Here is a 144,179-nt window from a genome sequence, read left to right on the forward strand (position 1 = left end):
CACACACGTATTACTTCCGGCTGAAAACTTCACTGGACGCCATGTTGATTAACTTTCGCCGTGTGTGCTTTAATGCGCGGAGGCAGCGTTTTCCAACTCGATCAAAATTTTTTTTTTTTTTGTTTGCGTCACGACTGGTTGCGTTAATTAATGTAGTCGCGAACATGAAAGGAGCGTCATCTGGTTCTCAGTTTTGTTACTTACCCGTCTTTACTTGAGCCGATCGATCAACAAGTCGACCCCTATCGGTAGCCAAAATCAGTTATTATAATGTACGCTAGAGGTTCAACTGGCACTAGTGTCTATGCGACTTCCGTAACGCAAATTGAAGCAGACAGCAACCAGTCTACTTTTGCGGTGTTCCTGTGCATTCCTATGGGAAAACGAGCGTGCATTTTGTCTCTTCGCCGGAAAATATCATAGAACACTTTTCTTATTTGGGTCGTACCGAATAGTATGTATCTTAATTAACATTGCAAAAGTGCAATTGCTTTAGTTGGCGCATTTTCTGACCAGTGACGGATGTTTAACTTTACTATATTTCAGGCACATGCCTATGCCTCACAGCGTTTGTTCAAAGGCATTGACGCATCTAAACAAAAATAATAGTCGAATGGAACGTCGAGTGTGTTCAAGGTTCGCCAACATCGAGAGTCACCAAAGTGTGGGATTGATATTGTTGTTAGAGACAAAGTAAACAGCCAAGACCGGACTGCGAGCCTGGAAGCGTGTACCGAGGAACCGAGGAACTTTGAAGTCAAACACGGTCGGAGGCGACGAAGGTCGGTCAATTAGCGAAAGGATTGGCGACTCACATTTGCATCTCTATTTGAAATCCTGGGCGTCGTGCTAATTAAGCGACATAATCTTCGATGCGAGCGGTTTACTGCCTTGATCTGCGTACACGACACTTAAGAAGAAACGGCGTACATGGGCTAGTAAATGCCGTTTTTTTCTTCGTAATCGTGAACAAATTTTCATGTGAAATGACTTGTACCTAGACGTAACACAGTGTGCGATTTGTGATAACGTTTAATGGCACTCGGCGCAAAGAAGAAACAGTAATGCACAATAACACCCCGGCAAAAGACAACAGGAGAAACAAATTTGAGCATATATGCGTATTTTGGCATATTAGATACGTTCAAACATATAACATAATAGCATAATATATAATATAACATAATAACATAAATAACGATCGATGAAAGAAATAAGACTTGCGAGATACACAGCTCATCAATATTGCATAGAAATCGTTGTTTCACAAATATATTTACATTTACCAACAAGTTCTAGTACTAAATGAATCAAACAAAGCAAGGGAAAAATGCAAACAAGCTGACAAAAAAAGAAAGAAAAAAAGAAGGCATGGTTTCAGGATGCCGCATTACTGGTGGCAAAAGAGGACTCGTTTGGTCAAGGTATGCCGCAGATATGCCCCACGGGATCTTTCAGTAATGGTGCGGGCCAGGTGTCGCAACCGCAGTGCGACATATTTCTTAATGACTGCCTTGGCAAGTGAAACTGCGTGCATTGGCTCATCTTTGACATGCACCTGGTTCTTAAAACTCTCTGCGTGTTTGTCATAAAATGCCCTATATGCTAGAACAGTCAGGACAGTTGCATTCATTTTTGCTGCTCCATCTTCAGTGGCCATCCTGAAGATTTTTTCGGTTTCCTGCAGGAGCAGGCAAGCGAGCTCGGAGGGGTACACGAGCCCGCCATTGTCCCTGGTGCTAATGAGGACTCCTGTCACGCTATCATCCAGGAGCATGCTCACACAGGATGGGCAGCTCAGCGTCTTGGTGACCTGGCGGCTGATGAAGCCCCCAATGTGCTTCACAACTTCAGAGGTGAACTCTGACAGGGTATCCTCGCCCAACCCATACACCACGGCCAGATCGTCACGCTCTTGGTCGTCCTTGGCATCAAGAGCAGGGTTGATTGTACCCTGGCTGACCGTCAGGCTTTCCCCTTCGAGGTCAGTAGCCACGTTGGCGGAGTTGGGGGCTTGCACACCAGCATGTACCAGCAGCTTCCTGTAGGCCTGCCGGAACTGGGCAGCTGATGGGTTATTGTTCCAGCCGCCCCTTTGCCGCACACAGCTGAAGAACATCTCCAGGTGGTCCTGGCTTGTCCAATAGGAGCACAGATAGCTAAAAAAGGAAGACATGAGAGAAGACAATTTGTTTAGAAACATGAATCGTGTAGTCAATAATAATAATAATAATTTTTATTTGCACAGATTGCGATACCCACTCGGCAGCATGCAAGGCTAGGCAGAAAAGTTGAGACCCTTACGCAGGCGCGCCTGCTAGCCCGCCGCCAAGTGGAAAAAGGGATACGGGAGAGGAAAATAATTCAAACACTCAAAACAGAAAGTCTGTTGCAGGTTAAGAAAAGCAGAACAAGCCCTTTCCAGGAAAGCCTGCCACTTTTTCACCTTAGCAAAATAATGTTTGAGTGGAGAAGAGAAAATCGCGGTGAGCGCAGAGCTTCTGAAATGGAATTTTCCTGCTTTCCTTAAAGGCCGACTTACAAAACCATTTTCCGCAGGGTAGGAAAGTGCTCCCCAACGACCTTCGCTCCCTCCCCTCTCGTACTCCTTCCTCCTCCTCCCCTGAAAAGGGCGGGTCCGGAAGCTAGTCTCCGTGGAGAGGAGAAGGGGTTTCCTCCTTTCTGGGTGGAAAGGAGGAAACCTCTTCTCCCGCGGAAAATGGTTTTGTAGGTCGGCCTTCAACCTACAGCAGACTTTAAATGTGATAGAGTACAGTTCTGTTCTACACTTGTTGTTTGAGGTTTTACCACATTTGAAGTGGCTAGCACACAGAGCATGTGGATTCTGACTCCCAGCATGCCTCTAAGCATTTTAGAATTTTGAAAATGGCCTACTGCACAAGTGCTGAACTGTTTTTATTTAGTATTGCTACCTATCATCTGTTCTGACGTGCCACTAATTATTTTTGAACTAGTTCAGCTTGTCAGAACAGGGCACTGGTACTTCTTAGTTGCTGCTTGGTTGTTTCAGATTGCTTTTTCTATGACTGTACATTAAGTTTATTTTTTTTACATTATGATGTCAGGCTCAAAGAGTCTGCATGGTTGACATTAGTGTGTTGGTTGGCATCACATTAAGAACTGCATGGAATAGATATACAAGCAATAAAGAATGGTTAATTTGTCCTTGTTTTACTCCATATTTTACGATAGTTGCTTTACAACTGAATTTTGAACCTCAAGATTGGAACACAAGGAATGAAGTCCCAAACTACACTTCGTTTAGTGGCTCTGTGTTTTTTTGCAGTTCTCGGGGTTCATAGTCGGTCTTTTTTTTCTGATGTAGTGATACTTGTATGTTTTAAAAAGCCATTAGGTACTATTTACCGCACAGGCTGCTGACTTTAGCAGCTTCTTGTCTCCCAGCAGGTTACGGAGAAGCTTGAGGGCATGGCAGGCATCGAAAATGAAACGCACCTCCTCGGTGGGTCGAGTCGGGTGCTTGAAAGTTGTCTTCCTGTCTTCATAGCTGATTTCATGAACATGGCAGCCCAGCAGCTTTGCCTTGGCGACGTTTGCACCCAGTCCATCGCACACCACGGCCTTGACGTGGAGACCGCACTCTTCAAGGGCGACGATGCTGTCTTCAAGTAGGCTCTTAAGGAACAACCCTGACACTCCATTTGTCAGGAAATGGCCAAACGGCATCTTCCAGGGTGAAGCTAGACCTAGGACCATGAAAACCAAGGCCTCTGTTGCCATGGGCACTTCGTCAGTCTCGCCCGGGCCAAGTCCTTGACCGAAATCCACGTGCCCAATGAACCTACCCTTTGGGACATCCAAGCTTACTTCTTTTTTTATGGACATCCCATCCAGCATCACAACACACAGCTTCTCCCGTTCAGAAGAGTTTGCATGTCGTCGCTCCAGCTCTCCTAGTGCTTCTTTGGTGAATCCAGGCCACCCTCCAACAACTTTCAACCAACACCTGAGGGAGCTCACAGAACGTAGGGGGAAAAGTGTGCTAACGTAGGCATAGGCTTGGGGTGAGTAGTAGTGCAGGGTGGCTGCAAACTGCTTGGTTCTTTTGCTGTACCTTCTGCCGGTCATCTTCCTGCTGGCGTTTTTTTCAAAGCCCTTCAGTAGTTCCTGCGGAATTTCTCCAAATGCTTCCATCCTTAGTTGGAGCTCATCTGTCAGTGCATGCTCCTCCTTTAGACATTCCAAGAGATTGGAGATTTCAAACTTTTTGTTTGTTTCTTTGCAGGGTCCGTTGCATTGTGTGAATTTTTTTTTTGCCGAATCTGTTTTCTTGTTCATACGACGTCGTTGACTTTTCGGGGACTCTCCATCGAAGTAGGTGTGGTCACTCGAGCATGGTTTTGGCGCTGCGACATTGGTGATCCGTGGTGCTGGACGCTTCCTTGGTGCCTATAAGAAAGAGACCAGTAGGTGTACATTAACGCATACACACTTTGTTCTGATGTATATGATCTAAGGACTGGAAATAAAAGACATTACAAACTCCTCTGCTGCTATACATTATTTTTGCATTTACCACAATGACGCATGAAGCTCAAATTTTACAAAAAAAGCATGAATCATATTTACTGATGAATTCAACCTACTTGGAGTTCAGTATATATGTACCTACCTTGACAGAACCAACGGTGGGTGCTGCATCTTCCTTAAGTCTTGCTTTTACATACAACCCATCCTTAAAGCACTGGAGCTTGAAGTGCCGTGAGCAAAGGACATGATGTGCAGCACGAGTAAAATTGTCCGGACAAACTTTTAACCACTTCTGCAGAAGGTTGTAATTTTTTTTAGGGAACCTGGAATATGAAACGAAGTGCTCCAATACAGGCCATTTATGTACAAGCGGTCGTGCGCTATTATTTGATTTGTAGTGCTATGTAGTAATTAAATAAATGTGCGATTGCTACTTACGTGTGAAATGATAATCCTGAGGTTTTCCCTTCACGGTTCTTGCAATCCAGCGCTGCGCAAAACCTCGGCATTCCCGTATTTTAGCGACTTGAAGCGCTTGCGCCTCGGTCAATTTTAACCGCGCGAGCGGGAAAGCAGAAAGCAGACAACATATCGGACCTCATGTAATTTTTATTTGATCCGTTCTCCTTGGAAAAGTTTGCAATCAGTGAAAGAAACAAAAAAGGCAAAACAGAAAACGTATGCGAGCTAACAGACGGTATTATTATTATTATTTCATAAGTTGCAGCCGCCTTTGACCACCCCCGCCGTACCGCGCACCGGTAGCCACTGTGCCGGTAGCCACCGGGCCACCAGGTAAGGTGTACAGTGTGGGTGCCTTCCAGTATTTTTGAATGTTTTGGACTATATGAACATATATCGAACGATGCAACAAGACGATCTTCGTATTCATGCATTCGAAGAAAAAACTTTATTCGCAGAGTTGATACGAGCCACTGGAGCTGTTCCCGTTGTTTGTCGTCTGCTCTTCTGACCATAGTTATTATAATGCTTCTGACTTGACACATTAGCGTCGCTTTCACCTGGGGGGCTGAGAGCAGTTTAATTGTACGCGATTTTTGGTTGCGTTTTTATGGGTAAATACCACGGTAAATTAGCAGGCTGCGGCAGCGATCTCAAACATATTCGCGTAGTATACACGTATATTTAGCTACTTTAGCGCTCTGCTTTATGCCATGAAATCGACAGAAAAATCCTCTGTAAATGACATTTATTTGTATATGTGATTGAGAAATGTTATAAACTATTTATCAGGTTTGGTTTCTTCTTAATATTGTCGTATATAATTGAGCGCAGCGAGAAAATGCACTCGATTTTTCCCATAGAAATGCATTACCGGAAGTCAGTTTTCGACTGGTTGCTGTCTGCTTCAATTTGCGTCAGCACACTAGCGCCACTTGAACGTCTAGCGTACATTATAATAACTCTATGGCCAAAATGACCCCCAAGTAGATGTCACTGGAGTGACTCGGAAAGAAAAAAGCGGAGTAAGCATGGCAATGTTGCCCCAATGCGCCCTCCGTCCTCGACGGATGCACTCACCGTGTTTCTGCGTTGCACCAACACAGAAAACGACACCGGAAACAATCGACTGCAGGCTACTGGAATTTCAATGCGATGTTAGACAAGTCGGATATCTCCAGTGTGAAATAGAACTTCCTGCATTTGAGTCGCTGTCACACTGCCACCAAATGTTGCGCGAACCATCGGAACGATGGGGGTGTACGTTGGCAGACATGGCGCAACGCAACTGATAACAGGAAGATTGTTTTGTGCTTGGAAGCAGTCCAGGTCAAAAAGGAGAGCCCCTTCTAATGATATACAGTGCTTTCATCTATTTTACTGTTTATAAACCACTTATCGTGGTAAAATGTGCTTGCCATGTGCCTTAAATTGAGCAACTTTTGGCGGTTTTCCGGGATATCTCTTGCGGGTTTGATTTTCAGTTTATCAACACCGCTTCCCACTGTTCTCCGACGTGAGCGCGGGGATGGCACCTCGTCGGAGTGCAATTAGTCGATTTTGCGAGTCGTTCACTCTTTCTACGTACACTTCGCGGCACTGTTAGCACAGACAAAAGATGGGCGCTTTCTTGCGTTTGATTTCGCAGGTGCACTGGCGGGCAATAAACAGTACCGCTTATTAGTGTCTGAAATCATTACGCACTACGAATACATTATTCTCTTTGCTTACTCGTTCATTTTTAGAGGGGTGGATATCTTACATAAACAAGTTCGTAGAATAAACGCGTCTCTCTACGATATCAGCAGCTCGCGCGGTGTTGCCTTGGTAACCTGCGCCTGCACGCGTATGTCACGTGGTAGCGAGAGGAAAGACAATAACAGACAACTGTTATTCGTCGCGCGGTAGAGAGAGAAAAAGCCCTTGTAGTCTGCGTATTCCTACTGAATGTTAATAGAAAATTAAGACTTCATATTTTTCTTTCATATTTAAAAATTAGATTGAGCAATATTTTTTTCACAGAGCTGGGTGTGTGTGTCTAATAATCAGAAAAGCCATTTTCTCACAAATTACTTTTCCCCAACTTTTTACCATAAGACCAGTCACACCGCTTACGATTACCCTCCCCCATCTCATGTCCACAAGCCCCCTGCAGACCTCATTTAAGTAGCTTTTTCTGGAACAATCTGTAAATAAAAACACCCTCTATATTCAATCAAAAAGAAAAGTTCAAGGTAAACACTTGGTGTTCGTACTGGCATACTTTATTAACAAACTTCGAAAAATGTTTTGCAACTGCAGACATTTCAAATCTTCAAGTTATGTCTCCTGTACTAAAGCAAAAAAAAAAAAAAAACGACAAACTATTTGAGGAAACATTTCGACAAAAACCCCGAAGGTAACGCGTAGTTATCACAAGCTGCTTTGGTTAACTGCACACAAAACCAATTTTCCACACGGCAGCGTACATGATCGACAGCCACCTGCTCGACCGCATGGTCAAGACGAGAGTCTTCAACTACACCAAGTGTCTCCAAGGAGAGGAGGGCACGGTCGAGGCCCTCCACATCCACGACCTCCACGGCGTCTTCTACACGTACCTCGTCGGAATCCCAGTGTCCGCCGCTGCATTCATTGGCGAGTTTCCTCGTTCGGCGTTGCGAAGCCTTTCGGGACGCGTCTTTGCAAAGACAGTGCCATGGAATGTTTGGGCCAAGTGTCGCATAGCCCACACGCCAGGTCAGCCAAACACAGCACGCAGCGCAGACAACCAGACACAACAAGATCCTGTTCCTGGCATTTCCCCATTATCAACTGACCACAGGTCTTCCTACAGTCTGCTGCAGGTTAAGAATAGCAAAACAGGCTCCTCGGACAAAGCCCTACACCCTCTCAACTTTAGCAGATTGAACACTGGAGAGAAGGAAGCTGCCGACCGTGGCATGTAGAGAGCTTTATCGGAGAGCCTTGTTCTGCTGTTGCTAACCTACAACACACCATACTGACACAGTTTGTTATATTGGCTTAAAATTCTGTTACTTCTGCTGCCTTTGAGTACCCTTCTGCAGCTTACAACTACATCCATACACACAGGAGCAATAACAGGGGCTTTAAAAAGCTGCATTCTTTCAATGTGCCGCAATATTGAGTTACACCCAGAAAAATCGTACAAAAGCAGTCAAATCAAACACGAGGACTCCGATATGACTTCAAAGTCCACAAGTTAACTGAAAATCTGAAGCATGGCTGGATTTACGATTCGGCACAATGCTGGAACAATAACAGGGGCCTTAAAAGGCTGCATTCTTTCAATGTGCCACAATATTAAGTTACACCCAGAACAAGCATTCACAAGCAGTCAAATCAAACATGGGGACTCCGATATGACTTCGAACAAAGTCCACAAGTTAACCGAAGATCTGAAGCACGGTTGGAATTACGATTCCGCACAATGCTGGCAACCCTGAGATTGTGCCTTTGAAGCAGCTGAGGAATAGTCATAAATGACAAAAACAAACCCAGAGAAAAATTGGGAAGATTAAACAAGATGTAGCATTGACTAAGAAGCGTTTTGAATTTTATCCACGGTTGTATTTCGAGACCCCCAGGAAAACAATGACTGGCACAAAAGCAAACCCGTAAATGCCTCACTAGCCTAACAGTAGTAAAAATGCAATTATGCACGATACATTCTGAACTGTGTAGAAAACAGAAATGCGAGAAACCTTTCCTTGCATAGAAACGGGCTAGCACCGCAAGTTGGCCGACAACATCAACACTGTCGACAGGGACATAACAAACTTTGAAGCACGAGCGTGCTCCTGGAATGAAAGAGGCAAAGAAAACCACAATCTAGAACTAGCTTGTTTGGTATCTTACCCTCCAAGCGACACGCTTCAATCAAAACTTTAAAATCTTGAAAGGTGCTCTTATTTACAGCTGTGACCTCAAAATGAATGTGATAAATGAAACGAGCTGCTTAGAGGGATCGTACTGCTGCAATCCTTTGGTAGTTACTGGATCCTGCAAACAAAGCTTCCACACGTGCACACACTAGGCAAAGTTTAGTGCCGTCATTCCCAAGCAGGCGTTCAGGCACCTCTCCTCCCAGCGCTCTCCGAGCAGAGGTTCAACGCGACGTCCTTCAGCGGCTGTAGTCAAACTTGACCTTCATGAGGTACTTCATGGAGACTTGAGCTGTGTCGTACACAATGTATCTAAAGGGAAAAGCTCAGGAAACAAGTCCAACTTTAAAAACAAAAACAAGAAAGCAAATGAAAAAAGAGAAAACATGCAGACAAGCAAGTTTCCCATCTTTGGGGCTTTCGGGATTTCCAGAAAAACGCCGAGAAATGCATGCCAAAGTTTCTCGCGCATGGATTTTAGAAAACAGACGGACAATGTGACAATTATCGTACTTGGCATTTATGATAACCTTGTTCCCGATGTCTCAGCAGTTACTCTGCCAGAGCCCGTACGAAGTAAGGTGACTGGACCGAGAGTTCGGCTTGCGCGTTTATTGTCCCATCCCGCCCGTGCATCCCAAGTGGCCTCGAAGTGGCCAACAAACGACATCGCAAAAGCCGGGGCGTCGAGCCGTCCGACGTCGAGATCCCGTAAGTTACGACAAAAAGTATGACCGACCGCAAGCATCGCCGTCGCGGCGTCCCGAATTCAACTGCCGGAGCTATAAGGCATCCTCGAATAATCGAGGACTCCGAACTACTTCCTCTTCCTCCGCGGAACGTCAACACAGTCGGACGGTGCAAACTCGGCAGTTGGACCCGACGACGAGAGCCCTTCGACGCGTTCATTGGACGCGAGGCCCAGCTAAACACCGACGCATCGCTCGCTAGAGATCAGATTGGACCGAAATTTCAGGCCCGAGCCCGACCAGAAAAAAACAAATTTGGGCCCGAACCCGGCCTGAGCTTGACGGTGTTTTCTATTAAAGGGATCCTTCAACGAAATTTGAAATATACCCGTCGTGTTCAAAAATAGGCTGAATATGATCCAGAATATCCATAAACGACAATTGCACGTTTGTATTTTGAGCCTGGGTGGCCGTATTTTTCGTTATAGACGGCCCACTCTGGCGAACGATCGGAGCGCAGCCAGAGCGGCCTGATGCAATCATGACGTTGTTTGTCTCGGGACGAGCAAAGCTACGGCGAGGCTGACGTCGAGGGGATGGCCTAGTCATTGTAGCCAACGAAGCGGCTGCTTTTGTATGAATTTTGAGTGACGGGTTAATCTTCTATAATCTTGTAGGGGGACAATAGCAACTTCTGGGGCATACAAAAGGGATTCCTGGGAAGAGGGGAGTTCCTCCTTCCCCTAATCTTTCGTGGTGGCCAGAGGCAAGACAGTTACCGTCCCTACCCGTCAAGGTTTGTAGACGGGCATTACAAACGAGGCGTTAGCGACATCCACCAGGTGCTCTTTGCTAATAGTTTAATTTGTTTTAAAATTCCTTTTCGAGACTTCTTTAACAAGATATAGGTATGTTCGATATGATACTGCTCCTTTGAACACACATAGACCAAAAAATAAGCGCCGAAATTTTGTTGTAGTATCCCTTTGTTCTACGTAGCACGTTCATACTGAACGAAAATTTCCAATCTCGGAAGTTAAACAGATTTGTTTCGAAGGTCAGCGCGGCCATTGTATTTACTCGCGCTGTTTCTAGAATGACGATGCATGTTTTGATTGATTGTTTGTTGTGCCATTAATGCAAAGCAAGAAATAGGCAGGAAATGCGATGGTTTGGTCCTTTTATAATGTTGCATCTTATGCCTAGAGGTCAACGATTTTTTAGTAAGTGTTTGATTAGCGTCGGCCAATAATCGAAATAAATTTTTTAGTCGTCGTTCAGCCCTAGACATGCTTTAAAGGAGCACGAAGAATTTAATGAACAACACACTTAAACAAATTGGTATGTACTTTCCCGCAAGACGACGGAAAGTTACACGTCGGCGAGTCTTGCTCGTGCGATTGCAAATGTTAGTGACATTGTGACGTCTGCATCATGACGACGTATTGCAACTTTTCAGAGCGTTCGCGATCACGTCAGGTGTGGTGCCAACCAATCAAAGCGGGCGGCGAACCTGCTGCGACCAACACCTTCTGGACCAGCCCACCAGTGTCGGACTTGGCCCCCATGGACGGAAGATGGGGTAGGATGGAGCTCAGAGTAGAACTATACTCAAAATATGCAAACTGCTCATAAAAAAGAATAAAAAAAAGCAACAAACGTCACACTAATTTTTATCGCTGCCGCGCGCAGATTACATTTTTAGATCCCACCCCATCCTGAGCTTCGTCATTCGCTACGACCTTCCGCACCTTGCAAGGCTCGACTCCTGCGTGCTCTGCGAGAGATTGTGCACACCGGCTTTTTTCAACACACAAGCCGTCTGGTGGAGCAGACTTATTGATGCTGATGACTGTGTCCTAGACCAATGGGTTCTCAACCATCGACGGTTCGGGAAGCGCTCGTGGATCGGCGGAAGGGATGGATATGCAGTGGGGGAAGAGAGAAAAATCCGGGATAATTACGTTTATGAAGGCATAAAGGAATATTAAGTAGCTAAACGCTCTCGTAAACTGGACTTCTCTCATTGACGTATACGAAAAAAAAATTGCGCAAAGGTGGGTGCCTGTTCCCTATACGAAAAAAAAAGATGTTTATTACGTTCACCGATGAGCAAGGCTTCCTGGATCCTAGAAGTGCCTTCGCAGGGGCCGCGGTCCCCCATACGAGAACCCTGACCTAGAGGGTTGTCACATGTTTTGTGGGCTCCGTACAGAACATAATGACCCGCGGCACAATATCCAGATTGGCACTTTTTGCGTTAAAACAAACTTTCTGCTACATTTCTCGGTTTTCGAATATGAAAGAAATATTTCCCACAATTCCGAAATATCTGTCAAGGTCGGGCCATCAACTCCCGACGCGCAGTTCGGGGCACGTCGACCCGAATCCCGCCCGAACCCAAACAGTGCTCACGTATATTGGCACGAGCCCGCTCTAGCACTCGCGACCAATCTGCGTCTACATTCTAGTGTGCAGGCTTCGATTATACGCGACCAGGCACCGCCGCCCAAGGTCGTGAGACGGGAATTGGCGACGAGAGACGACGTGAAACACACTGCCGCAAGGATACTCGTTGTAGAGCAGGGACGAACCTCCCTGCCCGGCGTCCTTGGCCGCAGGACCCAGGGGCACCTCGACCCCGTCGGGGGTCACCACCTTGTTGCTGGGGTGTGGGTAGGTCATGCCGACACCTGAGACGCAACGGAGGGCAGGCCGGTTACCGAGCGATCCGTGCACGCACCAATTGCGAAGGGCACAAAAAAAATTTAAGTTTCTCGTGTTCCCCTTCTAAAAACAAAACAGAGTTGAAACAAGAAAATGAAGATTGTTTAGTATATAGATAATAATCCCCGAAAAAGGGGATCAAGGGGGACGAAGGACAAACAAACAAATCTTTTTGCTCGTGCACCAGTCATGTAGCTATGTTTGGAGATTCATGTTTGTCCTTTGTCCTTTTGTTCCCCTTATCCAGGGATTATTATCTTCATTCTTGTCCAGCTCGCTTGCACATTTGCATTAATTGCATCATCATAATTTTTTCGTATGTACCTTACAAACAACAGTAAAAATGCAGCAAAGTGGTTGTGTGGGGCCGTTGGTCCGTCCTATGTTAGAAAAAAGTGCCGAGAGAAACGCTAGGGCAAAGACCTTTTCCTATTTTGGCCTCTCTTCATTCTTGCATTCCTTTGGGTACTTTTTGCTAGAAGAGTAGAACCTTGTTGGTACATTCTTGACTGACACATTTTTCAGTCTCTTACCATACCGGCGCGATAGGAGCAGTGGCTGAAGCGGAGCAGTGCTTGGCTTAGCTCGATCGGCTCAGAAATTCTGCTCACCCTCATGGGCCCAGATTCTTTGGCTACAATTTTAGACAGGCTCCTAACTTTGGGGACCAGTTTCAGACAAGATAAATTCAACCTACGTCCAAATAAACATTGCACTGTCAAGACCGGTTATAACAAAGTTAGTTATAACGAAATAGCGGCTACAGTTGGTTATAACGAAGTAGCGGCTACAGCGAAGCAATCACGATTTCCCATTACCTTTTGCACTTCGTTATAACCGAAGTCGGTTATAACGAAATAGCGGATATAGCAAAGTGATTTCCGGTTCCCGTTAGACTTCGTCATAACTGGTCTGGACAGCAGTTCTCCACGGCCGTGAAAGTTCAACTGAAAACAAAATCCTGCGCAAGAGTACCTCCCTCTTTCATCTATAGCCCCCAAGAGTTTTCCCAGATCATACATTTCACGGCGTCCCTATTAAAAAATTCACGTGATCGCGAAGAAAGAGTGATGGTGCTGCCGCGCTATTGCCCTCCCTCTACCGCAGTCTCCATTCACACAACCATGTCATCCATGGCTAGATGCACTGTCGCCCCCTTTATCTCATGTCCACGCTTTACGCCTGCTGCTTCGGGGTTCTGGAAGGATCTTCCGCTGGGTGCAAGAACAGCAAAGGGTGCGAGATGCTGACTGTTGTGCACGAGAGGCAGCATCTCGGCACGTTTTACGTATCTCCTAAAGAGCGTCCCCTACGATTACTCTACTAAAAGCAAATACCCTAAAGCACATCTTTCGACCATGCGGCAGCTGCGGCTATCAATCGCAGCACACTTTATGTGCCGTCCCAACGAACACGTCAGCTGCCAATAGCAAAGCCTCGTTAAAAGGCCCATGAAATTAATTCTGGGCTGGGATAAATGAATCTAGAACGTGATTTTACATTTCAGATGTCAAACAGACGATGTACGAACTTTGCGCATAAAAAGAAACAATCTCGCACGAAATACAAAAACAAGCCGTTTATGTTTGTTAGACGTACGTCTAGGTATGGTACTGGTAGGCGGCGTGTCAAACAACCAGGAGAGAGCACCCACCTTTGGTGGAATGCGTGTTGGGTGGCAACTTGGTAATGTACTCGGCGGTCTTGCATTCGTACCTGAAACAAAAGGCGCAAGGGGTCCATCACAGAGTCTAAAAAGTGGGCTGCTGGCTAAAGACGCACAGCCCGCCGACCACTCCGAAAAGCTGCAGAATGCGTGACATTGTCAAGAGGTACGGAGACTAAAGGCCCATGCACACATTTCCGTTTCAGCACGTCCCGAGTGCGGAACGACTTCCTCGGGGCAGCGAGCAGTTGCTCGATGTAGGACGATAGCGGAACCAGGCTCAACGTTACAATGTTGCGATAGACGGCTCGAGGAAAGAAAGGGTGTGTCCTGTGCTCGCGCACGCCCATCAGAGACGCCCGTCCGGTTCTTCGTTCCAAGACAGGGTCTTGCCATTGTTGGGAGCAGCAGGCCAGACTGAGGCTGCAATGGTTCGAGCTACCAGACGAGCAAGCGTCGCCCCTCTGCTGTTCAGTGCATCTGCAAAGTCCTCGAGCGGATTCCAAATACGACAGTGAGAAAAACCTCAGCAGTGGGAGTCAAAACGTAAAATGATATTTCTTCCATTTCCATTCCCTTTTTTTCTGCTATGCCTTTGAGTGCATTAACTTTATGCGTCCTTGGCTCGCGTTATAATAGTACTAATATTTCCTTTTGAAGGCATCAAAACCTGCCCTCACGTTATATTAGTGCAAATACGGCACGCTGCACATGTTCCCAAAAGATGCACATGTTCCCAAAAGATGCGGAAGAGAAGAATGCTGCAGGGTTTGGGTTCGTGCTCCGTGGTTTGCTCTCCACACTTCGTCGACGAGGGCTACAGGATTGGGGCGGGTCGAAAGTGATGACAACTCGGCGAAGACCACCTTCAGCATCACCCCGTTCCCAGCCGGGCAATTTGGAACGCTCAACGATATCATTTTCTGAATTCGAGAGGTCTTCGGGCACCGAAAATATAACTTTGGCCGATCCGCTGCCGACTTCGCAATCACCCTTGCCGTAAACTGCCGTGCGTCGCCATGATGCGAGGACTGACGAAAGGCGAGGAGGCGGCGAGCTGCAACGACAGATTTCGTCACCGATACTCCAGGAGTATACCTTATTATATTTATAAAGAAAGAACATAGTGCATTCACAACTGCGCCAAAAAATGTGTTTCACAAATGCCGTTATGAAATGTTTTCGAAAGGTAGCTTAGGAAGCCCCTAAATTCTCATGTCCATTAGGTCGTTGCCAAAAAATAAATGAAGAGCTTTCGGTGGAAAAAAAAACAAAAAAACGGCGACACTTGAAAAGTGCACGCACGCCCCCCAAAAAATGGACGCATCTACACGTTGGTGAATAATGTTGATCGGGGCGAAGCTCTGGTGGTGCTGATGATACTGGTTTTATTGTTCATAGGTAGTGCTGATTTTTTTTTTTTTTTTTTTATTGCTCATGGTAGTGCTGAGTTCCGGGTTGTGTTTCGACTTCATTATTACTGCTTTATGGTCGGTGAAATGCAGAGCCAGTGGTTCTTCTGGCGGATCAGCTTGGATTTGCTAAAGCCGTGGGAGCGCATCTCCACTGCTCAAGTCAACGGTCCATGTCAGAAAAAGGATGTGTGGTATGGATCGTGGTTATAAGCATTTGAGCATTTGACCGCAGCGCCCTCTCGTCTATAAACGTTGAGCCAATGCATGCAAAGTTTAACGCGATTATATAAGCATTTGACCGCAGCGCCCTCTACTGTATAGACCAGGGGTTCTCAAACTTTTTGGCCTCGGGGAACCCCAGCAACCTTTAAAGAGTGCCGAGGAACCCCTCCCACCCCCCCCCCCTCCTTCCCCACTGTTTTGCTGCCTGGACACACTTTCAATAGAAGAGTTCACAAAATATTTGTTGCACAAATAAAACAATAAAAAGTGGAACACCCCTTAGACTAAAGAGTGGGATTAAAATGTCAGACAGTATACATATTAGTGTGAAGGGTGGGGTTGCCTTGCTCGCATCAGCGAATCGATGCGTGGCTCAGTCACGCTTAGGGCCAGCCTCATATCTGCTGCCCGGTTCAGTCAATTCCTGTGCTTGTTTTTCACCTAACCTAGTGCTGAGAATGCCTCCTCGCAAACATATGTAGTTGCAAAAGGAAAAAGCATGTCTACTCCCCTGCCAAAGAGGTGTGGGAACAGTGAGGCAGTCTCCACTCAAAATGCAACCACACCTTGGCTGCTGAACTTCTCTTTGAGTGCAGTGAGCTCAAATAGTGAGCTCACTGCAGTGAGTGCAGTGAGCTTAAGGAACTCGTTTTCAGTCTCAACGGCCTCATTGTTGAATGCTGTTATACCCACATGGAAGGGGGACACAAGCCACTGAGCACTGGCCACCTCCGGAAAGTAATCGGCTAAATGAGCCCTGAGCGTACTGATGTGAGCCATGATCACCGCTCTGTCAGAAGCAGACAGAGCAAGTTGAGCCTCACAGGTGCAGAGCCTCTTGAAAGGGCTTTGGTCTCCCCTGCTCACGTGGCTCATCCAGCCCTGCAGTTTGCTGCAGAAGACCCCGACCTGGTCAGCAGCACTAACTAGGGTTACCTGCCTGCCCTGATGCTTTGGTTCAGTATGTTGAGGTGTTCAAACATGTCTACCAGGTAGGCTAGCCTCACGAGAAAAGAGCCCTCCACAAAAGGCTCAACAAGCACTCAGCCGTGCGGCCGCACGGCTGAGTGCCGCGTACTTCGATGAATAGTAAATCGCGTTTTGAGCTCAAAGCCCCGCGTCTTCTCGTCGTGTCCGTATGTGTGTGTAGGATGGGGGGACTGACTTGGGTGCTCGCGGAACCCAAGTGAGCACTCCGCGGAACCCCTGTGTTCCACGGAACCCAGTTTGAGAACCCATGGTATAGACCTTAACCGGCTACATGCAATGTTAGAGTGTAGCATAGTGGTTAAGGCGTCTGCCTCGTAAGCAAGCGGTCCTGAGTTCAAACCCCCGTGCAGGCGTACATTTTTAAAGTGGGCCGATCCCGGAGGTAGTGCAATCGATGTGAGCACGGACACCGGACACGGCTAGGGCCTAATGAGCTTCGCCCCTAAAACATTTTTTTATTGCAATTTTTCGGGGTAGTATATGAAAAGATTCCGAGTTGATAAAGAACAGAAAAAAACATTAATTTAGAGGTGCCAGTGCCCTTTAACCTCAATTTCAGACCCATAAAAAAACTGTTTTTCTTCCGTCATCATAAACGCAACCGACTGATCGGAAACTAGCGCAAATGCAGCGTAGCCAATGGGGATGGAGGACGCATGTGTGAGTGAACAGAAAGGGACAGAGGGGGGGTTGGGCTCACATATTTCCCAGGGCCACCTCGCAGAGGAGCAGCAAGCCCACAGGGTTACTGGGGGAGGTGCAGCAGTAGTTGGCACTCTTGGACACCATGTCCGCAAAGTAGATGCCCTTGCCAAACATGTAGCCCGTCTGCAAGAAAAGCGGGAAGACACTCAGTTACCAGGGTTCACATTTTAAGCCTTCACAGTCAAAGTGTTAAGAATAGCAAAGAATGCGTAACTGCGTGCATCGCATGCGCAACAGCAATTTAGGATTTCGTCTGCAACCCAACGCTAGTGTCTCAGGTAAGTCTCCATTCTCCTTAGAATCCCCTGGCTTTTTCATCCAAATGCGATAGAGGCGCGGCAGCACTAACGGTACGCAGTTCCTACCTTATTATGCAGCGGGGTACAAAGGGAGAATGTCAGTGAAAGAAATGCTCCCGCACACGCAATGCATTTACGGTACATTTGCCTCAACGAGGTAGAGGGGCTTAGAGTAATAAACCGGAAGTTTGGAAGTGGCACCTCCCCGGTTGTTTGTTTTACGCAAATGTGACCACTCGTCACGTGACCTCACAAGAGCCGTGACGTCGCAGGTAAGATGGCAGCGCCCAGAGCTGGCGGATGCGAGTTTGTTCGGTGCGCGGCAGCCGTGATGTGCAGCGGCTTTCCGACGATTTCGGGCTTTTTCGTGCTCGCTGACGCAGGTATAATGTGAAAATATGAAGGAATGAGACTTTATACCTTTTTTCCTCAAGATCGCTCTGTATCATCTGGATATTAACAACTGTGAGACAGCATCAGCCGTATCGCCGTACCAGTGCTCGGATTCGTGATCTGTTCGAGGATCGATATAACTTTGAGTGGTTTTAGCATAAAATTTTCGTATTCTCTTAGCTTTGTTTGAACGTTGGAATGTCTGAGAATCGATGCGAAAGGTATACGTCGGTTAGGGTCTAGGAGAAGTTGTCTAGGAGAAGTTGTTTCAGGCCTGCGTCACCGAATAACCATAGCAACATTTAGCGAGGAAGCTCCTGCGATCTTTAACCCTTTGTGCTAATCGACGATTCTACATTCGATCGCTTTCATCCTTTTTTGGTGAGTGCGAAGTACACACGTATCTTCAGCTACGAGAATGACGTTTTATTGAGTGTGGGGATGAATAAATCGTTGGAGGCACCAGCGTCTAAGTTATTCGACTTGCAATAAGAACAACTGTTTTTCTGTATGCGTAGATTAACATCACCTTTTTCTCTTTCGTAGGATTTGTTGCAGCAATACTTTTTTTCATCAAGAGTGCATTGTATTAGTCTATCAATTATTTACTTGTTCTAATTACCTGGATAAGATTATTCATATTTGTGTTCATCCCTTGCCTGAAGAGCAGTCTTGTTAAAAAATGTTGACCATTCTTTTCCGGTTACTTAATAGACTTTTTTGAAAAGTGTGGGCTGCCTATACTTTGTATCATTGTAACTTGGAAAAGGGCAACCGCCACAGCCCCCTCGAGCCAATCGGAGAGACAGAGCGAAGGTGTGTGACAAATCTGTGCAGACGAGCACTCTGAATGACATGTTGCCATGTGCCTCTCTCCAACATGCATATTGGCTCGCCGAGACTTTAGCCTTTGCTGTTTGCCAAATTGTGATGAAACAAATTACAGTAGCTACTACTCTAATTACCGCAGGCTTTCATACATTGGTCATTTGTTCGACAAGAATGTTATGTCCGCCATCACTGTGAACTCGGCTCAGCGCCTATTGGACTCGAATGCTGCGTAGCATTCGACGTGAACTGGGGTCCATTTGTGTGCTTTACGCCGAAAAAAAATTGTGACAGTTATGTTGCTTGATGGGGTTCTGCAAAGGGTCTATTGTGTCATACGCATAGGAAGTGTCCTGCTATATAACAATGCATCAACACATACGATTAAAGTATATGCTCAGAGGTGTGTTCAGGAGAAGTGGAATGAGTGCAGCCCAATGCAACAAGTCTGTCAGTCTGGTATGTCCCATTAATTAATATTGAAGGGTCAGAGATGCGAGTGTCCTCAAAAGGACCTGCGCATTTGGTGAGCACAATCCTTGGTGTATAAACTCTCAAGGCGTAAAGGCAAGCGGAAATAGGTTTATCTGGTTAGTGTATTAAATATGTTTATTTCTACTGGATTACATAATTATTGATCCTTAGTTAATGGTTTCAGAACGAGTTCTTTCTGCGACAGTCTCCTGTCAGGCGTTCAGTCGTAATACCTGTGGACCTTGTTGTGGGATGACGCTCCTGGCACGTCGGTGTTCAGTTTGGTCGAGTAGCAACTTTTGACCGACTGATGCCGTCTTGTAATCATATGTCATATGCGCCCACTGACATCTGATGCACTGAAGCTGCAGGGCTGGCTTCTAATCCGCAAAATTTTCCTGGTAGTTTTCTGCATCAATGCAGCAAGCTCGGGCATGTATTGGTTATGTGGCTGTGCCTTTTGCTATACCATTGACTTGATACCTGGCGACAATGTTTGTTTGATATCCAAGCCATTTCACTTCCATTTCGTAATGGAGACTTATTCTGCATCCCACGACCACTGCAACTTGTGTAAGTCTCATGTGGCAAAGTGAAGTCTGGTGATGCTTGCAGTCCACTTTTGAGAGCAACCAACCATTCTATTTCTTCAAGTCACTCAGCGGCATTCTCCCTCAAAGTCGGAAATTGTGTGCTTCGTGGCGTGGAGACAGATAATTAGTGTCAGCAAATTATTAGGTATTGTCCTTGGACGACAACCGACACCAGATCAACTCTCCTTGCATTGCCGCTCACCTGCTTTGTCGTGCTTACCTCCCGTCCAGATGAAGTAGATCACGAGCTTCGGGGTAATGTCGGCACCAGGGACAAAGACCGCCGAAGATAATCCTCAATCTTCTCCGGTCGCTCGTCGAGACGTGGTCGAGGGTCGTTCGGCACGAACCCTTGCAGGCCAATTCATTGGTACGGGCACCTCCAGTAGACATGGTCGGCCTCATGCAGTGGTAGCAGAGTGGTTTTCGGTCGGCCATTCGCAGTACCTCCGTTTTCCTCGGTGCACATTGTTCAGTGCGGACCTACACTGGTTCTTCCCGATGTTGGGAATGCTTTGGCGTTGGGGTGTCTCGTTGAATTGACATTGAATAGTAACAGGTAGCCGGTGGTGGTCGTTGTGACTTTGTGGCATAAGTCGCCCTCGTTTCGTCAGATGCCGCTTCGCTCGAAGAAGTCTCCAGTTGAAATGACTGTCTAACCAGAACATACAATGACAGCTGAGCATGGCCTGGAACTTTCCAGAATAGTAAATATTGATAGAAAATAGGACTGGACCAAGCATCCGCGACAATATAATAAAACAGGCAGAAAAGAGTCTATCCTGATCACTAAAGCAGTTGCACTGCTTTAGTGGCATTCTGTCCGAATAAATCCTCTCCTTCGCGGTCTGGCAATTGCCGTGAACGAGCAGAACTGAAATCGATGTGAGACCACTTTTCTGGTAATGAGCCGCAGCAGACTGCCGCCGCAAAGCGGCGTGAATTGGACTGGGTAGGTAACACGCGCGATGAAATGTCCATACAGCTTGCAATTCGCGTAACGAGTGTTGATGAAACTTTGGTGTCGACAAAACGTGCGACCGACCAGCGGAATCAGTACCAACTGCAACACCTGTGCTTCGTGAAGGTGCACGTCTACGCCAGAACAATTTAGTAGGCAGCACAGCATCACCTAAAGCACGGCACAGGAACTACCAGCTTGAAGGCAGCTCTTCGGCGCGCCGCACACCTGTGCTCCGTGAAAGTGCACGTCTACGCCAGAACAATTTGGGAAGCAGCACAGTATCATTTAGCACGGCACAGGAACTACAAGCGGCAAGGCAGCTCTCCGGTGTACCGCACAACCAAAGTGAGCCTTCGGGCATTTGAACGAAGTGACACCACGATTGCACACTGTCAAGCACGACTCGCGCAATTTCCGTCGCTAAACTGTGTTTCCAAATATATTGCACACGCTTTACTGCAGATCTCGAAGGTTCCGATGGTCAACGAGAGCGCAAAAACGTCGCCTTAAAATTTATCCTAACGGTGTCCGAGTCAATCCGAGGTCCGAGCAACGTAGGGCCGATTGTCTTCTTCGTGGCAATATCCTCGTAGGTCACTAGCGAAATGCTCACCGTTCCACCGTATTTTCACGTTATACCTACGTCGGACACCACGCTGAACTCTGAAGCCGCTTTCGACCGGCCTCATACAACCTCATACAACGGCTTCCGCGTCTAAAATCAACTCGCCGAGACGAACGACAACGAACAAAGCATCCGACAAGCTCCGGCCAATGCTCCGGCCCAGCTGGGACCAGCCGCTGCATGGGCGCTGCCATCTTTCCTGTGACGTCACGTCTTTGGTTTGGTCATATGACGAGTGGTCAAATTTGCGTACAATGGCAGCCGCCTTATGGGGGTCACTTTCGAGTGCAGACCGGAACCCCGGTTTATCGCTCTAAGCCCCTCTACCTCATTGATTTGCCTACACTCCCCGAATCGCCCACACGAAAACTGCTCCGTGCTTCACAGTACTTTAAAGACTAAAGCTGCCAATACAGTAAATCCCTCATTATAACAAAGTCAATGGGATGGCAAAAAAAAAAATCAATATAAGCGGCAACTCGATAAAAGCGATAGAGCTAAAAAAACAGCGCCAGCAGCCTTGAAGGTGGACGGAAACACACCGGAACATTCTGACAGTATATATCTTATCAAACAAACCTTGGTTATGAACATTTCGCGGCAGCTTTACAGAGTAAAAAATAATTAGGAGGATTTCGCCAATACAGTCTAAGCTCGTTACAACCGACCTGGTTACAACAGACATTTGGATATAACATACCGATTTGTGAAGTTCGGTTGGTTTTCCTCTACATACCGTTGACTCAACTTCATATCTGCATACAACATACTCCTCTTACAACAGACCGAAATCTTGGTCAAAATCAAGGTCTGTTATAACGAGCTTAGACTGTAATTTTATCCGGGCATTGGCCCTCCTCAAACTGCTCCAGGCACCCCAAGAACGCTGTCACCGCCGCTGCACTCCACTTTGTTTCAAAGCAGCTGTAGGACGTTTCGCGCCTCTGCAGTCGTGGGCATTTCCCGAGGTGCCTCTCCGACGTCGCTTCGTGTTTACCCTGGCCGCACGCAAGGTCTAAGACTGCAGCATCGTGGCGGGAAAAAACAACGGGAGTTTGGATCGACAAGTGCAAACAAATCAAAGCTATCCTCGGTAGCTTTGCCAACATGTTTGCACACACTCCTGTAGAGATTGTTGCACCTCTGAAAATCGTGCACAAACTCGGCAAGCACGCTTGTGAGGATGAACGAACATGTTTTAATAGCGCAAGGGCCAGATTTGGCCGAAGAGCACCAATGGCATGGTTATTGATAGCTGCTATTATTATTATTCCCTAACGTCAGTAAACAAAGTTTAAAAGATACTTAAACAAGTTTAAAGATATGGGTATCCTTTAGGAAGTTAAATACCTTTCCATGGGATACAATCGACTCATGTCCGAGGAGAATGAATACAAGGGTGAATGGGTATCTGCTGTAAATGAAAAATTGCAAAGTGATGCTTACGCTGATTTTCACGCACAAGCTTATGAGAAAAAATAGGACGTGAGCAAAGCGGCTGGCTATCTTTCATCTTCAGGACGCAGGCGCACTTTTTTTTGCATGAGAAACTTCTCGAACCCGTCCAGTATGTTTTGCTCATTCTGCAAAATGGTGGACAGTGTCAAACAGCTAATGCCGGTATGCCGTAACCTTCGGCGATTACGAACTTGGGCTGGCCGCTTCTCGCATCTAAGCGACTTTCGGCAAAACACTCCCACTTTTCCATACGACACACGTGTATACCGCAGGTCTGCCTTCACAGGCACAAGCGTTGGGGGCACCTTAAGGGATGGCCTGCTCCGGGCTCCAACGCTCCCCCGATTCAATTCTGACAGGAGTCGGACAGCGTCGGAACAGGGACGCTGCTCCCTGCCCGCAACGACGCATCGGAAGCGGCGCTCTGCGTGCTCCGGCCTCCGTCCCCCGTTTTCTCTATTTTCTTGTTTGCCGCAAGGGTCTCTGTGCGCCTCAGTGTAGGCTTGCGTGCTTTCGGCCCCTCGGCCTTCATAATAAGCATGGTCGGCCACCGATACACTTCGAGTAATCCGGTTCAAAAGGAGTGCATATCGGTCGGGACCACAATAAACTTCGACAAGAGTGATAATTAAAAAATAACCATTTCCCTATAATGAGGTATGTGGTTTGTCCAAAACTTCCGGCAAGCAGACGACGTTTGCCTGGCCACTCACCACGGGGGCCTCTGGAGGAGCAATGCGCAGCCCCTGGGACAGGATTCCAGCATAGTTGGACAGCCGGGAGCCATGCCACAGCAACTTCCGGTTGGGCAACTTCTTGAAGGGCTTGTAGCGCTTGGCCTCCCCGTCCTTGGCCACCTTGAACAGCTGCACGAGTGGGCAAACTTCCAGCATCAGGTACGGAACGCGCCAACCGTCATACGAGTACGGTGTCCGGAATGCGTCGACAAAAGGGGTTTCAAAGCGGCAAAATATGACGTCGCGATCCCAAAAGTGGGTTGTAAGAGTTTTAGCAAGAAAGAGGAGCGAACGCGAGTGCAGCCGTCCTCGCACCATCCACATCTCCCAACTGCTCGAACTTCCACGGAGCACAAAGTCGAAGAGTGACCTGCGACAGAACCGAAGTCTGCCGCATCCGACCCCCCTGCCGCGCACTTGCCAAGGTCACAGTCGGCAACAGTGGGACATAGGCATCGACAGGTGGAGATCGAAAGACCACAAACGACTGAGCAGTAAACGCGCCGGTAAGACAAGTGTACCGGGCACGGTAGCGTGACACTATGTTCGGAACGTGTCTCCGACTGGTGTTTACTGCATACGCAAAAGTGCCGCCTTCCATTTCCACCCGACAACGTCGCAACTGTTGTGCCGTTGCCGGCCACAACCTTGTTGGCGGCATAGCGCCGCCAACAAGGTTGGCGTGTGCGTTAAGCCGAAGTGCGACTCCTGCGAGTCGCACTTCGGCTTAACGGCCCACGGAAGCTCCGGCAGCCTGGAGTTGGGGACGCCGTAAAAATGGCAACCCTCCAGTTTTTTTGTTTTTTTTCCAAAACTTTTACAATTAATTACCGGGATTGCGGCATCTGACAACATGGCACGCCAGCTCTCGTGAAATTGTCTGCTGCCACTATGGGATGACTTTCGATGCATGCTCGGTATAGGACGCTAAACACACCAGCCAAAGACGTGTTCTAGACACCATTCCTGCGACAGCAACCTTAGCCGTAACCACAACTATAGCCGCAACCATAGTCCCAGCCATAGCTGCAACCATAGCCGCAGAAGCAAACATTGCCGCAACCATATCCGCAACTGCAACTATGGCCGAAGCCGCAACCAAAGCTGCAGCCACAGCCGCATAGGCAGCCATAGCCGCAGCTGCAAACATAGCAGCAGCCATATCCACAACTGCAACCACAACCGTAGCCGCTACTGCAACAATAACCACAACCATAGCCGCAACTGCAACCATCGCTGGAACCACAACCACAACCAGAACCGCAACCATGGTCGGAACCCCAAACGCGGTCGCAACCGCAACCATAACTGCAACCGCAACCTACCTCCAGGATCTGCAGCTTGTAAGAGCGGTGGGTCTCGGCGTGGGTGGTCTCCACATACTTGCTCATGAGGGCAAACTCGTCGGAGTCCCTCCAGACCACCTCGATGCCCGCCTTGAGCTGACTGTAATGGAAGTCCACGGGGTGTGTGCCAGTCTCCGTAGCCTCCGCCTTGAGCATGCTGTAGGCCACTTCAATCTCCAGCAGGGAGTCCACCATGCCAATCTTTTGCTGCGTCGGAGAAGCAAAGGCTCTCTACTTCACGGCCCGCTCCCCTCCTCCATTTGTTCATTCCTACCTCCTCCATTTGTTCATTCCTATGCAAGCTCCTGAACTTAAAACTTCACCAACACAATTTTAGAATTGCCAGAATAAAAACACATATATCAGCAAAAAAAAAAAAAAGTCTTGCCATAAATTTTTCTTTATTTAGAGCAATATATTGAAGGGGCCAGAAATGAATTTTGGGTAGGGATACATAAATTCAGATTGTGATTTTACTAATAGCATATTGTTTAGTGGGCCAAAAGAAAGACAAGAGAAAACCAAAAGACTGCTTTTCGGTACAAAAATTTTAGAACAGCGGACTATTTCGTACTTCATGTCCTTCGAAAGCTCTCCACCTTTTCACTGCAGTACCCAAGGCACGCCACCCGGCCCCAAAGCACATCACAAGACATCTGGCCTCACTATATTCCGGTCACCCCTAAGCTGGGACAGTCTGGTGGGAGCTACGTGCTTGCAGGACCCATCATCGCCTGACCCCATTCTCTGCTCGTGCGCACACGCGAGGGAGCGTGTGATCACGTGGAAAAAGACAAAAGTGTGGCCGGTCCAACGAACACATAGCTTTCACAGCACTGTCAGCTTAGGGGAAAGCAACTTCTGTCCAAATTTTGAGCGACGGACTAAACTCGTAGTGGGAGAATGGCGACGCCCGGGTACACAAACACAACTTAAAGGGTCCAAGCGAGAAGAGGGAGTTGCTCCTTTCCCTCCTCTTGAAATGTTTGGTAATGTTGTGAGATTTGTAAGTTGAGAAGGAAAGCCAAGAAGAAGCAGAAAAATCGTTTCATGGCCCCTTTAAGTTGAGAGATATTTTGAGTAAGGCGCTTCCCCCAAATAGTAGTACATCTGAAAATCCCTCCTACAACACAGAACTCCCAAAAAAACATTTCAAGTGCCTAGGTAAAACATGTACTATATTTACTCGCATAATAAACACAGTTTTTTCTCGAAACATTGACACATAGTTGAACCCGAATGTACAGTGCAGTCCACTTATAACGATATTGAGAAAACCGCAAAATCCAATCGTTATAGCCGATTATCGTTATATCTGGATCAAATCAAATCTAAAAAAATAGCGATCAAATCTAAAAAATTTGATCGCTATAAGCGATATATCGTTATATCTGGTATCGTTATAAGTGGATTACACTGTATTGAATTCAAAGGGGATCGTGAAATAGTTTGATATATCGATAATTTGACATACAAAAATATGTTAATTTAAGCTCCTCCCAGTTGAAAATTCCGCGCATCTCTGCTAATACCTAAGGCCGCGACAAACGGGACCTAATAGAGCCTCTAAGAGCCACCAAATACAGTAGAGTTTAGTGAGTGGATATCACAAATGTTTGCGATCATTTACGCTTGGCCACGACCTCCACACAAAACACAAGAATAATTTTAAAAAATGAAAAACCGGAAAAAGCGAGCTGATTAAAAAAATAAACTCTTGATTCATGAAATAAAGTCAAGCAAACAACAAAAAGGAAACCTCACTAAATTCAGGCAAAAAAAAAAGAAAGGTAAAAAAAATGGGTAAAGCAATAACGGGGAAAAGAGAAGGTAAACAAAAATAAAGCCTTCAAAGTGTGATTGCTCAACCGTTGTAGTCAATACACTCAACTTGACGAAAACTTCTTTTTTTTTTTTTTACTCATTTTGTTTTGGGGTTAAAGGACACATGCAAAGGAAAAAAACATTTTCTTGAACGGCTTAGATGGAAAAGGATGTCATAAAACGATTTTACAACAACAAAAAAAAATTTTTAGAGCTATATTTACGGCGCAAAACGAATGTGTAGTTGGCGCCCGCGGGCACCGCGGAAAAGTGGTCCGTATTTATCACGTGACTGGTCCTTATTTATCACGTGGTGCTTGCGCTCTTTCGGAAGCTTCCTATGGCCTCTAAAAGTAACTTATTCATCTTTGTTTGAAGTATAAAAAAAAACTAAGATGAATAAGTAACTTTTAGAGCCCAAAAGAGACTCCTGAAAAAGCGCAAGCAGACGTGATAGACCTGTGCGCCGGTCAGACGACGGCGGCGGCGCCCCGAAGCAGACGAACTTGTGCGGCGGCGGCGACGGCGGTGTGGAGAAACGCGTTGAAGCGGCGTTCGCACAACGCTCAGCGTGCGGCGGCGACGCAGCGCGGCGGAGCGCGGGCCTACCACGTGGGCCCGCGGGTAGACGCGGGCCTACCCGCGAGCGCCAACTACAAATTCGTATAGCGTCGTAAATATAGCTCTAAAAATTTTTTTTCTTCGTTGTAAAATTGTTTTATGACATCGTTTTTCCATCTAAGCTGTCTAAAAAAAATGCTTTTTTCCTTTGCATGTGTCCTTTAAGGAGTTGCGCAGCAACAGCAGTGTTCGTGGAAAGAGCGCAGGTTATCGTTCAGCGGGCACTGCCTGCCCTCCCTGCATGCACGCCCCCTTCCCATCCTCAATTTTTTTTTTTTTTTGCTTTTTGCTTTTGTTATTCTACTTTTTTTTTTTTAAAGGTTGTTTTTCTTTTTCTTACAACTGCTCTTTCCCTGCGTATGTATCCCCGTGCCCGTATGCTGGCTTGGCAGTCTGCCGGACCCGCAACGCGAGCTCTGTGCTCGCTGCGCAAATCTGACCGCAGAAAAAGCTACGGGCGCGGGCGGCCGTGCTTAGTTTGAGGGCGTGCTTAGTGTGCTTAGTTCGGCCATGTTTGGACTGTTCGATACAAAGAATAATTTGAAATACCCGAATGTGATATAACCGGGCTCAAATGTATTTGGAGGGGGGGGAGGAGGCGTTCATTACGTGGGGTAAAATTATTGCATTCACACATTTTGTGCATATGTCATAGTAGGTGCCATCTATGACGCGGCAAGGTACTGCGACACATCTCCACTGATGGAGGCACACCCGCTGCTGGTCAGGGGTGCGCCACGGGAACCATGTCTTGTAAATTGTGAATCGTGCACATTTGGCACGCCTTTTGTTGAAGGGAAAGCGCCCTACAAAGCTCACTCAGCACGGACAGCAACGCGACCGTTCTTAGGCCTAACCACTTTCACTCGCTGTCCGAAAGCCGATTACAGGTGACGGCGTGTTTGCTGACATCATCAATGCATCCGATAGGCGAAAATGTCCGGGGCTGGGAAATTCCTCGACCCCAAGCTTCGTCAAGTGTGCGCGCCGCTCGGTTTCACGGTTGATCACTTCCGCAACTACGCACTTGCCACCACTTGCAGCCATTAAGAGAGCCGCTGGGCTTGACTTGACTTAACCCGACCGCTTGGCGGCAAAAAAAACAAATTGGCTTGGTGGCTAGCTAAACTGGGCGCAATTAGAGACTCCCAGAACCTATTGGTACCCACTTCGGGGGGTGCGTTTATTATGCGAGTGCGTTCATTATGCAAATAAATACAGAATGTGACCAAAAAAAAAGTTTTATGGAAAAGAAATACATTTTTAGCGCAATATTTGCGTCGCTGATCATTTTGAGTCACGAACAATTTTCCGAAGAATGCTCCTACTTCAAAACGTCATCCCTTAAAAATAGAAGCACGACTGGGACGACAATATTTAACATTTTTGATGGATCGCAGGCTGACAGAGATCGGGAAGCGCCTATTTACGGAGTACGCTGCCGCACGCTTCCGGGAGGGAGGGACTGACCTTGATGAGCTCATCGTTGTTGAGGATGGTGGGCTTCCTCATCCCAAAGTCGTGCGGGATCAGGGTGTAGAAGCGATTGGAAGCGTCCAGGAACTTTGACTCGCTGCCCCCGTTCTTGATCAGCTGCGATTCAGACATCCCAAGACGCACAAAGAGAATGAGGTTTGCACCAGAAAGAAAGAAAAATTTCGCGGCTCTTTGCCACGTCCAGCAAATCAACTGCGGCGACAGCCAGGGCACTGTGCACTAACCAGGACGTGGTCGTGGTGTTGCGCGGCATCATAGTGCTACGCGACGTAAAGTCATCACGTGCAGTGACATCACTGCGCCGAGTCAGGACGTCACTTGGTACTGAGACGAGAATTTTCCCCACCAAACATGGAGGGGAAATTTTCGCGTGAAATGTAGCAAAGGAATTTCTGCATCACGATGACCCTACGGAAACACACCCGAGAATCCGCTGGGAAGCCTCACCATTGAACGCCCACCGTAGTAGGAACAACTGCTCCTTTCCATACAAGGGGAGGAACAACAAAATGCAACTTCAAGCAACTCGTGAAATCCGCCGACTCACCTCGGAGAGTTCGGTCAGCACCGAGTAGGCCTGCTGAATCTGCCTCTTGGACAGCTTTCCCAGGGGCATCTTGGTCAGGTCAATCTGCGACAACAACCCCGTCGTCAGCACGTCGGACGGTTTCCACTTGCTGACGGGCGAGCGACACGAGTGCCAGTGGAGGCGCGTCCTTCCACCCGTTTCCACGTCTGCGGTCGTGCTCAATCAGCGTTCCTTCGTCCAAGACCCGCCGGCTTCTACATCTACGCTACATTCTCTGTAATTATTAGCACCTACTTCACCGAGAAAATGTGTTGAAAACAACATTTACAAGGCCTTGGCGGCACCTAAATCGCGCAGAAGCCACAAAATCGAGAAGGACATTGAGCAACTGCCGCTCACGTTCGAACTTGGTGGACGACCGCCATTTTGGTCTTGGTTTGAAGCGGAGTTTTCTCCCCTTTTTCCCGCCCTACAAAACAGTGTCCGCCACGCAGTGTCGGCGTAATCGGCATTTTCCCGCCTCGCGATTCCAAAGCCAAGATTGACCGTACCATTGGCTGCAACGCTTGTTTTCCCTCCGTTGCCATGGCAACTGCGCCTCCACGACCTCGCGTCGTCTGCTACGGCTGCTTGCTGCTCCCGCGCTTTGTAAACTCCGCTTCACTTTTCGCCACTTTCATGATCGTTTGCAGCACTTTGTTTTAGTAGTTTTGCATACTTTGCATGTGTGTTTCATGGCTGCATGCAATGCGGAAGATGAAGTATGAGACGGTGTACGCATTTGGCGCACGAGTGCAGTTCATGCAAATTCAGAAAAGCAGAACGAGAAAGTGCATAAGGACACTTCGAACTACTCTACGGTGTAAAGCCGTTTCACATGGCACAATCCTGCTTGCAATTTTACTGATTTTCGCTTGTAATGCTGCTCGCTCGAGAGAAAACAAAAAAATAAAAGCCATGGATTCAATATTGCGCTAAAATTGTTTCGCAATTAAATGAATAAAAAGGGCTTTGTCATGCCCTGGAGTGCCTATCTAGGAATAGTTATAACAAATATCACATCCCCACTATGTTGCAAATTCGCCAGGCCTGAGACAAAAATAAGTAAATGGACCATTCTGAGAAATGTTTGTACTTGAGGCACAACTTTATGAAACGTGGCAGTTACTCTTATATATGCACTATGAATGTACCCTGAAGATTTCATACAGATATCTATAGGAATAAAAAAAGCTTAAAAGTTTGATGCCCACTTCCCCACATGTACAGCCAAATATAACGGAACACCTCGGCAGTTCTCCAGGGAATTACTTTTCTGAATGCCCTAAACCAGCTTCTGCTGCCTTTCTGTTCTGTATGGACTCACTTAATCCTTGAGCAAGGACCCTAAAAAAACTGCCAGCACTCTGTCATATACTTTTCATCAATTACTTTCCAATCATATCTAAATCTGCCATATAAGTAACATATAGCAAAGTTTTTTTATCAGGCAATACACATTTCTTTCGTTGCCAACTCTGACATCGGAGAGCAGTGTCACTTTTTATAGACTTGAAGGCACTTCATTGTATGTTTGTTACTACATCATTCATTTTATGCACGGTTTTTTCCTTAGTGGACTGCGCTATTCTGGGCAAGCAAATAAGAAAACAAAACGACGCCGAAATCACCTGCTAGATGCAATAATAAAGAAATTTGACAATTTGACGCAGGAAGGAATCCCAGCAAACAAGGGTATTGTTCGAGGCTAGAGAAGCACTTTGCAAGGTCAAACAATTAGTGCTACCCCCTCTGAAGAACACATTGGAAAGATCCATAACAATTTAATGCTACAATGATTAGGGTAAAAAAAGACTTCTTGCTGCCAACACGACAAAGAAAAGAACTGGCCCCTCACCTCAAACTCAACCATTGTTTTCTTAAAGTTGTCCATGTCGAAGATCATGCAGATGAGCTCCTGCACCGCATGGTGGAGTTTCGAGTTCTTGTTGGGCTTCATTTTCTCCATCTTGCCACCACTCTCCTGGGATCGCAACAGAATATGAAATACACTCCATGTTGTACATGCTACAAACAAGGAAACAAATCTAAGACGAAATAAAACCTTCTCGCAGATTGTTTCAGTAAAACACCTGGGCAAGAATAGACCCGGCGGAGAGGTCGGCACTTTAGAAATGAACTCGCTCGCACACAGCCAGCCAAAAATTAAGAAAAGCCATTTTCTCACCACAAACTTCAAACCCACTACTCCACCAACCCTCACTAACTCAAAAACTCTGAAATTAACAAACTCACTAAACTTGCCATACTCACAAAATTCATAAACTCATCAAACAAATGAACTCACCAAAAGTAATAAACTCACCAAACTCATGAACACATCAAACTCACCGAGCTCACGAATTCAGCCAAACTAACGAACTCGCACTTCACCTGAATTCCCTCACCTAACTCACGGCCCTCGCTCAACCTCATTTCCCGTCCGAGGGCAAGTGGCCGAACTCGCGAGCGAGTTCTCAGAAGGTACGGAATCGAAAGAGCCCGACTCGAATGGCCTCACCTGCCCGTAGTCCAGCTCAAGCGGGTAGAAACGATTGGGCTGCTTGACCATGTCCTTGCGCTGGGACCACGGGTTGCCCGTTTTCTCCTCGAACAGGGCCTTGAAGTGGTGCTTGGCCTCCTCCAGGGTGTCCATCTGCTCCAGCTTGTTTGAGCCCACGCTCGTGCCCACGCGGCCCCACGCCCGGTACACCCAGTACCTGTGGCAGGCGGCAGTCTTCTAGAGCGGGGGTTCTCGAGGAACACCTCCTGGTCTCGGCATTGAAAAAGTAAAGCTGCGGAGAAGCCCACGGACCTTGTATGCAACAATGCCCGCGCTAGGGAGTGTTTAGCACAAGGTTATGCATCGGTGGACGGCTCGGATATTCTAAAGTAGTGCCTAAACTGGGCAACACACTCTTCACCCAATGAAGAGAAAGGCCACTCACGAGGCGAGGCATTGCAGCGGATTCGGCGTGGACAACGTGGCTCGCTAAATTTGGTTGGAAATGCCTTCCACTAAATTTAGAGGGGAATCGGCGTCGCGTGACATCGAAGTTTCCCCGTCGAATTTAGCGGAGAAATTTCTCCGCTAAATTTAACGGAGAAATATATTGTGACGCGACCAGATGTAGCATGAAAATTCCACCAATTTTCACAAGGAACATGTGGCAACGTCACGCCACACTGTAACAATATGCAACAATGTGATGTCGCTGTTATACGATGCCACGCGACCTCCCCGCTAAATTCAGCGGGAGGTGCATCTCGGCTCAACGTAGTGGGAAAACTAAGACGCCACAAGACAATGTAATTGTCGCACCTTTTTCAAATTATGAACGACGACAGATGACGACGGTACGTAGTATGCGTGCAGCAATGTAACGCACGGGTGGAGCGACCCTCACCTGTTCCGCTGGTCGCTCTCGAGCAACTGCAGCTTGTAGTAGGAGTTGGTGCCCCTGCTCACGTCGACCATGCCAAGCACCGAGCTGAAGATCTCCTTATCGCGGGTGTACACGTGCGCCACGTCCGCCAGGCCTGCGTTGTCGGGGCTCATGTCAGATCCAAGGTACTTGCAAACATGTGCGTGCAAGTGAGGACACTGACGGAAATTACGCCTTTAGGCTGTATTCAGAAGCCTTAATGGGGGACGTGGACCAGAAAATTAATTTTATTGCAAGAAGAGTTGATCTTAAAAAATGCCGTATTTTCACCCACCGTCTGAAGAGCATTTTCAGTTTTCAATAATGTCTGCTGTACAGCTACCATGTTATGAACTATTTTACGTGCCACGGTGCTAATTGAAAGTTAGAGATCTGGACCCGTTGAATGCACCTCCTTCCATTCTTTTTCAATATGAATTTAATTTTCAATCAATTTATTGTTTGGTAATGCAATTAAGAAAGAGAAATTCGTTATGTTTCCCATCTGCAACTTAATAAAGAATGCACACATGGATTGTTTTTTGTTTTTTCACTTTATTGATGCCCTAATAAAAAGATGTTAAGACTTTTAAAGATACTACCAGCCAACTTTTGAGGGCCAATGCATGGAGTGGACAAAAGAAAAAAGGTCAACAAAACATATTTTGGCAATGCCCTTTTGGCAGTATCTTCCTCTTCAGATCGTATTGCTACTTTGTCGCTCTCCTTTAGTATTATTGCTTGCCCCTTGATTCGAGGGCAATTTATTTGTCAAGGAATGCCTACTACCAAAGTTAGCTCGCCCACAAACGACGCAAGCAGGTGGCTATTGTCAGGAGAAGAATGGAGTCTCGTAGAATAAGGTCCTACCTATATACTCCAGGAAGCTTTTGTGTGCTTGGGACTCGTAAAAAAGTGAGAAAACTAAAGTTGAAACTTCAAATGCATTTTTCTCAGTTTCACTGTTTGACAGGAAATGTTGTATGAGGCGATGCATCATTGGACGTCTTGAAAGTGCAAAAGAATACTTCATTCAGAGTTGCCCTGTATTTAAATTTCCCGAGGAATTTCTGAGATTGTTCATTTATTGTCAAAACTCAATCTATGGGCTCTAGGCATCGTAAGAAACCCAATATTACATTCAAGGGCGGCCGATTTCCCCATGAAAAATCCAATCAAAGATTGTGCCACGCCCCTGTTTCTGTGCCGTGGCGCAAAGACAGCAGGTGAGGGCACGCGACAGCCAATCACGAGGGACGGCTTCCCAGCAAATTCATTTTTCGAATGCCCACCCAGAAGCTGTCGCTCATGATTGGCCATCGGACGGATGTAATTTTGGATCTTTTTCCGATGCCTAGAGCCCGTAGGTTAAGTTATGACAATACTTGTTCGATCTGAGAATCCGCTTGAAAGCCCCTTTTCTTTAAGGTACTCACAATCTAAAAAAAATTCACCCCCTCACGATAAAAACAAAATACAATTTTAAAATGCAAATATATTTTTCGTTTTTCCCTTTTTTTTTAGAATTGCATTTTTTACATTTAATTTGTACCTTACCTTGCACTATGGGTATTCTTTTTCTCATTAAATCAAACATGTTGTGGATTGCATTTATCATTTCAGTACATTTCCTAATGAAGTTCCTTTCTCCTTGAGCTTGATACGTGTAGTATGCAGGAAAATTGGCCTATAAGACTGCTACTTTAGATGTCATCATGCTGAATAGGAATCTACTCACCCTGAAAATTGGAACCAATATGAACAAAGGGTTCAAAAGTTAACCCTACCAGGCCACATCATTCCTCAAAATTATTATATGGGTCGTGCGGCTAGAGTATGATGGCTTTCGTTACGAGACAATTCTGAGGGCATGTCCAAAATTTTCCAAAACCTTAGACACCAAGATGCATGTCAAAGCGACCAAATGCAACCAGAAAACATTGTTTCCATCTGCCAAAACGATGTGCGGATTAAAAAAAATTGAGGTACACCTAAGCACTTCTTATGAGTTGTGAATGCAAAAGCATGCAAGCCGCTCGTCTGCTCCCTTTTTCATCTGCTGCATACTTTTCGCCGCCAGTCAGCGTGCGTGTTCCCACGCTGACCTTGGAAGCTCCATGTTAACGGGCGCTGATGGACCACGCAACACCATGGGGTGAGCGGTCGTGGAAACTGACAAGCGCAGCGGCCAATGGGAGCCCCATTGACGCGGGCCAGCCAATGAAGCCGAAGGCGAAATCTATCCGCTTTACTTTGCTCCTTTGGAATCAAGGAAACTAGGCGCTGTTGTCGTGCTTCAAACTAATGACGTCAGCTCACTCCATGGGACCAGTTAATGCTCTCGCATTAAAAACCGGCGGCACGACCGCCTGCAAGGCCAGGCCCAACAGGGGGCCATTTCGCGCGTCACAAGAACAGCAACGCATCGCGTAGTATGCATTTGCGGCCGATTGTCAAGGCCCCAGAGGCCGGGAAATTGTCCACATCTTTGCACGAAGCGCAAGATCACTGCCACAAAGGCCCCTCTCAATTAATTTTTCTTGTCGGCGGTCCACCGATATTTTCAAAAGACGGAGAGGAACGACTGGACACTCCACCCACCCGACTCTGGCTCGACGACCGCCAAACCCTTGACCGTGAGCTTCATCGTCGACGGGCCGCTCTTGGCAAACATCCTGTCCACTGCGAATTGGGGAAGAAGCGCACAGTCAGATGTCGTTCCTATCGCGGTGTGCACGAGCCAAGAATCTGTAAATATTCGGACCTAGGGGGAATCAAACCGCATCTAAGGACTGCTGGTGAAATCCCACTCGTTATTAGAAATTACGGTGATCGGAATCTCCGACTGGTGTGATCCCTGCTTCGTCAAGGGTGGTCCCTCAATTTCCGTCCAATGGCGTCGCACGAGTTTTGTGCCGTTGCCTGCCACAGTCCTTGGAGACAGCAAACAGTGGCACCCAGTGATGCTCCACGCAGGAAATCTTTCCCTTCTTTAAAGAATTTTAGGTCTCAATTTTGGTGGAAAGGGAAATGGAAATTTTAACGCAATTCTAGGAATAATTAAGAATTAACGAGGGCGTTTTGAAAGAGCTGTCTTTAGACAGGAAAGTTTCTCCCAGCAACTTAATTTAGGATCTAGGGAAAGCTAAGGAACAACTCGCAAGCAAGACGGTGAGTGTGCAGGCGAGCTGGTGGTAGCTAATCATGTCGTATTACACCTGAGACTGCGGTGGAAGAAATCGGAAGAACTTTCAGTAGAAGGAACAGACACAGAGAACGTCTCAATGTCTCTGTGTCTGTTCCTTCTACTGAAAGTTCTTCCGATTTCTTCCACCGCAGTCGCAAGCAACAATAAAATTTCTGGGAAAGTTGCCCTGTCTGAAAAAACCCTTAAAAAATCTAATAAAAAAAAAAAAAAAAAAAAGTCTCATGGTCTAAAAGTTTTAAGAAAGTCAGAAAGTCGCGTTGTAAGGAGGAGAGGTGGCTGAACGACTGCTAGGAGCAGCGAAATGGCCACGTCTAAAGGATATATAATTTAGCTAATAAAAATATAAACTGACCAGTAATATATTTACTGACCAGATATAAGGAAGCCTTCCCCAAGTGTGTCAAATAGAGCAGCCTTGTTGTGGAGGAACCGTTACCGAATTTAGGCAGTTATTTATGAAATACACTTCACCACTGCCTGACGCTAGCGGCTGAACCGTCTAGCAAAAAAGTAGACACGGAAAGAGAACCCAAAGATACTCACTCTGAGACTTGGTCTTGTACTTCTCAATCTTAGATCCAGCCTGCGAGGGAACAAAGCCTTCAGCACGAGTATCGACTGAATTAAAACTGAAGCACATAACAACTTTGAGATAACTTGGATGTAAGCCAACGGCAGTCAGCTCTCCGCCAGTAATTACCTACATTGTTTACAAGTTAGGGCATTAAGTCAATTTAAATGCCAAAAAGAGCTAAAACCAAGTCGAAGAAAGTGACAAGAAAAACAAATTGCGTGCCAGCTGACATTTACGGGCGAGAAAGACGTCAATGATTGAATTCAAATTTTAAAACGTAAATGAATTTAATAAAAAGTTCAGTGAAACTAACTGCACATTGAATCAAATACAAATATTAGACCTGAAAATATGAAAACCAATTAAAAGATTTACACGCAGCTAATTACATAAAAATATTTAAGGACACCTGTTATATTACTACACTTCAGCTATGCCACCTTGGCTGACTCATGCATCATACCAGGAGTCTCAAACACGCGGCCCACAGGTAACCTTCTACGAGTCCCGGCTCCCACGCCTCGAGAGCCAGAAATGGCAAGCGCCATAGTGATCTCATCTCGCCGACTCATTTTCGCTCGAAAAGTAGCTCCGCTCTTTTATTGTATGCACACAGTTTATACTTATCTGTGTTCATTTTTGTTCTTTGCTTCCCAGCTTTTTTGCAATGTACAACTGTTCCTCTACTAGACTGCAAGTGCGAGCTACAGTCAAACCCGGTTATATCGAACCCGTTTATATCAAATTATCCCTTATATCGAACACTTTTTGTGCACAGTAAAGTTACAGTGATAATATATAGCAAAAACTATGGTTACATAGTAAAAAAAAAGCCGCTTACAACTCCCTGTAACGCCGAATTAGAGCGCAGCTCTTGAGGAGGAGGAGGGAGGGGCACTGGGGGGGGGGGGTTAAACTAACCAGGGGGGGGTCACGTTACCTTGGGGGTCACGTGACCCCCAATGCCGATGTCATCACTGACGTCACTGATGACGTCATCAGTGACGATGACGATGCGGGTACCGATGACGTCATTAGTGACGTCACTGATGACTTCACCAGTGATGATGACGATGACGATGCGAATGTCGGTGACGTCATCAGTGACGTCGCTGATGACGTCATCAGTGATGATGACGATGACGATGCCGGTGACGACATCAGTGACGTCACTGATGACGTCATCAGTGATGATGACGATGACGATGTGGATGCCGGTGACGTCATCAGTGATGATGACGATGACGATGTGGATGCCGGTGACGTCATCAGTGATGATGACGATGACGATGTGGATGCCGGTGACGTCATCAGTGATGATGACGATGACGATGCGGATGCCGGTGACGTCATCAGTGATGATGACGATGACGATGTGGATGCCAGTGACGTCATCAGTGATGATGACGATGACGATGTGGATGCCGGTGACGTCATCAGTGATGATGACGATGACGATGCGGATGCCGGTGACGTCATCAGTGATGACGATGACGATGTGGATGCCGGTGACGTCATCAGTGATGATGACGATGACGATGTGGATGCCGGTGACGTCATCAGTGATGATGACGATGACGATGTGGATGCCGGTGACGTCATCAGTGACGATGACGTCATCGGGGGGTCACGCGACATCGGCGGGGGTCACGTGACCTCGAGGAGGGGGCCACGTGACCTCAGGGGAGTCACGTGACTTCGGGGGGTCACGTGACCCCCACGAGGTCACGTGACCTTGGTGGGGTCGCGCGGTGCATTATGGGACATTTCCCATGATGCACCGCGCGGTTACGCCGACGGCGACGGCGACGCCGCTCAAGCCGGAAACGGGCCCCTAAGAGCTGCGCTCTAAAAAATAGCAGCCACTGCCGATATATCGAACTGCCGAGAGCACCGTTTTGCTCTGCAAGCTGGCTTTCCCCCAATGCGAGCGACCACATTGGGGGAAAACCAGCTTGCAGAGCACGCTGGTTTGTTTTCTTTTCCGAGCGGCCGCATCGATTGCTTGGAAGAAAAAAAAAAAAAATCTCTTTTGCGGAGGGGTGCTCCTTGCTCATTCTCCCCACTCCGTCGGCAAAATATAACATTATTTTTTCTTCCGGGCGGTTGACGCGGCCGCCCGGAAGAAAAACAAAAGCCAGCTTGCTCTGCTAGCTGGCTTTCCCCCAACACAGCCGCCAGCCTTAGGGGAAAGCCAACTTGCAGAGCAAAACGGCGCTCTGCAGGAGAAGGTGCTCCTGCTCGGACGTGCTTCGTGCTCTTGGCAGAGTTCGGCGATAATGCGCGAACATAGAAGGCAGCGGCCTCAGCGTTGAGGAGTCCGTTGATAAGGAGAGAATTATCGTTATCGCCTGCACATGCGGCGCGTGGAACACCATTCCCTGCATTCTGCTTGATGCTTGGGTAATTTAGAAACAAGTCTATCAGTAGATTACTTGTTATCAATAGGCACCATTTCCAAGATCAGTAGACTCTCAGGTAAATAATAAAGGTTTCTTAAAGATGTGCCGCTAAGCGACCCACGTCGGTCATGTCTACACTCGCACCACCGTCTTTGCCGTCGTTCCAAGCCCCGCTTGCGTGCCTAGTTTCCTTTCCTTCCGCTCTTCCGGGGTAGCAATCCTGTCCCGCGTATCTAGTTTCTTCCCACTCCTCGAGGCAATGATAGTCGTCAACGCGAAATAATGACCCCTGATCAAGACAACAATAAATGTGTGTGCAAACCTTTCGTCACGATGACCACCGATCAAGACAATAAATGCGTTGGTACCTTTGTTCAAAATTCTGTGCCACATCAGTGCTGTGTGCTAAACAGCTTCGCTGGTCATCCACCTCAGAGTGGAATGGCTCATGATTTTTAAAAACATGTTGAGCTTGGTTAATTCCTAAATTAATTGAGCAAAGGGAACGACTGTGTACTTCTCTTGTTCTATTAAAAATGACAGCACATTGGCAGGGCAGTGTCATTTTAATTCTTATTATCACACTGGGTCAGGGCCCAAAGGAGTCATAAAACAAATTAAATCGAATGACGTCAGTGGCAAAACTGCGATTTTACAAAAAGCATAGAGAGCGAGGTCTCTTCTCTTTAAAATTTTCTAACCCCAATCCCAATTCCCTTCCCCCCCCACTCGTCTTACGCTAGCCCGTGACCTTTCCGATGTGGGCTGTCCGCCTCCACACTCAAATGAGTTTGAAACCACTGCGTTACACTAACGAAAACTGGACATGAACATTCAGAGTACAGAAAAAATAGTAAAATAAAATGCCAACAACATTCAATTTCATCCAAGCAGCAGTTCCCTCGATTTCTCCACTTGTATGCTTCGTATCTGTACAGGGAGTTGTCCTATCCACACCCTGCTCACAAGAAAGCATTGTATCCTTAGTGTTGGATCTCCTAGTAACCGGACCACCTGGGCTCACGGGGTACAGCGTATTCAGAGATCCACGACATTTACAGCTAAGGTCACGCAACGGCCACTAAAATGCTACGCAACGGTGCATAAAGTCAGAATGTGGTTTGGTTTAAAACGCGACCGGCGCATCTACCCGACGAGAAGTTGGCAAACGGGCAAAGGTGCGAAGACTCACGTCTCCACCCCAGGGCGCAATCTTGAACTGTCCCACCACGGCCTCAGCGGCCCCACTGCTCTTCGCCAGGTGATCGATAAAGTCCTCCGAGACCACGTGCACGTTGTGCAGTTCGGCGTCCTTCACTCTCTTGGACTTCTTCTTCACGTCCTCTGCAACACACCGACAGAACTAGATCAGCAAAAAAGAACGAAACATTTCAACATTTCTAGAATTACCAGTTTTTAGAAAGGCCCACGTCGACGTCGTGGTCGTATCAAACGGGGATTCTCAAAATTTTCAATCCTGAAAGAACCCCCATCTGGACTGGATGACAGCCAAGAAATTTTGGCATTTTCCCTAGGTCGACTAGAATTTTGCGATATTCGAGGACCGAGAGGCCGCAGAACGTGTCCCTCGATCTGACCGGTGACAACTGTGAGCTCCGAATCTGTACAGGGGGTTGTCACTATCCACACCCTGCCCACAATAAAAGCATTGTCTCCTTAGTGTTGGATCTCTTAGTAACCGGACCGCCAAGGCTCACGGGGTACGGCGTATTCAGAGATCCGCCAGCTGTTTGCACTAGTGTCGCGCTTCAACGAAACCTCCAGCATTGTAACACAAGACCTTCTTGTTTTATTCTTTATATGTGCGGTCTGTTTATACTCAGCACTGTAACAATGAGAAAAAAAAAGAAGTATTGGCAGTCTTTTTGGTACATTTCAAGTGCCTTCTAAATACCTGGCATTAATTAAGAACGCCTTTGCTCGCGTCCACCCAAAGCCAGTCTGCTGCACACATTGCACGCCGTGCACACATTGCACGCCTTTAAGGGGGGACACTACCCGGAGAAAAAAAGATTCTTCAAAAAACATTGATTTTGAAAAATTACATATTTACATCCATCTACATCCAGAGAGTATTCCCAGACATTTTCACTAGTTTACACTGCATAGTTAATTTTTTATAAATTATTTTCTGTCCACCAAAGCTAAATTAAAGGAAAGGTAGGGTTTGGAGCACTTTGAACACATTTTTCTCCGTTCCACTTTTTGGTATAAATTCCATTTTAGTCAATCTATCGTTTGAGAATGGAAAAACAGGCAAGGCTCGTTCTTCACTTTTCCTGACTGAAATTTAGTAAGGAATGCGCCTATGGAGTTTGTTTGTCACTTTACGGATGTCTTTTATAAAAAATGTTGACATTTTGTCGGAGACACAGAAGACCAAAAAGTTGACCAATTTCGCAGAAGAGAAAATTGATAGAAATCAATTACTTTTTGCGAAAGCCTTTCCATAGGCGCACCTCCTAGGCATTCTGCTACATATCTAGCGAATAAAAATTTTTAATATTGTGACAGTTTTCTGACGATAGATTAACTAAACAGTGTTGGGGTGTTGCTGATAGAAGCTGCCCTAATTTCCTTCCCACTCAACCAAAAGACCTAAAATTTTTATTATTTATTTATTTAGGAATACTGCAGGCCAATTGCGGCCCAAGCAGGATTGGGGGTTACAAAAGTAGAGTCAAAAAAGCGCAACACCAGGTAATCCGTAAAATGGGAGAGGGGAACAGGGGAAATTTATGCAAAAAATGTAATAACGCACATGTAATAGCTCACAACAAAGTTGGGAGGGGTGGCGGTAGTGGGGAACAGGAAAATAAAACAATGCAAAGAGTTACACATCAAACAAACGCTCAATCGACTCCAAAACATTGTCAGATATAAATATGTGATGAGGTAGGTTGTTCCATTCTGTTATAGTTCTGGGAAAGAAGGAGTATTTAAATGCATTTGTTCGAGCGAATACTGGAGTTATTTTATGCGGATGGTCATGCCTTGTGCGCCTAGTCGATGATGGGTGAAGAAAGGACGACGATTCAAGCCGGAGTTTTTTAAACCAGAGTTGATAAAGAAATTTTAGTCTAGCTAGCTTCCTTCGTGATTCAAGAGAGATGATGTTGTTACTTTGAATTAAGGCAGCAGGTGAGTCATGCGGGTGGTAGCGATTAAATATAAAACGAGCTGCTTGCTTTTGAACATCTTCCAGTATCTTGATATCTTTTTTTGTGAATGGATCCCAGACTGTACAGGCGTATTCTAACTTCATTCTTATCAATGTGTTATAGGCTAAAAGTTTCACATGAGAAGGCACGTGCTTAAGCTTGTGCCTTATCATACCTAGTTTTCGACGGGCAGCTGCACAAACGTGTTCAATGTGTGAGGACCAAGATAAGTTGCTAGAAATTGTTATACCAAGATATTTAAAGCTCATCGTCCGAGAGATGTAGTTATCACCAATAAAGTATTCATACTGATGAGAGGACTTTTTGTTAGTGATGCGCATGTACAAGGACTTTTCTTGGTTAAGCTTCATCTCCCAACGATCGCACCAGCTAGATACTGCATTAAGACTTTCGTTCAGAACAACTTGGTCCCTAGTAGAGTTAATATCCTTGAACAATAGACAGTCGTCCGCAAATAAACGAATACTCACGCTTTTATCTATACAAAAAGTGAGGTCATTAATAAAAATTGAAAAAAGAAGAGGGCCAAGGACACTCCCTTGCGGAACACCCGAAATTAAAGGAAGAGGATCAGAATGGTGACCGACTACATCGACGAATTGTTTTCGCATTTGAAGATAAGATGAAATCCATTGAACAACTGTGCTGGGAAGGCCAATCTCATTAAGTTCGTATATAAGACCGGAATGAGGAACTCTGTCGAAGGCTTTGCTAAAATCAAGGAAGATGACGTCGACTTGACCAGGCCTATCTACTATAGAAGCAAAAGAATGAATAGTTGAAATGAGCTGAGTAGTAGTAGAAAGTCCCTTTCGGAACCCATGCTGAAAAGGCGAGATTATTTCATGTTTATCGAGGAAATCATTGATGTAATTAGAAATTATATGTTCCAGTAGTTTACACGAAGAGCTGGTGAGTGAAATTGGGCGATAATTTGTTAACATTGTACGGTCTCCTTTTTAAAAACGGGTACAACCCGAGCAATTCGCCAATCTGAGGGAACAACGCCACATGAAAATGACATCTGGAAGATAACAACAAGGAATCTAGAAATCCACTCAGCGTAACGACGAAGAAATGCATTTGGTATATCATCAGGACCATTTGACGATTTAGGTTTGAGGTTAAGTAGCATAGAAAAGATACCTTCAAACGTGATGAACTCTGAGCTTATTTCAGTTTCTTCGTTAAAGGAGGAATGTCTAGTGTAAGACTTCGAGAACACTGACTGAAAGAAAAGATTAAACTCCGTAGCTATTTGTTGTTTGTCGTGAACCAACATTTCCCCAATTTTGACATAATCGACAGTTTTTTGTTGATTTGAGCTGAGGTGTCGCCAGAACTTCGCTGGATCTGTTTTAAGGAATCGTGTGAGTGTATTGGAATGATAGAACTGTTTACTTGTGCGAATTTTAGCTGCTAGTGCTCGCTTTAGGCAGGGGAGGGAGGAACTGTGAACTCGACTTCTACGGTTCTTTTTACTTTCCGTACTAGATTAATTATTTCGCGTGTCATCCAGGGGTTTTTGCGGCGCACATATTTACTTTTATTAGGAATAAAGTTTCGAAGACAAAAATGACAGATTGATTTAAATTTATTCCATAAATAATTAACGTCGTTCCCAGAAAATGTATCTAAGGATAACTCAAGGTAATCTAGAACAGATTCGTCATTCGCCCTAGAAAAGTCTTTAATAGTTTTGCGCTTCTGGGCCACAAAATCATCCGAGCTGCCCATGAGGCAGGAGAAAGAAACAAGCTTATGGTCGGACAACCCATCCTCCACTGATACCTGTACCTCAGACAGAGACCTACTATAAAGGACAAGATCTAAAATGGACGATGAATCACCCTGGACGCGTGTGGGTACATTAACTGCTTGAGAAAGGTCACAGGCAAACGCAATGTCGAAAATGGTTTGGTCAGAGGGTGAGGAGGATGATAAATTATGCCAATCAACGTTAGGTAAATTAAAATCACCAACCAATAGCATGCATGCAATAAAATGACGGCTACACCGCCACCACGGGAGGGTCTATCCCTTCAGTATATATTGTATGAACCAGCAACTATATCACGGTCATCGATTTCATCGCTTAGCCACGTCTCAGTTAATACTGTCACGTGAGGATCATGACAAAGCATTACACTTTCAAGCTCCACAGTTTTGTTTATTATGCTTCTGGCATTAATGTTTAGAAGGCGCAAGTACTGTGGTGGAGAGTGCCGGTGATGTCACGTGCTTTGAGGTTGGTGGTGCGTAGATGAAATTTTAACCCGTGCATTCTTGCTGTCATCCCATATAAACGTGTCGTCATCAATGCGAAGTTTATCGTTAACCACAAAGACACGCCTTCCATCAGCTTTATCACTCCTGGCACTCTCCCACAGCAGCTTACGCTTTCGAAGTGTACAACGTGAATAGTCATTTTCAATAAAAATGTGCGTGCCTTTCAGTTTTTTAGCGTTCTTCAGTATAGCCTGCTTTTCGTTATAATCTTGGAGGTACAAAATGACCGGACGATTAGCTTTTTTTCGACCGAGTCGGTGAATTCTACCAATTGAACAACATTTCACATCAAGTTTCTTCTCAAACAGTTCCCCGACTACGTGATCTTTAAGCTGAAGGTCAGTTTCATTATTTGGCTCTGGTAATCCATAAATCACTAGATTAGAGCGACGACTACGGTCCTCAAGATCAACAAGTTTTTCAGTTTGTTGTGCTGTGTTAGTCTGGAGCAAAATTAACGTGCTGTCGAGACCATCTATTTTGGATGTAGAAGAGCTCATGAGTTGCAGGAGTCTTTCCAGCTCAGTTACTTTAAAAATTTTATTATGCACCCTCTAGCATGACCACCAGCCTACCCTGTAAATTTCATTAATTTTAAGGCAAGGGTTCAAAAGTGGACCCTCCCAGGGGGTGTCTCCCCCTAATGGCAACTGGCTTTCTATTGCTGCTATCCCCCGCTCGCTCTCGTAACGACCACCCGCTCCACTGAGGCTAAATCCCAGACCCTGACACGAAAGAGCTAGGGCTGGCCTTATAAATGCTACACATTTAAATGTCCCTTCACAATCCCTTCATTAAGAACGAGACTAGACAGGCAAGGGCGGTCGTGAGAATGATGGCAGTTTCCCTGGAAAGCATCGAGGCGTCAAGGTCTCTTCAGAATGCATAAAGGTCCACACAACACACTACGGCTTAAAGTGATCAGAGACGCCACCAAACTAGACGTTGCCAAGTCGACTAAAGTTTTCCGACGTTCCTGGGTTTCAGAGGCCTTCCTCTGCTGGCTGCTGGAACTGTCAAAAATGTCTGCCAAAACGAAAAACCCTAAAAAAACAAAAAAAAAAACAGCCCGTTCCCTCGGTTTATACCGAAAGTGCTCTAAATGTGTGACTTATAGGTTCTCTATCAAGTCACGGTGTTGCCTGACGAGATGGTGTCAAGCAACCACACGACATGATGTGACCGTCGGGAAAGCATGTGGTCGCGTGACCTCACGTGACATGACCCGACGTAAGGAGACGTAGGCACAAGTTTTCCCGACGGTCACGCGACGTCAGCAACGAGTTACATCATGATCTTATCTGATGTCAGCGTCTTATCTGATGTCAGCGTCATCTGATATCGGTTTCGAGTGACTTTGCAATGTTGCACGGTGCCGTGGTGTCATCTGACGCCACAGTGTCGCATGGAAAGCAGCGACCTACGTGTTTCTCCTCGTAGGACATGTCCCCGTTTCAGCCCCATGGTCAGACACCAACTGTTGTAAGCTCTGTGACATCACCTGCGTGACGTCGCGGATCTCCCCCCTTTTCTGAGACGCACCTTCCGTCGAGATGAGGCACAGCGTCTTCTCGGAGACCTTGGACACTGGCTTAGCTCCCAGCAGGATCAGCTTCTGCTTCAGCTCATCCGCAGATGCGCTGGTCTTGCCCAGGGCAACCTCGATGCCATCCAGCGGAAGATCCTTGCCTGCCTTGCCACTGGAACGCAAGCAGAGCAATGAGAACTCCCACATCATGGTCCCAGCTGTTGTGGCTTCCGTAAAGTTCTCAACAAACGGAAACCTACTGCAGTCGTGCCCGTTAAGGACCCTGTTGATACGAACATCCCACTACATAAACCGACTTGTTGGGGTTGAACTGCGTTAACGCATCCATTTCTGTCTCGCAAATGGAGATGTGTACATTAACGAGATGATTCGTTTTTTCTGGGCCGATGCCTCTTTTCACAAGGAAGCCCCAGAAACAGCGTCCACCACCCGAAATTAGCACAGTGTGTCGCAGCGCTCCCACAGACTCACTTGGCAGACGTCGATGGCTCCGAAGGCTTGGCCGGGTTCTTTGGGAAGACGCGCTTGCGGGCGACATACTTGTACTTCTTCCTGCAGGCCACAAAAAACTTTTAGGCGGGGGTATAGCGTATTCTGAGACCCACGAGCAATTGCAGACGGGTTTACGCTGGAGCCACTAAAGAAGCCACACTTCGTTGTACAAAGATGTAGCGTTGCAAGTGTGCTGAACAAACAGAGCGCTACCGCGGCGGGCAGAATAAGAATCGGGCAGCCATTCCCATTCACTGGCTTTATTCTACTTCCTCTTCTTCGTCGCCGCCGCTATATACGGTGATCACGCGCAAACATAAAATCTACATCACTACATCACTTCCCCCGAGGAGCAAAGAAATGAACAGAGCGAAACGCTTTTCAGGAGCAGACGTAGTCCCTGAGTCTTGTAGGAGGGTACCTTGTACGGACCGGTCGTGCTGTTCCTGATAGATCAGGGCCAGGGGCTTCAAGGAATCGCTGGTTTCTTTCGTCCTCCTCCACGTCGAGCTGTTGTTCAAATTCCGGAGTCGGACGTGGTCCTTCACTGGATCTTTGAGCTTCGTTGGGTTGCAGGTCTCGTCTCTCCCCCACGTCGATGTGTTGTTGAGCTTCCTGGTGAGGGTGAGTATGACGCGTGTTCATGGCGTTTTCTTCCTCAGCATCATCCGCATTGATCAATTCATTATGTGCTCTGAGCTTCGCACTCGTGGGAAGAAGTTTGAAGTAACTTGAGTTCCTTGTGATAATTTTCTGATCTCTCTGAGCAGTTACCTGCGTCCCTTTGATTTCAATCACTTTATATGGCTGCGGGTCATAAGGGGGAGTGAGCTTGTTCGACGGAGGCTGTCTACACAGTACCCGATCTCCGACTTCGAAGTTGTGGGCTCTCGCATGTCTGTGTTCATCTGCGTAAATCTTGTGCTTCTTTCGATTTTCGTAATCCTTGTGTTGCCTTCCTTCTGTGCTAGTATGGCACCAAGGCCAACAGGCGACGCGTCGACCGTGAGAATTATTTCTTTTGTACCATCAAAAAAGACAAGGTTGGGGATTTCAGACAGCTTTTCTTTCAGCGTATCCAAAGCACCTTGCTCTTCTGGTCCCCACACCCACTTGGTGTTCTTTTTTGTGAGAAGCCGAAGAGGGTACGTTATATCAGCAAGGTTAGGTAGGAAGCGTCCGCTGTAATTTACTGTACCAAGCAGACTTCGAACTTCATGAGCGTTGGCAGGGGCCGGCATTTTTTTTAGTGCTGCGATTTTCTGGGGGTCTGTTCTGATTCCAGAAGCAGAGAAAATGTGGCCGAAAAAACAGAGTTCTTTCTGTGCGAAGAGACATTTTTTTGGATTAACTGTGAGGCCGTTCTCTGTCAACCTTTCGAGAGTTGCCTGGAGAGCCTGATCATGCTCATCCTTTGTCTTGCCAAACACAAGTATATCATCACTGATGTTGAGGACGTGAGGTATGCCGTTGAGTACTTGACGGATGGTTTCCTGGAAAACCTCGGCAGCTGCGTTAATTCCAAACATAAGTCGTTTGTAGCGGTACAATTTGTTGTGTGTTGCAAATGTTGTGATTGTTCTTGATTCATTATCAAGTTCTAGTTGGTGGTACCCATCTTTTAGATCAAGCTTCGTGAAGAGTGTTGATCCGTTCAGCGCTGTGATCACGTCGTCGATGGTAGGGCAGACGTGCCTCTCGCGAAGAATGGCCCTATTCGCACATTTCATGTCGATGCATAGGCGAATGTCCTCTGGATTGTGCGGCTTTGGCACAATTACGACTGGTGAAACCCATGGAGTAGGTCCGGTTGCTTCTTCGATGATATCAAGGGCCAAGAGCTGGCTTATCTTCTCTTCTACTTTGCTTCGCACTGCAAAAGGGATTCTGCGATGGGGCTGAGCAACCGGGGCAATGGCTTTGTCAATGTGGAGGTGCACTTGGAGGTTTTTTAGTTTGCCTACACCCGCACACAACTCGGGAAAAGCAGCGAGTGGGGTCTCGAGCAAATTTGGGGGCACCTCTCCATTCGAGGTGCATCTTTTTGTGAGTGTCCTTGGATGGCGTAAGTAATTTGGATTAGGCCCAGTCTATTTGCAGCAGCAAAGCTCAGCAGTGACTTCACAGTTCCCTCTATTACGAACACGTCTTCTGTTGTGTCGCTGTCCCTGTACTTCAGCGTGACACTGAGCTTTCCTATGATTGGTAGCGGAGCATCCGATCCATAGGCGTAAATACGCGTGCCTGCTTGTTGGAGTTTTGTGAGTGCTCCAAGCTTGTTAAGGGTAGAGGTTCCAATGACCGATACTGAAGCACCTGTGTCAATAAGAAATGTTATAGGGGTGTTGTTAACCTGCAGATGAACCTCTGGGAGGTTTTGGTGCGATACTTGTGATATAGTTCCGACAGCATAAACGCTCTCGTCGGAGTCAGAATCATGAGAAATCTGGAAGATAGGCTTGTGTGCTGATTGGCACACCTTGCCATAGTGTCCTTTTCTGCCACATGCTTTGCAAGAGGCAAATTTGGCGGGGCAGTTTACTTGTCCTCCCTCGTGGGGCCAGGGAGCACCACAGTGGAAACACTGGGGAGGCGAGACGTGGGTGCGTTGTTGTGCGCTGCCTCCATATTTCAGACGGGAAGAGAAGCAGCGAGGTTGTTGGGCATTTCTGGATGTGCCTGCATGGCCGTAGCGAGGCTGTCCAGAGATTGCTTGAACCGTGGTGGTTGTTGACGACCCTTCCATGGCAGTTGTTGCTCGGTTGACATCCTCGAGGAGTCGAGCCTGATTCAAAAGTGATGGAAGGTTAAGGTCTTGCCTTAGGGCTACTCGTCGTAGGCGTGAAGATGTCGTTGCAAATATGATCTGGTTCTTGATTTCCTCGTCAGCGTTCGCGAAACCGCAATTGCGGGCAAGCAGTCGAAGCCTTATCGAGAATTGGCCGACAGATTCGCCCTCGAGTTGCTTTGCCTGACGAAACTGAAAGACCTCGAAAGTGGTGTTCATGCGGGGATTGAAGTATGCGTCAAGCTTGTCTTTGAGAGATTGGTATGAGTTTCTGGTCGTTACTGAGGGTGTATCAGCATCTGGCGTCGTACTTGAAGTGGGACCACTCTGCTGGTCAGGAAGGGTATCGCAGAGTTCATGGACACGTTCCCCCGCATAGTGGAGCAGGAGAGAACGTTTGCGTGCGTCATTCTTCACATCGAAAGCGATGAGGAAGTTTTCAAAGCGAGTGATCCACTTTCGCCATTCGGTGCCGATGTTAGTTGGGTCAGTGGCATCCAAGTCAAAAGGGGGCAGTGAGGTTGGAATGAGGGTCATCATTAGTGGAGAACAGTAGGCTTGGCTGTGAAGCTAGCAACTTGTGATACAGCGGCGGCGCGCTGCGAGGTCGTAGAGGGTGGACACTTGCCAGAACAGTAGCTGAAGACTGCCTAACACATCCTCGTCGCCAATGTAGCGTTGCAAGTGTGCTGAACAAACAGAGCGCTACCGCGGCGGGCAGAATAAGAATCGGGCAGCCATTCCCATTCACTGGCTTTATTCTACTTCCTCTTCTTCGTCGCCGCCGCTATATACGGTGATCACGCGCAAACATAAAATCTACATCACTAAAGCCGGGTTCTTTGGGAAGACGCGCTTGCGGGCGACATACTTGTACTTCTTCCTGCAGGCCACAAAAAACTTTTAGGCGGGGGTATAGCGTATTCTGAGACCCACGAGCAATTGCAGACGGGTTCACGCTGGAGCCACTAAAGAAGCCACACTTCGTTGTACAAAGATCCAGGCATTTTGGCGTTTCTAAAATTACTGTTGCCAGTTATCCGAAGCTGTATTTGAAATCGCGGGAAACACTTGTCTGTCCCTCAAAATCGCAACAACAGTCTGTGAAGCAACGAAGCAATATCTCCCAATCTTTCTGGCATCGAATCAGAAGTTCGGGGAGTCGCATTTTCTAATTTTAGCTATCTCCGATTGCACCTGCTCCAACTAAGCCCCAAAAATCGTGGCACCCGCGGGGAAAATCATTGAATGCAGTGCCTACACGCTAAGCATGGCTTCCTCGGTGGCTCTAATGCCGCTCCAACATGCTTCCCTCCGACGCCCGATAAATCATCTTCCTCGAAGCACACACTCGTCCTCTCGCCTCTCCCCTTTTGCACACTCTCCCATCGTTCGTGCTAGCGCACTCGCTCAACATCTCCCAGATAACGGGGCAGCAATGTTAGATATTTCGCGCAATGAACCGGACGACGACGCAAACTAAACATGGGCTTCTGCGTGGGGTCACAAACTGCACTTGGATGGAACTCGCGTTCTCAGTGAATGAACCAGAGTCGTGTCCTCTCAATTTCATGTCGCACGACATGATTTCACCAGACTTCAGTGTCGCATGACGTCAGACATGTACAAATTACTCAAAAAAGGTAGTTAAGTTACTGAGTATCGACGCCAAAAGTAATTGGAGTAGAGTAAAAATTATGCATTTGTGATAGTAATTGAGTAAATTACTAACTACTGTAAAATGTAGCGAGTTACTTTGAAGTTACTTTCGAAGTTACTTTTTTATATTTTTGTGGTAGCAAAATGAACAGCAATTTTGATCAATGAAAAACCCTGCGAGCCTAAAATAAATGCAGTCTATTTATGGCTTGCGTTTTTGCCAAAATAGTTTATTCGCTCGCAGAAGCAATTGACTTTCAAAGTACTTGATAGGAGAGTTTTCCCCTTTTCCTTCTAAAGGCGTCCCCAGCCAAGCTAAATAGACGTTCCACCGACGGGCTGGATGCAAAGAAAGCGTTCAATTTCAGAAGCAGGCTGTGCAGGGTCGGGTAAGCGAGTGTCGGCATCTTAGGTGTCCATGACGAAACACGTGGTTTGCCTCGGGTATAGAGGGTCTTTTATAACAAACTTTCCTCCTTTTTCTTTTTTCTTCGTCAAGTTGAGATTGTTATAAATGGCCCCTCTTTATTCAGACGTCATTCTGAGAGTACGCTGAGCGAGTGCACCAGACCGTCAAGGGTTCAAGTCTCGCGCCACAACGATGAGATCATCCGGACGACTGCGCGTCCCGTTGTAGTGCTAGTGCTACACTACTAAAAAGAAAAAATGTTTTGGTTTAACAGAAGGTGAACCGAAGTATACTTCGCCGCTGACGCCGGGTCCAACAAAAGAATCTCCCAAGGGTAACTCGCAATCCTCGCCGGCGACTACAATATTTTTACGCGCCTGACACACCTGACAATAAACCGTTTTTAACAAAGAGGAGGTCTCCCAGGCATGGATGGTTGGAAGGAAGCGAAGGATTACGTGAACAAGCATCGTCGCTCGTATACAGTTGCAGCTGGAAGCGGAAACGTGCTCCCATGAACGGATTATCCGCGCCAGGGTTTGTGCGCGGGGGAGTCCGGCTTTGCAAAGGCGTATGCGCTGACGACAAGGCAACCATGGGAACAGGCGCCCAGCTGCGAGGTCATTCCAGTGGCGCCTCCTGTGGAACCTACCGCTTGAGTCAGAACTCACTAAAGACAGACATCACGAAAACAACAACAACTCTCGGAGTTTCCCCGTCTTTCACGGTTGTAGCTGGAAACGCGGTGCCTGCGTGCATTGCCGGATTAGGTCAATACCCGACCATGGCTTGTTAAGCATCTCTTCCTGCGTTCGTGCGTGCCGGTGTTTTCTTTTGGCTGCTCGTCGCCACCTTGGCCCAAGGACGCCTTCCCGAACAAGGGGGCCCCTTGTTCGGGAATGCCTCTTCATCTGCCGGCGTCTTATTCATTTCTGCGCTCAAACTTTCGGAATGGGCAAAATTAGCACTATACAATTTCGAAAGTAGCTAGTAATTTGAGTAGAAGTTACCTGAAAAAAGTAGTTAAATTAAACTACTAATTACCCAAATCAAGTTGTAATTGAAAGTTACCAAGTTACTCGAAAAAGTAGTTAAACTACAGTAGTTTGAGTAGAGTAGTTGAACTACGTCCAAGTCTGCATGACGTGATGTCAGGTCACGATGACAGGCGATTTCATCCAACATCAAGATGTCGCAGGCCTTCCCGACGGTCCATTCCAAGAATTCGACCGATATAACACATTTTCCGTCGACGGATGTCTGCGTGGGGTCGCCCTGTGGTGGTGCACTCACAGGAAGGGGTAGGCCTCCTTGAACTCTGGGGGCACCTTGAAAGCCGTTCTCTGGGGGTCCTGGGTTAGGTACTGGCACTTGGTCCACCCGCTGATGTTGCCCGTACAGGCGTAGGCGTCTGTCCTGCAAAAAAAACAAAAAAAAGAAAAATGTGGCTCTTGACATATATTAGATCATTCTTCATTGCTATACTAAATGGCGGCCATCAATCCTATTTTATGCTGTGTCATTCTCATTTTTTTTGTGTAAATTTTTTTTTTAATGTTTATATTAGTGATATGATGCTTCTGTATCATATGACGTTACATTTGTTATACGCTTCGAATCATGCTTGTTGTGTAACATGTTTCTGCTGGTTGTTTGATTGTGCCGTTTTATTTTATTTTACAATTCACAATGTTGAATGTTAAAGTACCTGTTTCATTGTGCCTTTTTTAAGTTTTACTGAGTGTACCTTTTGCTGATTATATTCATTGTACTGTTTACTGTTGGGGGGCAGAGACTGTCAGGCTTCACGCCTATATCTCTGCCCCCTGGGCGGAAAAAACCCGCCAAACAAATAAAGAAAAAAAAATGGTGTGTGCAACGTCAGTCGGCCCGGGTCAAGCAAACATGCGACCTTTATAACAAAAAATTGGTGCTTTTCAAGGCTTGTTAAGGCGGTAGCTTTATAGGGCCAAACTAAAGCCTTTCAATGTGCTTGCATTTATCTTTCAAGTGGCGTCGAATGTGCAAGTGCATGAGGCCCGTGTTTTGAGTGGCCCTTAAAAGCAAATGACGGCGGAGCACCCGCTCATGGCACGTGTTTTGAGCATTTATACAACAATGGTTGGTGGTGCTTGTAAGCGTGACTTTTATTGAGACTTCACGCCAACCAACTTCAGAAGCCACGTAAGCACCAGATGTGTAGGTCGGTCAAACCGTAACCGCTGCAAGATCTAAAAAAAAAAGCGTCACACGATGTTACGGATTAATTCCGATCACCGGCGTGGAAGCCAAGTGCGCTGCTCACTGACCTATGGACCCAGCATGCAGGAATGGGAGGAGCAGCACCAGGTGGTGCGAGAAAGCGTGCAAAGCGGAGGGGGTTGGAAGGGCAAGAAAGAGAGGAGCGGAAAAAGGTAGTGTACAAAGAGCATGCAGAACGAGGAGAGGAATGGAGAGGAAAGCGCCCTTCCCCTCTCTTCGCGACACAGAAAATTCGACACAAAGGCTTTGTATCCAGGTGGCACAAAAGATAAGTGCACGCAGCGTCACGAAGAAACAATGGTGAGACGTAATCCATTCTCAAACAAAACCTTGCCCCAGGCCCCACCTCAACTGAGAGCATCACCGCATCCCAGGCACATAGATACTGAGGGGTCATCCTGCCCAGGGCACCACCCGAACTAAGAGCACAACCCAACCTATGAGACTACCGCTTTTTCTTTTGTTTTTACAAATTTGGGGGCGTTTTTAAGGGTTTCATTTTTTTATAGCGATTCGGCGTTCTTTTAAGTCACTTTTCGGTGCCGGACGTGCTTGTGTGATCCTTGAGCGCTCGTGTTTCCCTTGCATATTTGAACTAGTCTCGTTTGTACTCTGTATTGTTTTTACCCCTCCCTCCTGTTATGCTTCAGGGCACTGGGGTACTGAAATAAACAAATAAATAAATAGATAAAAAGAAAAAATCAAGTTGTAGGTAACTTTACCGTCCGTGGCACTAGCTCCCCGTTAGCCAACCAGTTCTGCCCTTCTCGTGCCGAACTACGCACCTGAGCTTAAGCTGTCCTTCCTTGCATTCGGGGCAGCGTTCCAGGCAGCCAAAGGCCATGCAGTCTCCCAACAAGTCCAGAATCTGGACAGTGGGCAGAGAAGAGCATTGGTTCCGGCCAAGACCAAGGACCTTTATTACAACCGAAAAGACCAATAGTTTGAAATTCTGATGGTCATGAAAATCCCTCAAAATTGGTTCAACACATCAATAGACACGGCTTAACTAGTAACTCAAATAATATGTATTATTTTTCTTTGGACACATTTGCTGAAGTTTTGTTTGGGTCCTCACCATTATTTTTTATAAATTGAAAAACTCTACGGCAAGACTGAAAAAATTAAACCAGATGTTGCAATTTGGACAGTACAGTTAGTACGCGACAAATTACAAGAAGTCTGACGGCATGAAATCATTGCTGGAAAAACTCACTACCTCAACAAAAAAATAATACAAATGTGCGACAAGCTTAGTATTTTCAACGCCGTGCTTGACCTGCAAGTTTTACAGCACGCGGTGTCACACTACCAGTGTGTGTGGCGAAATTAGCACGCTGGTTTTGGCATCACCCTCATTTGCCGTTTTCCGAGTAGCTATTCAGCGTTCAGAGATAATAAATAACCTGCTGGGAAGTGTGAAGCGAAGGCATTCCTAAAATGTACTTAGTTTGGGCGACTCAGAAAAAATCATGAGCCATTCCACTCTGTGCAGCTGGATGGCCAGCGAAGCTGTTTACAGGGGTGGAACTCATGAAATGTACTTGGGAGCAGGCACGGGAGCAGCTGAAACAGCTGTTTTGGAGCAGGTTGGGAGCAGCTAAAACGATGTTCTGGAGCAGGCTAGGAGCAGCTCAGATCAGTTTTCATTGCACTTCAGCTTGTGTTTTAGACAAGCACGGGAGCAATTTCAGTTGTGCTTAGCAGCACAAAAGAACAACACAGATGGTGGTTAGGGACCTATGTAGGTGGGATAACAGTGTAACAGATGCGAAAACTTGAAACTTTGTGAGCCTTAATGAGAACCAAAAAGCAAGTACCATATGTTTCTGCAGATAGTGTCCTTGATATTTTCTGAGTGGCTTTCAACTGCTCAAAATGCAAACCAGCACTGCTTATGGCACAACTCACACCTGTTCGAGATGGTAATTATATGTGCGAACCACGTGACGTGCGTGAGAAACGGACGTGCAGTTGCGCGGAGGAACAGGGCAACAAATTCCGAGTTTATACTATTGTATAACTCAATATTGAAGCAGCAGACTACGATTAACGGAGTTATCGTGTTCTTAGCGATAAGCAGGAGCAAAGTTTATCAAGCAAGATCTATCGCTCGCGTGAGAGCTGCCGGCCGGCAAGGTTTCGGATCGGACTGCGTTTCAGTTCTATTAAATCACGATTTATCTTGCAGGAATGCGGTTCCAACTTCTAACGAAGAAGTACTAAAAGGAATCGTTTGCTAATGTGTTTTCAACTGGCTGACTTCCGGAACCCGGGCCGCAGAGCCTCAGGTAATCTGACGCTTAACGGCTCTACCTCTTCTCGGCCGACTTGCTTAGCCGCTTATGGTTGAAGAACAACAATCCAGTCGCAGGTGGTGTAGCACTTGGAATTTGAACCCCGAGTTTTTTCGCGCGCTTCCGACTCGGGAATTGGGATACAAAGGAAGAATAAACAGAACAAAGGATTTCAAGGCCGACCAAGCTAAACGCGCTCATTGTTGCCAATCGAGTCGATAAAAACCGAAACCAAGACAAAATGAAAAAAAAAAAAAATTGGGCGCACGTTCAGCGATTTGGAGCACAATGGCGCGATGTATTGGCTGTGGCGCAGTTTCCGCAAAATGGCGCAGGATGGCGCAGACAGATGCGTCTGGCGCAAAATGGCGCAAATGGCGCAGCCGTTCCACCCCTGTGTTTAGCACACGACACAGACCCAGCCCGAGGAACCGGAGGAAACTAGACACTTGTGACGGGACCGCCACCCAACGGAAAGTAGACTCGCATGACCAAACCACCACCCCAGGAGAGCGGAAGGAAAGGAAATTAGGCACGCAAGCACTTGGAACAACAACAGAGAGGGCGGTGCGAGTGTAGACATGGCCGAGGCGGGTCGCACAGCGGCAAATCTTTGAGAAACCTGTATTATCTACCTGAAAGTCCAGTGATCTTAAAAATGGTGCCTAGTGATGACTAGTCTACTGTATAGACCTACTGCTAAATTACCAAAGCATCAAGCAGAATGCAGGGAATGGTGTTCCACGCGCTGGCGTCTGCAGCAGTAACTGTTCTAAAGCAAAAGCCTAAAACAAATGGCATCTTGCACACGCGTTCGTGAACGCTTTATTTTGGTTATTTACTTAGAATCTTTTATACAAGGAAGGCGTGAGCGCGTGGCGCTTGCGGCAGATCAAGTGAGGAGGTTTTAGTCACTGCACACGAAAAATCCCAAAAACCTTAGCCATAAACAGCTTCGCTGTAAAACCTCCGGAGCTCGCCTTTAAAGGGGCACTGACACCCCACAGGTCGTATTTATTTTTATTGTCTAAAACGATGCAAGTTGCAGTCATAGACACGCAAAAAAAAACGCATCGCAAAAAAAAAATTTTTTGCGCGCGCGCGCGCCTTTTTATTTTTGTTGTTTGAACGTCCCGCCTCTCGCCTCCTCGCTTCTTTTGATTCATGACGTCAAGAATCATGAAATTTAGAAGCTTTGTAGGCGACATCTTTATAACATTTAATAACGGCAATCCTAAAACATGTTTTTTAACGCAATTGCGAATGCACTACGGCCCTTCTTTTTGAAATACCAAAAGTCGGGATTTCGTTGTGGTGCCGTTTCCTGGATTTGTGTCCTCCAACGGAAAACAGGCGACACCGCTCAAAACCTGTCCGCCGCAACGCCGGCGCTCGCTCCTTTCTTCCTCGCTTTGGGTCGCCATGGCAACAGCAGGGAGTGGTGAAAGAAAGTGAACTCTCAGGACTCCGCAATATTTGACGTCAAGGCACCGGCGCCGATCGCACGGGAACTTCGAATTCGGCATTTGGAAATTGTTTTTTTACTTCACAAATACTGAATTCCCAAATTTCAAATTTTGAGGGTAATGTCCCGGCATCGTTTTCAATTGTTTCGGATAATAAAAAAAAATATGATTTTGATGTGTCAGTGCCCCTTTAACTGCCACAGCGCTCCCTTCCTTTGTCCCACTCTCTCTCTGATGATGAACGTGCTCAAATGCTGAACTGGGTAGATCCTTTAGCTGCCATCTTTCACACAACTAGAAAAGTAGCCGACGCAAGAGTTAGATCTAGCTCGCAAATCCCTTCGACTCGACAAAGTCAGTGCTGTCACATAACCGCGAAGTGTAGTGACCGAGGCTAGCTATCCTCAATGTAATGACACCCCAGAGAAGACCGTCAAGCCAATTGCAATTCTGAGAAGTTCAGCGCACTGTTGCAAATGGCACGGGGGCAAGGAAAGTGATCACGCTAGCGCATACAATCAACAAATTTAGCAGAGCTCCACTAGCCTTGCAGTACCGCTGCATACAAATCGCGAGAAGGACAAAAAAAGAAAAAACGAAAGACTCGCTCAATGCTCCGACTGAGAGAATGCTTGCGACATGCCGCAAACCCACAACTAACAAAGAGTTATATCGCAATCGATGAAACACGTCAAGCATTTTACTTGTTGCCTTTTATTTGGTTTCCTGGCCAACCACGAGCTCCGCAACTTACGGTGATGCAGCGTAATAAGCCGGTAGATTGTGCCAGCTTGACTAATTTTAGGTTACATAGCACAGTGCCCTGTCCAAGCTTTACTTGAACATTGCGTTCAACCGTTAAGTATAACGTGTGAACGTCAACTAGAGACTGCCGGCATCGCCTGCGGCCGCAATTTAGCAGCTCACACCGCCATTCTATTCCAGTGTTACGCCCCTAGTATGGACAAAATGACCAAAGCTTGCTTAGGTGATGACGTCGTTCTTTGACTTTTTTGGGGTGGGGCTTAAACTCTGTTTGCTTTTACCAGAGGATGTTCTACATTCGTCAATACAAGACATGTCGAGCACAAACATCACCTTCTGTTGCAGTGGTTTCACCATACTATCAAGGATGATGACAGCAATGCAGTTGTGATAAAACAGCAAAACAGGTGGAGAAAAAAAATTGAAATGAGGCAGACAGAAAAAAAGAACTGAGCAGTCCAGTGTTAATCCACAGTTCAGTCGGCGACGCGTCACGACGAAGTCGTTGGGCACCGGCATCGCAACCACACACCGTGGGGTGCATTAAGAAAAGCGCGTTCAGAACAAAACAGACATCCGACCATTTTGTTTAAACACTTTCGTTTCTTTATGTTGAGGAGCATGTGAAAGTGCATCTTCCTGCATGAGCTCTTGGCATAAAGTGCTACTCCATTTTGTCAACTTTTTCTTTTTTTTCTTTTAGAAAGCACATGTAGCGTGCATTGTGTACTACGAAAAACCCCAAATATAAAGCAGATTGTCAACACTGTGGTGTGGCTCTGTGGCAACGCCTACGCTTCGCACCCAGCGAACCCTGGTTCAATTTTCGCGGGTGGCGGGCAATCTTGTTTGAGGGTTTAGCAACGTCGACGACGGACACCCTACTATGCCAACAACTACAACATCAACAACGACAATAACTATGACGTTAATCGACGACAAAAACTTCCACATCTACGTCAAAGGACCACGACAGACGTCGTTTCCAGCGGTAGGAGGAACCTGCAGCAGCCATCGCCGCAAAGAGGTCGTGCAACTTGTGTCGGGGAATGGCGGCAGTCAACAGCGACAACGACGAAAGCGACGGCACCGTCACTTTCGTCGTTGGGCGGCGGCAACGCCGGTTTGGGCCACCGCTCCAGTGTCACATCTAGCAGTCGAGCGCATTGTACTTGCGCTCCCGTCACTCTTTTGTTGTACCAAGCACGCACCGGCTTGGCCAGCTGTCGACGTGGTAGCGGGTCGGCCGAGGTGCGCATCACTCACCCTGCTTTCCCCGGCGGGAATGTCGATCTCGTTGAACTCGAGCAGCTCTTGCAGTTCCTTCTTGGACAGGTTCTTCTGCAGGTCGTCCCTCAGCTTGTACACCAGGTCGGACTGTTTCTGCACCACCCGAGACGCACCGCGCGGGGTCAAGAAGGACGCCCCGCCGTAAAAGGCCTTACCAGGCTACGCTCGGTTTCACGTTGCGACGGACAGCAGCAAACCTCGCTCGGTTTCACGTTGCGACGGACAGCAGCCAGTCCGGCGCCGCGAGCCTATCGTGTGACCGCGAACTCAAAGCATCGCAGTGTACCCCTCGAGGGTCATGCGACGCTCGCGAGGCGTCGGATTGGCTTTGACGGCTCGCGGCATCCGCTGCAAGCCGTCGTAAGCTGAAACGGAGCACAGTCAATGCCAATCTGCGCAAACATGCTTGATGAGAGCTAGGGTTTCGTGCTTTCGGGGTTTGCATTTCACTTAGAGTTCAAGGAAGGGGGGGGGGGTGCTTTATCGGATTTCATTCCCTTCTCCCTTCGCGATTTGATGTCTTCTAGTGCCCATCTTTGGTGTCACATATAAAGACTGTTTATTGCAGCTTACAATTAAGGGAACGGGACAAAGCTGTGGGACTCTCCCTAACCTCCAGGGAATGTGTGTGACCCGTCATTGACGTCCCATTGCCAATAATACAAGGAAACGTAAAAAGGGTGTACTTCCCGAACAAAGCGGCCTTGTGGACTGTTTATGCCGGTTTCGGGTCATTGCAAAATAAAGCTTCACATAAAGTTCTTTTTTCTGCGATACTGTTTTTTGTTCTTATTCGAGGACTGCTCCAATTTTGACGAATAGAAACAAAGGGAGGGGGTAATTTACTGGTGTATATTGAAAACACAGGACCCTTATTGTAACAAAGACCCACCAAAGCTTCCATGGCACGCCGCACTGTTTGCAAAAGCAGCCACACACTCTATGTCCTGCGCTAATAGACTTTTCCCAAAATTTGAAGTGCCCCATTGAGGCGAAATGACACGCAGTGCACTCTGGGAACTAGTAGGCCTCACAGTTTTGGTTTCGATTGAGGAGTTTCAATTCATGCTATCACGCCGTGACGAAATGCGCTGCTTGCGTTCTCGATTATCTGACTTCCCCTGAATGTACAATACTCTCATTTTGGAGCCATAAAGAAGGAAGACCAAGGCACTATTCCTGGTTTTCGACATGCCGGATATTGCGAGTGCGTATACAAACGCAGTAAGACATGGCTTAGTCACCTCACCCAACAATCTTTGAGCTTAATTTCAATAATCCTGTCTGGTACCGGTGAACCACTACTGAAATTTGGTCACTTAGAGCCCTACACATATTTTGTTTGCCAAACGTCCGCTTTTTGTTACTTCATTCGGCAAAACACAAGCCGCAGCGTCACAGGAATCTCAAAGTTGAGCCCAGTGTTGGCGCATGAACTTTTAAGGAAACAGAATAAATTCGACCTCACTACTGCACAAAAGTTTGTTGAAGTCTCCCTCATATCATATATATCTCCCACTCAAATTTTATGGTAATTGGAGATTAAGTTTTTGCAAACACCGAAATTGGCCAGCTACGGAGGCCCTAGCAAGCGTCCCCTACTCCTCGCTAAGCCTTTACGGACGAGTTTTTGCCGACGCCCAGAGTCCGCGTTCGGTCGGTGTGTCTGAAATTATCTCGGCATACTCAGTCAGGAAGAAAGCAAGCACATAAGAAAGTGTATGGCCATTATCAACTGTCAAACGCGCTTCGAGTCCTATAATTTGTTTGGTGTTTCGCACAGGGGTTCACAACCATATACTGTAAAACCCTTTATTTTCGCGGCCCCTATTTTTCGTGAATCGGTCACAGATGACATAATCGCGACCACTAAATTTCGCGAATTCCAGACGCCTTGCATTGAAAATCTTAAGGACGGAAATTTTCGCGCGCCCTTAAATTTCGCGAATTCTTCAATTCGCGAAATTCGCAAAAATTGAGGGCTCGCGAACATTAAGGGTTTTACAGTATGTGCCGTCCGGAGGACGGTGCGACATTCTTCGCGCAAGTGCATGACTTTTCTTTCTTAAAAACGGTTTGTATGCGCAAATTTGACCATATGATTGCAGGGTAACTTCATGCACATACGCTATATTGAATTAGCAGAATGCAAGTGGGTGGGGACTTGCTACGTGCAGTATGTGGGTGGGTACAGATAATAGACAAGTGTTTGAGATTTTAGCTTTTCAATGGCAGCTCAGAGTTTTACTTCGCATACTCAGGCGCATTAAGGAAAACAGCAAGTGCAAAAAGCTTCAGGTACACCTACTTATTGGTTGTTACAGCATGCTGACTTGGTCACAAATAAGAATCCCCAAGCTGCAACTTCGCAGTGTCGAGATTCAAAGCACTGGCTCGTTCACGTACCTCGAAGCTCCAACATTAAGGCTCGAGTACAAAAATAAAACAAGCATGTGTTGAGACAAAATTTACGTATGGTTCGGGCTTGTGTTAAAGTTTCGGGGGCTGGCCAATTAGGTTAGTTTAGAGACCAAAAATGTTACGCTCGGAACCACAAAACACGAGATAACGGCCATTAATAAACAGTCCGCACTCTGTGTATGATCTCTCGTAAACGTGTCGCTCGAGACCGAAACCATGCCACTCTCCTGAATTAAGGTGGCAATGCAGGCGAGTTGGTTCATGACTCAAGAAATTAGGAACGGCGTGCAAAAATACGAGGACAACGGGAGTAGAGCGGAGGACGAGCGCTGACTATCAACTGAAGTTTTATTAAAAGCAGCTCAAACAACACTCTCTCGTGTTCTACTCTCATCCTTGTCTTTTTGCGCGCTGTTCCTAATTTCTTAAGCCACTCTCCTCCCTGGCACACAAGTTCCCAGAGTGCAATGCGTGCAGTGTTACATGCAGGGATTTATCAAAGTAGTCTATTGGACACGCTGTCCTCAGCTGGGAACGACTTCCGAAGGCAGTGTGGCGAAAGGTGTGTACACACATCCTTTTCCAAACTGCTGCAGAAATTTCCTCCCCAATTATAATAGGACGACCTGCCAGCACTCCCAGCCTGGTTTAGCAACACGAAAAATAAGCTTGCACCAGAGATGCCACTGGTAATAAACTGAGTAACGTGTCAATGAAATGCGAGGGCGCAAACTAGCGGACAAACACATGTAGTTCGTAATAGACGAAACCTCTCCAGACGGAGAGAAAAGGGATTACAAACACACACACATAAGGTCTGAGAAACCTTGCAAGCGAGATTGTGATACAAAAGTCCCTAAATTCTTCCGTAACAGACATGCACTCGTTTATCACTTACGTTTACATACAAGATCCACGGCCCCCGATGCTATTCACTTATAGCTAGCACTTTAGACGTGCCATGGGAACTTTTCAGGTCGCGAATAAGCTACCAATCAAACTAATCAATCACATATCAAAAGCATATCTAGAGAGGGTTAAACAAGTTGGCAGCTAGCTTATAAGAGACATGACATGGCCCCATTCATTAACACCCGCTCGCTGCCTTTGCATCACCATAAAAGGGACTGTAAGGCCCGAAAGCACATCTAGTTATTTTGTTATCTGGGAAAGAGCACTTATGTAGTTGAAGTAAATTATTAAGTGATAGAATCAGAAAAATCAAAAGCAGAGTTTTTAGGTAGCTTATCAAATAGTTATTCCAAAGCAAGCAAAATATTATTCAATAGCAGAGGATAACATTTCAAAGAAAACAACCTCGAGTTTAAATAAGAGTAGACTTGTACAGGTTGAACCTGAGCAAACAACCATGGCTGTGACACATCCATAAAAAGCAACCTCCTGTCGTCAGCACCTAAACTGCGATTACTATCTCGAGATAGTTGAAGGAACATATGAATAGGTTTAAAATATTAAAGCAAAACCTCCCTTCTGCCAGAGAAATTAAAAAACAAAAAACATGTTTCACAAACTTGACGCAACCCTCAGTATTAACCAGCCACCTTAATCCAGGATGCCATGTGCCATCTCTTCAGCAAGCTAAACTGTGAGGAGCTGTCTAAAGCAGGTGCAATAATGAAAATGTCAAGTTCTTTAAGAAATCACCGATTTCAACAAAAACCAAAAAAGTAAAAAACTGAATAAAAAAAAATTGCGAGAAATAAAAAAAAACAGAGAGGGGACACTGCAAGCGGAAGATGACTTGGAAGAGTTATTTTACGAATGAGAGGTCAGTATGAGTCAATCTAATTCCCGTTATTCAAGCAGCAGGGCAAAGGAAAAGGCGGCACTGCTGTTAGCGGCCGTCCTAAGTATGCTGTTTCTAAAAACATTTGCATGCAAGGATCTGCCCGGGGCTTCAAGGAAGCTCGGTAGCCATTCCTCCGAGAATGGCTAAGTGACCTTGAGCGTTATGCAATGAAGCGGCTGTGTTATTCAGCAACGACGCAGCAAAGCAAGTTCAACGACGTGACCCACCTGGTAAAAAGGGTGTTGCCCAGTCGAAGAAAAACGATGGAATGAAACAGACCTAGCACAGTGCTAGTCGTGCAGGTTGCATGGACTCCGGCCACCCTAAAACTTGACAATGCTCGAACGTCTGTACCTTAATTTCGGGTTGTCAGAGACATCATTTCTAAAGGACAAATTTCGAGGCTGTCTAACGACATGAAAGAGTTTCTTGAATTCAGAACTTCTTGGGCAGATCCCGCAGTTTTTGCATAATGTTTTTGCAGATGCTTTGTGACACTCGTGTTTAGCAGATTTCCCGAGGCCGTCCGATTTCACAAACACACGGGCAACCTAATCGGCCTTCCGCCGTCTTGGTATACAAGACTGCGGGAGTAGTCACAGCATAAACAGAAGCATATTATTTTCCTTTGATGCCTTAATCTCCTTTTTAGTGAAATTATTTTTTTATAGACGTTGATGAGCTTCCAAGGCTTTAGGAAAGGAAAAATCTAATTAAAATAGAAACATCTGCACATACAGAACGCACCTAATCCTCACGTGCATACGAGTACCGCCGAGTCATCCTTAATAGGCTTTTTGTTGAGAGTTTGCTGGGATAACCACAAGAAGAGATGAAGGCTTTCGAGGAAGACAGACGTGAATTAATCAAAGATAAATAGCCCCTTTTATTAAAACCCAAAGACGAGAGAAACAGAAACAAAAGATACAGGAATGAGGAAACAAAAAAGACAACAGGAAGTGAAAGGAACAGGACAAACACTGATACATGAAGACATAAGAGAATCTGGTCATGAAGAAGACAAAGAAATAAAGGCACGGATAAAACATGGTGTGCGCCAGACGCTAAACTACACAGCAGTCTGCATGTCTCGAGGAACGTCCGTTAACAAATCCAACAAATAAACGCTTTGTTGGAGAAAGCATTTGCCGAAATAAACATACGAAAACTCAAATGTTTAAGTAAAGAAGCAACAGTGTTCCACAAGCCGCAATAACTAAACCAAACCGAAGACGGTCCGGAGACCCCGCAAATCGTGTGGTAACGATGCCGCTCATTACAACTGCTCAGAGTCATCAAGAACAGCTCTCCAACTCTCAGTCCCCAAAACATGCTTCCATCAGTGTTCAGTTCACCAAGCTGTTGCTCACAGCAGTTTCTTACATTCACAAAAAGGTTTCAATGAACACTAGCGTATTTGTTTAGTAATAAATAAAAAAAAATTGCTTTGGATTACTGCACAAGGCACTGGCTCTTTTGTTAAATATGCCAAAAACTCGGCGCGTTTGGCACCAGGAACGCCCATCTCCCACGTCCCTAACTTTTGGGGACAAATCTTCACTCAGAGAGATACCCCTAGAGAGGTTTGGGGAATGGGCTCTCCTGCACCCCTCCTCACCCTACGATGGACTCGGATCCAAAGGCTGGCAGGCTGAGCACAACCTCAGAAAAGCTTGCATTCGTACTGCAAAAGAGTGCCCGAGAGGAATTCCGATACGCAGAGTGCGAAGAGCGCTAATTTTACGCATATCGTTCTCGGTTCGAATAGCATGCCCTTTTGTATCGGTGAAGTACACGTATGAGGTGAAGTACACGTATGAAATCGGAGGGTGCGCAGGCAACATAGACGTAAATTCGTTTCACCTTAGCCATAACGATCCAATCCTAGTGGCAACCGAGGCGCGTACGAGGTAGATGGCGGCACGGACGAAGCGCACGCAGGTGCGTCAGCAGTCAAGACTCTTCGAGCGTCGTTACCGTTCGTGCTGCGACGAAAAACTGGGAACTCAGATGTAAGTAGCACAAAAACCCAGCAAGCAGATGGAGCCACCGGGAGGACTCCACGAGCAGACGAAAAAAATCGCCTCCGCACAACGCGGTTTTTAACAGGCTCACGATTCGACTCGGCACCCCGTAGCATCCGGCTATAGTCCGTCGTAGGATGAGAAGGAGCATAAAAGCGCGAGTTTGTTGAAAACAAAGCCATAGCTAGCTACCACACCCTGCTTTGGGGGTACAAGAGGTCTTTGCCGGAGACAAGAAATTTCCCTTGGGACAACAGTCTGGGGAATTTAGGGAGAGCCTTCTACCTTGAGCGCCTTCTCTTCCTCGGGATCCTCGGGCACCTTGGCCTGCTTGGCTGGAGGCCCGTCGGTCTCGTCGGCCGCCTTGGGCTTGCGCTTCCTGGAATGCAACGACGTCGGGAAAACGCTGGCTCACGCACTTGCCTTTGGCCGCGACCGACCTCATTACGACACTAGGGGGATCGGTGGCCGAGTGGGCTGGTGCACATTGGCCCTAGGACGTGAAACAAAAGCTTGCGCTGCAGAACCCGGAGATCCTGGATTCAATCCCCACCCCTGCCCGTTTCAATCTGGACTAGCGTCGTACGCCGTGCGTCACTACTGCGTGGTAAAGGGACGCCGACACACCCCAAAAATATTTGTTCCTACGATTTTTTTTGCCAGGCGATTTAATGTAGTGTCGGAAGACTACCCATTCAATATTTTGCTACGGCGTCCCGTATATCTATAATGAAATCGAGAAGCGCAACTGCTCGAAACCGAAATAGGATTGCTGAAGGAGAAGTGTACAGGAGGTCAGAGTTGTCGGAAGTCACGTAGCTGCAACCAACCGCGTTTTTGTCCTTTTCCTTTGTTTGGTTGGTTCTGCGAGGCAGATAAAAAATTCACTCTTTGCACAAAAAATGCCAAATTCAAGCACTTCATGTCTGATGTTTGCATGTTTTTCAAACTCTTACCAATTCGTGCTCGTAAGACAAGCGACCTCTTCAACCAGAAGAAAGGACGCAACTCGGCGACGTCTCCGTGCTAATCAGCTTGGCGGTTGGGTGCGTCGTACGGAATAAATTCCAATTGTTTCGATCGGCACGCGATTTCTATTTCAAAGCTAGACAGATTCGCCAGTACCACGAACAACAGTTCTAAAGTAGAGGTCCCACGCCCGTCGTCCACTGCCATTGCTTCGTTCAGCTGCCCAGCCCGCAATACGACGCCATGTTGGGAATTATGCAGAGAATGCACAAAATGCTTCACATTCCCAGTGCCTTTTTTTTTTTTTTTTGCATTCAATGTGTTTGCAGTTTTTAAAAGCCACAAAAAATGGGTATCATATTTTTTTTTTTCTTAATTTTTATATTGAGTGTGTACCTTTGATGACCCACAACTTTGATCATATTTGGTGCGAGTCTCTAAAGCACAGAGAATGGCCCGTGACCACGAATTTCGAGCCGCAAACTGTGTTCTGGGTATTTTAAGGTTAACAGCGCAAGGTTAACAACACAGTGCATGTGTTTGTCCCTTTGTGTGTAGGTGTGTGCGATTGATCTTGCACTGTTAACCTTAGAATATGAATCACCAACTCGCCCAAGTTTCCATTTTATCGTGTTCTGGGTAGTTGGGCTTTCATATGTCCTGTACAATAAAAACAATGGCGAGCATTAATACCCCGTCCCCTTAAAGACCCCAGGCTAACGGTTGTACCGCACTGGCTAAGTTGCTCATCTACAGCTGAGGCACCAGACGCCCATTGGAGCTAGCTTCCGGCTGTATAAACATACATAGAATCAGAGTGTGGAACTAGAACCGAAAACCAAAACCGAACCGTTATTTTTAGCCAAACAGGAACTGAACCGAACCGAAATCTTTGACGCCATCTTGGAGCTGAACTTGTTAATCCAACATTACATAAAACTACAAGTGTGTACGGGAGGGATACCTGAAAAGTAAGATCCTTGTTGCCCCAGAGAGCCGCTTCACAGGGCTGTAGTTCTCGAGTTCTTACCCAAGCTTTGACCACCTCCATATTTTGTTTAAACTTCACAGCTTTCGTGTGCAAAATAAAAGCAACACAGAATTACTGTTAACAAGTGACACAAATGTAATTGTTGAATTAACACCCCCAAACTGTAAAGGGAGTACCCCAGGAATAAGCAGCATTCTGTGGAACAGCAACGAACAGAGAACGAGGGGGGCGGGGCTAGTTTCAAAAAGATACCGTGTGAAGGTTTCTCTGCCTTGCAACCTTGGCACAGAACAAAAAGCATTGCCCGGAAACTACTCAGTATGCAAAAGCACTGCCAGAAAGCGTGTTTTCGTGCTGCCAGAAGCTTGCACCGTACCTCACGACGCTGCACCACGGAAGAAGAATTTTTCTCTCAAATGCATGATTTGCACTGGTGAGATGCGATGTTTGCAACATTAGCAAACATAGATGCCGAAATTGTAAAGTTGTGCAGAATATACAATAGTCCCGTGGTGATACGCGGCAGCCTAACATAATGTTAAAGCGCATGATGGATAAAACACACAGAGTCGTAAAGTGAGAGCCCAAAACAAGTGCACATAAAACCGATTATTTTGCGGTTTCAAGTCCGTGCAAGCTAATGCCCAACTGTGATTTATGTTAGGATTATAAGAATCATCTGTCCCGCACGCTATCGTGTATCGGATTTTTTTGAAGAATACCATTTATTATCTTTCTCTTCCTGCACATTCCGTGTATTTGCCTTCAGCTATATTTGCCTATATATCGCTCAGCACCTACAGCATGTTCACAAAGTTTTGTGTATTCATTTTTCCTCTGAGCTCAGAATTCTGTTGCCTTAATATCCCTGGGCTTTTGCAGTTGCCAACTACAAATTTGTTTTGTAACATAAATAGAGCTCTAAAAAAAAAAAAAAAATAGTCTTCATTCTAAACTTTTTTTTACATCTTTTTTTTCCATTTAGGATTTTCCACATTTTTTGAGGCTGCAGTACCAAGGCGGCCGTTTTGAACAAGCCATTAGTTGAACAAACAGGGCGACATTGCCTGTTCGTGTGAACGAATGTTGTGCAACGTCATGCGTCAATTTCAAACTAGGCTTTTCCGCCACTTCCGAACTTGAGTTTCCTTCTCTACTCTTACTCCTTTCATCCGTTCGTCTGCCTACACGACCCCCGTACGTTCACTGTTGAGAGGGCAATGTCCCATGTAATCTCCCACTTGTGCCCTGGAAGAGATGTCCTGCACTTTTTGGCACCAAGAAGGCACCACTGCCTCTGCTTTTGCGCACAATCAGATTTGTGATTCTTTTTCATCATGACATTCGTCGGGCAAGCTGAAAAAATCACTGAAAGCTCGCTGAAGACTTTACGAAGTGACAGAGCAGGCTTGAAAACGAGGACTACCAGACATGGTAGAGTCACCCACCTGTCCAACTTCTTGATCTTCTCCTTGAGCATACGCTGGTCGTCCACACCCAGCGACATGAATCCTGGGATGCTGCACGGGAGGAGAACCATGTCGCAGAAAAAAATAATGATTCCAGTGAAGGTTTGCACGCCGTGCGACTTTGCTGTCACGTTTTGCCATAGAGCGCCAAAGTATCGCTTTAGTTAATCCTGAGATTGCTGTGGACACAAAAAGGGCCCCATAAAACCTCCGTACCATGGCCATCGTTGTTGTCCACTCTTGGGAAGGCCAGTTTAGCGACGGATCCATAGATCACTTTAGGGAAAAGTACACCCGCGCACAAGCAAGAACTCCCAAATGTTCTCCCACTATTGTGGACAGTACATGCGATTGTAACTGTGCTCGTAACCTAAATATGCTGTCTCACCACTGCACACACCAGGCACCGATGTACGCTCATCTCTTGACTCGACAGGCTCTGATGTGTCGCATAAAAGAAAGGTCACAAGCTCGTCGCAGGGGCTTGCGGTGGTAAAATGTGAAGCGGAGACAAACTTTTGCCGTCAGATATTGTAGGGTTGTTTGTTTTCACCCAACCTTTTGGGCTTGCTACGTGGAACGGCTCACCATGGTGCATATAGTGCATCATGATTCATTCATTTTATCTCTCACCATCAAATGAATCTATACTTTGTATGTGTCCTAAAAATCTACTACAATATAGAAAAAAAAAGCGAAGCAAAAAAAAAAGGGTCAGCATAATAAAGGATTGAGCCCTGCCACTTTAATTCGCCACATAGTGCCTCCTAAGTGCTAGTAGCAAATAAAAAATCCCATATAAATAAGCCGATGAAGTGCAATCAAACTCTACACAAAAATGTTTTAGGGGCGAAGTTCCTTAGGGGCTAGCCATGTCCGTATGTCCGCCCGCCGTCGGGTCACGAGCATGTGAGCACGTGCTCCCGTGCTCGTGTAAGGGGAAAAAAATACCACAACCGCATCTCCACGTGGCGAATGATGTTGATTGGGGTGAAGCTCTGGTGGTGCTTGTCTGCGTAGACGGTGAGCCGCAGCATGCCGAGCCTTTGGTTCGTTTTCATCCATGTCAGAAAGAGAATGTGTGGTATGAAACGTGGTTATATACGCACTTGAGCATTTGACCGCAGCGTGACATGGATGAAAACAGACGAAAGGCTCGGGATGCTGCGGCTCAGCGTCTACGCAGACAAGCACCACCACAGCTTTGCCCCAATCAACATCATTCACCACGTAGATATGCGGTTGTTTCTTTTTTAGGTGATATAGTGTCATACTAAAATTTCATAAATAAAAATTTCAATTAAAAAATTAAAAAAAAAAAAAAAAAATTTATCTTTTTTTGTTTGGTGAAGAAGGAAGACCAGCGAAGCTGTACTATGGTGGGAATGAAGTAACGGCCGACCGCAAGTCGGCAAGCCAGAGTAGAAAGGCTGGAAAGGTTGCGCCATCTATGAGTGACGGCGGCAACCAGACAACCGGCAAACACAACACGACAACGCTCTGAACAGCTACCGCCATCCATGAGCGACGGAGACAACTTGCCGGTTGTCTGGTTGCCGCCATCGTTCATAGATGGCAGTAGCTGTCCAGAGTGTTGTGTGGTGTTGTGTCAACATTTCTTAGAGGACGGACACGATCCTGCGGAAACTAGCCGTTAACAGCTCCGTGGTAAACTAGTTATTCTTATGCATGGGAACGAAACGGAAACAAAGTCTCGCTGACACTGCCACAAACAGATGGTACCACACACATACAAATTTAAAGCATCTAAAAGATGCTTTCAAGTTTTCATTCTGTCTGGTACCATCAGGAAGCAGCAGTTTAGCCAGACGTTTGTTTGTGTCTTCTACCCTGTGCACAGAAATAACAGAAATGTTCTTTCCAGAGACCTACACACATGAAATATGAGCATAATAAATGTACCACCTAAAGAAACCTTTTTAAAAGAATCATTGCACTTCATACATTGGCTTAATTATTTGGTTTTTATGGCCCCTGAATAGCTCCGGATTCCGAGAGCTTCGAATGACAGGGCACCATTTGCTCCTTAATACGACAAGCATGCTTTAACTGTGACTGTCACAACTGTAATTAATAAAATTACACATTAGGTTAATTTTAATCATGCAGACCTCTACATCCATCACCCAATGGCCGCCTGACACTAGTCTAGTCATCTTTGGCTTTCTTGAGAGGGTCACACGAAGTAATCAGGAACCTCGCAGTTTGCCCCAAGTACCACAGGTTACCGAGCACCAATTCTCCTTTTAGTGGAGTGCATGGTTCAATCTATCAAGAGGCTCAAGTAAGATAAGCAAAAACCAGGACAGTGCATCAGGACGGTGGAGTTCAATACATCCACAAAAGTTTTTGCAGATGTTTCATAAAAGAACAAAACCCTATAGAAAAAGTAGAGCCGCGTCGGCAATTGGGCTAAATTTCATCGCAATAATCAAATTATGGCGCCCTATTCATGCGGTGCGCAAGTTCGTCTGCTTCTTGCGCAGGAGTTGCACCGCTGTCAGAATGCCGAGCACCGACTGCCTCCCTCCTTTGGAGGGATAGTGGGCAGACCTCAATGCCAGCTGCCTCCGTCTACACACCATCGTTCCAATCGGAACCAACCGGAGCAAGGCATTTTGATGTTGCTGCAACCCCTGCTCGAGGAGCAGACAAGCTTGCATTCTGCATACAATTCGGAAGAATACTGCCAGACCCCAACGAAACAAAGGTGAACCACTGCAGCTCTCTGGGGTTCCAAAGATTGCAACCTGCATGGACTTGCAGGCAATATACCACCTAGAGGACGAGGCCTATGCCGCCCGGTCTGCGTTGGCATCATCACCAGTGTCTCCCGACAAGCGGAACGCTAGCGCACGGCGTTGAAAAGACAAAACTGTCGAGCTCGTCGCGTTTGCCGACGGAACGGGGCGGAAATCTGCTAGCGGCGACGTCGCGCGCAGGATTGCGTCGGCGAAGGGTGCGGAGAGGGCGCGTCCCCACCTGTCGGCCCCCAGGGTGTAGTCGAGGTCGTCCCTCTTCTTAACGAAGCAGTCCACGTGGTACCACTGGGGCACGGGACCCCGCATCTTGGAGAAGGCCCCGTCATAGTCCAGCTTGGAGATGCGCACCTCGCCCTGCGAAGCAATCCCGCCGTCGTGGCGTGACCCGTCGAAACTAGTAGGACACGTACCAAGAAATGTCACGGAAGCACCCACTTCGTGCAAGAGCCCATTTTTAACTTTTCCAAACTTGGGAATTCTGCAAATTACAAGTCAAGCGACCACCCCCTCTAAAGCTCGCCGTCTTGCGTGGGCAAGACGGCGAGCGTCTTGCCCACGCCCCCACCGCGCATGCGCGGCGTCGGTGGCGTCCGCTAGGGGCGCTCCGGTTTGTTTGTATACATGACTTGGTGTATAGCAGAGGTGAGCGATGGAATTTTGCGTAAACCTTTAAAGAGTGGCAACTGCACTGTGAATGCTCTTCACATAGCCCAGACTTATCGCCTCGTAAATTCTTGTCATCTTGTACACTTAGAAGGAAAAAAAAAAAGAAATACTCCTTGGGAGGAATTTTTTTTTTATATATGATGGAGTGAGCAAGGTTGCGACCAAATGCTGAAAGAGATGTCGTAAAGCACTCCTTTATATTTCTTTTGAATTGTTTTCGAAACATTTTAACCCACATACTGAATGTGAGGAAAGCTAATTCAAAAAGAAAAAATTAACAAAGCCTGTAAATCATTCAATTCTCAAAAAAAAAAAAAAGAGAAAAGGTCTTGTTGGTTTTTGATGGGCTCTCATATTTCAGCGTCAAGTTTCGAAACAGAAGCATGCTTTGGAATTGCCCCTAAATTAAGATGGTGAAATGCAAATGCTGCACTGTTGTCCTTTGAGAACATTTTGGAATTGCCAAACTTTTCCACTATCAGTACTCAACTAGGTTAAAGGGATGCTGAACCGAAATCTGGATTCCCCAAAACACGTGGCAAAAGCGCGCAACGGGATGCTACAAACACCAGAACATCACTTATACAGCGATATCTCGATGACCGTATTTTTAAACAAAAAGAGGCGCATTTGGCAGGAATGTTGACGTCACGTTTTTCGAGAAGGAGAGGGAACGGCCTCGCGTCTTTTCCGCCTCGCGGCCTTGAGGGAGCGAAGCAAAGAGAGGAGGAAACTAGGTATCTTGACGTCACGCGCCTCGTCGGCCTGGTTCAGTCTCGACTTCTTTTTCCAAAAGTACCGGAGCCCATTTGAGACATCACCTTACTAGTAGTGTGTAGGAATTGTAGCGTCCCGCCTACATCTCCAGCATTGTTTTTTTTTTTTTAAATTCAAATTTCGGTTCGCCATCCCTTTAAGCAAAGTAACCCAAAGGGTTTCCCAGTCATCCCTGTACCCAAGTAGAGCGTTATCCAGCCTGAAGTGATAGTGGGACAATTTTCGAACTTGAACTAAATCCGAATTAGAAAAAAACACGGCTAGACGGAGGCAGAAGCGAGAATGCACCTTGGCAATCTTCTCGCTGCAGCCCTTGCATGTACTCTTGTTGGACTTGGCGTACTCCGTGGAGAAGTCCCTTAGGTCGTCTGCCGTCGTCCCAGCGGCCATCTTGGATTCTGCAGGGGGAGTCAAAGAGGAGAGCGATGTAAAGGTTGATCGGCATGAGTACAAGTGCTTACGCGGAGGCATGCCAGGCCACAGCCGAGAGGAGCAGCCTCATGCGTGTGCGTCTGCTCGCCCGACACAATAGACTTCAAGGGACATTTTCAGATCCTTTATAAGCAGAGTACATTTTAAAAGAAGCAAAGAGGGGTTTTGGGCAGATTTCGTCGTTGAGTCTCCATGCCAAGCCGTTATCCGCTAAATTTAGCGCGACGCCAGAGACACGTGGCTCGTACCGCTACGGGTCACATGACGTGCGTCAGGCTGCGCCAGACAATGTGATGTCAGTGCCACGTCGCGGCGCTATATGACGTCACCACGCAAAGTCGAGATGTTCGTCACATGAGGTTGTATGACATGCTCACGTGACATTGTGTTGTAACGTGGCTTGACACCTAAAGTTATTAGATCAAATAACTTTGCTAACACCATGAATTAGGGCCACGAGTACTGTAACCCGACATTCCCCTGTCGAGAATTGCACATGTATCCCTACCGTAAAATACTGGGCAAGAGCCCACTCAATATTTAAAGTTTATCGCGAAAAAATGGGGGATGGGCACTTGTCCAGTTATCAATTTTACATATCAATGTACTGTGCATATTTTCTCAGATCTTACAAATTTGGGAATGGACACTCAGCGTGAAATAGGCAGATGCACGGTATTCTGTGGTAAAGCATTCGGCATGTGGAATGTCTGTGTGGAAGATCGAAGGAGTGCCTTTATATTTCTCGGACCGTCTGACGATTTCAATTCCCGCCTCCCCTGCTTGGCATCCCCTGCTCAGCCGTCCGCCGAGCAAAGGATGCCAAGCAGACTGCCGGTACGCTGCCCGGAACGTATCTTAGACTGGTGTTTTCAGCATCAAACACCACCCATGCATCGCAAATGCTCCCCAAGTGGCAACAGCGTCACAGGGACCAGCGTGTCGCGCCGTCGGATGTCACAATCTCGGCAGTCAGTCTTAGGCCCAGAAAAAAGCAAGAACAAACGCAGCCATCACCACAACCTGACTCTCAGCCGTCGAAGCTCCCGTGGTCCGCCGCGCCAGAGAGCAACCGCAGCAGAACGAGCGTATGTGTCCGCCACCGTAGTGCAGCGGCACACGACTGCGCGACACTTGAATTTCGTCGTCGTTAGGTAGAAATTCAGGGATAGACGCAGTAAGCGCGACAACCAAAGACGCGCTCAAGGCACTGTGCCACGTGTCCTCGCTCACCGATCTTCTCCTGGATCCGCTTCTGGTCCTCGTAGCGGAGCGTCCCATACTTGTCGATGTCCCCGACCGACTTGGGTCGTTGCTTGGAGAAGAAGCACATGAAGTGGTACCAGTGGGGCACCTTGCCGTCGAACATGGGCGACTGCGGAGGCATAAAGAAGGGTGCAAAAGTGCGCGTGTCACGCTCTTCCCGACGCGCTGCAAAGACCATCCATAATGCGAGTTGTCCCTTACGAGACTAAAAATGCATGTATTTAACCAGTTTGTCCTCAGAAATGGTGTCCATTTAACAAGGTATTAATATTAACGAGATACGAATGTATTGCTTTCTGGCTAATTTCCTATCGGAAAAAATAGAATTTTCGTGACTCCGTAACTGTCATTCCTGGTACCGGGATGTAAGGGAGAGAAGGAGAATGGCTGTTTTCAGAGGAACTGCAAAACAAGTTTTACACTTTGGCGGACGGGCGCTCGGAATAAACACGTCACGTTGGTAAAGCATGAAACAAATTGAAACAAATAAGAAAAAGCAGCACTTACTAAAATCGCACTTCTTTTCCTCCCTAATAGACCATATGCGAAATGCACAGCGCCACCTAGTGGGGCGCCGAAGAACATGCTCCATCTCACCAGTTGGCCTCGGCGCTGGCAAAGGCCAGGGCGCAAAAGCATAGTTCTGAAGAATCCTTCGCTCGCACAAGAAATCGCGCAGAGAAAGCGCTTTCGAAAACGAGGCGCTGATGCCCAAGCCGGCACTGAAAGCCGAATTTCGAGCTGAAGTGTATGTCCGCCATGTTGGTTGCGACGAGAAACCAGCGACCGGCGGGGCGACGAGCACGTACATGCGCAAGAAGGGTGTAGAACAATACTAAACTTCAGATTGCCGGTGTGGGTAAGGATCGATGACGGCGAGTCGTAGGCCCCGATTGTTACTGACAAAATTTTGAAACTGACAAACAACAGGGGAATCTCCACGCAACAAAGATGGCAGCGCTCACAGCGTTGCCAGACACTTGAACAATTTCGCATATGGCCTATTGCTTCTTTAACTCTCAAACAGATGGCCTCACCCCTTTGTTAAAGAAAAAGAAAACATAAAAGAACGAGGTTACAACATCTCTTGGTCACGTACAACCAGCGGGGTATGGTGGCATAGCCAGGGGGTTGTTTTGCAAGTCAAAAATATCTTTTTCTTCTTTTTTTTAGTAAAGGAAGAGATGTACTGACTGACACCGAGTTAATCCAGCCAGCTGGGGGGTTGGGGACGATCATGTCCGTACCTGTGAATTGTGCAGTACATCGAGTGCTACACGCAAAGATGGGGCAAAGCCTCCTCCAAATACAGAGGCAACCTGCGGTGCCAAAAGCGTGCAATATGAGACTTCTTAGGTCCTGGGCTTACTACTGGTCAGAGCTGCTAAAAGCTTCTTTTTTGTCGAAATACAAAATATAAGCGGGGCGAACCTTTTTAATTATTTATAAAAGTAGCTTTTGTTCACTTTTTTAGATGAGAAAAGAAAACATGAAGTTTATAAAGTACGGAAGCAAGTAATGACCCGTCGACATACCCGCCACCAAGCAATGGAAAAGGTGGCACATACTAGAAAGGTGTAGTGGGATCAGGCGCCAACGAGCGGCGAGCGTAGAAATGTCTCGGATGTCTGCGGCGGCGCAGCAGTCGTACGGACTGGAGGATCCAACCGGTTCCGAGCGTTCCCAAGGCCTTCGGCGAGCAGCTTTAGCTTGCAGTTTGGCCTTTTGGCGGTATGGCAGCGCGAGGTGGTCCCGCTCTGAACTGATCTTTACCCCGTGTTTGCTGTCGTTTGCGGCCATTGAAGTGTCACGCTGAATCACTGTTTAATCGCGCAGTAAATGCAATGCGAGCTGCTCTGGCTGCCCACTTCATACAGCCTAGCCAGAACATGCCTTGGTGGTGCCCTCTCGCGCCGTGACCGCTCGCTGAGCTCACTACCCCACATCTAGTTTATGGCCACTTAAGCAACCAAGGATGTCATGAAGGAGGTTATTTTTTGCTTGTTTTTGTCATTTTAATTTGCCTATAACTTGTAAAATAAAGTTGCATTAAGTTACTACGTTCAGTGCACTCAGGTTCGGTGCAAATTAAAAACTAGTAAAAAAAAGCTCTTGCAGGGCCATTTAACAATAATAACGAAAACAAGCAGATACATGTGTTGCTTGGGGCTGCACTGCCTCCTCGCAGACCTGCTTGACATCTGTTGCGTTCTTCAAGTCTGCCGTGATCTCCGACGGCATGGAGCAGCATCAGCTCACTGCTTTAATAAGGAAAGCGTGTTGGTGTCGATCCATACGGGCAAACAGCGGCTGGAGGCCACCGGTCCGGTTTAGCCACGGCCCACACCTGGCAAGAGGTCGTCCGCATACAGTAGTGGCATACAATGCAAGGTCCGGGAACCGGAAAAGAATTTATTCTTTTCCGGCGGCAGATGCAGAAGACCACAAAATCTGACGATGTGCTCATTTTATGTTTTTAATGCATAAACAGACAGATCGCGGACAAACATGTCACTGTTTAGCGTCCGCAAATCGGGAGCGAAGAGATTAGTGCTGTGCGCAAAACCCGCGTTCCAACGGAGCAGATTTGAACGAGAGAAATTCGACACCGAGAGGCAAGAGGGCGCGCTTTCTCGACGACTACGAGTCATTCTGTGGGTAACGATTTATGCATAAAACATTTAGCTTAGATTCGTACTGTTTACAGCGCGAACGCGTGAAAACAGCGGCGAAGGCTCTCGCCATTCCGCTTTGTGCCGACAGCGCGGGGCGCACCTACCTGAACCATGACAGCGAGGCGCAGCTCTGCATTGTCGATCTTTTCCTTGCAGCCTTTGCAAGCTGCACGTCCACTCTTGGCGTACTCGGCCTTGTAAGGTAGATCTTCTGCCATTTCAGCGGTCTCGAACGTCTCCGACGAACAACACCTAAAAACACGCAGCGCTAAACGAGGCTGGCCAACAACTTTCCGCAACACCCGAAGAAGGAAATCCTCGTTCCCAGGCGCCCGCGCAGATGTCAAAGCCGGTGAGGTGCGTTCGTTTGTTCCGGTAGCCACAAACGACGCTAGAGCCGCTAGAGTCAAAAAAACCTCGACGATGACGTCATGCTTTAGTTATGCGTTATTAGAAGGCGGGTCAGACGGGTTATTTCGAGTTAACTGCAAGACGCAGAGGGTCGAAACAGCCGAAGAAACGTACTTTTCAAACGCGACGGTTGTTGCGCAAGGGGCTGACGAGAACGAGGCTAGCTGCTCTAGTTTCCCGCCAAATTAGCACGTGCTTCGAGAGTGCTTCCCAAAATTACAGTGTACTCAGGGTCGGATCGTCGGATGCAGGAATTTCCTGAGGGAGGGAGGAGGAGGAGGGCAGGGGGGGTCAGGTGTTGGTTTAGAAAGGGGGGAAGAACTGAACTGCGGCGGGCATAAAAAAAAAAAAAAAAAAAAAGGTTAGGAAAGCTATGCATTTTTTTTTTATTAAAATGCATAGCTTTCCTAACCTTTTATTATTTGTTAACCGACCTACACTTCGCGCTCAACACTTTTCCTCACTCCCTCTTTCCCCGTATCGTCTACACCTTTAAACTTGCTCCGACGGGGCCCCCTCGCAATTCAGGAGCAGGATTAAGGCCGGTTCACACACAGCGGAGCGTAAGCTAGCGCTACGTGAGCGCTCCAAGAAGCGCTCATGTGGCGCTTCCTAGCGCGTGATGTAGCACTCCGTTAGCGCTTCAGAAGCGCTCTGTTAGCGCTTCCGAAGCGCTTTGTTAGCGCTACAGAAGCGCTTTGTTAGCGCTCTCACGCTCCTTGTACCGTGCTTACTGCTGCGGAACAGCGCGTGCCCGTCGATTCTGTTGTTGTTTAGTGTTTGGCATTGAAAGAAGAGGAAGTAAAAGAGCCGCTCTCCAAGCAAAGGGTCGGGCAGACGATCCAGACTCATGGACTCTGAGCGACTAATTGATAGGGTACGACCTCATCGCCTTCTATCAATACCACCTAGAACACAAGGCCTGCGCGTTTCCTCCTCTAAACGTCATCACTAGTAGATCCCCTCAGCGCCCCCTAGCTAGCCCGGATGAGCAACATCGTCTGCTACATCGTCTGCAGCATCGTCTGCTCCATTGACTGCTTCAGTGGTCGGTGTAGCAGATAATGAAACAGATGCTCATGTCGAGTGAGAGTGACGATGAAGTTAGACGTTCACGTGGAGCGTCAAATGCATGAGTGAAAGTGCCTTACTGCTGTGCGAAGGGCCGCAAAGCCCTCCGCTGGGAGCTGGACGCTGGCACTGGACGCCGGCACTGGACGCCATTTTTGAGGGCGCTGTTCATACTCCGTTCATTCCTAAACAGAGAACGCAGCCAATGCCAGAAGCACGAGAGCTCGAGGTGGCTGCTTTGAAGCGTTCTTCGGCAGAACGAGCGCGCGCTCGAGAAATGCTCGTCCCAAAGCCAGGAGCGCCTGCTAGCCGGCACTTCTGGCCGAGGGAGTGTTCGTATGCACGCTACAAATGACCTGCAAGCTCGCTATCAGCTAGCGCTCAGCGCACGCAGCTGTGGCCGCAAGTGAATGCGACGTAGTAGGCCGTGTTCCAAAATTTACTCGATCTTAGTCCAGGATGAGGTGTTTATACCTTGGCGTTCTAAAACCTGCCCGCGTCCAGCGTTTTTCAATATCTGTGTTGTCACGTGACACGAACCGTCGGAGTGACTCGGATCCATTTGGGTAAGATTTGGAACGCAGCCGTAGTTCTGAAGCGGCCCATATCGCCCATATATACTCTCGTCAAGCTTCGGGGTGTTTGCCGCTTGGGGCGGGTCGGGGATCTACTAACGAAACGTCATGCGCAGGCCTTGTCTTCTAGGTGGTATTGCTTCTATTCGATATGCGTGACGCTGGTTTCAAAGACACGCAGTTAAAAAGTGAAAGCCGCTTACAACTCCCTGTAACGCCGAATTAGAGCGCAGCTCTTGAGGAGGAGGAGGGAAGGGCGGTGGGGTGAGGGGGGTTAGACTAACCAGGTGGGTCACGTGACCTTGGGGGGTCACGTGACCTTGGGGGTCACGTGACCCCCAATGCCGATGATGTCATCACTGACGTCACTGATGATGTCATCAGTGACGATGACGATGCGGGTACCGATGACGTCATTAGTGACATCACTGATGACTTCACCAGTGATGATGACGATGCGAATGTCGGTGACGTCATCAGTGACGTCGCTGACGACGTCATCAGTGATGATGACGATGCAGATGCCGGTGACGACATCAGTGACGTCACTGATGACGTCATCAGTGATGATGACGATGCGGATGTCGGTAACGTCACCGGCATCCACATCGTCATCATCACTGATGACGTCACCGGCATCCACATTTTCATCGTCATCATCACTGATGACGTCACCGGCATCCACATCGTCATCATCACTGATGACGTCACCGGCATCCGCATCGTCATCGTCATCATCACTGATGACGTCACCGGCATCCACATCGTCATCATCACTGATGACGTCACCGGCATCCACATCGTCATCGTCACTGATGATTGATGACGTTATCATCACTGATGACGTCACCGGCATTCACATCGTCATCGTCATCATCACTGATGACGTCACCGGCATCCGCATCGTCATCATCACTGATGATGACGTCATCAGTGATGATGATGTGGATGCCCGTGACGTCATCAGTGTCGATGACGTCATCGGGGGGTCACGCGACATCGGCGGGGGTCACGTGACCTCGGGGGGTCACGTGGCCTCGAGGAGGGGGTCACGTGACCTCAGGGGAGTCACGTGACCTCGAGGAGGGGGTCACGTGACCCCGGTGGGGGGCTCGCGCGGTGCATTATGGGACATTTCCCATGATGCACCGCGCGGTTACGCCGACGGCGACGGCGACGCCGCTCAAGCCGGAAACGGGCCCCTAAGAGCTGCGCTCTAAAAATAATCACCTTCGAAAGAGCTCTGTGTCTCGGTCCCTCAGCCTGGGAACAAGGTTCGCCGGGTACCCGTCGGTATCTCGGCTCTTCTGGCGTTAAATCGTGCACACACACATGCACTAATTGCGTATGTTATAGCCTTTGTCGCATTTATATTTCAGCATTCCACATGTCCGCCATGGTGTGGCTGATGCACACCCAACCACAGGAACCGGAACCGCAGTGCACGCGCTAATCCGCAGCACCGCGGTACAAGAAGCGCTAACAGGGCGCTACTGAAGCGCTAACAAGGCGCTACAGGAGCGCTAACAAGGCGCTACTGGAGCGCTAGCAATTCGTTACAGAAGCGCTAATCGCGCGCTATGTTAGAACTACGTCACGCGCTAGAAAGCGCCACATGAGCGCTCCATGGAGCGCTCACGTAGCGCTAACTTAGCGCTCCGCTGTATGTGTGAACAGGCCTTTATACTTCAGCCTCTGTCGCATTTACTATCAAGTTCACAACTGCTCAACTTCCTCGCTAGTCTCTTTTAGGAGGGCCATGGCGTATCGCACTATAGCATGTTACCGTTCTGCCTTGCCTCACATCTTGCATAACTTTGACGGTTGCCCTCTAGGGGAATACCCAGCAGTGCGCCTTATAGAGAAAGTGTCCCCCCCCCCCCCCCCCCCAAACCCCGATACCTCACCTCTTTTTTATCTAACCTCAAGAACAGCAGATGCAGTCGTGGTAGCGATAGATCTGCTCCCATTTCACTTTCTGGGTGTGCACGAAGCAACAAACTGTGTAGCACTTTACCTCAATGATTTATAAATATTTGAAAACTGTGGATTATTTCACTGTTTCCAACAACCAAAAAGCAGACAGGCAGTTTGCGTAGCAACGCGAGACCGTCACATTGGTAAAAAAAAGTCTGTCAGTGAAGCGCACCATCACAGAAACGCCAACTCCGAGGCCCTCGCTCTGCGTGGCACATAAGCGACACGACAGCATACCTAACCAATCTGCAGACTTGTATTCACACACAAATAAAAAATGAAGTAACAAAAACATGAACCTTCCTTGAAGTGGCAACTGCAAACGCGGGAGCGCTTTGCAGGCTGCCTTTACGAGCCGTCCGCATTGCATCTCTGGATCGCCCGAATCCAGAGCTGCCGCTTCGTCGAGTGCAGGCTAGTAGAAGGAAACCCAAAGAAGCCTAAACCGCGACGACGCTTGCTGTCGTTGCTGTAGCCAACAACGAAACAGCGCTAGGGCCTGCCGGAGAGCTTCAAAACGCGCGACCACCGCTGCCTCCTACAGCCCCGAGCCGGACGTACCACGCCACCAAAAATGGCGGACTCCCGTCTGCTGCTGCCGCGCATGCGCCGTGGAAACCCCGGAAAAGGCCCATTCACAGGTGGACGACGTGATTGTAAAGGCTGGCAGGGCACTGAACTTTATTCAACGAAGCCTAAAATGTTCACTCTCTAACTTAAAAGAAACCGCGTATTTAACATGTGTTAGGCTGGTTTTAGAATATGCCTGTGCCGTCTGGGACCCGGAACAAAAGACATGAATAGACAAACTTGAAAAAATACAAAATAGAGCTGCTAGGTTTGCTCTGGGACGGTACGGGCCACTGATCTCAATGTCATAGAGATATAGAGACTGATCTCAAATTGTCATAGAGATCAGTGGTACGGGCGGAGAGACAGCTGTACTCAAATGAAGACTGAACTGAATTGGGAACCTCTCTCAGCCCGTCGTAAAAAATTGTGTTTAAAGTTTCTGTTCTTGATATTTAAAAATAAAACTGGAACAGTTAAACGGAACGATCATGCTTTCAAGATTAGAGAGTACCACGCCAGGACGAGCATGTACGCCAACTCTGTTTTTGTTAAAACGATACGAGAGTGGAATGGGCTGTCGGAGCTGCAAGTGTGCAGTGAGAATGAAGATGTGTTTTTTTCAACATTTTAACCCCCCTGCTGTAACGCCCTCGGGCACTGCGGGCTAATATCTGAATAAAGAAAAAAGCTACACACTTGCCGGACGAATCGAAGCTGAATATTCGAATCGAAGCTTGAATAAATATCAGTAAGGAAGGCGGTTAGCTGGGTTTCGCACGAGTAAGAGTTACGAAATCCGTGCCCATGTTCATAAAGAAGGTTACGAGAGTCAAGAAAGTTTATTATATTTGAGTCAAGTATATGCTCCATGAGCTTAGATAGAACACTGGTGAGAGAGATGGTACGGCAATTACTTATTAGTTGGCAATCACCAGTTTTGTGAACAGGTATTACGTTAGCTATTTTCCAGTCACGCGGAACTATGGAAAGCGTGAGCAGTTGTGAGAATATATGTCAGAGAAAAACAGAGGAAATGTGTTTAGTGTTTATTAATACCTTCGAATTAATTTGGTCGTCTCCAGAGCTCGAGAAGACCTTTAGGTTGTCTATTGCTTTCAATACTCCTGCGTGGTCAATTACGATAGGACTCATCTGAAGGTGAGATAACGGGTATGAGTGGGGAACGTTTAGCAAGTCTTCTTTAGTAAAGATTGATGAGAAGAAACTGTTAAGGTAAAGAGCGCTATCTTCGTCTGAAAGTGGGACGCCGTTGTCGTTTATGAACTGCAAAGGAAGAGACAGAGCTGGGTTGACCGCCTTCCAGACCTTTTTGGGTTTATTTGTTAAAATGTTGGGGAGGTCGTGAGTATAAAACTTGGTTTTAGCATCAGTAATGGCGGTTTTGTATGTTCTAGCACACACATATGATATGGATATCCCACGAGGCTGAATTGACCTTTTTCCAGTAAGGAGCGCCTCATGACGGTTTCGCCGCCTACTACAAATGGAGGGCAACCGGACTCGCCTTCTCCCATGGAAACAGATTAGTGCCGCAAGAAAGCAGTGCCCCCCAAGAATGGCGAAAGGGCGGTCAAGGTCAAGGGAAAAGGGTGTGCGCGTGCGCAGACGCTTACTGGAAAAAGGTCCATTGTTGACAGACTTCGCTCGTTTATAAAGTCGCTTTTTCTTGTTAGCATGACTACTCTGTTTTTGTTATACCATGGGTGACAGTTATCAGATATGGTGAGGGTCAGTGGGATGAAGCGCTCAACTAAGTGGGTTATCTTATTTTTTAGAGTTGTGCGAATAGTGATTCGAATCGAATAGCACTGCATCATTCCTAGCTTCTGCACTGTTGAAAGAACGGGTCTTCCTGCTTTTCTTTATACCGCCAAAACTATGAACGACGCAGCGCCATTCGATTCAAACTACTATTCGCACAACCCTATTAATTTTATAGAGCGTCCAATTTTTATCGAAGGTTCGTTCCTCGAGATTAACAGAGAACGATTGGTAAGTCTTCGAGGCATGACTTGATAGACGCGTAGTCGGCCCTCGCATAGTCACGAATGTATTTGCAATAATGTGATTTCTGAGGAACAGAGAGAGAGAGAGAGTTATGTCGATGACAAGATGGTCGCTACCCCCCGTTAAAGGGCAACTCCGCTCAATTCCGAAAAAATTTAGGCTTATATGTGATTCAAATTCACAAAGCACTACTAAACAACTCTACGTCTTCGGATTCGTGAAATGTGGAATATTTGTGTAATCCTAATTTGAACATCAGCTGATAACGAAACCGAAACTTCGGTTGCGTCAGGCAACATTGGTCTCGGGTCGTCAGTCATGGCTACGTCACGTCGAACCACGTGGTCTTGTGACGTTCGGCAGGGAGCGAGAAACAGGACACGCAATGCGGGCAGGTCTTTTTTTTTTTTTATATTGGACGGGGGCAGGTCGCTTCGCATGGCGTGGACGGTGATGACCCGGGGAGAGGGGGAAGGGGAGAAGACGAAAAAGAAGGGAAGCGGAGAAACAGACCGATAAGCGCGCAGGGCAGCGCAAACTAGCGCATCCGTGTTACGGTGACCACGTGAACGCCCGGTCAGCCAACACCGGGAGGAGAAACTCATGACGTCATCGTTCAATTTTGCTCTTGGAAGTAAAAACAAGCAAAACGTGAGAATGACGTAGTCATGCCTCTGACGTAGTGGCTCAGTGTCGGCTGCTCCAACTCCGTGGCATTGACTGCGCTGATGATTGCGCCTCGCGCCGCACGCTAGAGTTGGCAGATTTCGACGACTTGTCTCGCTTGAAGGTTTGCTGGCCAGTTTATTAAATATATAAGCGGAATTAGATCGTAATATTTGACATGGGGTTTTCCTGTACGATACTGAAGAGGGCTACATAGTTTTCTAAATATCAAAAATGAAGCGGAGTTGTGACATGCCAAAAACAAAATATGAGATAACTATACTGCTAGGACCCATTGTATGTTCTTATAATCCCTCTAATATTTTTTTAAATGGCGCGGTAGTTTTGTGGATAAATCGATTTATAAGCGGGTCCCTCGGAAGGGCGGACCGGGCGGAGCTGGAGGCCGGCTACGTAGCCAGCCTCCACCGCGGTGTCTCCTTGCAAGCACTCACGCACTTGGCACTCTTGGCGTGTCGAGCCTCACCTTCCTCGTTTACCTTCCGCGTTTCAAGCATGTGGTCCGTGACGATTACGTCTACGGCATCGCTCGCCTTGTCAAAGTGTTCGACATTGATCGCAGCAGCGATGAGAGTGATTGCTATCAAGAGATGTTGAAAGCTGTTCATTTTGACTACGGCCCGCCGACGACCAGCTCCAGCGACGGCGAGTTACGGACGAACTCGCCGTGGTCACTGTCGTCCGGGAATATCTCGCAGGCGCATGCAGAGTGGAATGTCAACGGGCCGGGAGCGAGAGCTAGAATAGCTTTCGGGTTACCGAGTTGCGTGAGCGGTTTTGATCGTTCCGCGGCGAGTAGAGCTTGGGCGATCATGGGGGCGCCTAGAATGAGAGAGCGTTCATGGTCACGTGGTGTATGGACACCATGGTGTGACTAACTTGGGCAGTGTTGCCTGGTCGCCAGATGAAAATTCGTAAATTGAATATTGGAATTACCAGAGCTCTAAACATCACGTAACTTGGTGTATACACTAACTAGCCTATGGGCATTCTATTTCAAGAATAATCTATCCGTTTAATTTTCGTGTCATAACCCCTTTAAGTAGGTAACGTTGCTACTGCTGCAGCAGTCACGCATAAATCTTTCCTGGCTAGCTTGTGTTTGGGGAAAATAAAATTTAGGAGAGGCGCTCGCCACCTCCTGTTTTTCCTTGGCGACGGCGTTTCATCCCCCCAGAAAATACTCTAGCGCCTTCAAAACAATGCGCAAAATGTTGCGCTTTGCTGGGGAGAAACGTCTGGGAAAGTGTCGGCTACTCCTGTCGGTTCGTATTTAAGAGTCTACATTTTTTGCGGTTTCCACGTCTCTTGGAGTTCGGGCGAGCCAGCGGGCACGGAGAGAGTACCTAAATGTCAGTGCGTCATATTTTAACCGGACGACGCGGTAATTTCCTCCACCTACGAGGGCGACCCGCGTTGGCGAAAGCGCGTGATATGTGAAGTCCTTGGTCCTGGGCTTACAACTGGTCAGAAGTTCTGACCAGTAGAACCGCTAAAATATGTTTCTTTTTTTAGTCGAGATAGAAAATATAGGTGTCGCGAAACGTTTCAATTATGTATGAAAGTAGTTTTTGTTCAGTATTTTAGATCAGAAAAGAAACAAATACAGTTGATAAAATACGGAAACAAGAAAAGACCCGTCGACATACCCGCCACCAAGCGGCGGAAGAAACGGCGCACACTAGAAAGGGTTAGTGGGATGAGCGCCCATACAATGAAGGCAAGTCGCCCATGCCATATGGTATGGGCAACTTGCCTTCCTGCAATACCGCGTGATACTTGGTGATAAAATTATCACTCGCACTATATCGCCTTTGCTTTAGTCAAAACAGGGAACAGGAGCCGAATGCACAGAGCTCATCTCCAATTTAATAGGCAATGCAATGTACAGAGGTGCTTCTACAAAACCGAAAGCAAAACCTTTTTCGCGTACATCCAATCTTTGCGACAACATAACCACGCCAACGTGTACATCAATGAGAATACCAAGAACAGCACTAGACAACGTTAACGCCACTGGTCGCACCACAAAATATGTACAGGAAAATTGGTTCGCGTCGTCGGGACGCTACAAACTTAAATATGCATCTACAACAACAATGTGAACAACGGGGCTTGTTTTGTACCGCTTGGTTGTTTGCCTTCTGCTGTCCTCAAGCAATGAAGTGCCCCTTGTACATCGCGCTAAACCATTTGATCTTTCGAGACAATGTTGAATCCATCCATGCATCGTCCAAGCCATTCATATGTACAGACACGAGATGTAACAATTGGAACTATGGTACAGAACACACCCTTCCACATGCCCCTCCCAAAGACGCAACATGCCCCAACATGAATGACAACCAAGAGCCATGTCAGTAGATCTACTTACAAAGAGCTAGCTCAGCCGTGCCGGTTGCATCAGGTCCGATTGTTTCGTCCATGCAGATTCCGTCGCAGGACCAAATGACCAAGGGCTCGTGATTCGACACAAATTGATTTTACAAAAATCTGTTTCATCATTACGCTTTCATAAAATTTGTTGAATCTAGTTTCACCAGAATCGGTTTCGTTACGGTCACCTTCAAGCAACTGCTTCTGCTGTGATCAGTTTCGGCAGAACCAATTTCCCAGTTTTGCCAAAGCTAGTTTCGTTGCGACCAGTCTTGCAAGAAGTTTGGTCGACCACTTTTCTCGAGGAGACAGGTTCATCAAAAAGATTCCTAAAGCTTTTATCCCATAGAGAACAGCATTGCTCCACCTGGTTTTAAACAGAAGTATGTTTGAATTGCCAATTAGCTTCGTGCAATACTAAACCTTCTGTCGCCAATGAAATGCATGGTTAGGGCACGACAAAGGTAAACGCAATACAGCGCAATCCACTTTTAAAGATACTAGATATGACGATCAGTGTTTAGAGTTTCTAGACTACAAGAGCTCAGTTTCTACTCCAGATACAACCATAATCGGTTATAACGATTGAATTCTCGAGGTTTTTTTCATTATCGTTACAAGTGGACTGCACAGTACCGAGAGACCACCCATACCCCGTGCCAGCAAAGAAACCACTCTTGCCTGCGATGAAAACCGGCACGACGAAACAAACGCCACTGGTTACGTTGCAAATCCTTTCCCATGTCATACTCTTTGCCGAGGCGGCCCCTAAACTGACCCGTTTTGAACGACTCTGAATCCGTAGCGAATCTGGGTGACGGCAGCGAGTAGCTGTCAACGGCGAACGAGCAAAATTTTGGTGGGGCGCCCTCCAGCTTTTTTGCGAGACAATCCACCGAGATGCGGGTCGCCGTTCCGTCCCGCCAGTCGAGAGCAAACAACTCCAACAACAGACGTAAAGAAAACACTAAAAACACCGATAATCCAAGCACAGCGTAGCTTTCCATGAAGCGCGCTCTCAACCTTGCCATCCCGTCATATTTACACAAATGGTGGGCGCTACGCAACGAAAATGCGGCGCACACGCCACGGAGGTCGAATGTGCCCCCTAGTCTAGGGAAGCGTTCGAGCGTCCGCCTTCCGTCGTCGAAACGAGACGCAAGAGATTCCTACGGACCCCGACTTGCGGGACGCCAGAGGAGAATTTCTTGACACGGCATTCTTCTTTTTTTTTTTTGGTAAAAACCTTCAAGATCTCGGTTATGAACACAAAACGCTGGTTTGTCATGAAACATCGCGCCCTCGGACACTGTCGACAAACAAGTATAAACCTGCACAGTTCCCGACAGAATCAGCACAAACAGGGAACACCAGCATCAAAGAAAAAAAAAAAGAAATAAGTTTCGCAAAGCAACACGTTTTTGTCTGCTTAAGTTCGCCCCCGACGCCCATTAAAGAGGACCCAAACCAGTTTGTTTTGTCGTAACGAGTGCTGAACACGCAGAACATAACAGCTTTTTTTTTTTTATACGTTTTTAGGGCTTTTATGTATACAATATAGACTCTCCCCATGTTTTCACCCACCCCTCCCCGCATTTCCACTTCTGAAGTTTTTATTTCATCCTGGGTTTTTTTTGTGTTTTTTTTTTCTTAATTTACGTTGTTAAAAGATTTTCATACGAGCTATGTACATTTTCTTCTCGGCAGTCTCGGCTGGTTTTAGATCATCTTCCCTTTTCGAGGAATTCTCAGGCAGTGTCGTTCGGTCGTTTTTCATCGAAGATTTCACCACGCGGCACGGTTTCACGAAACAATGCGGGAAAGTAAAAACAAAAGCCCCAAACATACACCCCCACACAGTTGCACAATGCCAGAAAAAACGTCGCTCCACAGTGCGGGACGTGCGAGGAACATACGTAGCCTCGTAAAGGTCACCCTTGGCCACCATTGTACTTGCAAGTGATACATCGAATGATTCGTAAATTTTCACATTATTAATGTCGACAAACCAAAGATGTCGTCGAAACTTGAGCCAATTGCACCATGTGGACGCAAACCTAGCTTTTGGATTCTCCCTTTGATCGCAGGTCAGTCAATTTGCGCCAGTTTTAGGAACAGCCTAAGGCTCTCTTTAGCGTCCCGATTACATTTCTAACTCTGGATTCCTCGCACGCAACAATCAGTGAAGGATGATTACGACATCTTCATGCCTCAAACAGAAAGGGTGCAGCATTCATCCATCCCACATATGCTTGCACACGCAAAACACACTCGCACGGAAATATAGGCATGCCCTCACCCTTTACAAACAGGTGCCACCGCATTCAAACCAAATACGCAGCAAACAATCTGCTTCGAGGTAAGCGAACGAAATTATGAAATATGTCTGCCGGGTAGAGGTGCAAAGCAGGTGCATGTACACAGCAAACTTCTCTAGCCGAGAGTTTATAAGCGTTCGCTTCGGAGTGTTTGTCCCACTGCCGTAGCTATTCGATGCTTCGCAAGTCTACATGCCCCCCAAGTTTTCGTCAGATCTGTACTTAATTTTAAGGGACAGCGAGATGAAATTTCTCGCGCGACAAGTCGTGTTTTGTGAGTTCATTCTAAGCACTACGTCGCTAAAAGAAAGAAAATCGATGCGTAGATCTTTCAGTGACGCAAACCTTGCCCGATAGGATCTGGCAACGTCTGCCTCGCACAAATGCCGCGCACCATTTTGTACGCAGTAATGCTCGCCCGCGCTATTACTACGGGAACATCCACCCACGAAGGATGATTAACTCTTTTTCCTATCCTCATGAGCATGTCGGCGGTAAGTGCGCAGTGGACGAGACAGTCAATGTCGCCAAACCCGAAAAAAAAAAAAAAAAAGGAAAGAGCACAAGAAATCCACGGCAGACAGACAAAAAAGAAAAAAAAAAAGGGGGTCGGAACCATGCTTTGCGAAGCTGTCAATAAATAATGTTGCGTGCAACTGCAACGAAACGATCTCACGCCCGCGGGAAGGACGACACGCAACTTCCAGGAGGGTCGAGCATGGTCCAAAGGTGCTCAATCTCTCCCGTCCTACAGGTTGTACGAGTTTAAAAAGTTAAAGCGCACTATGAAAATAACTACTATGTACACGTCTCCCACTCCTCAGGTAAAGATGCTCCGGTCGCGGCTGCCCATAGATACGGGGAACAGCGGCGACGGAGCAAGGTACGAGTGTTCTTCCATCTTCTAGATGCGGCGACCGCACGACTCGATTTTCACGAATCTTCGGTCCTTTTAACGAAGCTGTCTTCGCCAGATCGACAAAAGCTTCCGTGGCTTTCATGCCCTCAAATTGATTGAAGCGAAATTTAAGGACACCTTTGTTAATCCGACAAAACGGTTTACGCACGTGTCTGCCATTTGCGGGAGGGCAGCATTCGTCACCTATCAATCCAACTAATTTTACTCCTAAAAATCAACGCTCCTGGAAAAAATAAAAAAAATTTGTTTTCGACGCTTTGGCGGTGGGAAGTGGGCACCACCATCGAGTCTTCGAGCCTCGCCTAATGCAAACCACGGGAAAACGAAGAGGCGGCCCTAGGGTGCGAGAAACGGTTCCGCATCGAACAAAGACACACTTTCCTTTTCATTATAAAACGGGGCTGATCGAGACAAGTCCGCAACAACAAACAACGGTGAGGCTAACGGTGATGACTGAGAAGAGAGGGGGGGGAACTGGTTGCGCCCCTACGTGCAGCCGACGTCGTTCACCAGGTAGGTGCCGCGCGTGAGAGGACCCAAACTCAAACTGTTCCCTTCGTTCTGCAAGGAGAGTGGAGAACGACGCAAAATCAGCATTTCGATCGGCCACAGCTTTTCGATATGCGAACCTCTCTATACACGGGGTGTCTCCTTTTTAGGCTTCGCAGCTTTGTTCGGAAAAAAAAAGCCACAAAAGCAACACTGATGTGGTCTGTGCAGGCGAGCTGTATGGCCAGGATACAATATAGGGGCAATGATCGTCGCGATTGAGTCTCGACTTTTGAATTAGTTAATATAAACGCACGGTTCCAATTGGGAACTTGCTGAGCGTCCTCGAAAACCCCTAAATAGCAAATTTTTATAAGGCTGGGAAGCGCAGCAGCGTGGTAAAGTGACTGCTTGTACAACAGGCACGAAGCTGGCGGTGAGGAAAAGCAAATGAAAAGACGGAAAAACCGCGTGGACGCGATATTGCACCGGTAGCCTCGCACCTGCTGCTCGAATGGCAACTTACGCGCTCCCCCGTGCTTCCCAACTCCTTCTGAAATCGACAGTTCCTATTTCGAAGCGTATGCTTATATCCGCTAACTTAAGTTAACATATTTTAGTTAATCAGCCGACTTATCGTGACGCTTATTGCGCCACATCACGTTCCTCTAGCCGTAGAACTCTCCTGCAGGGACCGCGTTCACGCTTTTTTTTAAGACAAACCTGTAAAGCCTGGAAAAGAAACACTCAATTGATATCAGTTCCTTTTGAGAAAAAATCTCTGCAACATAAATCTTTTTTTATTAGAGGAGCTCAAGTACCTGTATCTGTACTACAAGCACACTTCAACTCGATTTAACAAAACCCAATTTTACTACATTCTCAAATCGACAAACAAATTCTAATTGCATCACAAGTGTCCACGGGTGTAAATGCACCTATGAACTCGAAATAGTAAAATAATTTTGACTGCCGACCCAATTTAAGAAAAGCACTCCCCCCCACCCCCCAACACACACAAAAAGAAAAAAAAAAAATAAGTGAGAAAAGAGGGAACCGGAAATGGATCTTTTTAAGAATGACTCAAAGTTTGTTGCCAAAGTGCCAGCAGTAACATCACGCAGCCAGAGTTCTGTTTTTAAGGAAAAACAAACTAGGGTGCCTGCATGAAGAAACGGAGAATGGGGTGTCAAACTTTTGGGTGTTGGAGGAACTGTCATCTGGCTTGACCGAAAGGGTACAAACCCCTCCCAGTCTCAGCAACGACGCAGTAAAGCACTACAGGAGACTACAGGCCCAGTAAGCAACAACACGCATGCTAGCGAGCGCCTGGCTTGCAGCTATGCATGAATGAATGACTCGGATCTTCTAAAGCAGTGCTCAAACTAGGAGGACACTTTACTGAGGGGGCAGGTACCCCTCAGGGCCACCAGTCTAAAGAAATGGGCGTTCCCCAAGACAAAAACATTTTGAAAAAAAAAAAAAAAAAAAACCCGATGTATAAAAGTTTTCCCGTACATCTTTTCTTTATTTTTTTTTTTACGCGATTTGGGTGTACAAAAAAATTTGAATATATAAACTAAAGAACCGAGTGCAATGAAAATGTTCACAAGGGTGTCTGGCCGCCTCAAGATCAAACCGTGTTGCCACCGTGCGGCCAAAATTAGAAACGTTCAAAAGCATGGATCTGGACGACGCAAGCCCGTTTCCGGCTGAGCTGAGCCCTCCTCATGGAACGCTTGTTTTTGTTGTCGTTTCTTCGGACTAAAGGTTGTGCTATATCGTTTCACGTGCGTGGAAATTCAACAAAGCGATTATTATCAAGTCGGATGTTTCCATAATCTTAGTGTTGTTTGTGGCTTGTGTTCGACCGCTGGTCGCACACATTTCTGTAATCTCGCAGAAACCACAGCTTTCGTAAAACAATAAATGTTAATTGGACCTGTGGTTAGATTAAAAAATTAATCCAACTGATCGCTACCTTTTAATTGACTAATCATTTGATAAACCCGGTAGTTAATTTTTCATCGGTCACATTGCATAATCTGTACACCATGTGTACACTAGCTAGCTGCTGCTAGAATGAAGCGATACTACCGCTCGTCGGGCCAATGAACCTGGTGACCTTCCAGAGCCTTCCATACTCTCGCGCTCGTCCTCGCCTACCCCTCTGGTCACATTACCTCCCCGTTAACCAATCTGAGTCTCTTCCACCCGTCGACTGACCAGCGTCAAGCCCTGCGGCCACGCTTTCGTCCGGGCTTCATAAAATGCCGAACGCCCGGCGTAAGAACGTTAATGAAGGCTGGTTGACGGATTCACCTGGTAGCCCTCTCCCACCTCCTCCTCTTCGGACTCCTCTTGGGAGTCCTCCTCGGAGTCGGAGTCCTCCGAACCAGGGTCCTGCAGGGGCCGTCCGCCGTGCTTCCGCAGCAAGAGCACCAGCCGCAGCAGGGCCTTGCTGCTGGGGCAGTTGCGGTGGGCGTCCCAGGCGCGTCCCAGCGCGGTGCGGCGCCCGTAGTCCTCCGCGTTGACCTGCACCCGCCCCGTGGCAAGCAGGCACTCCGCCAGGTCCGGACGCTCCAGGCGGCACGCCAGGTGCAGGGGCGTGGCGCCACAGTAGTGCTCCTGCACCCAGGTGACCGTGGTGCCGTTATTTCGTGCGGAGGGCGTTATGCTTGAGAAAGCAGTTGAAATCAAGGTCAGGGAAACAAAGCGTTCATAGCACATAGCAGGCAATGCAGAACCATTCAGAGCATAGAAGAGGCGAAATTATGAAAGGCAATATGATCGACATAATTAACCCTTGATTGACAAACGTTGCGCACAGGCAACAAACCACGTAATAATTTCATACGTTTAGTTGTTTCAGTTTTATTGCATTTTTTAAAAATCTAGTAGTATGACAAGTCTTGAAGATATTATTGGCATTTTATAGTTATGTAAGGAAGCTTCTTTCGGACTTTTGCCTGGTGTTCAAAGCTCTGACTTAACAAATTTAACTTACAATTTTTCTTTTTTTAGATTCAGCTCTGTTCTTATATTTGACCTTGTTAAACATTTATATCTGAAAAAAATCAATGTTTTAAGCAATTTTTGTATATCCCGTCAATAAAGTGTTAATGGTACACAATTATAAATATTTAATTAATATTAGAAACCATTACCAAGCAGCTTCGTTGTTGGTACAGTTTCCATTGCTGCGGACACAACCAACCCAACTTCCCTCGCTCCACTTTGGTGGCTACAGCGTCAACCGCCGACGACATGCCATCGCGAAGGGACTTGTTCTGGCCAGTCGAGCGTTTTCCCTCTAGGTGCCGTTCATTTTGCCGGAGTCACAAATATGCTAGGACGAGCTGGCTCACCCGAACGTTGGGGTCTGCGGTGTGCTCTTGCAGCAGCTTCTCGACCAGGGCCCTAGAGCCGGAGCGCACCGCCAGGTGGAGCGCCGTGTCCCCCGCGTACGTCCGCTGCAGCAGCAGGCGCCCCACGTCCAGGGACCCGTTGTCCACGGCCACCTGGTAGCGCAGCTTCAGGAACTCCACCTCCTTCTGGGGGAGGGAAGGACGCCCACACCCAGAGCGGGCCGTCAGAGACTCCCCCGCACTAAAACGTCAAGGGGGTTACCTGGATGCTGTGTCGCACGGCGCGTTTCGCGCGGCAACGCAAGGTCGGCGTGACCCGACGCACTGTTTCAACACGTGCGCTTCGGTACAACGCGGTTCCGGTACGACACTTGGAATGAGTTTTTGACCGGCGTGTTTAGCCTCCTACACGTGTGCGTTGAAAGCGGTTCAACGGCCGAAGTCAGAGATCCGGCACGTCGTGCTGTCTGACGTCATCGTCCTGGCGCTAGGTCGTAGAAGCTCCGGCAGAGAAGAACTTCGCAACTCCCCAAGTTGCTGTAAAGTCTCAGGCTGAAGAGCCCCCGCTCGCATCTGTCTCTGCTGCCGCACCGCTGCCACGAGAGGCGCCGGCGACGGCGCGGCACTTGTACGACGTCGTCGGGTGGCAATCGAGAGACGACGTTTGAGGATGCGCTAAAAACGCTGGTTAGGGACATGTTCCGAGCACCATAGCTCGGACGTGACACAGCTCCGGCGAGATACAGTTCCAGTGTGGCACTTGGGACGAGTCACCAACTGGTGTGTTTACCGCACCTTCGTTTTCGGTGCTCCAAGTGTGAAGTCATTCGTTGCAATAGGTTGGAAGGGTCAGTCGGGTAACATGCGGCGAGCGTGGGATTCCCGCTCGTAGCCCAGGCAGACAGAATTCCGAAAACTGCAGGTGGTTGGATCAACAGTATCGGTACACCGACGTACAAATGCATGCCAAAAACGGGAAAGAGAGGAGAAAGGAGGGAGAGAACTCCTTCACAATCCGGTTAGCAAGTGGAGCGAAAGATTTGGGTGAGAGAAAATGGGAAGGGAGAACGAAGATTTGTGGTTCTACTTCGATCGATTGATCGAACCACCACATGTAGAATTATGTTCCGAAAATGCGATGGACCAGCCTCTCTGGCTTCCACGGATGCAATGGCGCGTCTATAGCCTGTTTCATGCTTTGTGCGCGACGCTGCGAAAGCTGCTGGCGCGAGCATGGGGTTTGATCTCGCGGATCATTTGAACGCGTTCTAGTGCAAAAAAGCCGCGGATGAAGCCACGCACTCGCGCCGGTAGCTTCGACAGTGTTGTATACTAATTATGAAAGGAAGCATAGTGTCTCCAGATCCTCCTTTTGCACAGTTTTCTTTCCCTCCTCGTTATTTTCGAAGCTTTCACAGCTAGTGAAGTCTTCCCAGAGTGTCTCGAAGTCACCCCCCTTTGCCGCTTCTCTTTGTTTCTTTTACTTTTTTACATTCACAGTTGCATTGTGCGGCTGACGGAGCTTGCGACACGGGGGTTCGGCGGCTTGCCAACTCTATTCAACCAGGGCACGCTTCACTTTTCGAGGCTAAGTCAGAGTTACCTTCGGTAAGAAAGCACTTCTGCATTAAAGCAGCTACAGCTGCTGATGATAAAAGCAGCTACAGATGCTGAAACCCGCTACAGATGCCCGTGCTCCATATAAAGGGGTCAGTCAAGTCACACATGCACTTTCTGCCGCCCCGATGCCCCCCTTACTCTCTCCCCCTTTCTTCCGTCTTCAACTTCCTCCAACACCACCTAGGTACCTAGGTTCAGGGCCGTAGCGCCAGGAGGCACGACGTCACCAACGTCAGGAGGGGGAGGAGGAGGAAATCCTGGAGGTTGGGCTTCTCCTTAGGCTTCTCCCTCGGATTTTTCCACTTTTCTGCTCTTTTTTTCTTTCTGGCCAGTTGGCTATCTGACGCCGTGGTAGTCGTAGTGCCGTATTCAAATTGTGGTTACGTGCAATTTTAAGTAGGGGTGTGTGAATACCGAATAGTAGTTTTCGAATCGAATACCGAATCGAATCAAGAAAAAAAGTCAGGACATCGAATCGAATAGTAATTTTATTTGTAGGAATTTTCAAAAGTGTGCTGCGAATGACATTATTATATGTGCAGAGTATGTACCAGGTGCAGAATATGCATCTTGTACGAAACAAAAGTTAAAATGTAAAAAGTTCTGGTGAAAAAAAAAAAAAAAAAGCAGTTGCTGTTGGACGTTGGGCACTAAAGATCCAATTTTATGGCGCAAACATTATTTACCCTAAACGTCACAAAAAAAGCAAAGCTACTGCTAGGCGTGCCTTTTTTTTTTTTTTTGTTAAAAGCACAATCTAGCACCGCAACTTTCTAAAAATATTTGTATATCTCAAAAAAGGGGCATTTTGTGATATATTTGGTCTCCATTTTAAGGAAAAAAAAGGGCACCTGGGATTTTATTTCACATAAATAAACAGATAGGTGTTAAATCTGAGTAAACAGGCTTAAACTATATAATCTGAAGTAAGAAAAAAAAAATAAAGTGGTTAGGTGGCGCAAGGCACCGTCCAACTGCCGCTATGCATCCATTTTTCCATCTATCTATCCTGTTTTAGAGAGGCTTTATTTGAAAGAGGAAGCAAGCAAAACTGAAACCACGGAGGCGGCTCCAGCGCAGATTGGTCCTAAGTGCGCATCTGTTGTGTAGTCGCGTGGAAAGAAGGCAAGCAAACGGAAGAGCGACACCGCCTGCCCGATCGACGCTTTTGCGCTTCGTGCTTTCGTCACCTTCTCGCAGTTCGCAATTCAAACGCGGCTATTGAAAGGTTGAAAATCCTCGCAAATCTAGGCACACTATTTTTCCGTTCAGTTTTGTTCCGAATCACAATTTGCGGCTTGCGGTTCCAAAAGAATGACGACGATAACTTGGCTGGTTTCATCGGCGTGGTTAACGCGGTTTTCTTCCTGTGATCGTGCAGTCGCCGATTTCTGTGAGTGCGGCCAAGTGTGTTTTGCACCAGCGCTTCAATTTGAAACGAGGGACTTTACTCGTGGAAAGAATTAGGCATGGCGCGGCGGTGCAAACGGGATGTTTTGGTAGTGATTCAAGGGTAGATTGTGTCACGATCGTGAGTAAATGTACGTGCTATAAAGTTTGTGGCGTTCGTTACTTTTCTTTTTTCTAACCTGCGAGTTCGATTTTTGTGGAATGGTAGGACCAAGAGGTGTTTTTCGCATGGTCTGTCTATCATCATGGCGCTTGCATCGGGAAAAAAAAAACAACTTCTTCGTCAGCTCCGCGCCGACCGCGCGTCTTTGGGGAATATATTGAATATTCACGACTCCAACGAATAATAGGGGGTGCGCTGGTCAGGCAAAATGGCGGATGAAGGGAGGTCGTTTTTGTCGTTCAGCACGCGGACCACCATAAATTTCTTGCACTGCAGCATAAAATCGGTACTACATGTGAGCGCAAAGCAATTTTTCGACGGTAGAAACCTTCTTTTAGTCAGTGCGTAGGAATAACAGGGCGGAAGCATACAAATAATTAATAGAAACAATGTTTGTTTCTATGCTGCCCGCAAAAACCAAGCAGCGATAGCAGACGACAGAGTTGAAACGACCTCCTCTCGCGAGTTTCTCACCGTGTCGATTTCGCTGGAGTCGCAAGACCGAACACTAGGAATTCGATTCGCGAATCGAATTATTCAGGAACTTTCTATTCGATTTGAATTCATATATTTGAGTATTCGCACACCCCTAATTTTAAGTTCACCCGTTTGTATAAGTTTGCACCTATTGCTAAATTACCCAAGCATCAAGGAGAATGCAGAAAATGGTGTTCCACGTGCTAGCGTCTGCAGCAGTAACTGTTCTAAAGGAAAAGCCTAAAACAAATGGCATCTTGCACGCACGTTCATCAATGCTTTATTTTAGTTATTTCCTTCAAATGTTTTATACAGGGAAGGCGTGCGGCGGTGCCGAGTGTCGAGTTCTTCGTCAAGCGTACGAGAAATCTACGGAACCCTAGCCATAAACAGCTTCGCCGTAAAAGTCTAACATTGAGTCAAATACCGAGTACCGATTTTATTTAACGTGAGCTCGAGTGCTCACAAATTCTTGTCCGAGAAAAGCAGCTGCTGCCCGTGATCCGGTGTCAACTCTTCCGGCCGCGACATCGCAATGTTACCAGCTACGGAAAACAGCTTCTCACTTGGTACACTTGCTGCCGGGATGGCCAGGTACCTTGTGGCCAACTTGCACAGCCCAGGGAAGTTGCGCCTGCCATTCTTTCCGGAATGTAAGAGGATCTTTGTTTTTACTGCAGGTGGGCTCTGGAGGGCAAAGTTGAAATTCCTCCATGATACCCCTTTCACGGGAGTCCTTCCTAGCAGATGCGGTAGCCAGCTTTCCGAGGTCGTCCCAGAAACTGCCAGCACCTTCCTTGTGGATGGCAGATGTTGATGCATCGGCACAGTCACCCAATACCCTTGGTGGATTCTCGCAGCTCACTTCTCACAAGCTCCAAGGGACTCATTTTTTGGACGGCTTCGGTGCAAAAGGTGCTCTCAAACCTTGGGTCACGTGTGGTTGCGATAGCATGCTGTTCTTTTTGATTACTGGGTCCTGGAAGCCTTGACATTGTGCGTTTCAGCATGTTTTTAGCAAACTCCAACGCGTCATGCACGCTGCAAAGCAGTCCTTCAAGAGCACCCGTGTTCCATAAAGGAATGAGATCACGACGACAATGTCGCATGTTTTTGATCACTCTGATCTTTGGCTGCCGACGCGACCGGCTCCAAGGTTTTTGCTAGTCCAGCCACCGTTTTCCACTTCTGAGGTGTAAGGTCATGCACCGCTCTCTCAGATGTGGCAAGCTCGAGACAGACAGCTTCTATGAGCTGCAAAAGACGAGAGAGCACGTCATATTCACGGTTCCATCTACCGTATTTACACAAATGTAGGCCGGCCCATCTTTCAATTTTTGAAAATCTGAAGTGGGGGGGAGGGTCGACTCGTAATTGAACCCAAGCATTCCATCAACACCTCGACTTGTTACAAGTTCAGCCGGCTGTACTTGTAGCGTTGTGCCATTCTGTGCGCTCGGTTTCCGAGACGGCCTGCCCCACTCTCAAGAGTGGCGGTACTCGATGTAAGTCCTTCCCGAGCAACCTCAATGCCCACACCGCTTCTTTTCACAGTTTATCGCACAATTCGCGGTAGAGCGTCGTTCGATTGAGTGTCCAGATCATCCCAATGTGCCGGCTACGTTTCCCCGTATTGCAAACGTGATCCGGCAGTTAAGGTTTTCAGCGCTCGTTTATGGCTGTTCTTCATCCATAAGTGACAAACAACCAGGCTGCTGGATGCAAGTTCGACCTGTCCGAGCGGGTGGTGGTCCGGAGGCGTCTGCGACAGCGCAGGGTCTCGACTGCGACAGCAAACGAAGAGGCTTCAGCGGGCACAAACAGGTTGAGATGCCTTCCGAAGTTGGAGGTTGGGCTTGCAACAAACATCACAGACGTGCGCGATCGGTCGTGCGACGCGATTGCCGAACAAGCGCGGAAGATGACTTCGTGGGGCGATGTAGACAACGCGCTTTGAGAACGTAGCAGCGATCACGACGTGAACAACACCAGTGCGGACGAATCGTAGTGGAGTGGCCTCAGATGTCGAGTGTAGGCTTCCAGTTTCTATGACACTCGGGCACCTCATGCACCTCGTGCGTGCATGTGCAGCCAGAGCACGCCAGAAGGCACCATGTGCTGGAAGCTGGGCTTTCCAAAGAGACGCCCTGCCGTTCTCACGTGTTCGCTGTAAAACGCGGCCCTAATTTTTTTTTTGTTGATGTGCAATGTCCGAGCGGCAGTTTCCCCGTCCTGGATGTGAGCTTTAACGGGAGGGAGCTCCACGTGCCGCTGGTAGTTCCGCAGTCTTATTGTGGTTCGGGCACTGTGTTTGTAGTGGCCCGCAATGGCGCAGCATTATTTTAGAACGGTAGGGACTTCCACAGCCTTCTTCTTGGCACCCTCCAAGGTCAGCTGCAATATGTGGCCCACGCACTGCATCAGGATACATAAAAAGCTTCTTAAAGCCGCACAAAAAATTTTGCGCGTTCTCCGTCGCGACATAGATGGGTGCCTCCTGCGGTGGCAGGTCCCGGTCGTCCACCGTAGTCCGCGGGTGCTCCGGGATATCGGAGGCGGTGTGGCTTTCGGTCACAACCTGGTTTGCAAGTGCATAGGCTCTCATTTTGAAGCCAGACGCCGGGTAGTGGCAGGCAAGGCTGATGTAGCGCCGGTTGGCTCTCGAGGTTCACGCGTCCCTCGTAAATGAGGTTGATTGTATGCATTCCAAGATGTCCGCATGCATTTGCTCCTTCCCAGACTACGCAGTGTCCGAGTACAACTCGGGGACGATTGTTCTCGAAAATGTACTGCGGCTAATCTGGTAGGGTGGTTCCGCATGATTCATTGGCGCTCTGAATCCGCGACTTTCAACAATGTCGTACGGCTGAAGGTCGAGAGCCAGCATCCGGGTAATTATGTTGCTTATTTCCGTCCCCCGAGCCTGCATCGACTCCTTCCAACAAACAATGTTTCTTCTTCAAGTTGGCCGAAGACGGGGTCCGAAGTTCCACGTCGCAGCTCTTCCACGTCACTTCTTGGGACGAGCTCCTTACAAAAAGGTTCCAGATGGCACTTTTCGTCTGCTCGGTCACGTCGCTCCCGACGAAGACCAGAAAACCTGCAGACTGCGTTCCCCCGCAGAGAAAACGAGCATGAAAGAGGAATGCTCACCTGGTGTCGTCAAGTGCGTGCCTCGTTTGCCATGCGAAACGTGCCTCGTTTGCAATGTGAAGCACGAGGGGGAGGCGAAAGCGACGCACTGGTATCAGTTGCTCCCTGGCCGTTTACTGTTGTTCTATTTCCGTTCCGTTTCGGCGTTTGTCCAGGTCGAGACGTTCAAACCACGACTACGGCCGTTTCGCAGCATGGTCAGCGTGACCTTACTGCAATGTTACGGTCGCCCATCTCCGTGGAGCACGTGGAGTGTGTTTTGGAACGGCGTTTAGATTCAAAACGGAGGGGCTTTTACTTGCAGAGAAATTAAGGCACGGTGCAGCCTTGTTTACTCTGGCATCCCCAAAGTTTGTTCGGCTGTGTCACCATCGTGATTACACCTGCGATTATGAGGTTTGTGGCATTCATCATTTATCTCTAGCCTGTGTGTGCGCTAGATCGCAGTGGAAAGGTCAAACCAAAATCAGTTTCTTGCGTGTTCTGCCTAACATCAGGATGTGCTACAAATGAGAGAAAAAAAAAGGGTCTTTTGTCAGTTGGCTCTGTGTCAACCGTTGACCGCGCGCCTTGCACCGAATATTCGACTGACCAAATACTAGGAATTCAATTCGCGAATTGAATTATTCGAGAACTTGCTATCCGATTCGCATTCTAATATTTCGGTACTCGCACACCCCTAGTAAACACTCTTCATGCCGTGTTTTTGTCGCACGGGACACTGCCCGATAGAAACACGCATCCGTGCCTCTGTCTTTATTGAGAATTCCGTCTCTAGTCAGAGCTGCTAGATTAGGAAGGTTTTGCCGTTCTGTTGATGTACCGGTAGTAATACAAGATAGCCATTGGACTAAAGAAAATATGTTGTTGGGCGATAAGCGATAAAAATAATGAGCGTTCATAAGTGTCCGAGTAGTGAAGCCGCAATTAATTTAACTACCAAAATTGACTTCGATGAATTAAAAAATAAATGTGGAAGATTGAAGGATATTATTTCTTTCAAAGATAATGCTTCCCTACTTTTATTTGTAGTCATTTTTCTCCCCACAAATAAAGTAACTTTCATGATGTCTTACCCCGAAAAAAACATAAATCCTCAACAACACGTTACTGCTTTTGGCAATACTTTCCGTGGGCATTTGGATCTGTATGCGTTACATAGCTGCCACAAACTGTTTTGCCATGTTGAGTCATTCGGTGTCGTGCCATTTTGTGACAATCGTTGTTTATAAAACGTCAGTCTTTCCGAGTGATATTTACATTACTAAACAGGGTTGCATCGAAGCAAACCCATCTTTCCCAAAGCATAGTTGTAGACGGATTGTACTTGCACTTGGCCTCAATGTTTCTGGGCCCTAATAATTTGCCCGTGCACACCTTTCCGGCATAACTGCCGCCTGTAACTATCGTTTTAGGGAACAAAGCATATCTGCATTATAAAGCTTGTAGCTACGAATGTAAATCCACTCTCAATGCTTACACGTCGGCTGTTCCGAGGTGCCCAATCACCTCCTGCACAACAATATCTATTTCCTAGAACATCCGTCGTTTCGAAACTACGTGACAGATAACAAAACATGCTGGTATCAACAAAAACTTGTTTTCCCGACGAAACGCTCACGCGCGACGCCTTTGTATCGACGCTATTCCAATGCGCCCGGACCGGCTCGATCGCCTCCCGCGGCAACGTCACGGGTGCTCCGGCCTCGACTGTAAAGCGCGGTTCAAACAGGCCCGTGATACAGATACGGGTGTCAGAACCCGTAGTGATGTTGACGCTCCCTCCGTACGGGCGGCGACGTAATTACAGTTTCCGGCACCCGTAGTCGAGAGTTGAAAAATTTTCAACTTTCTCACTTCCGTGTCGTGACGTAGCTTTCCCCGTTTTCTCCGCGGCCAATCAGTGCGGCGCGCTTCCCCCCTCCGCCCTCCTTGCCACCGGCGTTCACGTGGGTGGCAAGGAAGGCCGAGGAGGGAAGCGCGCCGTTCAAACCAAACCGCGAAGACTTGGATCCGTAATGGGGGCCGGAAGTGATTACGTCAGTACGGGTTCCGGCTCCCGGATTCTGAGTCTGTTTGAACCGCGCCTACATGGCGTCTCTTCCTTGCAGAGAAAAAACAAAAATCGGAAGGAGCTTCGGGACTTTTAAAACGGCCCGTTGAGCGCCTAAACCCGTCCTCGGACAAACAAAGTTGGGAAGCAGTTTGGACACCACCGTCTGGTGACGTACCTGCGTGACGGGGCTGAGGAGGTCTGAGGCGACCCTGAGGTCCCCTTTCTTGCAGGCCACGTGCAGCGGAGTGCAGCCCGCCCGGTCCCTCGCGTCCACCGTGGCCCCGGCCACCAGCAGGAACCGGGCCTCGTCGAAACGGCCGCACAGTGACGCCACGTGCAGGGCCGTCTGGGGGACAGACGGAAGGCACGCGTGAGCACACAATCCGGCGTCAAGGCTGGATCCCCGCACTTACGTCTGGGCGCGATAGAATCAACTGCAACCGTCCGCTTATGACGGGCGGCGTGCCCAGATCCGAGGGTGTTTCCGGCTAACCCGTCGAGTCACGTGGTTTGCAAGCCGCGTTCTGAAGCTCCGAGGAGGAGGCAAAAAAGTTGATCCTCTCCACTCGCCGTCCTCGTCGCTGCTTGAGAACACAAGCATGCACGTGCCAACCATTTATTGAGAGCATTATAGACCCTTCGGTGAAATGCTTTCGATCAAAGTTGTCAACATGCATTAAAGTTCTTTCTGCCGATTCGGTACATGTGTTTGCATATGCATTGTCCGCATTGTAATGACGCACGCACTAGGCGCACCTTTAGTCAGCCAGAACCGTGGAGCCGCCGTGGCGTCGGGGAAGCGTGCTCGTCTCGCACCCCAAATGCTAGGGTTCAACTCCCACCCAGACCAAAATGTACCAAATTTTCTTTTCAAAGCCATCCATTTACTTCGTTTACAGAAATCTCCCCGAGAAATTTTACGTCAATCCGAGCATTTTTGACGTGTCTACTCTTTGCGCCGTGCCATTTCTGGTACCATTGCTGGGTCACGCTGCCGCCAAATTTTTGTGTAGTGGAGCATTAATGCTTTTGCATTAAAAATTGGCGCCGTCTATCGAATCCACATGCCACATCTGTGCAACGATCGCTCATAACGTCGTCGGAATTACTTTTGAGCTTGTGGAGAGAGACCGAGAGGTAAAAAGCCGGAAAACGTGCGCGGATCGAAGTGCTCTGGGGCTACCCGATAGGCGACGCCTCCGCGGCGTCTCGTCACGAGAAGTCGCACGCGGTCAAAATACAGTCGGTGGAAGAGCCCGTAACAGCTACCGCTGTAAAACGAGGCGAGTTGTGGCCCGGGAGCTTGCAGAGGAGGGCAAAGGTCACTGACCTGTCCGAGGTCGTTCCTCAGATCCAGCAGGTCTGGGTTTGGGGTGCTTTGGATGAGCTTGAACAGGAGCTGCTTCCATCCCTCCATGCACGCAATGTGGAGGAGGCTGCAGACAGACACAACCTCACCACTCGCTCCACGACCCAGAGCGCAACAGACGCAAGGGCCGACGTAAGGAATGTGCTGGGGCTTGCCCAAATTCCCACCAAAACACAGTCCATAAAAGTAGAACAAAAACAAAACAAAAAAAAGAAACAGAAACATTTGTGCAATAAAATTAGGCTTTTCTAAGGTATGAAATGCTTTTTAACAGAACCCCTTTTAATCTAAAAATTTTGTCCGTCCGTGCGTAGCTGGAGATACGTTAGACTGCTCTGAGATTACTTTCGGCTCGAATGTCCACCGCTGTCGTGACGCATTTCTACACATTCCAGATGGGGCGTGTTGCGCCACCCTCGAAAGCTGCTCCAAAATTGAGTCTCGGCACGCGGCAGTCTGTTTCGACATCTGTCACTCAAGTTGTCAGGAACATGGTAGTTCTCATTTTTCGTGGGAGTGCAAAGTATCAAGCACCATTCAAATAGGTCTCTATGAAAATCTGCGCTCCTACGTGCAGGCATCGACGATTCTAACTCATTTTTCAACCAGCCCTGCCGTTTATGCCACTCCCCCTACTTAACATTTCTAGCAAAATAACCGTTTGCAACTTGAGGCCCATTCGCCCAGGAGAATTTGTTTACGTTTTCTCGCGTTCCTCCATGTGGAGCATGCACTCCTTGAACTGGTTGTCATGCTCCCCCCCCCCCCCATGTGGAGCATGCATATCCCAAAGACTCGGAGCGTAAGCAGGCTTAAGCTTTAGTCACACATTGCAGCATAAACAAATGGTACTGCATGAATGGGCCTTAAAGAGGCACTGAAGTCATTTTTGAAAAAGGTTGTTTTTGATCTCATATTGTTCAAGAGGTGTTAGTTTCCACATATACCATGTCCTATATTACAAAACTGCATATTCAACTCAGGGCAACAGAAAAACATATGAACTCTTTTTTTTCTCGCTGATTACATTGTGTGGACCAATGAAAGCCCTACAATATGCGGAGATTCAGAATGAATTTGTTAAAGTCTGAAAATATATCTCCAACCAAAAAATGAAAAGCAACCCGATGTTTCAAAACCAACACGGTTTCTTCTTCAGGGGTGACTGAAGGCGCGCGGACACAGCAGCAGCTCTCAACCTCTTCGTCTTCAAAAAAGGAAAGAAAAGAAAGAAAGAGAAAAGAAAAATTTTTTTAAAAAGAGAAGTTAGGAAATCGGAAAAATTGTGAAATAACTTGTTAGTTATGAAGATGGTCATCTCTTCAGCTTTTCCGTCAGGTCACGGAGGCCATGTGCGTACACAGAGGGCAGAGCGCCCAGCGACCTGTTTAGGTTTTCTGGGGTGTGCTGGATGTGCCACGATTCCAAGAAAAGTCTTCTTCGAAAATTGGGCTCTGTGTCCACCACGTGCGCGTTCGCGAAGTCAATGCGATGGTCTAGGGTATCGCAATGTTCGGCGATGGCGCTGCGCTCACTGTCAAACTTCCGCACGTCGTTCTTGTGTTGGCGGATACGCTCGGGAAAGTTCTTCGTCTCGCCGATGTAGGTTGCAGGGCACTCTGCGCAAGGAATGGTGTAAACCACGCCCTGTGCTTTTTCCTTTGGTGGACGGTCTTTCGGTCTTGGCATAAACCTTCCCAGTGTGGATGTGGGCTTGTGGGCCACCAGAATACCTTGCTTTCCCAGTACTCGTGCGAGCGCTTCGCTGGTTCCCTTTACGTAGGGAACGCTTATGCGCGCGACTCGATGGGGCTGTCGTTCTACTGGCATCTGGTTTTGTCTGGCGAGACCTTGCCGTCGGGCGATGCGCTCAATAAAGCTGTTAGAGTAACCATTTTTCTTTAGGTCTTCAATTATGGTCTTCTTCTCCTTCTTTCTATCGGTTTCCGACGAGCAGATAGTCGTTGCCCTACGCAGCAGGGTCGAAACCACTGAGGCCTTATGACTCGTTGGATGGTTGGAGACAAAATCAAGGTAGCGTCCGGTGTGTGTTGGTTTTAGGTACACCGCGAACGTCAGATCTTGTCCTCGTCGGTTCACCAGCACATGAAGGAACGGCAAGGTGCCATCCGTCTCATATTCTACGGTAAATTTAATGGCCGGCTCGATAGAGTTGAGGTGCGCCAGAAAATTATTCACGTCCCGTTCCTTGAGAATGCAGAAGCAATCGTCTACATAGCGCATGAATACTTTGGGGCTGTTGGGAAAAGACCTCAGCGCTTTTTGCTCGATTGCCTCCATCGTGAGATTCGCCGTTGTGACCGAGATGGCCGCACCCATTGCAGTGCCACTGACCTGTTTGAAAAGCTCCCCTTTGAAGGTGAAGTATGTGCTGCCAAGACAAAACTCGAGCAGACGGCACAGCTCTTCCACAGTGAGGTTGGTTCTTGTGGTCAAGGAGCTGTCTTTTTCGAGGGCTTCGCGGGCTGCAGCAACTGCAAGGGGAACTGGGACACTGGTGAAGAGGGACACCACGTCGAAAGACACCATGGTGTCACCATCGCTGAGATGTAATTGCGAGGCGCGTTCCACGAAGTGGCCAGCATTTTCTACATGGGTCGACGTGTTTCCGACAAGGGGAGCCAAAGTCCGGTGAAGGTAACTGGATAGTGCCCGAAGCGGTGACGTTGTAAAGTCCACAATAGGTCGTAGAGGCACGTTCGGCTTGTGGATCTTTGGAAGGCCGTAAAAACCTGGAGCGGAGCCATTCCTGCAAATAAGTTGCAAGTAAAGGCTCTTTGACTGAGGGTATTTCTTGAAAATCTCTGCCAGGATTTTGTTCAAGTTCCTCTGAACCTGTGGCGTCGGATCTTTCTTGAGCTTTACGTAAGCATGGCTTCCAAGAAGGTCCCGTACCTTTTCCTCGTATACCTCCCGATCCAGGACGACGGTCGACTTCCCTTTGTCAGCCGGCAGAAGCACAATCTCCGTATCTTCACGAAGTTTCCGAAGCGCTGTAACTTCTTCGTCCACCAAAGGAAAAAGCACAGGGCGTGGTTTACACCATTCCTTGCGCAGAGTGCCCTGCAACCTACATCGGCGAGACGAAGAACTTTCCCGAGCGTATCCGCCAACACAAGAACGACGTGCGGAAGTTTGACAGTGAGCGCAGCGCCATCGCCGAACATTGCGATACCCTAGACCATCGCATTGACTTCGCGAACGCGCACGTGGTGGACACAGAGCCCAATTTTCGAAGAAGACTTTTCTTGGAATCGTGGCACATCCAGCACACCCCAGAAAACCTAAACAGGTCGCTGGGCGCTCTGCCCTCTGTGTACGCACATGGCCTCCGTGACCTGACGGAAAAGCTGAAGAGATGACCATCTTCATAACTAACAAGTTATTTCACAATTTTTCCGATTTCCTAACTTCTCTTTTTAAAAAATTTTTTCTTTTCTCTTTCTTTCTTTTCTTTCCTTTTTTGAAGACGAAGAGGTTGAGAGCTGCTGCTGTGTCCGCGCGCCTTCAGTCACCCCTGAAGAAGAAACCGTGTTGGTTTTGAAACGTCGGGTTGCTTTTCATTTTTTGGTTGGAGATATATTTTCAGACTTTAACTCTCACCCAACCAGGCAGATATCTGTCGAATATGTTTACTTTCCAGAATGAATTTGTTACAACTCGTTTTGAAGAGAGTCTGATAGGTACGCATTCGGATAAGACAGCTATTATCTTTGCGGGTCGAAGCCATCGCTTTTAACTCGCCGACAAGCACCTTTTGTCGACCACTTCACTCGGAAGGAATTTCTTTCCAAAAAAAGAAGGGTCGCGATCATTTAACAAGCTTTTAACGAGGAAACAAGCTACGCACGATTGTAATTTCGGGTTTGTTGAAATGCTTAGAGCGTCTGGGTTGAGTTGTCACCACAAAAGGACGATCTCAGAATCGACTTCAGTGCCTTTTTAAGTCGCATCTCAGCTCAAGCAGCGCTAACCTAATTACTTGGAAGTGTAACTTCCCCAGCACCGAACTACAAAGTGACAAGACACGTGCAAGCGCCAACCTTTGAACAAGATACCTCCTCAGGTCACCATAACGTTCGCAAAGCAACTCCTCATACTCAAAATTTAAAACAAAATAGTAAAAAAAAAAAAATTGGGGGAGAGTGAGTTTTTAATGCATTGCTAGCGGGATTCCAGGAAACGCACCATCGAGAAGCTCGGCCCCAAACCAAAAGATAACTCTTATCACAACCACGCCTCGATAGAAAGGTATGCAAATAAAACTACAGCAAAGCAAAGCTTTTGCTCTGATACGAGTATGACCGTGATCCTTTAAAGGGAAACTGCGCTCAATCCAGATTTTTGGAAATGAGTGATCTTGCATTAAAAGCACTAGTAAAAGGCACTACGTCATTTGCTTTGCGAAAATGTGATATATGTTGTTAAATCAAATTTTAAACACGAGCAGAAATTGAAACCGAAACTCTGGCACCGTCCAGCAATAATGGCCTTGGGCCGCAAAGAACAATGCTATCACGTGGTATGCTATGTCGCGTGATCCTCCACGCAACAACGGGCGGGATTGGGGCAGGCGTGTGCCAGGCACAACTGTTGTCCGCACCGCACTCTTCGCCACAATTTGGTGTCTACGACGTTTGACGATGTCTACACAACTGCGGCATAAGTCTGCGCACGTAGTGACTGTGCTGTGAACGAAACTCTAAGAGACAATCACCAACGGTGAGACGACGGCGGCGGTTGTGACGTGGGGGACGGCGGTAACGGCGGGACCACAGTGGGATGGCTTTCAAGAAGTGCACTGCGCAGGCGCGCCAATCACGTGGACACCGCTGAGCGCCGAGAGAAAATTCTGCTGACGTCGCCCGTTACACTTTCTTGGAGAAGTAAAAACAAGCAAAAAGGGGCACTGTCGATGACGTTCAGCTCAATGTTGGCTACGCTGACGCCGTAGCCTTGACTGCGCCATTGGTTGTGCCTCAACCGTTCGAGTCAGCCGATTCAGCAACCTGGCGAGTTGCAAAGTTTGCAGGACCGTTTAAGGAACATTTGGACAGAACTGGGTCGTAATATTTGACTTCTGGTCTTCCCAAGTGATATGAAGAGGTACGAGTGTTAGCTAGAACATAAACACAAACACAAAGGATAGAAGGGGACAAACGCACCGCTGAATAACAACTAGGTTACAATTCCTCTTAGTCTTTAAGCCTAAGTACTCCCTCTTCCTCATGTTTAGCCCCAAGTACTTTGTTTTCAACTAGCTCAATTTGAAACTGATACTAAAAAAAACCGCACTGTTAAAAAAAAAAAATGAAGCGGAGTTGCTTTTTGAGTCTTGCAAGTGCCCCAAAATAACCAGCGATTTAGCGTCTGTTATCCCACTCAATAGGCAGCTTAAGTGCATCGGCAAGCAAAAATGCTTCAAAAATAAGTATGAAAAAAGCAAGAACAATGGAGCTTGGAAACAAAGAGAGATAATCCCCCCAAAGGCGCTTCTGCAGAAAGTCCCTTATCTACAATGGCTTCTGCTTACACGGCTGGAAAGGGTCCACAAACAGAATTACAAGCCCCTACTGGAAGTGCCCAGAGAGAGATAAGGGATACTCTGTAGCCGAGGGAGAGAAAGATAAGAGAGAAGCTCGGGTTTTTACCGGGTGAGACATTCATTCTCTCCCACGAGAGGCTCGAGTGCTCTTCCATTGATCTAAAACCTCGGATAACTCCCAACAATAGTTTTAGGCAACAAGATGTTATGAACTGTTCTTACTCTGAAGAGAAGCTTATTTAGTGGCTCTGGTCAGAGGCATGACCACGCATTCCACACTTCTGACGAGGCATTCGTGCTTTGTCAGAAACATAAGAAGGCATGAAATGGCATTCCACTCGCGAGGCACGCGTGCCTCGTCAGAAACGTGACGAGGCGTGACACGGCGTTCGACGTCTCTGGCGAGGCAATGCCTCTTCGTTCGTACTTTGTCAGAAACGCATCAAGGCACGACGCAGCATTGGTGCCTCGCCAGAGGACCCTCTACAACAACTCACGTGTCCCCGTCGTCGTCCTGCGCATAGATCTCCCTGGGCGTCAGGGGCGCCTGCAGCAGCCGCGACTCCCAGCTGGGTGGCTCTGCGTCGATGTAGCCGCTGTCCAGCTTGGAGGACGATGCCACCTTGCCCTCGGAACTGCTCGGGTGGCCCTGCTGCTGCTGATGATGGCGGTGGCTAGGTTGGGGCGGTTCCTCCTCAATCAGCCCCGAGTCCATCATGCTGCACGTCGACTTGGAGATGTCGGTCTCGGTCGCTGTCCGACGAAAAAACACGAAGCAAAAATGAACGGGGACGCCGACGACGCACTCGTAGATACCCAGATGTTTACGGAAGGTAGTCCAGCAAGATATACCAGACCAGAAATCTGGATTTTTCTCTTTCCCGCAAAAATATTCCCTCACTCTCTTTCCTTCAGTCGCGTCCACACCTCGTAGATAGCGAGGTCCCAGTGCTGGAATTTCTGTGTCACCAACTGGAAGCGAGCGTGGGGCACAAGTGGACATTGAGTCCTGCGTCAACGTTCAACTGGGACTTGTGTTTGGTCAGTAAGAATCATTTGGCGGCAGATCCGTCCCCATACAATTTTGCCTCGTTGATATGAAAACCCGCAGTTAAGACAGCGAAAAGCTAGTCTGGGAATGAACTGGGTAAATACGTACATTTCACGGCATCGACACTCGATTCTTCAGAGGCAGATTTTGAACCTAGCCGGCGATTTGCGAGGGCGTCAACTTTGTTGCAGTCTACAGAAATGTGCCGTCTCGTGTCCGCACATACCAACGGGTAAGGTAAGTGCACACGTGACTCGACAGATGTCGATGTATCACTTAGGGAAAGGCCGCAAGCTCAGTGCAGAAGCTTGCGGCAGCTGAAAGTGAACCGGTTGGGCCCAAACCAGACCAGAGGATGGCACGAGCGTTGGCAAACAAAGGTCAACATCCTGCTCATCTTTACGGCGGCACAGGTAGGGGCCAAAAGGAAGCTGACTGACGCAAATGAAGCTGAATAAAAACAAGCAAGAGAGATTGAAGAATCTTCCTCCAACTAGACAACAGACATGAGTGTCAACTGTCTCCTACATATGTAAATTTGTCGACCTGCTAGTTTTTCCTGCCGATTCATCCAAAATCCCACGACTAATGTGAAATAAAAAGAAGGGGGCTTCGAGCCGCCAGTAGCCGTACCAATGGAGCGTCATTTAAGACTCTGACCTCTTATGAGCTATTCAATCGGCCCTTCAGAGCTGATAAAATATAAACAGTGTGCAAAAACGCAAAGGACAGAAGGAAGGAGGTATAGGAGCCGAGCAGTTTGCTTGTATTCTTTTTTCTGCCTAGTCCTTGTCCTTATGTAATATTTCCTCAGTCATCAATCAGCTTGCCCACATCGCCGTTTCAATCCTCTAAGCTCCTGATAAAATTAACCCCAAGATGTTTCGGCGGTGCCCCCTCATGGCTCCTCTGCGTGGCATCCCTACCGGGATTAGCCTCACCACGACATTATGAGTTGTAATCCTGGCTACTTATCAGTTGCATCCAAAAAGTTAAATGATGCGCGTAAGAAGTACAGTGAAAGTTTAGTTGTCACATTCTTAAACCAACACAGTTAACACGGACAGTCTGACGTTACTGTTATTTTTATAGACGAAAGCAGGATTAATATTTTTTAAGACGTCGTAGCGACGGTTTCTTCAATCTCGGAAACCCGACCGCAGCGATGTTTCTGGTCGCGCACGTCGTACATTGGTAATAATTGGCTACTTTTTAGCGACGGAACCATACCACGTTTCTGCGAAAGGGCAAGCAAAACCGCAGCCATAAGCATGTACACAATGACTTGAACTAAACTTCCGCAGACACGTGCACGTGCGCGTGCCTGCAGGTACGCTTGAAACACGGTGTTCGCGTTCGTACCCTTCTTGCGGAAAAATTGCGTTCGGCCCTTAGGAACGCCAGTCGGCCAGAGCATGCAGTACCAATTATTCGCAAACTCCTAAACATTCTCGAGTCTCCAGTATTCCCCGAAAATTGAGAGGGTTCCCCTGTCGTCTGCAGAAACGACTCCGAGGACGACCGGAACCGAGAGCCACTATTAGACGAAAAGGAGAGCCGACTTGGCGCCAATGGCTGTTTCTCTCGTCGCCCTCGGGGCCTCCGGAAGCTTCCTACCTCCATAGCTTTCGTAAAACCAATCTGACAGGACCGTTCTCACGAAGAAGAAACGCGAGCTTGAAGACTCTCTTGTACGACATATTAGCGCTGCCTCCTGAAAGGTACATTTGCAGCCAAAAAAAGGTCTGTTAGTCCGTCCGTTTTCGTATCCTTGCGCCTTTCGGTTTCGCTACGGTGTACGAACGCATCCGAAGGAGTGGTCTCTCGATTTCTGCCCGACGACGTCGGAGAAGTGTCACGAGTCAAAGATGCATTCCGAGCACTGCACTTCTCGTTCTGCACCGGCGCGCGCAATCTCTTCCCTCGCAAGGGGAGACCGGTCCGCAGACTTACCGATGGAGCCGCTCATCGAGATGTAGCCGGGGTCTTCGACGGAGTCCGTGAGCGACTTGCGGTCCATGCCCTCGAACCGGGTCGACGACGAAGAGGTCGGCGTTGGGGGCGGCGACGAGACCCCCTGTTCAGGGCGGCTCTCGCCGGCCTTCCGCGGCCCCCCGGGCCCCCTTCGACTCATCCTGAAGTTGCCCGCTGCGAGGGAGGGGAGACTGCGGTCAGCTGTTGAGGAACCCGACCGAACCTCCTGAATTGGGCCGCCCTTGCACGTATGCTGGGGGCTCTCAGGAATTGCAGGATTTAAGTGGGATAAAGTTTGCTATCTAGTACACACCCTAAAGGCCCGTTCACACGCTTGCGACCAAGCAGGACCGGCTGAGACGAGACCGGCATTTAAGCCACTTGCGACGACTTAGGACTGGATGTGCTGCTGCAAAGCAGGTCCAAAACCGGCGTGCGAGGCTTAAAAACAAATCTTGTCTCGGGCAGTACTTTTTGTTTGCAAATGCGCGAATGGGGCTTAAAGGCCGACGTACACTTCGCACTTTCCATCTTTACCGGCCCCCTCCTTTCCTATATTCTCTCCACTTTTTACCTAGCCCCAACTTGGCTCTCCTCGCAGCTCAGGAGAGGGGAGCGCTAAGTGGATTATCTTCCCTGCAGAAAACCGAGGTTGTACGTCGGCCTTTAAGGGCTGGTTCTCACACTTCTGTTCAATTGTAACCGGTTGCTAGGCATTCGGTTGAAACAAACCTCGAGTGTGTGAACCAGGCTTAATGTGTAAGTAAACGGAAGCTTTGGGACCATCTGGAAATGAAACGCGCTGCAAGAAATAACACAGAAGGATGTTACGAGTAGCCTCAAATAATTATGCTGTGCTGCCTCTCCTAATACTGTTCTTCTCATAACATAACTATGTTCTCAGAATCATAACAATGTTATGATGCTGAGAAGAACATTATAACTTCCTAACAATGTTCTTCTCAACATCCACGAGGAGCACAATCGAGAGGGGGACAAGCTCGTAAGTAGTCGGTCAGATGCTGGCAGTGTCACCCACAACGTTTAACCGAGAATTTTATGGTCATATAACATCGCATCTTACAACAAACATAGCAACATGCAATATTTTGTCGTATTTTTAACACACCAAAAAAAAAGTAATACACCTATGCATAATTGTAACCTTTAGTTTGAAGGGTGTTTGAAGAGAAAGGAAGCACCTAAAATAATCTTAACATCAGCATGGCGTGAAGCATATTCAGCCAATACTGAAAAACCCACCGGGTAAAGCGAACTACAGGACAAAGGGAACATGGTCACTCACTCAAACCGGTTTTGCACGTCTTGCAAACTGTGGAGACCCTTTTTCTCTTTAACGCTTTGCTTTCGGAAATAAATGGCCTCCAGGCTCACAAGATTCGTTTCTGATCGTCAGTTTACAAGTCTTTGAGCAATAGCTGCAAGGAAAAAAAAGCTTCAAAGAAATGAAGCGGTAATCCTAATCATGCGCTTGAAAAGTTGGGCGATACAAGAATCAAGTCGGGAGTGCGGGTACAAAGATATACCTTCCAACAACAGGAGGAAAATTGCCAAAGCAAAAGAAAGGTTTCCAAAGCACTGATATGTACTTAGTGCCTAAAAGCTCATCACATGTAGAGATATCAAGACCCAAAATAAAATAGTAAAAGACAAAAAATGTTCCCACTTATCTTAAGTCGATTACTCCAGACTCAAGAATCTTGGCGGGAAAAAAGGTTTCAGATTCATAGCCATTTGTTTTCGCGTACATTAGTATTTGAATGAACAAACATCTGACCTATACTGCCAACAGTATGCCTGACCTTTTACAAAGCAACACATCTTCGCTGTGGTCGGACAAGCAGTAAGTAGTGTAGTCTCTGCACGATAGGAAAATGTGCCACCTCGTGTCCAGGCACGTACGTCACTGAGATGCACGTAATTGGAACTTGATAGGCTTTGATGTATCACATAAGGAAAGGTCGCAAGCTCAGTGCAGAAGCGTACGACGGCAAAATGTGAACTATACTGAAGGACCCAGTCGCACAACATCCCAAACGTCTTACGCACCAAGACAAGCCCGTTAAGGTGGAACGCGGGGAATTCCAAACGAAACGGCAAGCACTCAAACCAGAGTCTAGTGTTTTCGGCGTACACCGATTAACACCAAAAGCGGGTTTCATTGAAATCGAGCAGGTGTCGTAGAAATTAAAAAAAACCAAAAAAAAAATGAATTGGAGCTTTCTAGTAAAACAACAAGTGTGGGAAAGCTTGCGCTCCAGGGAAAGAAATCTTTATCAACCATTTAGTTTTGTCTCAACCCAAAATGCAGCTTGCACCGAAGCTCGCAGCTGCATTGTAAGCTGCACTTGCAGTGCATCTTGCATAGTTTTCAAAGTATTCGGGTCAGGAGCACGATTCTCGAAGGCTGGAAAGTACCAATAAACACCCATTTTTCGTCCAAACATTAAGAATAGACGCCGAATACGCAAAGAAAAAATAGAACCCCCCTCCCCCCCTCCCAATGTCCGAGCAAAATTAACCACAAAAAACGTGGAGCTCCACTCGTAAACATACCTGCCCCATCTTGCTCACGCAAGCTCATGCCATTTGCAGTGTATCATGAGAAAAACTGTGCGTGGTGCAGTCTTTTCTGGCTCTTTTTTTTTTTTTTTTCTTTTCGTTCTCTGCTGGGAAATGGACAGGTACCGCATGAAAAACACTAGACTGTGTCACGTCTATTTAGGGTGCAGAAGTGAAGATTCATTCTTTAGATATGTTCCTGGAGTTAATGCAACTCTGCCCTGCCAAGGCCTAGAAACCATGCAGAATAAAAATGAGCTTCAAATCTTTCTAAGTTTTTTAAAGAAAGGAAACAATATATGCAGAAAGGTATGGTCAAGTTTACGCTGTTGGCTAATGCTGCAATCTCATTGGCTGGGGAATAATGACAAGACGCTCGGAAATTGTTACGCTTCGCTTCGCTTAACCTGCCAGCGACCTCCTTCCGGAAAAGGAGTGGTGGAAACTTGATATGCGAAATACTTTGTTAAAATTATAAAAATTGCTAAAGCGGCCAAGCTGGGACTACTAGAACTGCTTACAACGCTCACCCTTCAACATACGTCTTCTATCCATGGGATGAAAGCCAAACTGTCCAGGTCGCTACATTGATCAGAATTCCAAGTCTCTTCCACCAAAACAAGCCCTTCCGGACGAAACGCTACAAGCGACGAGAACAAAGACTTCAAAACAGAATGGTGCACATGTAATGTGTTACCCTTTGTTGCCGAAGCCTCCATGTCGGGGGAAACCCCGCCTCTATCACCTCGAGAAGATGCTAATTGCACTCGCACAACGCATCGCGAAAATGATGACGTCTGCCAAGAAATGTGCCAGAGGTGGCCGGCGGTTGACTGTGCCGACCTCCGGCACGTTGTTACGTCGCAGACTTGATTAGCGTAGAAAAAAACATTCCTTTGCGCCTTCCCGGCTGAGCTTCTGGAGACTTTTCACAAAACAAATCATTCCACATCGCTGCCAACAGGAAACTGCTACTACGCCGAGATGTTTCATCTAGTTCTGGCAACAAGGGACGATGAGTCAGTCTCGAATGGCAAAAGACCTGCTCTCTGGTAGTCGTAAGCTCTCGCTGGCTCTGAGGACCATTTCTGCAAGTTTTTGAGACTCACCTAATCAAGACTGTGAGGGAAGAGAGTTGGAAAGTTAGAAACAACACAATGACATTTCTAAACTAGCATTTTTTTTAACAGTTTTTAATGTTATTAAAGTAACGATTGGCATTAGATATCTTTTTTGCCTGTTGTTAGATTACAGAACATTCTGGGAACTATGCCATTTTTAAAGGGAAGCTGAAACATTTAAAAAAAGAAAGAGTTAATGCTTCTTATTAGCACAGTGTTTGCTGGAGAATCTATGTATCACCATCATTTGTTCTCAGAACACAGGCATGTAGCCGGGGGGGGCATGGGGCCCGGCCCCTGCCCCCCCCCCCTCCGAAATGTTTCATTTTGATGGGACCTCCTCTCTCTTCTACCCCTCATACAGCATACAGCAATTCGATGCAAGACATTGCGAGTCAGGGTCAAAATTTTCTTGGAGCGCTTTGTGCAACGACTGAACTCGAGACAAACAAGCACGTTGTGAGAGTTCAGCGTGCAGACCCATTGCCTTCTTTGCTTTAGCTCCCTTCTTTTTTCTTTCGCGGCAATCTTTTCACGTACCAGGGTACCTCTCAAAAAAAAAAAAAAAAGCCTACCGAGAGAAACCTAGATAATCAATACTTCGACACAGCAATCTTTGAGTTAAAGAGGATTTTTGTAGTAGCATATGATTTTAACAAGAACAGGAACGTTGATGACTTTGTGGCAGTCCTTACGTTTCAGTTTAGAAAGCACCATATCTGCAGTGACGTGGGGACGGCAACACCTGACGTCATGCAACCACGGTGACTGGTAGGCAGGGACCAAATATAATTTTCCCACGGCCGTTGCTTTCAGAAGTGAATGCTTCAGTTCACAAAGTATCTAAGTATTACAAAGTAACTCCTGCCACACAAAAATGTGGTTTACTTTCACAATGGCTGGTACCCGGCACGCTAGCGTCTGATTGTCCGCACACGCTTGCATCTATCCTAACAAAAATTTAAAAAAGACCCGAGACGAGACCCACAAGAGGAGGAGAGTGTGAAACGAGAGAAGGTGGGAAAAACCATGCAAGACCAGATGGACGATTGACTTTGTGTCGGGCGGCCGCTTGCGCCACCTAGCTCACGGTACTCGGTTTAGTTTCGGCTTTGAAAGGCGATTGAAACTGGTCCTTTGGCGCAGGCTTGGCGCAGATTACCCATATTCTGGAATAATGTAGCAGGTTGTATCAGGGTTAGCCCCTTGGCACAGTTTGGTGCAGCAATCACATCACTGTTGTAGTCGTATTCTTAAACTGTCACCGTGAAAAATGACATTCTGACATTACTCTCATTTCCTTGTATGAAAACAGGATTACTAAAGGTGTCACAGGAATCGCTTGGCCAAACGTGGAAAGCCAACCACAGCAACGCTTTAGGTCACGCACATGGCAAATTATGCCGCGTGCTCCCTTATCGGAGAACCAGACAAGTGCAATCACGTCCTGCGCATAATCCACACCTACACCCACTGCACGCAGGTTTACAAAAACATGGCAAAGGCGATTTTTCACATTTAAGTCACGTAGGTTGACATGGTGCACCAAATTTAAACATGCCATCACAAATATGCAGATATCACTCAGATGACACTTTTGATAGCAACCTTCGTCTCAGGAAGGCCATTCTTTAATTCTAAAACCTTGGCAAATTTCTCTCCTGAACATTGCTCGATCTTTAGTTAAGAACTTGATTTTATTGTGCAATAGCAACAGAACTGAGGAGCGTAGGGTCATTGTTCCTTCCTGCACACTTTTTGCTTTCACTGCAAGCTGCAATTTTACGCAGTCAAAGCATGACCGACCTCTTTATATAGGAAATCAAGTCCAAGCTGCAATGACCCCAAACAAGGAGAACGGCATGCAACATTTGGAACAGCCCACACCGCCCAATAATTTATTTTAGTTCGCCTTCTGCTAGGAATGCCTCCAGGGCAGCACAGAAGCTACACCAATCTTGGCCCGATCTCTCGGCCAAGCCTCTCCAAATCAATCCAAGCAGTTCACAGAAGGGGACCCTTCAAAAGTCGGCATATTTATACGCCCAAAGCCTTGCCAAACCCACCACCAATACCACAAATAGAGATTACATCAGTCCTACGCTGTTTGCCAACCCGGCCGCTACATGTGCCGATCCGGAGTTTTACGTCAGCAAGCCTCGGGGGATCAAAACAGATTGCTGAAGTTTGGGAAGCACAGAACTTTTCAGAGCAATGCATTGCTGTTTTTCTTGTGTCTTATTTTTGTGCATGCATTTTGCGCTCGCCTCTCGTAGGATGCAAGTAGCAGGGTAGGGGGTACGGTATCGTTCACGCACGCAGTTCAAGGCTGACATGGGTAAGAAGCGTCCACGCGAAGGCGCCGCATAGGGATCAGGGGGCTGGCAGAGGCGACGGTGGCATGCTGTTAGCTGGAAATCCCCTCGATCTTGGCAAACGAAAAATACTAGTTTTCTTTTTCTTTTTCCTTCTGCTGCCCTTCCGCCCGTATGGGATCTCTCTCTTTGAGTGTACTCGGATGAGGGTATTTCCCCAAACTCGAAGGAAGTCGAACTTAGTCACGTAATTTTTTTCGTTCGCTTCTTTCTTATGTAAGCGCCGTCGCGGACGCAGACGCCAACGCATTTTGCCGCTTCACGCGAACAACTGACCCTCGTTTTTTTTTGTATTTTTTTTACATCTCTCTAGTACCCCCCCCCCCCCCCCCCCCCCCCCCCCTTTTTCCCCCCCAAAACACACACACACAAAGTCTGATCACAGCCGTGCGTTCGAAGTGAAAGCCATCGCTGAGCCGCTACATCCTCCCTCGGGTTACATACCCGCCTCGTGCATTTTTCTTTTTGTTGTCTGTTTCACCGTGGAAGGTGTGCGAAAAAGAGAACCAACTGTAGTTCTGAAAAGTTATTCACCGAACGATTCGAACAGAGCATTCACTGGTTGGAGGATTCCGATGTCGCACGCCGATCCACGCTAGCTCACTTTCAAATACAGCTAACGTACTCGAGCGAGAAGTATGCGTACATTTGTGACACCACTTTTTCAGCTGACGCTTCTGTCGCCGACAGCAAAAGTCGAAAAACGAGGTCGAGTCGGACAGGCACTGCCCGAGGTGAATGGACACTGTCCGGAAGTCTCCGATGCCGGACAGCAATGCGCGGAGAAAACCATCAACCGATCATAGTGAAACCGAGCGACGCCACGCTGCTTGATCGCGACAGAAGACACACACACACGCCCACCCTTTTCGAAGGGCGTGAGGAATCGGGGGCACGGTTAGGCCTAACACTATTTTTTCGCGGAGCCATCGGACGGAGCGGGGGGGTACCCCACGACCCGTGGGGTTCGAAAAGCGCCTCACCTTTACCGACGTCTCGAAGGCGATCCGCGGCCGTTACACCCACGTTTGATCCCGAAATGGCACCGCCGCTAGAAAGGCACACGCATATCCACCGTGTCCGCCACCACGTCGTGTAGAAGCTTTTAATTTGAAGGGAAGCATATTCTTTCTCGCAAAGAGGAACGCTCCCAGGCTTGAATGGGGAAATCCCACGGAGAGGCAGACGAGCCAGACGAAAAGAAAAGGACGCACCACCAATCAGAGCGGCGCTAGCGACGCCACGACCAATCGCAACGCTCGCTTTGGATCACGTGCCATAAAACGGAAGCCGATGTTGTCGTGGCTGCGGGGCTGCGGCTTCTGGCCTGCTTTATTTATTTATTTATTTTTTATTTTCGTTTGTCCCGCTTTTGTTCGTTTTTTTTTATTTATTTTTTATGTGACCTCGGAACTGCTTCGCTTGCTCGCTGGCTCTAGACCTGTGGCGGCGGTAAAGTTCTTGTTAAACAATAATAATAATAATAAAAAGAAAAGAAGGCGCACTTTTGTTTCATCGAACTACTAGGAGGAAGTCTGTGCACCCCCTCTGAAGTCGTGCTTTCGTCTTCGAAGCACATATTTAGAAGGGTTCCTCCTGGCTTTGAATGCGGCAGTACGTCCCAACGCTTTCGAGCGCGCCGCAGCGCGTTGACCCGTTATTGGTCGATGACGTTCGCCGCGCGCAGCTACGCGCGTAGCAGACTGCTGGGCGGCTGGTGGTCGTTCGATGTCCTAAAATTAGAACGATTGTTGGTATTTCCCGCATTTCGTAAAACACTCGGTGTACCTAATCTCCAAAATGGCCTGGCGCCGGCAAAACCTAATAACAAAACGAAAAAAAGAAAAATTGAACGTCCGTAATCGAAACTGCAAAGAAGTCGAGCAGACGAATAGCATCGCGAGCGCGCCATTTTGAATTCCGCTTCTCGTGTTTTTGAATAAAAAAAAAAAAAAAAAAAAACCACATTTTCTAGCGAAAGATTTTGATTCATCGAACTGTCAACGTCGTTCATTACCAGTATATCCGTTTAATTTTAGTTCGTGATAAAGCCGAATAATAAGCAGTCTGACCTGACGTCAGTCGCTCAAGTATCATTCCCCTATCACACTCTCTTTCACTTGGAATTTTAAAAGCGATAAATTATGGTGAGTCACGTGCAGCTTTTACCTTTTTTTTCCCTTGCCCGCAAAATCCGAACAGCCTACCGCTGTTCGCTATTCTTTGGCGGAGTTGTGCAAACTCGGTGGAAATGAGCCAATAAAAGCGCCGCAAGTCATCTAGAGGACGTGTGTCGCCTTGTATCATTAGACAAGCAGAGCATGATTTCTCGCCGAGCGTTTGCCAAAAGAGTAGCGTTGCAAAATCTACCGTCCACTGCATGTTTATCATCGGATCTTTTGAGGGTACTCGCGCTTTGCCACAATCACCGGGAAAGCCATGGTAATAGTGCGAGTGTGCTGTTCATTTGTCTTCTTGCTTTAACAGAAATTCCCGTGCTCGAAGCCCGTACCTTACCTGCGATACCTGAAGAAAAGGTGCTGGCGGAAGCTCGTCCGTTTCCGTGACGTCATGGAAATAGTGCGTTCGTAATAATTGACGTTGGGATGCCCTTTTTTATTCGTCTGCGTCACCTCATAGGACAATACCTTTCGGAATTGTAATTAAGGGAACTTGAATAAATTGAGTGTTTTGGGGGGTTGTAAAATATTTTTTCAATTAAACATCTCAATTCAAAATTCAAGAAAAAATATTCTCTGAAGAGGTGATTAGGAAAGCGAGTATCGTATCACGTGGAAATACTTCTTTAGTTACAATACTGCCGGGTGAATGGTAAAATACTGCATACCCTACAGGGGCCCAAACAGGGGGTTTATCTCTTTTCATTTTAGCGGAGCGAATAATGGTTCGCACCATTATTTTACAGCACTGGGGCCCTAGATTGGTGAAAAACAAGGTTGGGGGCACACCGTGGTTGGGGGAGAAGTTTACGGACTTTCGCGACGTTGACGCCACGCTTTTGATGCCGAAGGCCAACCGGCGCGCCCTGCGAATGTCGAGCCCCTGGTTTAAGAAGCTATGCCGGCACGAAAAACTTCATAATGCATTTAATAAACTCCAAATAAGTACAATAAAAAAAAAACACATTCTAAAATGTACAGTTTCCCACAGAATGAAAGACCGATTTGCTGAGGCAGTTTATGCGGCGGTGCAAAGCGCATTTCGGCTAAGGGCACGCACAGAACACGACTTCTTTCATGAAAGATGTCGTGTCCTGTGCTCCCCGTCTTATTTGTTTATTCTTTCGTGAGCATACCAACCTTACCAGCTCGCTCGGTTTCTAATAAAAAAAATATTAAAAAAATACGAGCCTATCCAAAGCGAATCCTACCCAGTCGCCTAAAACTGCCTCGTGGAATGAGTCTTTCCTGTTCTAGGTGACTGTACGATACGCCATCATATGTTAGTCATCTGTGACAGTGTATACGCCCAAGACGTCAGACGCAAACACGGAGTCTTCGTGTCATACACGGAGGAGAGACGGAGGGCATCCTGGAAGGAAACGAGCGTGCCTCGATTTCAGAGTGCTCAATCACGTGGTTTGTGGGCTGCATTTGCAACTCGCCACGCGACGACGCATGCGCATTTCTGACCAATCTGGCTTGAGTTGGTTCCTCTGTCAAATCCAGGCACTCTAAAAAGGAAGTGTGTTCGCGGGAAGCGTCGAACTCGGCATACAGCTCACGCCGCCGAGTACGGGCACGAGAGGGTATTCCCCGTGTCCTTGGGCTGACCGCGACGTCACAAGTCAAGCGTTACGCTGGTTACGCGCTGGTACGGGAAGTGCCTGCAGCGTGCCCTCGCTGAAGCGTGCAAGCGCATGCAGGCATAGCTGATCGCGGCTAACCGCTGAAGCAGACGACACTGGGAGCAGACGACGCCCGTAATACAGACGACGGACGATTCTTGAAACACGGTTTGTTTTGCAGGTTCGGTTCCGAAAATCGCCGTGTGCGCAGGTGGGGCTGGCGGCGTGTTTTTCGTGTTACGCGAGTTGGGAAACCAGCCGAGTAGAGAGATAAGCGACAAATACTTCTCGATGTGTCAACAAGTCTGTTCAAACAAGTTCAGAAGAAAAAAGAAGCGAGGACAGTTTGGCACAACGCCAATAATTTTGAGAGCCTGCGAACATCCAGCGAACGGTGGGCAGCCTTATTTGAATTCCCTGCCGTTTCTACGTGCACGATCGTGATTCTACGCGGCACTTTCGACACCGACTCATCGAAGGGCGTCACGCAGCCTTCGAGACGCGTAGCGCGCGTGGGCACGTGATACCGTTGCGCGTTTGGATTGGCTGACTATCGTACAGGGTGAAACAGACTTCTCTTCATTCTGCGTGGTTGTCGTTTCTTGGCACGCCGTTTCGTATACACGGGCTTTGCATGCTTATGCATCGCCTGGGCTACGTGTCCTATGTTGCCTTGGCTTCTATGTAACGGCTTTTCGTTACACTCAAGCGTGGCGCTTTTTGCATGCAATCCAGTCCACAGTCTTTGTTAGAAACGCCTGGACTAGGAAAAATTCCTATGTGCTTATTCTATAATGCATGAAATGGCGCTTTAATGATCCCTCGCTAACCACGAACTTGAGACGCGGCTGAGAAATGTGTCCTTCTCATTTCATTCAAGCGTGGATACACGGCAGAGGCGGTGGGCTGAATGGGATGAGTTGGAGCGCCGTCCTGCGTCAGCTCCGCAACGCTTCGCTTGACGCTTCGGGAAACGACCGGTTAATAGCGGACGTGCTGACGAGGCGGGCTCAATCATAGTTGTTATTCGTGTATTGGTAATCAAGTCCCATACTATGGACGACGCAACAACTGATGTGTAAAGCGCAAAGAGAGCTCGATGCACTCGCAGCACTCGTGGTTTGCGGGTTTTCGTCGAGCACGTCGAAGGTTGTCGTTCGAGGAATATAATAAACAAACCACGGTCTCTGACAGGGTGAGGACGGCGGTGGGGCGTCTCTGTCGGATACCCTAAGGTCCCTGGATGAACGCTTTGCCTGATGTGGCTTGCACAGGATGTCATTTCCGTTGCCCTCCAGACAAGAGGGGAAGAAGCAGCTCCCCTCTTATCAGGATCCTCCTTTGTGCCTCCCGTATAAGCACAGGCGTCGCGATTCTCCTCCCAGAAGATCATAGAAGATTAACCTGTCACTCAAAATTCTTACAAAAGCAGCTTCCCTCTCCTCCTTTTACTTGGTGTTCAAATGTGTGCGATGTGACGTTTCCGGTTAGGAAGAACATGGCGCATTTGACTCGACCGATCACCCTCGAGTAACGGTTTGTAACCTCGGCGTTCGAAAACCCACCCGCGTCCAACGTTGTGCTATCCGAACTGTCACGTGACATGAACCGCCGGAGTAAGTCGTAAGATTTCGTACACTGCCTAGCATGGTGGGCGAGTCCGGAAGAACACGACGGGCCGCGCGCTAGCAGACGACAGGAGCGAGGGGTGGAGGGCGGGGAGACTTGACGGTACTTGCACCTTGCGTCACTAGTTGCGCGCAGTACAGGCAAAGGCAACGCCGGGCGAGGGTAGAACCTCCTCTCCTCTCTAACGTTCCTCTCTCTTTCTCCCCTCGCCCTCCATTGCCCTCCTCTTCCATCCCACCTCCTTAGTGCTCACCCTTTTTCTCTTCGCCTGGCGTTACCTTCGCCAGTGGAAGCTCCTCCCATCTCTTTCCACTTTAACATGCAGAGCGACCGCTGGAGAGGAGGCAACCTCCTCTCCACCGCTCGCTGCGCTGAAGTGGAAAGGGGTGGGAGGAGCTTCCACTTCGTTCTTCACTTGTCATTGACTATAGTACATATAGTTGTAGTAGACCGTTTCCGCAGCCCGCTAAGCACTCCGATAGCGCTCCGTGAACCGCCATAAGACCTCTAACAATGCAGACAAGGCTGGCGGTGCGCATGCGCAGCTGCGGAGTTTTCTTTACGGATGCCGTAGGAGAGGAGAAAAACGATCTGTCCCTATGAGGGAGCTGTAGTATATCGTTTTGGCTTACGCTCACGAATTTCGCTGGAGGCGGGACAACTGAAAGTCCCCCTGCCCTCTCATGCTATCATCGACTATAGTACTTTTTATCGAAAGAGTCAGTCAGGATTTCTGAATACAGTCTCGATCTATAGGCTGTTTGTGAGAAATCCGGACCTGGCTTTTACCACCGCAAAAATAAACTAGACATCGCGGAGAGCTCAAACTCTGTCAGAACGTAACCCCAGCCGTTCGAGCAAGATGACAACGTTTCAGCACCAACCGTTATCTTATTCAAAAGTTATAAGAGATTTTCTGAAAATTACATCCGGTACATCCAGCCGGGTCCTGCGACGACTTGGTTACATGCGTATGGACACTTGGTCACATGCGTATGGACAGCGCCCTCGAGAAAAAACCCGGATTTTGTCCAGACGCACTTGGCGTGTCGAATTATGCAAAAACTCGAAATCCGAAAATTGAATCTTCGGATAAACGTTTAAGTGTTGCAAAACTGTGAATACAACATTGCACATTTGGTGGGAAACACAATCGCTGGGATTCCTATATTTTTGACGAGGCATGGACAGTACGTTTTAATTAAACGACTGTATTGCATAATTGGTAATCTTGGCGTATTTTCAAATGCCGTGTACTGTTGAAGATAAAAAAAAAACAGAGAATGAAACGTACACCCGTTTTTACTAACTTGGATTCACCATCTAATACCCTACGTACTTCCTTTTCAAAATACATACAAAAAAAAAAAAAAAGTAGGCACATGACCATATCAGCAATCAAAAAGTTTACAAGTGTTTTTTTTTTTTTTTCGTATATTATTTTAAGTGAAATAGTTTCTTCAGGCTCAAGGAATTTATCTTCCAGTAAAATCGTAATTCCAGTACCCGTAATGCTTATTCTATACCATTAGGTAAAACAACCTCGCTTAAAGCTGTTGAAGCGGGTATCGTCGTTTTCTTGCACAATACCTCTACACCCTCTTCACACCCTTTTAACGCCGTATACGGTATACGCCCCACTCTACGATTACAAAAAGGTGTATTAGTCGGAATAAAGGCGCTGAAAGGGCGTAGCACAAGGTGAAAGTAAGGAACACCCGTTTTACACCCTTAACGACATAAACGCTTAGGGTGGGGTTTCAGCACGGACTGAGTTGCAAAACCTCGAAGAAAACACCGATAAAAACATAGGGCGCAATTATAAAAGGGTGAATAATGCCGCCATGATAATAATGGTAAATGTGTGACTATTGAGTAGCATATATTTTTATTCATTTATTTGAGAATACTGCCGGCCAACTTTTGAGGGCCAAGGCATGGTGTTGGAAAGGTAACGTCAGGGAATGCTAGTGCGCGTACATACAGGTATGAAAATAAAACAAACAAGTAACTTATTCATTGGCAACAAAGAAACGATCATCGATTGCACTAGCAAACGAAGCAGCTGAAACAATAGCTGTCACGCCCTGTGGGGCAACGCATTCCACTCGCACACGGTTCGAGGAAAAAATGAATGTTTAAATACATCTTTCTTGCAACGGAACTCACGAAGTAGTTCTTCATGTTTCTGCCTTGTATCACGGCTATAATTATACTGCAGATACTTATCAAACTTCAAACCAACTTTATGATATATTACGTTATGCAAAAATTTCAAACGTTTTAATTTCCTTCTACGTGATAATTCGGTTAGACCGGATGCTGCCTACAACGGTGTCACATGTGAATCTATGCCGTACGAATTATAAATGAATCTAAGAGATTCCTTTTAATGCTTTCTAACTGATCAACATGTGATTGTGAATAAGGGTCCCATAATATATCAGCATATTCCAGCAGAGGCCGGATTAGAGATTTATACGCCGTGAGCTTCGTCTCAGAAGTACAGTGGGTCATCGTCCTTCGTAACGACCACAATTTACTGGACGCTTTTGCAATAACTTGCCCAATGTGATGAGCCCAACTTAAGTTTGACGTGATTGTAGCACTTAGGTACTTATACTCATTAACTACTTCTAAAGCGTTTGAGTCAATAGTATAGGGGAAAAAAGACATTTGCACACACTTCTTAACGTTCAAATTCCTTTGCCACTTCTGACACCATGAAAAAAACAATTTTTACGCTGTCAACTAAACATTTTTGATCCGACACACTAGATATGTGGCAAAATAATACACAGTCATCAAAAAAAAAAAAAAAAAACGACACTGTATAAAGGGCTTATCTACCTCGCAGGTTGTTTATAAAAACCAAAAACAGCAGCGGACCGAGCCCCGAGCCCTGAGGCACTCCAGAAAGAACAGGTAACTCAGTGGATTCAGCTTTGCCCACCCAAGCAAATTGTTTACGGTTCGTGAGATAAGAATCCTGCCACCTCAGGAGACATTTATTGCCAAGTACTTGCTTCAGCTTATGTTATAACTTCCTATGCAAAACTCGGTCAAACGCCTTAGCGAAATCTAGAAAAATAGTGACCACCTGACTGTCATTGTCGATGGCTGCGGCAAAGTTGTGGATCGTGTGAAGAAGTTGAGTCACTGTCGAGTATCCTCGTCGGAACCCGTGCTGTTCATCAACTAAGAACGTTTCTGATTCTAGGAAAGTTATGATATGCTTAAAAATAAAATGTTCGAGAACTTTGCTACACGTAATTAAAAGCGACACTGGTCTATAGTTGCAAACACTTTTTTTCTCGCCACTCTTATATATGGGCACTACCTTAGCTACTTTCCAGTCTAGCGGCACCTCACCCGTTTTTAAACTGCAAAAGTAAATCCACAAAAGAAGCTTGGAACACCATTCAGCATACTTATGTAAAAAAAAAACATTAGGAATTTCGTCTGGGCCGCACGACTTCCTAATGTCTAATCGCAAAAGACTGTCGAAAATACCTTCTACAGAGACCACTAAGTCACTGATCCCACAATTGTTATAAGTAAATGACGGCAAAACAGAGTTGTCGACTGTGTACACAGAAGAAAAAAAGTAATCGAACTCGCTTGCGATAATCTCTTCATCGACAATCGCCCTTCCGCTATGACTAAGCTCCTTAATCGTCACAGTCTTTTTTGTCAAGTGCGCCCAAACCTTTCTTGGGTTTTTCTTGAGGAATTTGTGCATTGTGATATTAAAATAACGATATTTAAATGTGCGCACTAAGGTTCGTAACTCTTGACGTAGATGTGGAAGCTTAAATTTTAAACTTGGTTAGAACCTTTCTAATCGATTTATTTTTCGTTTTGGATGTAAGATATCTCGCGTCACCCATGGGCTGTTCTTTCTTTTTCTTGAACGCTCTGGAACAACCTTCTCAATACATGTAAAGACAACCTGCTTGAAAAAGAGCCAACGCTTATCCACCGACTCCTCGTTTTCCTCGTAAAAAACAGTAAATCTGTCAAGAGCAACTTCCTAGAAGTCGAGAATATCGACATCGCTTGCAAGGGTGAAATCACGATAACGTTTAACCTCGGGCACTTTGTACGAATAATGCGGAACAGATAAGTCACACACAACTATTGCGTGGTCAGATATACCATCCGCTATTAATACATCAAGAACACTTCTGGTAATGACCTCAGATAAAAACACAAGATCAAGTAATGACTCGCAGCCGTTTGACACGCTCGTAGGACATTTGACCACCTGGCTTAAATTATTGCTAAAAGCAGTATCAACAAGCAGTCTTGAATGTTCACAGCTCCCTTTGGGGCATCACGCTGTCCCAGTCTACGTCTGGCAAGTTGAAATCACCGGCCAATACTACTCGTGAAAATTGCGTAGTTTTGAAATGAAGAAACTCAAATAAACTACGTAAAACATCTATACTAGCTTGGGGACATCTGTACATTCCTCCTACAAGCATTAACTGGCTACCAAAGCATATAGTAGCCCAAACCATTTCACAGTCATAGTTGTGTTCAATGGACGTGCACTGAAGTGTCTCGTTGACCAGAAGAGCGACCCCTCCCCCTCTCGAACCGCGGTCACGTCGGAAAACTTTAAAACCATCAGGGAAAACACTAATATCACTTATTAGACTATGCAACCAAGCTTCTGTCATAAGCAGGATCAAATGCCAATAGAGCACCTTCCAGATCCACCGCCTTATTGGCAGCACTTAAAGGGACACTGACACCCCCCAAATTTTTTTTTAATTTTTTTGCCAGGCGCTTTATTATGGTGTCGGAGGACTACCCAATTAATATTTTGCAACAGAGTAGCGTATTTTTTTAATAAAGTCAAAAGGCGCAACTGCTCGAAACCGAAACCGAAACCCGACGGAGGTCGGAGAAGTGGAGAGAGGGGAGTGAGTGGCGGAAGTCACGTGGCTACACCCGACCGTGTTTTTTTTTTTTTTTTTTTTTTCTCCTTCCCGGTAGCAGACGACACGCGGTGTTTGGGAACTGCTCGCCGTGGGATTCTTTTGCAGTTATGTATGTTCCGCTCGTTGTTCTCTACTCCAAGATGAGTTGTTTTGTACATTGAGGAGTTGGAGATGAGTAGTGAGTGCCCGTGGTGAATTTTGATCGGCTCCGAAAAGAATACACCCAAGATGTTGCGTGAAAAGCTGGCTCACATGTCCCGCGTCCGAAACAGAAGTGGCATTGTGCGACAGAGTTTCCGAAAGATCAACGGGATCGGGACCAATGGCTGGCTGCAATTCCTGTAAACCATTTACGGGCACCTCGGAAAGCGGACGCTACCCGATTTATATGCTCCTTGTATTTTGTGGAAAGTGATTACATTGAGTTCGCAGGTGTCAAAAAGGATATCCCATACCATCTAATTCAGCGACGTGTCGTCCACAACATTTGTTTCTTATTTTTTTTTTTTTGTTTCTTCAGTAATAATTGTAAACAAAAAAAAAAAAAAAAAAGAGAAGAAATGTAAACATCAGAAAATATTTAGAAAAAAAAAAAAAGTTTCACGGGGTATCGAACCCGGCTCTACCGGGTGCGAAGGGGACGTCTTTCCCACTGACCTACTGGGGCATATCGAAAGTGGGGGTATCTTTTTCCTTAGTAATAATTCAGCCGATAAACTGTAAGTTGGAAAGTTTGCTGCCGAATTTCCTCTAGCAAAAGCACTCCCGGGTCGAAATCGGGATGCACCACGCTTTGGCGACATTCTCACCTAGTAAAGAAATCGTACGCGTGCATATTCCACTCGAAGTAGACACGTCGCGCTTGACGTTTGCGCGAGCGATGTCTTCAGCCACAAGAAGGGAGCGACGGCTCGGCGACGTCCTCGTGCAAATCGGCTTGGTGGTCGGGCGTGTCGTACGGGATGAAGACCAATTCTTTTGATCAGTCCCAAATTTCTCTTTTAAAGGCAGACAAAATTCGCCGGTACCGCGAACGACAGTTCTGAAATAGAGGTCCCACGCCCGTCGTCCGCTGCCATCGCCGTCCTTGCGAGTCCCACGATACGCGAAACGACGCACGCACAGAATGCTTCCGGTTGTCTGTGGAACTTTTTTTTCAATCAACGTATTTGCAGCTTTTTAGAAGCCACAAAAAATGGGTTTTATATTTTTTTCTATTTTTAATATTGAGTGTGTGCTTTCAGTGACCCACGACTTTGATTAAATTTGGTGGTCGCATCGATACCTTAGAAAACGGCCCGTGACCGCGGAAAAGAGAGTGAGCGAGACTCGAACCGGCCAGTTCTTGATCGGCGGTTTTCGGGCGGAAAAAAACCGAATTTCGAGCCGCAAATTCTGTTCTGTGTAGTTGAGCTCTCATATGTCACGTACAACTAAAAATTTCGGCGAGCATAAATACCCTGTCAGTGTCCCTTTAAAGGGACACTGACACCCCCCAAATTTTTTTTTAATTTTTTTGCCAGGCGCTTTATTATGGTGTCGGAGGACTACCCAATTAATATTTTGCAACAGAGTAGCGTATTTTTTTAATAAAGTCAAAAGGCGCAACTGCTCGAAACCGAAACCGAAACCCGACGGAGGTCGGAGAAGTGGAGAGAGGGGAGTGAGTGGCGGAAGTCACGTGGCTACACCCGACCGTGTTTTTTTTTTTTTTTTTTTTTTTTCTCCTTCCCGGTAGCAGACGACACGCGGTGTTTGGGAACTGCTCGCCGTGGGATTCTTTTGCAGTTATGTATGTTCCGCTCGTTGTTCTCTACTCCAAGATGAGTTGTTTTGTACATTGAGGAGTTGGAGATGAGTAGTGAGTGCCCGTGGTGAATTTTGATCGGCTCCGAAAAGAATACACCCAAGATGTTGCGTGAAAAGCTGGCTCACATGTCCCGCGTCCGAAACAGAAGTGGCATTGTGCGACAGAGTTTCCGAAAGATCAACGGGATCGGGACCAATGGCTGGCTGCAATTCCTGTAAACCATTTACGGGCACCTCGGAAAGCGGACGCTACCCGATTTATATGCTCCTTGTATTTTGTGGAAAGTGATTACATTGAGTTCGCAGGTGTCAAAAAGGATATCCCATACCATCTAATTCAGCGACGTGTCGTCCACAACATTTGTTTCTTATTTTTTTTTTGTTTCTTCAGTAATAATTGTAAACAAAAAAAAAAAGAGAAGAAATGTAAACATCAGAAAATATTTAGAAAAAAAAAAAAAGTTTCACGGGGTATCGAACCCGGCTCTACCGGGTGCGAAGGGGACGTCTTTCCCACTGACCTACTGGGGCATATCGAAAGTGGGGGTATCTTTTTCCTTAGTAATAATTCAGCCGATAAACTGTAAGTTGGAAAGTTTGCTGCCGAATTTCCTCTAGCAAAAGCACTCCCGGGTCGAAATCGGGATGCACCACGCTTTGGCGACATTCTCACCTAGTAAAGAAATCGTACGCGTGCATATTCCACTCGAAGTAGACACGTCGCGCTTGACGTTTGCGCGAGCGATGTCTTCAGCCACAAGAAGGGAGCGACGGCTCGGCGACGTCCTCGTGCAAATCGGCTTGGTGGTCGGGCGTGTCGTACGGGATGAAGACCAATTCTTTTGATCAGTCCCAAATTTCTCTTTTAAAGGCAGACAAAATTCGCCGGTACCGCGAACGACAGTTCTGAAATAGAGGTCCCACGCCCGTCGTCCGCTGCCATCGCCGTCCTTGCGAGTCCCACGATACGCGAAACGACGCACGCACAGAATGCTTCCGGTTGTCTGTGGAACTTTTTTTTCAATCAACGTATTTGCAGCTTTTTAGAAGCCACAAAAAATGGGTTTTATATTTTTTTCTATTTTTAATATTGAGTGTGTGCTTTCAGTGACCCACGACTTTGATTAAATTTGGTGGTCGCATCGATACCTTAGAAAACGGCCCGTGACCGCGGAAAAGAGAGTGAGCGAGACTCGAACCGGCCAGTTCTTGATCGGCGGTTTTCGGGCGGAAAAAAACCGAATTTCGAGCCGCAAATTCTGTTCTGGGTAGTTGAGCTCTCATATGTCACGTACAACTAAAAATTTCGGCGAGCATAAATACCCTGTCAGTGTCCCTTTAAGCAGTCTAAAGGGGCGATAAGATCTTTCCCTTGTTTTGGTTTAAGCTTCGGAGCGCTACGCGAATCGTCCAGCCTAAGTCTGCCTAAGAACGACCGAAAAAGGCAGCCCTCCGGCCACAAGTCAGGGAGGCCAGTTTCGTGCATTCGAAACCTTTTCTGTTCAACACCCTTCCCACGATTTCCGAGACTTCTTCACAAGTTGTCTCGGGGTGTAGCCGAGACACGAAAAGAGCCTTCTTCCTCGGAGGCTTAGTCACAACACGTAACTTGCTCTCTTTGGCCGAGCCGACTGAAGCTTTCACGCGTCGGCGTGGCACGACCTGCAAGAGTCCGTCAGCGTCCACGGGTTGCTTGACGGTCGTCTTAGAGCCGTCGGCACCTGTGTATCCTCGCTGTTCCGAGAGCGCTGGCACACTGCCCCTGTCGAAACCACGCGAACCGTGACGTTCACCAGACAGTTCCAAGCGACGTTCATCAATCCGAGGAAGTCTCGTCGTTGTCGAAGGTAATGGACGCTGGTGAAGTTCGCCTCTCGATGGACGTAGAGAGGGAGGCCTCGGAGACAGACGGCCAACAGGTCGCCGACAAGGCGGATGCACTGGGCTGCATTGCTTCAGAGTACGTTGGTGCTGGTTCATTCTGTTGCACTTGACGAGGCTCGCGAGCAACAAGGGAACTCCGAAGAAGGTCAGTGTTCCGTGCTAGGTGAGTACGCAGAGACTCGTTGTCGCTCCGTAAGGACCGCACTTCCTATCTTGCGACAGAGCTCCTGCACCAGCTCGCGTAAGCGTACAATCGCTCGAGGTGTTTAAATAACAAAAATATTAATTATCCTGATTTTAGGATCTTCGAAGGAAGGCTCTGGGGAAAGTTTGATGGTCACTAATTGACCTCAAAATTGGTTCATCACATCAATATACACGGTTGAGCTAGTATAACCGAAATTATACGTAACACGATTTTTGGCGATGTTATTGAACTATTAACATTGGTACTCACCATTTTTTGTTCATCTAAGAATCTATTGACATTAATGAAAACGCGATGACAGTAATTTGGGCAGTGCAACCTGTTTCCGACCAACAGCAAGAAGTTGGATGGTGTGAAAGGAGCAGGAGAAGTTCCCTCTAGCAATACAGAAAAAAAAAGCGCCATACTGTATTTCTAGATTGCCTGCTTGATCTGCAAGTTTAACTTCTGACGTTACCCTCCAGGAGAGGAAGGTGAAATCTGAATACTGGGCTTGGCACTACCGTCCGTTTCCTTAGTAACTATTTTATATTTAGAGATAATGAACAACGAGGCCGCTTGCAGTGAACGTCGGGTATTACAAAAGTGTGGTTAGCTCGGGACTTCGGGTAACTCCGCAAATCGCCGGAGCTCCTCTCAAGACGACAGATGTACAGAATAGTTTCATACTAGCAAAGACGTTATTCACCCTTACGGAAATGTTGCTTAAAATGTAGACAACCCAAAATTTTCGCACGCGTTGTTCGTTTTGAGCAGAGTTGAGACTAAACAGGGTGGAGAATAAAAATCAATATGATATAAATCGCAGTTTGAGTAATGGTTTAAATCGTGATTTAAATTAGACCAGTTTAGATATGATTATTTTAATTAAACTTGTACCGCAAAAGTATTCCTGAAATCATTTTCATTCCCCGTTTGTCTATCATTTGACGCTTTCTTTGTGCATTTGTTTTCTTTATTTGAACAAAAAATCAACAAGGAAAAAAGATTTCTATAAAGGTGAACATGGGCATAATTTTTTTTTGAGCAAATTGGAGCGTTGAGCTGGATTTCTACTTTCTACTTCGGTCGTCAGCTATGTATCGTTCCACTGCAAAACAATCAGAACGCAAAACAAAGAAACAAAACCTAGAAGAAAAGGAATTTCCTCTCGCACTCTTGTCAAAACGTGAAAAAAAAAGAAAAATCAAAGAGAGCTTTTTATTAAAATAAAAAAAAGCGGTTTTGTTTTAGTCTGGCGGAGGTTACACAAAGAAAAAAGTTCTTAATTAAACTTTACATTACGTTCGCAGAAAGCGTTATCCTCAGCATTTTTATCTCTGCTGGGACAAATTGATAAATCAATCTGCATCTCGAAAAATCCATCTAGTGATAAAGAATTCTTACCTTGTAGCTACAGGGATTTAAATCGTATTTATCTGATTGAAATAAAATAATGCTGGTGTACATGAAATAAAGCTGATATATTTGATTTAAAGAATCGTATTTCTTTCCACCCTGAGACTGAAGCTTAAGACTATTTAAATCGTAATTTAAACCAAGATTTAAATCGCACCAGTTGATTTACAATTTTACACCATCACTTCCCGCAATCTTAATCGCGAAAATACTTTTTTTTAATTTGTATATTGTACGTTTTTTATGCGCATTTATTTTGTAAATCGCCGAGAAAGAAATATTTATATCAGGCTGAGGGCGGGTAAAAAGACGAAGCTTTGCGAGAAAACGAGAGCGTTGGTCTCCTTTCCGCAACACTGTCTTCAGTAATCCGGAATGTATTGAGCGATCAACCTGCCGTAATTAAACCGACATCAAGTGACAAGAAAAAAAAATGAAAATAGCAGTTTTTTTAGTAAATAAAGCGATTGGAATTACAGATACGACTGATGTAAAAATATTTTTATGTAAAGCGAATTAAGAATATGCGTATATAACTTATCATTAGAATCAGTGGTTGTCTCAGTCCCAGTTCACAAGACGGGTGACCTACTGCTGCAACCAACCCCCGCCTCCTCTCCCACTCCCCCTCTTTCATTACTGTGTTGTTTTTCCAAGTTGCTAGAAATTATATTGCACACGCGTTTTTACAGTTATTTTTGTGAAAATAACACGTATTTTCGAAGGGGAAGTTGGTGGAAACGAACCTATATTTGGATTACACCGTGCCGTTTGTATGTGATCGCAAACAAGTTGATAATTTACTTCGATATTTCCAAGGCATTCAAAAAGTTGATCATAATGTTCTTCTGTCTAAATTTGAGAGCTATTCTTTCAGATTCACCCACTCTGCTGGTTCCCACAAATTCTGTTCGTGTTTCGGGGGCCTCATCCGATTCTTATTAATTGTTTTTCGGAGTACCACAGCTGGGAGTGAACTTGGTTCACTTTTACTTTTAGTTTTTGTAAATAACCTTTCACTTTTTGTCAATAACTCGAAAATATGTTGTTTGCTGATGACATTAAGCTGTTTCGTTGTATTCACTTCCTTTCTGACTGCGTCCTTCTTGAGCATGACGCTTTGGCAGTGTCTAATTGGTGGTAACATAACTTCCCCGGCCTGAACGACCTGAAAACAAAGACAGCGTTGCTGAGCCGGAAGTGTTACTCATTTGTGTTTGGACTGCACTGCGATTTCCAGAGTCATGGTAATCCGCGATTTTGGAATTTTAGCCGACTCAGCATTGAACTGGAATTGCCTAGGGTGCCTTCATAAGCGCACATGAAGGCTCCCTAGAATTGCCAATGTGTCAACTATTTATAAGATCTATACTCCGCGACAACTTTTCTTGGCAATGCAGTGGAAGGTACAGGCCCGCGTCCCCTCTCCCATTTTGAGTGTACGCAGGCTCTCCTCCTCTCCCCGGAAATGGGGAGGAGGAGAGCCTGCGTACACTCAAAATAGGAGAGGGGACGCGGGCCTGTACTTTCCACTGTTGACTCTTGGTGCGATATCTAGCACCAAGGGGTTTTCTCCCCCTTGGTGCAGGTTTAGTGCGGGTATTTTGTTGCTTGGTGCGCACGAAACTTGAATTTGTTTTTTATCGTTTTGAATCGTATTCATCACAGTGCGTCTTCCTTGAACGTGTTCAAATACGGTTCATATTATTATCTACGACATATATTTTCTGGGCAAGCGCTACTACAGCTATAACCTATTACTTCAGAAACTGGGATTATGCCCTTTGTTGAGTAGATGTCGTCTACATGGCTTACTTTTTTTAGGAAAGGTTTTCAATGCAGCTGTTGCTTCATCACTGCTTTTAAGCACTGCTGGCTTTAATGTTTCCTCTCGGTGCAGTCGCACTCAATGCCCTTTTTATTCCTTGATTCTGTGCCATGGCCAATCACAAGAATACAGCTCAAATATAACAAACTAGACTTATGTGTAATATATATTTTTTGCGACATATACACCTTAAGACAAGCAATCCAGTCACTATAGTGCGTGCAAGATTATGACTTTGCTGGTCTTTTTTTACGCGTTTTTTATTCCTATGAAAGTGCACAACATTTTAGGCTTAGTTTTGTTTGGGGATATATCAAAATAAATATCATTTATAATATTATCAACCCCTTCAACTTATTGTCCTGATTTATCTATCCATTGTTACATAACAAAATACATCGCTGAAAACAGTGCTGCAAGCCATCATGTGTCTTGTGTCATCCCCTTCAACAGAGCCGCCATTTTCCCCTTTACCTCGTCTACAGTCCTAAACCTTGCCATTGCTATTTTTGGCTTTTCCCGTGTATCGATTGCTTTTTTTTTTTATTCCAGATTGTACTGGAAATTGCACTCATCGTCACATATGATTATCTTTTCCAGCGAGTCCGGTTCCGTCGTGAGTCATTACAAGCAGGCACTGGACATGTGTTACCGAACGTCTTTCTGCTCCTGACTGAGGATTTTTGCTATCAATGTATTACTTTGTGATTTTTTATTGGTCATGTAAAATGTCTTTTTTTTATTATTGTGAATCATATCTTCTACCAGCCGAATGTTTAATCGCCTAATCGTTGCGATAAAGTTTTTTTTTCTTTATTTGTTTTGCGGATATTTTCCGCATGGGGGGCAGAGATAAAGGCACAAGTGCCTGACGGAGCCTCTACCCCTCAACGGTTCAGCCGTGGCAAAAAATGTAAGGGTGTCACATGCAACAACATTGCAACTAAGCAGAAAAGACACATGCACTCTGGAAGCCGCAATCACAGGATCGCACAAGCCAGGCAAAGCGCACCATCAATGACAACAAAACAAGGCAACAAAGCAGAGTGAGGATTAGAATATACGCAGGCAATCAGTTGAAATAGTAAAACCGCTTGCGTGACACATCACATTATGAACATATTAACGTTGGACATCAGCAAAGTAATGCATGCTGTACGCAGAAAAAAACGACAAAATGAAACAACAACAAAGAAATGTACACTCAGGTAGGTCACTAATATAAAACTTTGACCAAAAGAAAATAGTGGTCTAAATTTATACACATAGTGATCACGAAGTTCAGAAACTAGAAATGGAGAAAGAAAATTTCACAATGAAAATGTAATAGCACCACTAACCAGAAGCGTTCTGCATTTACTTTTGAATTTATAGAAAGTTGTGTTATAGTTTATGTTCAATTCTGTATTGTTAAGAATTTTAATTATTTTAAAAGTTAAAGTTTGTCGGCCGTAATTTGATCTTATGGTGGGCATTTTTATCTTTGGATCTCGAAGCATATATGCGCTCACGCTGTTTGTTGGTGTGGTGTGCAGTTCGTTTTAATGTATCCATTGTAACAGTTTAAAGTAGTAAACCTGGTCAGCCTTGAGCATATTATATTTTACAAAAAGTGGCTGTGTGCTTAAGTTTCTTTTATCACCTCTATAGTTTTCACATATACGTAGTATTCTGCTTTGTAATATAATTATTTTATTGTAGTTCGTAGCTGTTGTTGTTCCCCAGACCAATATACCGTAACTAATTTTAGAGTAAAATAAGGAATAGTATAACATTTGTTTTGACCAGGTAGGTACTAAGTTTTGAATTTTATATAAGCTGCCGGTAACTCGAGATAATTCAGTTTGAAGTTTATTGCCATCAGTATTCTACGACAGGTCCTCGGAAAACCATACACCTAAAAATTGTTGATCTCTTACTTGCTGTAATAAGGTGTCTTCAAACGTAATATTGATAGAGCTGCAATCTCGTTTATTTACTGGTTTAAAAATTACATACTTAGTTTTACTTGTATTTAAACTTAAACAATTGATTTGTAGCCAATTTGATAGGTTCACGAGGTAGGCATTTGCAGAAGTTTCTAAACACTCTTTTGTAAAGCCAGAGAAAAATACATTTGTGTCGTCTGCATACATTATTAACTGAGGAGAGCCTGGTATATTTGTTATATCATTAATATATACAAGGAACAACAGAGGCCCTATAGGATAGAACCCCGAGGAACGCCGTTTTGTATTTTCAATTTATTAGATGATTGATTATTGGCATAAACGTATTGATAGCGATTTCTAAGATATGATTTGACTAGTTTTAATGCGACACATCGAACTCCGCAAGTTTGAAGCTTTCCTAGTAGAATATTGTGTTGCACAGTGCCAAAAGCTTTTCGTAAGTCTAGGAATAGGCCAAGTGTATACAACTTATTCTCAATATTTTCAACAACTTTATCTTTTATTTCATTCAGTGCTAGTTCCGCAGACTTCTTTTTCTGGAATCCATATTGAGCCTGGGTTATTATTTTATGTTTCTGAAAAAAAAAAAAAAACTGGTTAGCCTATTAATAATAACTCTCTCAAAGATCTTCGAAAAAACTGGTAGAACTGAAATCGGTCTATAATTATTTATAGTGGTCACACCGCCTCCCTTGTACACGGGAATAACTTTGGCTATTTTTAACTCATCGGGAAATTCACCACACGCAAGTGTGATATTTATTAGATGGCATAATATTGGGCTAATAACCCTCACGGTGTGCTTGATTGGTAAGACTTTTATTTCGTGATCCCCAGCGGCGACATCATTTTCTAAACTTCTTATGATTCTATCGATTTCCAACGGCGTCGTTGGAAAAAACATGATTCATTCAGATTTTTTTCTAGCGCGCATTTCTTCAAATCTGCATTTTCCCCTGTATACCTTCCTATGTTAACGAAGTGCCGATTCATTTCATCTGCTAGTTCTTTCACGATTTCTTTCACACTAGAATGGGATTGCTTGCGATTCGTTAAGTTGTTTATCATGTTCAATACTTTCTTATGATCATTGTGAATATGCAGAAATTTATTTTGATGGTAATCACATTTCTCCTTTTTTAGGTCGGAGTTTAGTTTGTTTCTGTATTTTTTAAATTGTGCCAACATGTGGGGATCACGACACTAAATAAAAGCATGATATATTTTCTTTTTTTCTTTTATACTTTTATATAGGTCGCCTGTTATTCATGGTTTTCTCATTTTTCTACGTCCTGTTTTACTTCGCCGTAAAGGAAAAGCTGCATTATAGCACTGTTTAAATTTAGACAGAAGCTTTTATAGTCATCTAAAGTGTTATGCTCTTCGTAAATGTCATTCCAGTTTTCTTGCTCTATAAGGATGCCAAAATGACTTAGCGTTTCTTCATTTATGGTCCGATGCCAAAAGATTTCTGTACAGTTGTTTCTTTCCTTACCTAAAGACGATCCTAAGCAGAAGATAGGCAAATGGTCACTAATATCGTACAAAAGTGCACCTGCCGTAGTCTGACTGTTATCAACGTTTGTAATACAGACGTGAAGAGACGTTGCAGTGTCTGCGGTCACCCTGGTTGGTAGTGTTATTACATTGCTACAGGCATACTGATGAGTGACATCGCGGGATTCTCTCGCATGCAGATCGTTAGAAATTGTATCTATGTTTATATCTCCGAGGATAAAAAATGACGTTGTTACAGTTCCAAGATAACATAGTGCACTATCAAGTAAAGCCATAAATTAAAACATATTGCCGGAAGGCGGTCTGTACAAAACAGCTACTACTACGTTCGATATGTTAACAAATAAACTTTCAAAATTTTCGTCGATTCTAGTTAAATCATCAATTATTTGGTACTGGAAGTGGTTTTTCAAATAAAGGGCTATGCCACCACCTCTTTTTTTTTCTGCATAGACTTTCACACGAGTACCCCTGAAGTTGCGGTGGTATGTCTTATTTTATCAACCATGTTTCCGTGAGTGCTATAGCATCAAATTCCAAACCTAGAGGGTGTAATAATAGTTCAAGGTCCTCTACTTTATTTTTAACACTCCTCGTGTTAAAATGTATAGTCGAGAACTGTCCCTTGCTGTTTTTATACTTGTTATTGAATGCTTGACAATCATAATAATAACAACCAGGTCGCATATCGTCGTCCATTTTCAGTTTCGTATGCACTCCGAACGTGCTACCATTTTTTTTAATTCGTTATTTTGTCGACATCGGACATGTTAGTGATTTTAAGTGATTACTTAATTTTTGCGACGCCAGGAAACACATTTGCACTCCTCATGAAACTACTCGCAGCGGAACCTGAGACGTTGAGAAAGATTGTCATATATGAGACGATAAGTAGATTCTACAGTACAATCTGGAAACAAAGACAATTTGTGTACTGTGGAACTACCAGGTCACCGAGAATGAAAATGGCAAGGACTGTGGTCGAGGTAAAGGAGAAAAAAGCGGCGCTGCTGAAGGTGTTTATACGTAGAGACATCTATCACTGTTTCCAGAGATGAAACGTCCGTATGAAACGGTGTATAGATGGGGCAGCGGGACGTGTTGAGGGAAATAACAGTTAATATGCTAGTAGTGTTCGAATTTTTTTGTTCCAATAAGAGATCTCATCGGGCTTATTGACCTCTTTTAGATTGCACTAACTCCGATAAGCCGATACCGGAACACATATGATTACTCAAATAAACGATTCCTTGTATTTTAGCGGTACATTTTGCCTTACAAAAAGTTTAAAAGCATAGCTTTGTTCCAGTGAAAATTTAAGGTATATCCTTGCGATTCTCAATGACGGTCTCCGACAGCAGACTACCGAGTTGCCCGAATGTCGTACTTGTCGCGCCATCTACCAATAGGCGTAGCAAGGAGTTGCTCATAAACCGGCGCGAAAGAATTCGGTCGAAAGCAGACGACGCAGTAAAGGGCGCTTGCTGCGCTCATCGTGAGTAGGGAGGCTCAAGTGAGGTTAGGTGCAATTGCTAGATCGGGGATCACGAGATATGGACGCCATTTCATGATAAATTTTGCTGGGAGTCTATGGGACAAAGGACCGTTTTATTTCCTAGGTCATTAGAGCCCATTATAATGCTTAAATAATTTACGCAAGGTGTAAATGATTACTTTTCCATAGCCACCACTTTTGTTCAGATAGGTTGAGTAATCGTTTAACGCTAAAAATGGTAAATTCCGCCATCCTGGACGTTGCTGCTTGTCTGGCGACCCTGCTTTCTCTTCTCGAGAAGGAAGCGAGAAAGGCTGCGCCAAGGCGTTCGTTGCTTGCAATGGGAGGCAATAGGAGGAAAGGCGCATGGAGCAACAGAGCTGCAATAGAGCGGGCGTCTGCTCTCGTGCAGGCAGCATTGACGCGTATCCTTTTCCAATCCTCTCCCTCAGGCGCCGCCATTAAATTGCAAACGCTCTCCAGGTTTTGAGTTGCACCAACTTGGACCCACCCTCACTATAGCATCCCTAACTACGTGAACACGTCTCACCACCTGGCTCCAACGAGTGGCACTTCACCCAAAAGAGACTGTTCGCCACCTTCAAGAACTCCGCAAGAGGCGCGCCCAATCGTAACGCAACCTTATCTTTACTTCCCATAAGTGCCCACCCCCTATTCCCTTCCTACTGTCGAGCCCTTGTGCTGTATAGTTAGGCGGGCAGATGAGCCTAGCCCTTGTATGCACTGCGCTCAATAAACTTGTGCTATCTACCTACCTACCTACCTACTGATAGAAACGGAACATAGGTGGTGGCGGCTCTCCATACAATTTCATTGGCCGCCAAATTAAAAAAAAGTCCCAATTAAAGCATTTCACACGCAGTCTTCCTCACGTCTTCATGATCAGCTTGTGCAGCGGGTACTGTGAATCTACGGTAATGTACTAGTACTAGAGCCACCGACGGCTTAAGAACCGCAGGGCGTCCCGTGCCTATCATTATCGCTTCACAGTCAATGCGACTGCTGGGAAGAACGTCTAAAATGCAAGCAAAAAGCGGGAACACTGCAGGTCACGACGCCCTGCGTTTCTCTAGCTGTCAATGACCATGTCTGGCATGTGGATGAGCCTACTGCCCATGCTAAATTTGTCATACTTGTTTTTTTTTTGTTGAATTAACAGCGCAAATACGACAGGAAGGAGAGATAAGGGAGACAGGATAGAGCGCTGAACTAACAACTGACGTTTAATAAGAAGAGAAAGAGGAAGAAGAACCGATGAATGCTTTTAAAACATGCATAATAAAAACCCGCAAAAACATATGCTATAGCTTGAGTTGCCTGAAAATGAATTGCTAAGAATACCAAGCTTTAAGCTGGTCGCTTAAATGACTTGTTGAAATCGATTGAGTCCTGGGACGACGTGAATAGAAATTCCGGTAGAAAAAAGAAAGAGGAAGTTTACGTTTAAAATATTCACCGAATCTAAGGACCTTGTCTCCCTTATCTCTTTTTCCTGTCGTATTTGCGCTGTTAATTCGACAATATGATCAACCAACTAGCCCACCAGATGATCGTGATGTTGTCATACTTGCTCGGGCATCTGCCTCCCCGTACGAAAATGTCAGATATGGCCCTGATATATTTTATATACGTTCAGATATGATAATATAAGCAGTCAAATAGGTCTGTATTTCGACAGATATGGGAGCTAATACGGCCGTATTTCGCCATATAGGTGGGCAAATACTGCCAGATCTGGCCGTATAAGTGCGTAAATACGTCCATATATCACCATATACGCGTGCAAATATCGCGCCCCTGATAATGATATATGGGCCCGTTTCAGTCGTGCAAGCAACAAGTTATATGTACTCGCTAAGACACTAGTTGATTGATCCATATTGCATGAGTCTCATGTAATTGGTTAACTATAGTCAACCTCCTTAAAGTGAAGTTATTCCAGGTATTTGGACCAATTAATCAATTGCGCATTTTGAAGATTGAAAGACAAATAAAATTTGGTTGTATGCTTGATGTGTGACAATATGACAAAGTGCGATCGGAACACGAGTTAATCAAATAATGGATTTTAGTCGCAGCTCTTAGGCAC

At 46.7% G+C, this 144,179-nt stretch overlaps 3 protein-coding genes and 2 pseudogenes across 4 annotated transcripts; 1 reads left to right on the top strand and 4 right to left on the bottom strand.

The window, feature by feature from the left end:
* Positions 1-1,380: 1,380 nt before the first annotated feature.
* Positions 1,381-2,240, bottom strand: LOC120847019. Its single transcript, XM_040218966.3, has one exon. The coding sequence runs from the start codon at positions 2,201-2,203 to the stop codon at positions 1,391-1,393; it is 813 nt and encodes a 270-aa protein (XP_040074900.1). The 5' UTR covers positions 2,204-2,240; the 3' UTR covers positions 1,381-1,390.
* A 3,344-nt stretch (positions 2,241-5,584) lies between these two features.
* LOC8032334 lies at positions 5,585-7,792 on the top strand (annotated as a pseudogene).
* LOC115311846 (poly [ADP-ribose] polymerase 1) lies at positions 7,315-78,231 on the bottom strand. Its single transcript, XM_029970701.4, has 25 exons — positions 77,986-78,231; positions 75,174-75,315; positions 73,797-73,906; positions 72,286-72,419; positions 69,262-69,333; positions 66,139-66,232; positions 59,575-59,691; positions 54,566-54,648; positions 52,812-52,934; positions 46,642-46,722; positions 46,164-46,321; positions 40,322-40,473; positions 36,697-36,736; positions 35,547-35,627; positions 32,928-33,060; positions 32,042-32,240; positions 31,379-31,504; positions 29,500-29,583; positions 28,926-29,048; positions 24,990-25,217; positions 23,641-23,793; positions 17,289-17,416; positions 13,950-14,011; positions 12,141-12,261; positions 7,315-9,191 (listed from the first exon to the last, which is right to left on the bottom strand). Exons 1-25 carry the CDS (start codon positions 78,097-78,099, stop codon positions 9,119-9,121), a joined length of 2,931 nt encoding a protein of 976 aa, XP_029826561.2. The 5' UTR covers positions 78,100-78,231; the 3' UTR covers positions 7,315-9,118.
* Positions 78,232-87,052: 8,821 nt separating this feature from the next.
* LOC8032333 (NF-kappa-B inhibitor epsilon) lies at positions 87,053-120,807 on the bottom strand. Of its 2 annotated transcripts, none has more exons than XM_029970722.4 (8): positions 120,575-120,807; positions 113,492-113,686; positions 110,985-111,240; positions 104,883-104,988; positions 103,728-103,898; positions 94,674-94,859; positions 93,628-93,933; positions 87,053-91,377 (listed from the first exon to the last, which is right to left on the bottom strand). In XM_029970722.4, exons 2-8 carry the CDS (start codon positions 113,670-113,672, stop codon positions 91,303-91,305), a joined length of 1,281 nt encoding a protein of 426 aa, XP_029826582.3. In that variant the 5' UTR covers positions 113,673-113,686; positions 120,575-120,807; the 3' UTR covers positions 87,053-91,302. The 2 variants fall into 2 exon arrangements, with proteins under 2 accessions (XP_029826582.3, XP_042149385.1); XM_042293451.1 differs by lacking the exon at positions 120,575-120,807 and adding an exon at positions 114,819-114,936.
* Positions 120,808-128,959: 8,152 nt separating this feature from the next.
* On the bottom strand, positions 128,960-137,827 carry LOC115311909 (annotated as a pseudogene).
* Positions 137,828-144,179: the final 6,352 nt, after the last annotated feature.

Source organism: Ixodes scapularis, unplaced genomic scaffold (assembly GCF_016920785.2).
Source record: "Ixodes scapularis isolate PalLabHiFi unplaced genomic scaffold, ASM1692078v2 PGA_scaffold4__175_contigs__length_147842914, whole genome shotgun sequence".
NCBI classification, from domain to species: domain Eukaryota; kingdom Metazoa; phylum Arthropoda; class Arachnida; order Ixodida; family Ixodidae; genus Ixodes; species Ixodes scapularis.

Bases quoted from the DNA above. Each gene is read 5' to 3' on its own strand.
- LOC120847019 (XM_040218966.3), bottom strand. From the start codon at position 2,203: ATGTTTCTAAACAAATTGTCTTCTCTCATGTCTTCCTTTTTTAGCTAT.
- LOC115311846 (XM_029970701.4), bottom strand. From the start codon at position 78,099: ATGGCAGAAGATCTACCTTACAAGGCCGAGTACGCCAAGAGTGGACGT. The intron at 46,322-46,641 runs GTGAGTCTGTGG...CTTGCGTTCCAG, and splicing joins GAGCCATCGACGTCTGCCAA to TGGCAAGGCAGGCAAGGATC. The intron at 9,192-12,140 runs GTATCCTTGCGG...TTTTCCCTTTAG, and splicing joins TCGTCCCTGCTCTACAACGA to ATACATTGTGTACGACACAG.
- LOC8032333 (XM_029970722.4), bottom strand. From the start codon at position 113,672: ATGAGTCGAAGGGGGCCCGGGGGGCCGCGGAAGGCCGGCGAGAGCCGC. The intron at 111,241-113,491 runs GTAAGTCTGCGG...TTCGTCGGACAG, and splicing joins CTCGATGAGCGGCTCCATCG to CGACCGAGACCGACATCTCC. The intron at 93,934-94,673 runs GTGAGCCAGCTC...ACCTGGGTGCAG, and splicing joins CCGCAGACCCCAACGTTCGG to GAGCACTACTGTGGCGCCAC.